The following is a 121,896-nucleotide window of genomic DNA, read 5'->3' as shown; positions in this document are numbered from 1 at the left end:
AGTACCTTGGTAACAGTCCATGAGAAGCAGACCACAACAGAAAGGCACCGGGGGGACAGGACCCAGGGGGACAGGACCCGGGGGCTTTACACATTTAGCTTTCCATCGCCATGTAAGGTTGCAGGGTGACCATCCATAAAGGGAAACTAAAGGCACGTGAGACTACTGAACAGTCCAGACTTCAGCTTCCTCAATGTGTCTCCTGTGACACACAGACCTGGGCCCTGGCTAGTGTTCGCCATAGCATCAAGTTTATTACACACAGTTTCTGAATGCTCACCCTACTGTTAGATCATATGGGCTGCACACACGGGAACTTCGGTGTGACTGCAAATGAGGGAGAATTTGAGAATTCACACAAAAGTCAAAAAATTAGTCTGTAGGTGACATCCTCATGAACAGGGAGACAACTGACACCCTGGGAGAGGCAGTGGCAAATGGTGTCTGGAGCATATGTTTCTAGGACATGTTAAGTCACTCTTACAATTCAGTGGTGAGAGACAGATCATTGCTGTTTGAATGGGAACTATACCCCCACCACCCTGCATGTTTGGTCCCCACTTGGAGCTCTTTGGGGAAGTCATAAGACATTATGCACATTGGGCCCATTGGCAGACTCAACTTTTAAGGAGAGAAAACTGATGTTTCTCCAAGAAAGGCATACGAATGCCCAAGAAATGGCCTCAGTGTCATGGGTCATTTGGGAAATGCAAATCTAAACCATAGGGAGACCTACACCATAGCCACCAGCGTGTTCACAGCCACCAGCATGGAAGTAGTGGAAAGAACAGTTATAACCTTAGTGAGAACTTCATGTTGCCGAATCGCAGTGACTTAAAAACAACCAGAGCGGCTTTAAAGCATGGAGCGATCTCAGACAACACAGCAGCTACACACCTGGATATTTTCACAAGGAAGTGAAAAGGTATAGCCTCAAAAGAGTCACACAAAAATGTTCTTGGCAGCATTCTACAACAGCCTAACCATGGAAACATTTCCAACGTCTATCGACTTTTTGACAAATAAATAAATTTATGGTGTGGCCATAGGATGCAGGACGAAGAAATGCTGGCGTGGATGGGGTTTGGAAACATTAAGCCCCACAGTGAAAGAAGCCAGTCACAGAGCATCATTTAGGATTCCATTTGTCTGAAGCGTTTAGACAGGCCACTCTCGGGCTCTGGACAGATGTCCTCCAGCAGGTGCAGGACTCTCAAGGAGACTCGGACTGGAGCTCTTCTTGGAGTGCAACTTCTTGCACAAGTACACGGAGAAGTACCTGCACACCATGAACTTCTTGATGCCCAGTTCCATCGCCCCGCACCCAGCTGCCAGGAGCCACAGGTCTGGCGGGCACGCATCCCCAGCACATTCCGGGCTAGGCAGCGCACTGGCAGGCATGCATGCCAGGCTGCAAGCACAGAAGGCAGGCCCCAGGATCACTCCTGCTGAGCCTTTACTTCCGGCCAGGAGTACCAACTCCCGGCAACCTCTGATTTGATCTTTCTATAATTACTTGTCCTGTAGGGTTATGTGGAACGCATATAATAAGATTTATGTTGTAATGTGCAAGAAATCTTTCATTCTACTAGAGAAATATGCTGGAGCAGTTTCAGTCTTAATTTGTAATGGTCTTCCCATAATAGCCATAACTTATAATAAATGTGTAATTACAAAATCAGCCTTTTCAGAAGAGCAGTTGCCCTTTTAAACCCTGAAAATGCATCTATGGAATAGTTCACATACTTTAATTTTTTCCAAACTCTGCAAAATAAAACACACCCATTTGTAAAATTTCCTTTCTTTGGGTATCTTTTGGGTTACTTACTGCAGGTAATAGAGTTAGGTTATACAAAGAACAAAACACTTCCTTACAATTTTCTGGGCTTGCTTCCAAGTAATAGAAAAATCTTTCTTCAAACCTTTGCTGTTAACATGGTGTTTTTTTCACAAAATTCTGAGGCTTCAAGCACATTTCCTATTAATCGCTGATCAATTTCATCATCAACTCTTTCCCAGAGTTCCTATGTCTTACCAAATCAATGTCTCACTTTTTCTCTCCTGCCCTGGCACAAGCCATTCACCTCTTTATTAAACCGATCAGGAGGTAATAGAGAAAATGTTTTCAGAATACTGAAACAAGAGATGCTTCATAAAAATAATACCAAAGTCCAGTTCTACTCAAATCTCTACTAGTACAGAAATCAGCATTTGAATAATATGAAGGCAATCTTTACACAGTGAACAAGAAATTATCCCAACAACTATGGGATGAAACTAATGAGAATTCCACAGTAAATTATTCATCTTTAATTTTCCCAAGCATTATGTCACAATAATTGGAAGAAGATTCATCCACATCTTATCTGGAAACGTCATAGCTGTCTGTTATCATAAAAATATCCCTGAAGATTTACTTCACTGTGTTATGTTTTCTTTTAATTTTGTTATTGAGATAATTTATGTATCAGTTGAGTATGGAAATTTTAAATTTAATGCAAACTTTTTGCTATGTTATTTGATTAAGAATTTTGCTATATCTAGAGTGAACCTGGACCATCATAAATCTCAGTGATAGTTTTCTTATCTTGCTGCTCTTCAGATTTCAGTTCTTGGAGTTCCTTAAAACTGTGTCACTTTGATGAAAGTATCTTTATGCTTTGCTTATCTGGAGACTCTTCCTCTGTAACACATACAGCAAACATGAGAAACACGGTAAACCTAAAAAGAACACTGAGAAAAATGACATCCCCTACATCCTCATCTTTCACCCAACTGCTTTGAAAACATCCAACATTTCTGCCAGAAATTATCTGCGTATATCCTGTCAAGTCAAAGGCCAACCTTCTGGTAACATCTATGTGATGGCTAATCTTGGTTGCCAACTTGACATACTTGAGAAGCAAGAGTTCCAGCTGAGGAACTGATTCATCAGATGTGGCATGACTTTAGAGAATTTTTCTTGATTGCTAATTGAGATAAGAGGGCCCAACTCACTGTGGTGATATATTTAGGCAGATAGTCTGAGCTGTATATAAAAGGTAGCTGAATACGCCAGAGGAAGCAAACTAGTAAATAACATTACTTGATTGGTTTCTGTTTAAGGCTCCTGTCTGAGCTTCTCTCAGTTATGGACTAACCTATAAACTAAATTAACCCTTCATTCCTCACGTTGTATTTGCTCAGTGTTTTATCACAGCAACAGAGAAGCAAACTAGGGCACTTGTTTGGCTATACCTTGGCTATCATGGTATTTTTCAAGGACAATTGACTGAGGGGAGGCAATAGAAATGCCTCATAAGTTTTGAAATTCTGCCCATTATTTCATATTCTATGACCTCTTTGTTGACAATTCCCTTCTTCTCTGTCATGAATACTTTCATTCCTTGTGTAACAAAAATAATCTGAATCTCATAGCAAAAACAAGATTCCTCCACTCAGATACAGTGTAATTAGTGGCAGGCCCTTTAGACCTAGATGTAATTTCCCTTAAGTTATTCAGTGACCATTGTACACTCAAACATATAAGTACTGAGAATTTCGGACAGCTTACCAGCGCTTACCAGGTATAAGGGATAAAATGGCATTTGTGTTTGTGCATGCTTGTGAAATTTTATTAAGGATATGTGCTTCACATGAGATCAGAGAGGACAAAAGACATATATTCTTGTCCTATTTATCTCTAAATCTCCCTACGCTGGTCTTTGTTATTTAGAGAGTTTCCAGGCACATCTGGAACCAATGTATAAATATATATACAAATGTTTCCTATACCAAATACAATTTCCATGTGTAAACAAACAAGTAAACAAAACCACCTAGTTATCAGCCTGCCTGACACATCACCTGCCTCATTACAGACCATTAGAATCCAAGTCCTATGAGGGACAGGGTTCTACTTACTCATTTTCCACATCTTCTATGGAGTCAGGCAGAGGCTGATTCTTGGTCTCAGGAAGGAGAAAGATAACAGGCTACCAAGGAAAGGAAGAACCCCAGGGCAAGGAGGCAGAGTATGTTCTGAGGATCATACATACAGGAGACAGGGCTGCCCCAGTACTGCCAGCAATTCCAATGACTCCTAAAGCAGTTGCCCTTGAGCACAAAACAAAATGCAGAAATAACCCCATGAGGATGCACATTTGAAATTTGTAACTTATCCCTTGCATCAATTATGGAAATAAGCAGTGTATTTAGACATTACAACATTGATAGTTTTTACTCTTGTTTTTCCCATTTCTGTTTCATTTGATAGTACCTTTTCTCAAGACCACATATTAAAACACTCATTTATCACTTACAAAACAAGATGTGGGAAAAACAAAATACTATGAATTTTCTCTACTGTGAAAATCCTAGATTTTTAGCTTTTATGTATATGTGTACATGGGGTGGAGATATTGATAGAAGCTTGGAAACTCTAGAGGGGACAATGAGGGGAAAAGGAAAGATCTTAAGTGAAAAAGAAGTTAATGATACACGCACGGAGCTTGACAACACATCTAAAAGCTCTAGAAAAAAGGAAGAAAATTCACCCAAGAGGAGTAAAGGGCAGGAAATAATCAAACTCAGGGGTGAAATCAACCAAAAGGAAACTAAAACTATTCAAAGAATTAACCAAACTCGGAGTTGGTTCTTTGAGAAAATCAACAAGAAAGATAAACACTTAGCTAGACTCACTAGAGGGCACAGGGACAACAACCTAATTAACAAAATCAGAAATGAAAAGGGAGACATAACAACAGATCCTGAAGAAATCCAAAACACCATCAGATCCTTCTATAAAAGGCTATACTCAACAAAACTGGAAAACCTGGACGAAATGGACAAATTTCTAGACAGATACCAGGTACCAAAGTAAAATCAGGATCAAGTTAACGATCTAAACAGTCCCATATCCCCTTAAAAATTAGAAGTAGTCATGAATAGTCTCCCAGCCAAAAAAAGCCCAGGACCAGATGGGCTTAGTGCAGAGTTCTACCAGACCTTCAAAGAAGATCTAATTCCAGTTCTGCACAAACTATTCCACAAAATAGAAGTAGAAGGTACTCTACCCAACTCATTCTATGAAGCCACAATTACTCTGATACCTAAACCACAGAAAGATCCAACAAAGATAGAGAACTTCAGACCAATTTCCCTTATGAATATCGATGCAAAAATACTCAATAAAATTCTCGCTAACAGAATTCAAATACATATTAAAGCAATCATCCAACCTGACCAAGTAGTTTTTATTCCATGGATGCAGGGATGGTTTACTATATGGAAATCCATCAAAGTAATCCAGTATATAAACAAACTCAAAGACAAAAACCACATGATCATCTCGTTACATGCAGAAAAAGCATTCAACAAAATCCAACACCCATTCATGATAAAAGTCTTGGAAAGATCAGTAATTCAAGGCCCATACCTAAACATGATAAAAGCAACCTACAGCAAACTAGTAGCCAACATCAAAGTAAATGGTGAGAAGCTTGAAGCAATTCCACTAAAATCAGGTACTAGACAAGGCTGCCCACTTTCTCCCTACCTATTCAACATAGTACTTGAAGTCCTAGCCAGAGCTATTTGACAACAAAAGGAGATCAACGGGATACAAATTGGAAAAGATGAAGTCAAAATATCACTATTTGCAGATGATATGATAGTATATATAAGTGACCCTATAAATTAAACCAGAGAACTTCTAAACCTGATAAACGGCTTCGGTGAAGTAGCTGGATATAAAATTAACTCAAACAAGTCAATGGCCTTTCTCTACACAAAGAATAAACAGGCTGAGAAAGAAATTAGGGAAACAACACCCTTCTCAATAGTCACTAATAATATAAAATAGCTTGGCGTGACTCTAAATAAGGATGTGAAAGATCTGTATGATAAGAACTTCAAGTCTCTGAAAAAAGAAATTAAAGAAGATCTCAGAAGATGGAAAGATCTCCCATGCTCATGGATTGGCAGGATCAACATTGTAAAAATGGCTATCTTGCCAAAAGCAATCTACAGATTCAATGCAATCCCCATCAAAATTCCAACTCAATTCTTCAACAAATTAGAAAGAGCAATCTGCAAATTCATCTGGAATAACAAAAAAACCTAGGATAGCAAAAACTCTTCTCAAGGATAAAAGAACCTCTGGTGGAATCACCATGCCTGACTAAAGCTTTACTACAGAGCAATTATGATAAAAACTGCATGGTACTGGTATAGTGACAGACAAGTAGACAAATGGAATAGAATTGAAGATCCAGAAATGAACCCACACACCTATGGTCACTTGATCTTTGACAAGGGAACTAAAACCATCCAGTGGAAGAAAGACAGCATTTTCAACAAATGGTGCTGGCACAACTGGTTGTTATCATGTAGAAGAATGCAAATCGATCCATTCCTATCTCCTTGTACTAAGGACAAATCTAAGTGGATCAATGGACTTCACATAGAACCAGAGACACTGAAACTTACAGAGCAGAAAGTGGGTGAAAGCCTCAAAGATATGGGCACAGGGGAAAAATCCCTCAATAGAACAGCAATGGCTTGTGCTGTAAGATCGAGAATTGACAAATGGGACCTCATGAAACTGCAAAGCTTCTGCAAGGCAAAAGACACCATCAATAAGACAAAAAGGTCACCAATAGATTGGGAAAGGATCTTTACCTATTCTAAATCAGATAGGGGACTAATGTCCAATATATATAAAGAACTCAAGAGGGTGGATTCCAGAAAATCAAATAACCCCATTAAAACATGGGGCTCAGAGCTAAACAAAGAATTCTCACCTGAGGAATATCGAATGGCTGAGAAGCACCTGAAAAAAAAATATTCAACATCCTTAATCATCAGAGAAATGCAAATCAAAACAACCCTGAGATTCCATCTCACACCAGTCAGAATGGCTAAGATCAAAAATTCAGGTGACAGCAGATGCTGGTGAGGATGTGGAGAAAGAGGAACACTCCTCCATTGTTGGTGGGATTGCAAGCTTATAAAAACACTCTGGAAATCAGTCTGGCGGTTCCTCAGAAAATTGGACATAGTACTAACGGAGGATCCAGCAATTCCTCTCCTGGGCATATATCCAGAAGATGTCCCAACTGGTAAGAAGGACACATGCTCCACTATGTTCGTAGCAGCCTTATTTATAATAGCCATAAGCTGGAAAGAACCCAGATGCCCCTCAGCAGAGGAATGGATACAAAAAATGTGGTACATTTACACAATGGAGTACTACTCAGCTATTAAAAAGAATGAATTTATGAAATCCCTAGGCAAATGGTTCGACCTGGAGGGCATCATCCTGAGTGAGGTAACACAATCACAAAAGAACTCAAATGATATGTACTCACTGATAAGTGGATATTAGCCCAGAAACTTAGTATACCCGAGATATAAGAGACAATTTGCAAAACACATGAAACTGAAGAAGACCTAAGACCAAAGTGTGGACACTTTGCCCCTTTTTAGCATTGGAAACAATCACCCATGGAAGGAGTTACAGAGACAAAGTTTGGAGCTGAGACAAAAGGATGGACCATCTAGAGACTGCCATATCCAGGGATCCATCCCATAATTAGCCTCCAAACAATGACACCATTGCAAGCGTTTGCTAAAAGGACCTGATATAGCTGTCTCTTGTGAGACTACACTGGGGCCTAGCAAACACATAAGTGGATGCTCACAGTCAGCTATTGGATGGATCACAGGGCCCCCAATGGAGGAGCTAGAGAAAGTATCCAAGGAGCTAAAGAGATCTGCAACCCTGTAGGCGCAACAATATTATGAACTAACCAGCACCCCGAAGCTCTTGACTCTAGCCTCATATGTATCAAAAGATGGCCTAGTTGGCCATCACTGGAAAGAGAGGCCCATTGGACACGCAAACTTTATATGTCCCAGTACAGGAGAACGCCAGGGCAAAAAAAATGGGAATGGGTGGGTAGGGAAGTAGGGGGCAGGTATGGGGGACTTTTGGGATAGCATTGGAAATGTAATTGAAGAAAATACGTAGTAAAAAAATAAATAAATAATTTAAAAATTAAAAAAAAAAAACACTGCAGCACAAACAATAAAAAAAATAATAATTAAGACACGTAAGTCAAGTTACTGGTCAGTAAGCTTATAAATGATCAAATTCTTTAATGTGTTCAAAACTATGTTTCTAGTCATATTCAGTATTTACAGGGACAAGCTTTAGCCTTCTGTGTATGTTGTCAAAGTTACATCTAAAGAAAGTAGCTGAAAACATGTAATGTTTGTTTAATGTAAAAGAATATACAAAATCAGGTCCTTAAACTTCTCAGAGACATCTGCTGAATATGGCAATTAAGATGTTTAATGGACATCTTGTATCCCAGGTCTCTCAGAGAGACCATCCCTAGCAGGAGAGTGTGCAGAACACAGAAGCAACAGAGCTTCTTCCATAGGATCCCTTCAGGCCTTCATCTTCAGCCAGGAGGCAGAGCTAAGACCCAGACCTCTGCTCAATTTCCCCACCAGAGGAGAGTCAGCCTCCAGGGAAGACTCTGACCCTGGGACAAGGTGAAAATGCCACCTTGTATCCCCAGAGATCAGTCTGCAGAGGAGAGCACGCAGGCTGCAGAAGCAAAATAGCTTCTCATACAGGATCCCTTCTGGCCTTCATCTTCAACCAGGAAGCATAGCTGAGCTCTCTCTGTGCACTTTCCCTGCAAGAGGAGAGCTTGCCTGCAGACAGTACCCTGACAACTGAGACTCGGGAGAGAGTTGGACTTTCAGGAGTGCTGACAGAGGCTAACAGATTCACAGGAAAAACAAGCTCCAGCCAGAGACAGCTATAACAACTAACACCAGAGATTACCAGATGCCACAAAAACCCTTAAGAATTACAGGAAAACACTGCTGAAGAGGTAGAAGTCCTTAAAGAGGAAACACAAAAATCCCTTAAAGAATTACAGGAAAACACAACCAAACAGGTTATGGAATTGAACAAAACCATCCAAGACCAAAAAAGGGAAGTAGAAACAATGAAGAAAACCCAAAGGGAGACAACTCTGGAGATAGGAACCCTAGGAAAGAAATCAGGAACCATAGATGTGAGCATCCACAACAGAATACAAGAGATGGAAGAAAGAATCTCAGGTGCAGAAAATTCCATAGAGAACATGAGCACAACAATCAAAAAATGCAAAATGCAAAAATATCCTAACCCAAAACATCCAGAAAATCCAGGACACAATGAGAAAACCAAACTAAGTATAATAGGTATAGATGAGAATGAAGATTTTCAAATTAAGGGAACAGTAAATATCTTCAACAAAATTATAGAAGAAAACATCCCTAACCTAAAGAAAGAGATGCCCATGAACATACAAGAAGCCTACAGAACTCCAAATAGACTGGACAAGAAAAGAAATTCCTCCCAACACATAATAATCAGAACAAAAAAATGCACTAAATAAAGATAGAATATTAAAAAGCAGTAAGAGGAAAAAGTCAAGTAACATATAAAGGCAGGCCTATTAGGATTACACAAGACTTCTCACCAGAGACTATGAAAGCCAGAAGATCCTAGAAAGATGTTATACAGACCCTAAGAGAACACAAATGCCAGCCCAGGCTACTATACCCAGCAAAACTCTCAATTAAAATAGATGGAGAAACCAAGGTATTCCATGACAAAATCAAATTGACACAATATCTTTCCACAAATCCAGCCCTTCAAAGGATAATTAAAAAAAAAAAAAACAAAAAAAAAAAAAAACCTCCAACACAAGGATAGAAACTACACCCTAGAAAAAGCAAGAAAATAATCCTTCAATATACCTAAAAGAAGACAGCCACAAGAAAAGAATCCCAACTCTAACAAAAATAATAATAACAGGAAGCAACAATTACTTTTCCTTACTATCTTGTAATATCAATAGACTCAATTCCCCAATAAAAAGACATAGACTAACAGACTGGCTAAACAAACAGGACCCAACATTTTACTGCATGCAGGAAGCCCATGTCATGGACAAAGACAGACACTACCTCAGAGTAAAAGGCTGGAAAACAATTTTCCAAGCCAATGGTCCAAAGAAAGAAGCTGGAGTAGCCATTCTAATATCAAATAAAATCGACTTCCAACCCAAAGTTATCAAAAAAGATTAAGAGGGGCACTTCATATTCATCAAAGGTAAAATCTTCCAAGATTCTGAATATCTATGCTCCAAATGCAAGAGCAGCCATATTCATTAAAGTAAAGCTCAAAGCACGCATTGCACATCACACAATAATAGTGGGAGACTTCAACACCCCACTCTCATCAATGGACAGATCCTGGAAACAGGAACTAAACAGAGTCACATGGAAACTAACAGAGGTTATGAAACAAATGGATTTAATAGATATATCTACAGAACATTTTATTCTAAAACAAAAGGATATACCTTCTTCTCAGCACCTCATGGTACCTTCTCCAAAACTGACCATATAATCAGACACAAACCAGACCTCAACAGTTACAAAAATATTGAAATTATCCCATGCATCCTATCAGATTACCACAGACTAAGGCTGATCTTCAATAACAACATAAATAATAGAAAGCAAACATTCACATGGAAACTGAACAACACTCTACTCAATGATAACTTGGTCAAGGAAGGAATAAAGAAAGAAATTAAAGACTTTTTAGAGTTTAATGAAAATGAAGCCACTACATACCCAAACTTATGGGACACAATGAAAGCAGTCCTAAGAGGAAAACTCATAGCTCTGAGTGCCTCCAAAAAGAAACTAGAGAGAGCATACACTAGCAGCTTGATGGTACACCTAAAAGCTCTAGAACAAAAGGAAGCAAATTCACCCAAGAGGAGGAGATGGCAGGAAATAATCAAACTCAGAGCTAAATCAACCAAGTGGAAACAAAATGAACTATTCAAAGAATCAAACAAACCAGAAGCTGGTTCTTTGAGAAAATCAACAAGATAGATAAACCCTTAGCCAGACTAACTAGAGGGCACAAGGGCCAGTATCATAATTTACAAAATCAGAAATGAAAAGGGAGACATAACAACAAAACATGAGCAAATCCAAAACATCATCAGATCCTACTACAAAAGGTTATACTCAACAAAACTGGAAAACCTAGATGAAAGGAAAAATTTCTAGACAAATACTAGGTACCAAAGTTAAATCAGGATTACATCAATGATCTAAACAGTCCCATATCCCCTAAAGAAATAGAAGCAGTCAGTAATGGTCTCTCAACCAAAAAAAAAAAAAAAAAAAAAAAAAAAGCCCAGGACCATATGGGTTTAGTGCAGATTTCTGTCAGCCCTTCAAAGAACACCTAACTTCAATTCTCCTCAAAATATTCCATAAAATAGAAACAGAAGGTACTCTACCCAATTCATTCTATGAAGCCACAATTACTCTGATACCTAAACCACATAAATGTCCAACAAAGAAAGAGAACTTCAGACCAGTTTCCCTTATGAATATCAATGCAAAAATACTCAATAAAATTCTTGCTAACTGAATCCAAGAACACATCAAAATGATCATCCATCATGATCAAGTTGTATTCATCACAGGGATGGTTTAATATGCGGAAATCCATCAATGTAATCCACTATATAAACAAACTCAAAGACAAAAACCACATGATCACATCATTAGATGCTGAGAAAGTATTTGACAAAATCCAACACCCATTCATGATAAAAGTCTTGGGAAGATCAGTAATTCAAGGCCCATACCTAAACATAATAAAACAATATACAGCATACCAGTAGCCAACATCAAACTAAATGGAGAGAAACTTGAAGCAATCCCACTAAAATCAGGGACTAGACAAGGCGGCCTACTTTCTCCCTACCTATTCAATATGGTACTTGAAGTCTTAGCCAGGGCAATAGACAACAAAAGGAGATCAAAGGGATTTAAATTAGAAAGGAAGAAGTCAAAATATCACTATTTGCAGATGATATGATAGTATATATAAGTGACCCTAAAAATTCCACCAGAGAACTCCTAAAACTGATAAACAGCTTCAGCGCAGTAGCTGGATATAAAATTAACTCAAACAAATCAGTGGCCTTTCTTTACACAAAGGATAAACACGATGAGAAAAAAAATTAGGGAAACAACACCCTTCACGATGGTCACAAATAATATAAAATACCTTGGTGTGACTCTAAGTAAGTGAAAGATCTGTATGATAAGAACTTCAAGTCTCTGAAGAAGAAATTGAAGAAGATCTCAGAAGATGGAAAGATCTCCCATGCTCATGGATTGGCAGGATTAATATAGTAAAAATGGCTATCCTGCCTAAAGTAATCTACAGATTCAATGCAATCCCCATCAAAATTCTGACTCAATTCTTCACAGAGTAAGAAAGGGCAATCTGCAAATTCATTTGGAAGAACGAAAACCTAGGATACCAAAAACTATTCTCAACAATAAAAGAATTTCTGGTGGAATCACCATCCCTGACCTCAAGCTGTATTGCAGAGCAATAGTGATAAAAAAAAAAAAAACCTGCATGGTACTGGTACAGCATCAGACAGGTAGATGTATGGAATAGAATTGAAGACCCAAAAATGAACCCACACACCTATGGTCACTTGATCATTGACAAGGGAGCTGAAACCATCCAGTGGAAAAAATAATTTCCAACAAATGGTGCTGGCACAACTGGCGATTTTCATGTCAAATAATGTGAATTGCCCCATTCTTTTTTTTTTTTTGATACAGAAGTTTTTGTTTGTTTGTTTGTTTGTTTGTTTGTTTGTTTGTTTGTTTGTTTGTTTTGCATAAAGGCACCTAAACTCTGCCTTTCAGCCATAATTTACAACAAGGAGACAAGAAGTTCCCTTATACTCGGACTTCCATCTTGGTACTAGCATACCACCTGACACCATGAAACCAGGCACAATAAGTATTAAATTATTCTCATTCATGAGAACTATTTATATAACACATATAAAATACAAGTTGAACCTAAGGAGTTTACTTCCCCACCTAAGTTAGATTATATCTAATGAGATCATTTTGAAAGTCAACTGGATGGAAGCCTGGGAATTTGAACATTAAAGACAAATAGATTATATCATTGAATAAATAAAAATTACACAAGACACACACATATCACACATGAAACAGTGCCATCTAAAGTCATAAAAAAAGTAAAATGAAACAACAATGTATTTTAGTGAAACAGCTAAAATTAAAATGAATGATTAAAATAAGAATACTGTAAAGTAGGGAATTACCTGTACTACTAGGCAGGTCAGAATGGTCCAAGCACTTTGCATGAATTCTGTTTTCTTTTTTCTTTTCTTTACTTTTCTTTTCTTTTCTTTCTTACTTTCTTTCTTTTTTTTTTTTTTTTACATGGCCTTATTATACATCTCAAGGTGGCTTCAAGGTTAATATTTTTCTATATTAGCCTTTTGAGTTCTGTCATTGCTGAACATTGATATTCTATGATCTTACATCTGTGTTTATTCAGTAATTCTATTATTAATCCACAGATAATTGTCCACACAGAAGTAATGAAATACAGTTACAAACTCAAAGATGTAAATATTATAGCAACATTATAATAACTTTAAATGGAAACAAGTCCTGTCCATTGGCTATTTAAAAAATGAGTAAATTGTGTGTGATAGCTTCAGAACTGTATATCTGTGCCAGAGGTCAGCATTTACCATTGAACTCAATATGAACTTTATACACGCTAATTAGCCATTAATTGAATGCTTTAAGCATATGACCATGGTGGATATGAGGGAAGAAAGATTTGAGGTACATTTTAAAATAACAGAAGTTCACAAAACGAAAGAAACTTTTAGCAGTTTACCAGCTAATAAATTGAAGATTTTACAAGATCACCATCTTCAAAATCTTTTTTTTTTTACTTTTTAATATATTTTATTACATATTTTCCTCAATTACATTTCCAATGCTATCCCAAAAGTCCCCCATAGCGCCCCCCACTTCCCTACCCACCCATTCCCATTCTTTTGGCCCTGGCATTCCCCTATATTGGGGCATACAAAGTTTGCAAGTCCAATGGGCCTCTCTTTCCATTGATGGCCGACTAGGCCATCATTCGATACATACGCAGCTAGAGACAAGAGCTCCGGGGTACTGGTTAGTTCATCATGTTGTTCCAACTATAGGGTTGCAGATCCTTTTAGCTCCTTGGGTACTTTCTCTAGTTCTCCATTGGGAGCTCTGTGATACATCCAATAGCTGACTGTGAGCATCCACTCCTGTGTTTGCTAGGCCCCTGCATAGTCTCACAAGAGACAGCTATATTTGGGTCCTTTCAGCAAAATCTTGCTAGTGTATGCAATGGTGTCCACGTTTAGAAGCTGATTATGGGATGGATCCCTGGATGCGGCAGTCTCTAGATGGTCCATCCTTTCATCACAGCTCCAAACTTTGGCTCTGTAACTCCTTCCATGGGTGTTTTGTTCCCAATTCTAAGAAGGGGCACAGTGTCCACACTTTGGTCTTCATTCTTCTTGAGTTTCATGCGTTTAGCAAATTGTATCTTATATCTTGGGTATCCTAAGTTTTGGGATAATATCCACTTATCAGTGAATACATATTGTGTGAGTTCCTTTGTGATTGTGTTACCTCACTCAAGATGATGCCCTCCAGGTCCATCCATTTGGCTAGGAATTTCATAAATTCATTCTTTTTAATAGCTGAGTAGTACTCCATTGTGTAAATGTACCATAATTTCTGTATCCATTCCTCTGTTGAGGGACATCTGGGTTCTTTCCAGCTTCTGGCTATTATAAATAGGGCTGCTATGAACATAGTGGAGCATGTGTCCTTTTTACCGGTTGGGATATCTTCTGGATATATGCCCAGGAGAGGTATTGCTGGATCCTCCGGTAGTACTATGTCCAATTTTCTGAGGAACCGCCAGACTGATTTCCAGAGTGGTTGTACAAGCTTGCAATCCCACCAACAATGGAGGAGTGTTCCTCTTTCTCCACATCCTCGCCACCATCTGCTGTCACCTGAATTTTTGATCTTAGCCATTCTGACTGGTGTGAGGTGGAATCTCGGGGTTGTTTTGATTTGCATTTCCCTGATGATTAAGGATGTTGAACATTTTTTCAGGTGCTTCTCTGCCATTCGATATTCCTCAGGTGAGAATTCTTTGTTCAGTTCTGAGCCCCATTTTTTAATGGGGTTATTTGACTTTCTGGAGTCCACCTTCTTGAGTTCTTTATATATATTGGATATAGGCCCTTATCTGATTTAGGATAGGTAAAGATCCTTTCCCAATCTGTTGGTGGTTTTTTTTGTCTTATTGATGGTGTCTTTTGCCTTGCAGAAGCTTTGCATTTTCATGAGGTCCCACTTGACAATTCTCGATCTTACAGCACGAGCCATTGCTGTTCTATTCAAGAATTTTTCCCCTGTGCCCATATCTTCAAGGCTTTTCCCCACTTTCTCCTCTATAAGTTTCAGTGTCTCTGGTTTTATGTGAAGTTCCTTGATCCACTTAGACTTGACCTTAGTACAAGGAGATAGGAATGGATCGATTCGCATTCTTCTACATGTTGACAACCAGTTGTGCCAGCACCATTTGTTGAAAGTGCTGTCTTTCTTCCACTGGATGGTTTTAGCTCCCTTGTCGAAGATCAAGTGACTGTAGGTGTGTGGGTTCATTTCTGGGTCTTCAATTCTATTCCATTGGTCTATTTGTCTGTCACTGTACCATTACCACGCAGTTTTTATCACAATTGCTCTGTAGTAAAGCTTTAGGTCCGGCATGGTGATTCCACCAGAGGTTCTTTTATCCTTGAGAAGAGATTTTGCTATCCTAGGTTTTTTGTTATTCCAGATGAATTTGCAGATTGCACTTTCTAATTCGTTGAAGAATTGAGTTGGAATTTTGATGGGGATTGCATTGAATCTGTAGATTGCTTTTGGCAAGATAGCCATTTTTACAATGTTGATCCTGCCAATCCATGAGCATGGGAGATCTTTCCATCTTCTGAGATCTTCTATAATTTCTTTCCTCAGAGACTTGAAGTTTTTATTATACAGATCTTTCACTTCCTTAGTTAGAGTCAGGCCAAGATATTTTATATTATTTGTGACTATTGAGAAGGGTGTTGTTCCCCTAATTTCTTTCTCGGCCTGTTTATTCTTTGTGTAGAGAAAGGCCATTGATTTGTTTGAGTTAATTTTATATCCAGCTACTTCACTGAAGCTGTTTATCAGGTTTAGGAGTTCTCTGGTGAATTTTTAGGGTCACTTATATATACTATCATATCATCTACAAAAAGTGATATTTTGACTTCATCTTTTCCAATTTGTATCCCTTTGATCTCCTTTTGTTGTCGAATTGCTCTGCCTAGGACTTCAAGTACAATGTTGAATAGGTATGGAGAAAGTGGACAGCCTTGTCTAGTCCCTGATTTTAGAGGGATTGCTTCAAGCTTCTCACCATTTACTTTGATGTTGGCTACTGGTTTGCTGTAGATTGCTTTTATCATGTTTAAGTATGGGCCTTGAATTCCTGATCTTTCCAAGACTTTTATCATGAATGGGTGCTGGATCTTGTCAAATGCTTTTTCCTCATCTAACGAGATGACCATGTGGTATTTGTCTTTCAGTTTGTTTATATACTGGATTACGTTGATGGATTTCCGTATATTGAACCATCCCTGCATCCCTGGGATGAAACCTACTTGGTCAGGATGGATGATTGTTTTGATGTGTTCTTGGATTCGGTTAGCAAGAACTTTATTGAGGATTTTTGCATCAATATTCATCAGGGATATTGGTCTGAAGTTTTCTATCTTTGTTGGGTCTTTTTGTGGTTTAGGTATCAGAGTAATTGTGGCTTCATAGAATGAGTTGGGTAGAGTACCTTCTGTTTCTATTTTGTGGAATAGTTTGTGAAGAACTGGGATTAGATCTTCTTTGAAGGTCTGATAGAACTCTGCACTAAACCCATCTGGTCCTGGGCTTTTTTTGGTTGGGAGACTATGAATGACTGCTTCTATTTCTTTGGGGGATATAGGGCTGTTTAGATCATTAACCTGATGTTGATTCAACTTTGGTACCTGGTATCTGTCTAGGAACTTCTCCATTTCATCCAGGTTCTCCAGTTTTGTTGAGTATAGCCTTTGGTAGAAGGATCTGATGGTGTTTTGGATGTCTTCAGGATCTGTTGTTATGTCTCCTTTTTCATTTCTGATTTTGTTAATTAGGATGCTTTCCCTGTTCCCTCTAGTGAGTCTGGCTAAGGGTTTATCTATCTTGTTGATTTTCTCAAAGAACAAGCTCCTTGATTGGTTGATTCTTTGAATAGTTCTTCTTGTTTCCACTTGGTTGATTTCGCCCCTGAGTTTGATTATTTCCTGCAGTCTACTCCTCTTGGGTGAGTTTGCTTCCTTTTGTTCTAGTGCTTTTAGGTGTGTTGTCAAGTTGCTAATGTGTGCTCTCTCTAGTTTCTTTTTGGAGGCACTCAGAGCTATGAGTTTTCCTCTTAGAAATGCTTTCATTGCGTCCCATAAGTTTGGGTATGTTGTGACTTCATTTTCATTGAACTCTAAAAAGTCCTTAATTTCTTTCTTTATTCCTTCCTTGATCAAGGTATCATTGAGAAGAGTGTTGTTCAGTTTCCACGTAAAGGTTGGCTTTCTATTATTTATTTTGTTATTGAAGATCAGCCTTAGTCCATGGTGATCTCATAGGATGCATGGGACAATTTCAATATTATTGTATATGTTGAGGCCTGTTTTGTGACCAATTATGTGGTCAATTTTGGAGAAGGTACCATGAGGTGCTGAGAAGAAGGTATATCCTTTTGTTTTAGGATAGAAAGTTCTGTAGATATCTGCCAAATCCATTTGATTCATAACTTCTGTTAATTTCACTGTGTCCCTGTTTAGTTTCTGTTTCCATGATCTGTCCATTGGTGAAAGTGGTGTGTTGAAGTCTCCCACTATTATTGTGTGAGGTGCAATGTGTGCTTTGAGATTTACTAAAGTTTCTTTAATGAATGTGGCTGCCTTTGTATTTGGAGCATAGATATTCAGGATTGATAGTTCCTCTTGGAGGATTTTACCTTTGATGAGTATGAAGTGCCTCTCCTTGTCTTTTTTGATGACTTTGGGTTGGAAGTCAATCTTATCAGATATTAGAATGGCTACTCCAGCTTTTTTCTTCATACCATTTGCTTGGAAAATTATTTTCCAGCCTTTCATTCCGAGGTAGTGTCTATCTTTTTCTCTGAGATGAGTTTCCTGTAAGCAGCAAAATGTTGGGTCTTGTTTGTGTAGCCAGTTTGTTAGTCTATGTCTTTTTATTGGGGAGTTGAGTCCATTGATATTAAGAGATATTAAGGAAAAGTAATTGTTGTTTCCTGTTATTTTTGTTGTTAAAGTTGGCATTCTGTTCTTGTGGCTGTCTTCTTTTAGGTTTGTTGAGGGATTACCTTCTTGTTGTTTCTAGGGTGTGGTTCCTGTCCTTGTATTGGTTTTTTTCCTGTTATTATCCTTTGAAGGGCTGGATTCGTGGAGAGATAATGTGTGAATTTGGTTTTGTCATGGAATCCTTGGTTTCTCCATCTATGTTAATTGAGAGTTTGGCTGGGTATAGTAGCCTGGGCTGGAATTTGTGTTCTTTTAGTGTCTGTATAACATCTGTCCAGGATCTTCTGGCTTTCATAGTCTCTGGTGAAAAATCTGGTGTAATTCTGATAGGCTTGGCTTTATATGTTACTTGGCCTTTTTCTCTTACTGCTTTTTGTATTCTATCTTTGTTTAGTGCATTTGTTGTTCTGATTATATGTGTCGGGAGGTATTTCTTTTTTGGTCCAGTCTATTTGGAGTTCTGTAGGCTTCTTGTATGTTCATGGACATCTCTTTCTTTAGGTTTGGGAAGTTTTCTTCTATAATTTTGTTGAAGATGTTTGCTGGTCCTTTGAGTTGAAAATCTTCATTCTCATCCACTCCTATTATCCGTAGGTTTGGTTTTCTCATTGTGTCCTGTATTTCTTGGATGTTTTGAGTTAGGATCTTTTTGCGTTTTACATTTTCCTTGATTGTTTTGCCAATGTTCTCTATGGAATCTTCTGCACCTGAGATTCTGTCTTCCATCTCTTGTATTCTGTTGCTGATGCTCGTATCTATGGTTCCAGATTTCTTTCCTAGGGTTTCTATCTCTAGTGTTGCCTCATTTTGGGTTTTCTTTATTGTGTCTACTTCCCTTTTTAGGTCTAGTATGGTTTTGTTCATTTCCATCTTCTGTTTGGATGTGTTTTCCTGTTTTTCTTTAAGGACTTCTACCTGTTTGATTGTGTTATCCTCTTTTTCTTTAAGGACTTCTACCTGTTTGATTGTGTTATCCTGTTTTTCTTTAAGGACTTCTACCTGTTTGATTGTGTTATCCTGTTTTTCTTTAAGGACTTGTAACTCCTTAGCCATGTTCTCCTGTAATTCTTTAAGTGAGTTATTAAAGTCCTTCTTGATGTCCTCTACCATCATCATGAGATATGCTTTTAGATCCGTGTCTAGCTTTTCCGGTGTGTTGGGGTGCCTTGGACTGGGCGAAGTGGGAGTGTTGGGTTCTGATGATGGTGAGTGGTCTTGGTTTCTGTTAGTAAGATTATTACGTTTACCTTTCGACATCTGGTAATCTCTGGGGTTAGTTGTTGGCGTTGTCACTGTTTAAAGATTGGAGCAGAATCTGTGTTCCACTCACCCGAAGTCACAAAATCCTGTGGCGGGGGTCGTGGGTAGCTGGCAGGTGTCAGCCGACCCTGCGCTCTAGCTATCCTGGTGCTGGTCCGGCTGGAAGAGTCCTGTGGCCCTACTCAGGCCGGTTTTCTGCTTCCCTAACTAATGCAGTCTCAGGTCCCTCACGCAATTGGATTGGAGCAGAAGCTGTGTTTCACTCACCAGAAGTCTTAAGATCCTGTGGCGGGTGTTGTGGGTAGCTGGCGAGTGTCAGCCGACCCTGCACCCTAGCTACCCCGGTGCTGTTCTGACCAGAAGAGGCTTGTGGCCCTACTCAGGCCGGATTTCTGCCTCCCCAACCAAAGCAGTCTCAGGTCTCACGTGATTGGACTGGAGCAGAAGCTGTGTTCCACTCACCAGAAGTCTCAAATTCCTGTGGCGGGGGTCGTGGGTAGCTGGCGGGTGTCAGCCGACCCTGCGCCTTAGCTACCCCGGTGCTGTTCAGGCCAGAAGAGGCCTGTGTCGAATTGCCCCATTCTTATCTCCTTTTACAATGCTCAAGTCTAGGTGGATCAAAGAACTACACATAAAACCAGAGACTCTGAAACATAAAGAGGAAAAAAATTGGGGGAAAATCCTCGAAGATATGGGCACAGGAGAAAAATTCTTGAACAGAATACCAATGGCTTGTGTTGTAAGAATTGACAAATGGGACCTCATAAAATTGCAAAGCTTCTATAAGGCAAAAGACACTGTCAATAAGACAAAAAGGCCACCAACAGATTGGGAAAGGATCTTTACCAATCCTAAATCATATAGGAGACTAATATCCAACACATACAAAGAACTCAAGAAGCTGGACTCCAAAATCAAATAAACCTATTAAAAATTGGGGTACAGAGCTAAACAAAGAATTCTCAACTGAGGAATACTGAATGGCTGAGAAGCACCTGAAAAAATGTTCAACATCCTTAATCATCAGGGAAATGCAAATCAAAACAAACTTGTGATTCTACCTCACTCCAGTCAGAATGGCTAAGTTCAAAACTTCAGGTGACAGCAGATGCTGGTGAGGTTGTGGAGAAAGAGGAACACTCCTCCATTGCTATTGGGATTGCAAGCTGGTACAATCACTCTGGAAATTAGTTTGATGGTTCCTCAGGAAATTTGACATAGTACTACTGGAAGATTCAGCAATACCTCTCCTGAGCATATACCCAGATGTTCTAACTTGTAATAAGGACACATGCTCCACTATGTTCATAGCAGCCTTATTTATAATAGTCAGAAGCTGAAAAGAACCCAGATGTCCCTCAACAGAGGAATGGATACAGAAAATGTAGTACATTTACACAATGGATTACCTCTCAGCTATTAAAGCCCTTGAATTTATGAAATTCTTGGGCAAATGGATGTATCTGGAGGATATCATCCTGAGTGAGGTAACCCAATCACAAAAGAAGTCACTTGATATGCACTCACTGATAAGTGGATATTAGCCCAGAAACTTAGAATACCCAAGATACAATTTGCAAAAAAAAAAAAAAAAAAAAAAAAAGAGAAAGAAAGAAACTCAAGAAGAAGGAAGACCAAAGTGTAGATAATTCATTCCTCCTTAGAATGAGGAACAAAATACCTAAGGAAAGAGTTACAGAGACAAAGTTTGGAGCTGAGACAGAAGGAAGGACCATCCAGAGACTGCCCCACCCAGGGATCTGTTCCATATACAACCACCAAAGCCAAACCATATTGCATATGCCAGCAAGATTTTGCTGACAGGACCCTGATATAGCTCTCTCTTGTGAGCCTATGCCAGTGCCTGGCAAATACAGAAGTGGATGCTACAATCATCTAGTGGATGAAACACAGGGCTCCTAATGATGGCTCCTAGAGAAAGTATCCAAGGAGCTAAAGGTGTCTGAAACCCTATAGGATGAACAACAATATGAATTAACCAGTACCCCCCAGAGCTGTGTCTCTAGTTGCATATGCAGCAGAGGATGTCCCGGTCGGCCATCAATGGGAGAAGAGGCCCTTGGTCTTGTGAAGATCATATGCCCCAGTCCAGGGCAGGGCCAGGGCGAGGGAGCGGGAGCGGGAGTGGGTAGGTTGGGGAGCAAGGCGGGGGGGGGGATATAGGGGACTTTCGGGATAACATTTGAAATGTAAATGAAGAAAGTATCTAATAAAAATTTTTTATAAAATAATTTTAAGTAAATATTTGGCAAATTGATAATGTTTATATCATTAGAATTTTAAAAGTACTTCTCTTTGTGCTGGAGACATCTCTACTGTTCAACCTATACCCACCTATCCCCCTTCCACTGGTAATGTGAGAACAATTGGGCCAAAGAAAGACTTAATATTTCTATCTCAGAACCATATTTCAGGCCCTAAAGCTCTTCCTTCCCTTTGTCCTCTTTCCTGCCAGAAGTTTCTGTCTTATTACAAATGCATGTTCGTGTTTATGTTGACAAATATTCAGGCTTTACTTTTGTTATGATTTGAAGGAGTGCACCTGCTTGAGTTGTATGCAGACACTTATTAACTGCTTACCCTACAGTGAGGATTTCAATGCAGATTAAAACAGGCAGTAGCACTACTAACCTCTTCTTGTCAACTTTAAAACATTCATGTAAGCTTCAAGGAGTCATCATTTGGCTCCATCTGCCACAGTTCAAACTGGATAAAGAACCTTTATTTGATTAAGTACTCCTATTAGTCAAAACCTTAAACTTTCCTGCCTACCACCTGGCCCTAAGAGTGATTCCTTTCTTTCATCTGGTCTTGAGGCTCTTTTATACTCTCACACCATTGCCTGCTAATTTGGTCCTCTGCTTTGACTCAACATTCCAGACCCCCTTTTCTCACATCCCCACTCAGCCAGAAGTAGTCAGAATATGGCCATCGCAAAAGGCTATTACGTTAAATTGCCAAAGCTGGTCCAACGTGGCAGAGCTGATGGCAATGACTTGACCCCCACCTGAGCTGGGGTTTGCTAGGAAATTTAAACCTAAATTGTTTCTCAGATGCTCCTAAAGGCTGCCTGAATGCTCCTGACCACAACTATCAACACCTCATTTGAAAAAAAAAAAAAAAATTCCCAAACTAACCACCTAGTTCCCCCTGGCAAGCCACTTGAGCTACCTCCTCTTGCCATCAACCCATAAAAAAAAAAAAAAACCGAACAAGCTTTTGCAGTTGCTGATATACTCCCAAGGCAGTTGGACAGGATTTTTTTAAAGTGTTCTTTCTCTTCACAGAGAATGGCTAGTTGTTAGGTGGTGGTGGTGGTGGTGGTGGTGGTGGTGGTGGTGGTGGTGTTTGTGCATTCCTTGTAAATAATAACTTTAAAATTTATATTTATTTTATGTACATTGGTCTTTTGCCTGCATATATGCTGTGTGAGTATGTCAGATCCTGGAATTACAGACCATTGTGAGCCATTGTATGAATGCTAAAAATTGAACCCAGGTCCTCTGGAAGAACAGTCAGTGATCTTAACCACTGAGCCATTTCTCCAGCCCCTACTTTTGTAATCATAATAAAATCATTGTATAAAGATGGGACATATCATTGCTTTTGAATTTTTGAATGCATAGTAGAGTTTTGGGGATACATGATGAGTCCTTGAAGAGTTTTAGAATTTTCACTGTGTCTTGATCTCATTGAGGGTTGTATAATGTATGTATTCATTGAGATATACACATCCATGCACCTTAAGTTTGAGATTTTATCTCTTTTGAAATTGAAACACATAAAAGGAGATACTTGGAGCCCCAGTTTGTACCATGGCTGAGCTTCTGAGTATCAATCTCAAATGATAAATCCAGGAAGTGGTTGGATAAATACACTCTTCACTGTACAATTAGTCTGTATTTCTATATTCAAAACCCTTTGACTACCTCCAGCTCCAGATATTCCACATCGTTTAATATCAAATAACATCAGTGAGAAAATTTGTCTTCAAACCATTTTAATTGGAACAGTGGGAAACCTACCTCACAAGGGACAGGAGGCATATCCGCTTACGCAGGTTGGGTGTACGGAACAAGTCCCATAGGGAAGATTTTGTCTGTGAGGCCTCCAGCTCCTCCTTCATGATTGTTCTCACAACCTTCAACAACATTAATGAACTGTTTAGTTGTCACAAAATGATAGACACTGTGGTTATACTGGGCATCTGCAAAGAACTAGATCAATAGTTATTGTTTCTGTCTAGTGAAAAATATACACATCAAAGAAACAATGTCAGCTATAAAAGTGATAAGCAATATGAAAACAAGAGAGCTAAAAATAAATCTGTAGTAAGGATATGTTAAGCAAGGGAGTACAGATGGATTCAGAATATTGAAGGTAGAGTACAGATGAGAGATACAGATTAGAAAGAAAAAGCAAGTGAAGACTATTATGGTCTATAGAGGTTTGACGGGGAGGGTCCCCATAGGCTTATGTATTTGAACCCTTGGTACCCAGTTAGTGACACTGTTTAAAAGATAGAATGGCACAAATAACTCGCATGCCCTACAGCCTGTGTGCCTCCGAGGAGGGCTACAGTAACCAAAGATGCAGGTGAGATTCTTGTCCAAATATCCATGCCAGCTGGAATATCTACAGAGCCCAGCTGACAAGGGATCTACCCACCCTCCTAGCTCCACCTTCCTTCGAGTCCAGAACATCTGGCCTGATACTCTCCCACACCCTACAGCCTGTCTGTCTCCCAGGAGGTCCTCAGTAACTAGGGACACAGGATGCCTGTTCTAATGAGAGACACAGCAAACCTACCCTGACCAGAGACAGATTGTCTACCTCCAAAGAAATGGGCACTAACCCAGGATACCAGAGCTCCACCTGACTCCAAGGAATCTGGCTCCAGTCAGAGATACCTAGGCCAGTTAACATCAGAGATAACCAGATGGCCAGAGTCATGCATAAGCTATAAATGACAGAACCCAATGCAATTCGGCACCATCAGAACCCAGTTATTCCACAACACCAAGCCCTGGATACCCTAAGATGTCTAAAAACCAAGACAATGACCTAAACTCCTATCTCATGAAGATGATAGAGACCTTCGAGGAGGATATAAATAACTCCCTTAAAGAAATACAGAAAAATACAATCAAGAAGGAATTGAACAAAATGGCCCAAGAACTAAAAGTGGAATTAGAAACAATAAAGAAAGCACAAAAGGAATCAACCCTGGAGATGGACAACTTAGGAAAGTGATCAGGAGCTACAGATGCAAATATCACCAACAAAATACAAGACATAGAAGAGAGAGTCTCAGGTGTGGAAGATACCATAAAAGATACTGACACAACAGTCAATGCAAAGTACAAAAAGCTCCTAACCCAAAATATTCAAAACTCTCAATCACCATAGATGGAGAAACCAAGATATTCCAAAATTTAAACAATATCTTTCCACTAATCTAGCCCTACAGAGGATACTGGAAGGAAATCTTCATAACAAGGAGGGAAAATATGTAACTTCCCCCAAGCCTGAAGCAGGCTGAGCCAGACCTTGACCTTTTCTGTCACTAAGGAGATTACCTAAGATGGAGCCTTCCTAGGTCATTCTATTGTTCAGTCAACTGTTGCTGTTCCTCTTCAAGATCCTGCTACCTGTTGGGAGGCCACCAAGCTATTCCTGAGACTACACCCTATCCTGCACGTGGTCACCTGCAGCTGGGCTCCAAGAATGAATTGGCAGGAATGGGCCTCTCTACCCCCTTTATAAGTGCATTCACCATTAAACATTTGAGCCTTGGTCAGGAACCTTGTCTTAGCTCCATTGCTCTCTCGTCCACCTAGTTCCCCTCTCTTGTCAGCCCCGGTTTGCCTTCCAGGTGAAACCCCATTTCTTGTGAACCGCAGGTCGGTTTCCAACAGTTTGGGGTCCAAAGTGGGACCTGAGGAATGGCAGAAAAATGCTGGAGGAATGCTGCTTGGTAATGGAGCTCCACAGGAAGAAAAAGAATCAGAGAATTCGTATAGGAGCACGGTGAAGCAACAGGTAAAGTGTTGCTGGAGGTGCGGAAGATACGGGCTAAGGTTGGAATTGGTGTTAACCCAATGCTGGATTCACTTAGGTCAACACTGAATTATCAGAAGTAGGAACTGATCAGGCAGTTGTCCGCAGTTTTTAAAAAACTGCTTTAGGCAAGAGGGAAAAGGGTTTAAATTAAATAATCAGGCGGATGTCCGCAGACGGGAGCTGCATCAGGCAGCAGAAACAGGGTTGTAATAATAAAATAATATAGAGGAAAATGGATTTTGAAACTCTCCCAGAGACAGAGAGAAAATTCGGGCTAATTACGCCCTGCCTTTTTCTCTCTAGCCCTTACAGCAGAAGTTCTCTGCCCTCTTTGTGTTGTCTAACATCTAATGTCTGATGCACCAGTCTGTTCACGTGTTCAATTCATGTGTGTTCGTGTCTCGTCGTCTGAATAACTGAATGTTCTGTGCTTCATGTTGGAAAATAAAGATGGCTAAAACTTTATCTGCTGGTTGAGCAAGAGAGTGGCCACACTCTTTAGCCAGGATCAGGCACAACAGGGGAGCCACTGCTGGAAAAGCTGCTCTCAAAGAAAGGGAGTCTGCAGCCTCTTGGTTTTGGGGAGAAAAAGCTGATAGATGGTTTTTTTCCTGGTTCTCTGCAATCGTGATTATTGCGTTTAGCTAATGACAAGGTGCTTTTCTTATCTCATAGTTATAGCTAGAAAACTTGAAATTCTTTGATTGGGCTAAATTTATTAGACTCGTGTAGCTGCTTCATTTGTTTTTGTTTTTGTTTTTTTTTTTTTACTGGTCTTAGAGGTGTAATATGCTCTGCGTGTCTTCATCACAAGAGTATTAGCTTATAAGTTACTGGGTATGATCAAATGGGTGTAACACTGGTTACTAGAAAGTTAGCTTTAAATCGGTAACTCAGGTTTGGAGTCTTTCAAACACGTGGCATAACACAGGCCAAGAGGCTGGGCCTCTAAGGATACTTCTAGTTGAGATAATATTTAATGTGATTCTTATCCTAGAAAGTAGAATTAAAGATAAGATTTAAAGCAATGTCTCTTTAATGAAGCATTAAAATCTGCACTGTCATGCATTCATAGGTATAAATTGGCAGCCAAGTTTCGCAATGGGATAGTGAAGATTTGATGTTTATTCTAAGGTGTAAATTGTTTTGAAATTGGGTTTTGCCTTCCCAAGGTTGTAGTTATAGTCTAATATTGCAAAAGAAACTTAAAATTTCTAAAATCTGTCCTCACGGCAAGAGGAACTAAGCTTAGAGCAGCTTCTGCCGGGTTTGTGTGACTTTCTTTGGTCTTGCAAACAGTGCCTAAGGAAGCTCTAGAAACTTGCCTCTCCTTGCCTTCAGGGAAAATTCCTTTTAGCTAGTAGAACATTGTTGCAGATCTATCCAGATGTTTGAAATAATGCTTAAATTCAGAATTTATAAAAGGTCAATCAGACTGTAGAATTTATAAAGGCATTACAATCTGGCTTATCTACTTCATTTAAAGTTATTATAGATTTAAAGGTTTGTTTTTTCCTTTGCATTCTGGTAATTATAAAGAGTTTTGCTTCTAGTGAACTGGTGATCACTGGAAAATTTTTCCTCTAGATATGACTAACATGGCTTTACATTATGTAAGAAAAAATTTTATTATCTCTGCTTCAATATAAGAAGCTAAGAGTTTGAATCTTTCAGTGTATATTGTTTCCTAAGTGGAAAGTATTTTATTAGTTAATGCCTCTAAAGGGAAGTTTACTTCAAATGTTTGCTTTCACACAAGGAGCTTTTAAGTTCTGGGCAGTAGATGTTGCTCCAGAAAAGATTCAGAGGCAATATCTTTTTAATACTTAGGGTTTTAGTTATACTATATAATATTGTGGTGCAGAAAATCTAGAACGAAAAATTGATTTGCTTCAAAATTTTATTTTCAAAAGCTTCCAGAAGATGTTAATTGGCTAAGATCTTACCTTAAACTCACCACAAAAGAACTTAAGCTTTTGTTAGGTGCTATTAAGTGAGGTGCAAATTAACTGGCAAAGAACAAAAGGCTTTGCAGAAAATAAAGAAAGCTTTTATAATTGTTATCAATTATAATCAATGGTAATTAAATATTAGCTGTGCCCACAGCAATTCTTTGGCAAGAGAAAACATTATGGTAAACTCATTTTTCTTCTCCTCCCAGCCAACCGTTGGTCCATGTGGAGCTGCTGCGGGATGGGGCCTTGGGGTACACAGCTTTCCCTGAGTGGTGGTGGCACAGGAGGCCGCCAGAAAGTGGGCGCCTTTGTAGTGAACTCAGGGAAGGGCAACGCTCGCCATTGCCCCCTACAGCCTCCGCCTGTCCCCGCTGGGGGTAGCCGTATTTTTCCCACTAGAACTCGGGGTGCTCTGCTGCCCTCACTCGGGCTTCCTAGCCTACAATAGATTGGGCCACCTCAGCCTCTTCAGCCTGAGAGGAAGGCCAGAGGCGGGCGAGGCAGAGGTGGCGTTCACCTCAAAGGACAGTTTTAACATCCTATTAAGGCTGCTGTGGTGCTAATAAAGAATTGTAAGATATATTCGTATATTCTAGAAAACCTACAACAAAAATTGTGTCTTAAGAACCAAAGTGTCTGTTTCTTGTTCAAAACAGCAATTAAATTGGTTATTACAGAATACTAATATTCGATCTATTGCATACCATCATTTTAAATAAAATTGACAATCATTATCACAAAGATAAGTTAAAAAATTGTTTTTATGCATGCTTCTGTATCTTCTATAAATTCATGCATGAATGCATCCTAATTACTGTGTTTAAAAACAGCCCTTTTATGGAAGAAAAGTATATGTGAATTGGATCACACGCTTATTCTTTTGAGCTTCCCCCTGCTTCAACACAGATAATTAAATTGCATGCTGTAGATGGTGTTTTAAAATGTTGAATAATCAAGCACATTATTTTAATCATACTTTTATTTTAAGAATTTTGAAATTTGGATGTCAAAGAACTTAATAAATGCCTTATAGTATCTTAAAAACCAGACATAATCATGTCTAGGTGAGATGAAAAGGATCTACTTATTGGCATATGGCTTGATCCTGAACAGCTACCTTATTGGGAAAGGGAAAAGCATAGGTTCTCTTCACAGAACGCTGCAGAAGCATGATGGCTAATTCGTGTGACAAGCTGACAGGTGAGTTCACTGAGTGCCCTGACTGTAGTGACAAGAAAGCTGAATTGGGTATATGTTTTTTACCCACCTTTGTTTGCCATTTTCCCAGTTTGGACAAGCTAAGCTGCCTTGCTTCAAGCTTTTTAAACCTTATGGGACATAGAACATTAGAGACTGTGTAATCTGACTTAGAAAGATTAGACACAAGAAAGAGTTATAGTGATCCTTCTCCTTCCCTCATGTGACCAGTTATTCTAACTCAATCTTGGACTGGTCTAGTAATAATTCCAGTATTAGAGAATCCTAGGGAAAATAGCTAAAATCTTAATTATCTAGCAAAGTTAATTTGGAGCACAGCCTCCACTCCCAGAGAAGCTGCAGCCTTTCTGCAATTTTCAAAGTCACCTCCCCCACACCGGGAGGTCTAAGTCTCAGCCTGATCGTTGCTAATTTGCAATTGAAGGGAGTACCTGGACTTTCCCAAAGAAGCTTTTGTACTGTTGCTTTTTACTGTCTCAACTGACCTGTCTCAACAGGTCAGTCAATGCCCTTCAGCCTGACTGCAGCAGGTGTGCATCCTTGCCTCCAACAACGCAGGTGGAAGTTATTAATCTTCATCAAGAAGCATTCTAAGTACATATTGTGGCTTTGGTCTGAATTGGAAATAAGGTTTTCTATGAAGGCCGGACAGTCTAAGACGGGCACCCAGATCTTGGAATCATATCAATCTAGACAGAGGTACATGCTGAAAGATCCTGACAGAATGTAAAAGGTCACAGAAGCCCTGAAATTGGCAAGATAGATGTCAGTGTTAGCAGAACTAGCTTCACTGATTTAGAAAAATAGATGTGCACAATGCTCTGGCCACTCCTTGAACCTGTGTGTCTGCCAATGTTTTGACCATTCCTTGACCCATGTGTGTGCCCACTGATGAAGCCCATTGCCAGGTGTTTGTGATATTGGTTGCTGAGAAAGAGTCAGAAAATCTCCCCAGCAACCACAGCCCGGCCAATCCTGAGTTGCTATACCTGCACCAGACTCTTTCCTTGTACTCCTCCCATACCCATTTCTTGAGACTAGACATTGTTTAGATCTGGAAATCCCCTACTCTCCCCCTTCTCCTTTCCCCCCTGAGGGCCTATAAAAACTGGGACCTCTTTCCCCTTGAGGTCGACTCCTCTACCCCTGCGTGGGATATGAGTCGTCCCCAGAGCTCTGGCTTTCCCCGAATAAAGCCTCATGTGGTTTGCAACAAGCTCGGTCTATTGTGAGTTCTTGGGTGTCTGCTATTGTCCTGAGGCCTGAGCAAGGGACTCCTCTCAGAGTCTTTCAATGCCAAGAGGCCATGGTTTATTAATAATACACCACAGAGCCATATAAAAGATTGGAGGCAAAGGTTAATGTCTTAGAAGTAGTAGTCTTAACAATAGGGCAGGACATAGCATATATTAAGGCTAGAAAGGCAGAAATTTCAGATATTAGCAATAGTCACTTGGACACTTGGAACATTGATGAATTGGCCAGAGATTTAAAAAATAACCTAAGTGCATTGAATCCCCTGGATTGGGTTCAATATATATTCCTACTTGCTATTACTATTGGCACTATTTTATTAGTAAATCGTTGTGTTTACACTCATCTTTAGAGCACTCCTGAGATCTGTAGCTATGATGAGGCGGGACTTTCCAGAACTTTGGCAGAAATATAATAAGAAAGGGGGAGAATGCTATGCACACTCCAGTGAAGTTTGCTTCGCAGGCCGAGAGGCCTGGGAGCACTCACGAGGCAGAGTTTCACGGAAACTCACCACCTGGAACTTTGGCGTTCTCATAACCTGTATATTCTTACCCTATCCCTGCATTAGTCTGGTGTATGGATCCACGTGCTCTCTTTTAGTATTATCTTATTATAAGTGCCTTTTAAAATTGAATTCTGACATAACTAAGCCTTCGCCAGTGTTCCAACGTCCTAGAAAGACCTTGAAGCTGACAAACTTGGAATTCAGTAGGAATTCAGTAAGAAAGTTACCTATTCAGTAACTAATTAAGCATTACAAAGGACCAAACCGGAATAGCTCAGGGCTAGTCTGCAGAGTGTTTACTTGAGGCAGTAACCAGTCTTACCCAAACACAATGGCCTAGCGAATAGGTAGGTTTACCATGAGAAAAGTTAGGGAATCCCACTGAGACAGGTTTCTTCACTAGGCCCAAAGAAATCAGGCAGAACTACAGAGCATAAATAAATTTTATGCCTCCGTCCAGCTTTTTTTTATTATTATTAATAACAGGGAGGAAATTGTAACCTCCTCCAAACCTGAAGCAGGCTGAGCCAGACCTTGACCTTTTCTGCCATTAAGGAGATTACCTAAATTGGAGCCTTCCTAGGTCATTCTGAAGGAGGAAAATTACTGAACTTTTCCTGAACTCTTCAACTCAGAGTTCTACCCCTCCCATCTGGAGATTGTTCCCGGAACACTCCTGAACTTCTCACCCCAGAGTACATTCCCCCTCCCAACTGAGGACTGTGCCAGGAACATTTTTGAGATAAGAAAACCACCTCAGAATGTTCCAATAAGATCGGGTACATTGCCAAAATATAGGACACGACCCCTTGGTTACGGAAAGCCCCTTGGAAAAACCCTTGGAAAAACCCTTGGCAGAACCCCTTAATGACGTAAACTTGTACTTTCCCTGCCCTGCTTCCCCCCCCCCTTGGCTTTTTTCCTATATAAGCCTGTGAAAAATTTGGGCCGGGCGTCGATTCTCCTCTGCACCTTGCTTGGTGTATGAGTTTCGGCCCCAGAGCTCTGGTTCATGTGCTTGCTTGTTGTTGCTTTATTAAATCTTACTCTATACATCTTGGGTTCGGTCTCAGCGTCTTCTTGGGTTCGCGGCTGTCCCGAGACTTGAGTGAGGGTCTCCCTTCGGGGGTCTTTCAATTCTATTGTTCAGTCAACTGTTGCTGTTCCTCTTCAAGATACTGCTACCTGTTGGGAGGCCACCGAGCTATTCCTGAGACTACACCCTATCCTGCACGTGGTCACCTGCAGCTGGGCTCCAAGAATGAATTGGCAGGAACGGGCCTCTCTACCCCCTTTATAAGTGCATTCGCCATTAAACATTTGAGCCTTGATCAGGAACGTTGTCTTAGCTCCATTGCTCTCTCATCCGCCTAGTTCCCCTCTCTTTTCAGCCCCTGTATGCCTCCCAGGTGAAACCCTGTTTCTTGTGAGCCGCAGGTCGATTTCCAACAAAAATACATCCAAGAAAACACAAGAAATTAAACTTCTCACAACAAACCCAGAAGAAAAGAATCATGCACACCTAATACCACTTCCAGCAACAAAAATAACAGGAACTAACAATCATCTATCTTTAACAGCTCTCAACATCAGTGGACTCAATTACCCCATAAAAAGGTACAGACTAACAGACTGGACACATAAACAGGTTCCAGTATTTTGCTGCATACAAGAAACACATCTCAGTGACAAAGGCAGACACTACCTCAAAATTAAAAGGTTTCCAAGCAAATGATCCCAAGAAACAAGCTGCAGTTGCCATTCAATTATCCAATAAAATAGACTTTCAGCCAAAAGTTATCAAACAAAATATGGGGAAGGACACTTCATATTCATCAAAGGAAAAGTACACCAAGAGGAATTCTCAATTCTGAACATCTATGCCCCAAATGCAATTGTACCCACATTCATAAAGGAAACTTTACTAAAGCTCAAAACATACATTGCACCACACATAATAATAGTGGGAGACTTCAACACCTCCCTCTTGAACTATGAGAGAAGCAACCAATTGTTTCCAGACAGCTGTGGCCAGCTTGTAAAAATACACTAGCCTCTGATAATGGAATGAGTTATTTCTTCCCAGGTCAAAAAGGCCTTGCCATCTGAACAAATGCTATTGTTTTTGAAGGATAGTGTTCCTTTACTCCCTGTTCAAACATGTAATGCCGAGGCTTGAAAGCCCCAGCATATGTGTCTCCCATATATATATGGAACTCCTAGACCAAAGAGTCACATTCCTAACCTGCTGAGCAGAGGAGGCTGCAACCTGAGTCCAGACTCTTGTGCATATTTACATTGGTGTCACTATCTCTAGCAGTCTCCTGGGATTCCCACAAACTGGGTTTCACCCCAAATCAAGAGAATATACCTTCTTCTCAGCACCTCATGGAACTTTCTCCAAAATTGACCATATAATCAAACACAAATCAAAACTCAACAGATACAAGAAGATTGAAATAATCCCATGCATTCTATCAGATCATCACAAACTAAGGCTAGACTTCAATAACATAAAAACAACAGAAAGCCCACTTTCTCATGGAAACTGAACAACTCTCTGCTCAATGATAACTTGGTCAGGGAGGAAATAAAGAAAGAAATCAAAGACTTTATGGAATTCAATGAAAATGAAGAAACATTATACAGAAAATTATGGGAAATGAAACAATGAAAGCTCCTGTCTAAAGGAAATAACAGGGACAAAGAGTGAAGTAGAGACTAAAGGAAAGGCCATCCAGAGACTGCCCCACCTAGGGATCCATTCCACATGCAGACACCAAACACAGACACTATTGCTGATGCCAAGAAGTGCTTGCTGACAGGAGCCTAATACAGCTGTCTCCTGAGAGGATCTGCCAGATCCTGACCACACAGATGCAGAGGCTTGCAGCCAGCCATCAGACTGAGCACAGGAACCTCAACTGAGAAGTTAGGGGAAGGACTGAAGAAGCTGAAGAAGCCTTATCTGGCATCAATGGGAGGGGAGATCCTAGGTCCTGTGAAGGCTTGATGTCCCCGTGTAGAGGAATGCTAGGGTGGCAAGACAGGATTGGGTAGGTGAGTAGGGGAGCACCCTCATAGAATCAGGGTAAGGGGGGATAGGATAGGAGATTTCCAGAGTGGAAAACAGGAAAGGGGATAACATTTGAAATGTAAATAAATAAAATAAATAAAAATAAATATTTTTAAAAAAAGAATACAAGTCTTAGACCCGGTCCTTCTAATAACTACCATTACAAACCGTTTAGGATGATTAAGTAACACAAGTTAAGAGCCAGATAGTAAACACATAGTTATATTAAATTCTGATCTAATTATATTAAGGAGCTTTCTACAATATCCAAATGGAAGCAGCTAAAAGTATTCAAGGTTTAACAATTAAGATATACTTTATATAGTCTTCAAAAACATCAGAAATTCACAGAATCTGACATTTAATCATTTCATTATTACTAGAAATTTTTAATGGAGACATGTCTGCTCCTGACAGTATCCCCTTCATGGTTCAAAGAAGAAATTGAGCATCAAAACCTCCAGATGAAGTGGCTCCAGTTATGGAAAGGTAGCCACTGGACAAAATTTGCCATCTACAGATGAAAAAAGACTGTCCAGAAAGAACACACTGTGGGATAGTCGACAGCTTGGCTCTGCCAAGACAGAGTAAACTAGTCTTTCATAGCTCCTGTTTCAATTGAAGGCTGTCAGATGATCCTAGGCCAGGAGGCTAAAGACTGATGCTCCAAAGTTTTGAGGAATAGGAGACTGTCCAGGTAGTCAGTCATCTCTATAAATTGGTTAAGTTTTGGAAGCTATGTTTTATGCTTCCTATATTATCAGGTAATATTTAAGTTGTTCTTGGATTTCAGATGGGGTTAAAGACTGGTTATAGTTTCATAAATTTGAAAGGATAGTTTTCAGATGATGATGCAAGCTAAAATCACAACATAATTCAGGTATGGAATTGTAAGCTCTTTGAGTTAGGATAGATAGTAAAGCACTTTATCTAAATTGACAAATATGATAAATTGGGTGTTACATGTATATTACACTTTACCATTTGCATAATTGTAAGGGGTTTTCTCAAATTATATCTGAAAGAAACGTGCCTTTTATTTGGACTAAAAGGGGAAAATGTTGTGGGTTACCCGGGTGCTGTTTGTATTTTGATCCTAATTCTGCTTCCTCAAGAGAGGCTGCCCCACCCCATCCCTGAAGAGGAGTAGATCACATACTCAGGTGATCTCACTGAACCTTATCAAATAGAGGCTAGAGCCAATGATTGGGCAGTGGAAGGGAAAGGTGAGACTGGAGGTCTTAGAGAGAGAAGAGGAGAGAGAGAGACAGAGAAAGAGGAGGTGGAAGGAAGATGGAGCTGAACCACACAGTTTAGAGAAGCTGAAAGTGGTAAGGGGTATCATAGCTGGGAAATAAATTACTATAGTGATAGATCTGCCCAATATAGGCATATAGATTATAAATATAACTGAGTATCATGATTTTTATACAGGCTTATTGGGGTAAGAAATTATCACAACAGACCCATATGGTTGAACTAGGGAAGGATTGAAGAAGATAAAGGGGAAGGCAACCCCATAGAGAGACCAGCAGTCTCAACTACTCCAGACCACAGGGAGGGCCATAGACTAAACCACCAACCAGGGGCATAAACCAGGAGCTGATCCAAGGCTCCTGGCAAATATATAGCAGAGGTCTATCTGGTCTGGCCTCAGTGGGAGAAGATGTGTTTAATCCTGGAGAGACGTGAGGCCCCAGGAAATGAGGAAGCCTGGGGGAAGGAGCACTCTCTCAGAGGCAAGAGGGAAAAGGAATGGGATGACGAACTGAGTGGGGGGGACACAACTGGAATGTAAATAAATAAAATATTTTTTATTATTTTTATTTTTTTACAGTCCAGTCTTTTCCCCCTCCTGGCTTTGACCCACCTCACAGCCTCACCCTACCTCTTGCTTGCTGATCAGGTCTACAATGAAAAAAGAGCAAGTGGGGCAGAAAGAAATGCAAAATGTGAAGCTTGCAAAGAAAAACATAAAAGATCCCTAGAGTGATTTGCAATCAAAACATGTGCTTAAAGAAAGGCTGTAATAGTTAAAGAGATTGAAGCCATTAAGAAAAGTTTCATGCTCTTCATTGAAATGATGAGAAATGTGCTAAAGAGTAAGACCCCACCATCTAAGCTTCCAGCTTGTGAAAGAAAAAAGCCTAGGAAAAAACATGGTTTTCAACATAAAAAGTTGCAATGCCGCAGACCCTCTTGGTCCCTTTGTCTGCGTGGAACGGGTCTCTGGGGCAGGTGGGCAAAGCGTTGGATGGAATGACAGACAGATGCACACAGGAGAGGTTGTGTAGAATCTGAATGTAATGTGTCAAATCGAGCATCAAACTTTTTATACAGAAGAAAATAAGGAAGTTGGGTGACACACTAGGAAGGTACAAAGCGGTTACTGGATTCTTACATAAAACAGAGGAATGCAAACACAGGTCTAACAGAAATTACCTAAGAGAGAATTCATTGTTAACAACTGAGATCAACAAGAGCTCCACCTAAGAGTCACTCAATCTTAGAAGCCAGGGTCAAGGGCTTCGTGCCCTTGCCATAGTTCCTATTTTAGTCTATTGTATAGTCCACCTTTCCCTTAGGCCATTGTAAATGCATGTGTATGGGTGTAACTCAGCTATCTATAGTTCTAAGTATCTATTCTGGTTCTTCTTTAGGTCTCAAACTTCCTTCTTCCTCGAAGATGGTAAATTCCTGTGTAGGGCAGTGACTTAGCTTTTATTCAAAGTGAGAGTGTAATGCCAGAGGCAATTTTGAATGTCACTGAATAGGCAACATTCTTACTGAATTCCAAGCCCATGGTCTGCTCAAGGACTTTCTAGGACGTTGGAACCTGGTGAAGGCTTAGCTATGTCAGAATTCAATCTTAAAAGGCACTTATAATAGGATAATACTAAAAGAGAGCATGTGGATCCATACACCAGACTAACTCGGGAATGGAATATTAATGTATGGGTTAGAGAGGACGCCATACTCCAGGAGGTGAGTTTCCGTGAAACTCTTTGCCTCGTGAGTAGCTTCCAAGCCTCTCGGCCTGTCAAGCTGACTCAACCAGAGAGTGAGGCATTGCAATAGTAGAAGTGAGCAGGGTCTATCCCAAGCTGGCACAACCCAGTTTGGTAGTATCATGCATGTAGCACTGGTTTTGGAGTCATTAAAGATGCAAGAATGAGGATACCATAAATTCTCCCTTTGCAGTTTCAGAGAGCCTGGGGCCAACCAAATGTATGCCAGCACTGGAGACATTGCAAGAAGTCCCTTGTAGTCCAGGAGGCCTTCGAGGGCAGGAAGGTGGGAGTGAGTGAGTGGGTAGAAGAACACCCTCATAAAAGCAGGGGGAGGGAAGATGTGATAGGGTGTTTCTGGGAGGGAGGGAAACCAGGAAAGGGGATAACACTTGAAATGTAAATAAAGAAAATATCCAATTAAAAAAAAAAGCTGTAAAAGGGAAGCCTGGGTTTCAGTAAAAACCCCAATATGTGGGAGGTGCCAGAGCTATGGGGCATCTGCCAAGAAGAGCCTAATACAGTGGATATATATGTTGCAGGCAAAAAGTCCAAAAGCATAGAGCCCATCTCAGCCCTTTGAAACTTAAGATCTAGACACTTGACATGGGGCTACAGGAGTTAATGTTTGTCCTGCTGGATATTTGATCTTGTGTTGGACAGGAATTCATAGTCTGTGCCATTGTATGTTAGAAGAATTTTTTGTTTTGGTTTGGTTTTTTACAGTGAGTCACAGTTAAGAGATTCTCTTACGCCTCAGAAGAGATTTTGTACTTAAGACTTATGGACAGTATTGAGATTTGAAAGACTATGGGACTTTTCAAGTTAGGCTAAATGCATTTTACATTATGATATGTCTACAAGCTTATGAGGTCCAGAAAATAGAATGTGGTGATTTCAGTGAGAAATGTCCACCGTAACCTCATATATCTGAACACTTAGTCCCTGATTGTGATACAATTTAGGGATGATATCCAACAGTTAGGAGGTGGAAAAAGTACATAATGGTGAATAGGCTTGGGAAGTTTATAGCTTCACCCTACTTCTAGTTCACTCTCTATTTCCTGCTGCTATGCCTGCCTTTCTCCAAACCCATAAACCAAATAAATTCTTTAGTTTATCACAGCAACAAAAAGGTAACAAATATATTCTACCAGCTTCCTTATTTTTATCTTGACCTGAGATCAATCCTAGAGGATGGTGCTGGCCTTTTTAATGTAGTCTTCCTTGTTCAACCTAATCAAGATGATCCTTCACATTCATGCTCAGAAACTAAATTAATATAAATAACCCCTCACAGGTATTCCTGGAAAATTGAATGCTAGGTGATTCTAGATCTTGTCAAGTTAGCCATACCATTGCTGATGGTTTCCAACTAGAAAACTGAGGCAGAAACTTCCTCCCTGCTGACTAGCTTTCACAGTCCTGTGAAGTTCTATGCAGGCTGCTGCAAAAGAATGTTCATAAACAGTTTACTCAGGATCCACTCTCGAAAGAAGAGGAACATCTAAATCACTTCAGTGTGTGTTCAGCCCACTCGCACCTCCCCAGATGTTCAGAGCTGGATGTCGGTGTGTTCCCTTAAGCTCACATGTGCACCCCTACTTCCCACTGTGGCTGAATCTGGAGCTGCCTGCCAGACTCTGCTGTCTCTTCCTATGGATTTTAACTTGGAAGCCGTATTAGGAGACTATTTTAGAGAAGATGACTTTGTGGCCCACACTCCTGGGAACCTCAGCTCTTCATCTCTGAGAAGGAAGCTCTTTTTGGATGTGAATGGAAGCATCTCAGACCCTTTGCCTTCACCATCTCCCGGAAGTCCTCCCTACAGTGCCCGGGGATCGCTCGAGGTGTTTTATCCAAAGGACTTGTCTCTGTTACTGTAGAAGCCCTGTGTAGATACCATGTGCCATAAGGAGTGTGTCGTAGATATGCTTGGATGGAAATACTCAAATCACATCTAGGGACGTCACCCTGGGGTATTTAGTTTCCTGAGAATGTTCTCAGTTTGCATGGACAGTTTTCTTCCAGCCCCATTCAGAACAGTGTGAAAAAATACAGTTTGGGAAGCGTAACCACAAGCCCGTCAGCTATTTCCTCACCTACCTTCTCACCTATTGCACTTCAAGTAGGAAAGACGCCGCTCTCAGAACCCAGGAAGCTTACGTTCCATTCTCCTGAAGCTTCATGTGGCACAGCTTCTACGGGGATCGCTATCCCGAGCATCAGGAGTCCGTATATAGATGGCTGCTCGCCAATCAAAAATTGGTCTCCTCGGAGACTGAGAGGTGGCCCTCAGTGTTTGTCCTCCCTGATCCGGATACCTTTTACCCTGGAGGCTCACAGTGAAGATGAAGAAGTCGACGTTTCCTCCACAGATGCGGCTCCACTCGGCACAAATGCTTGTGGTGAGCCTCTAGTTGTCACTGCCATGTCTGTTAGACAGAGTCACTCTGGTATTGCTGAGAAAGAGCGAGCACTGCTGGAGGATGCGGAAAGTGAGAGGGAAAATGACACCGTGGATATGGTGGATCCTATAGACACAGTAGGTGAAAGCACTTGGATAAAAGAGCCAGTGGATGATGGGAATTCACCCACGACGGATTCTGTGAGTGGAATTGCCTTCAGTATTGAAAACTCTCACATGTGCATGTCGCCTCTTGCAGAAAGCAGTGCTATCCAGATGAACAGTGACTATAACACACAGACTTGTGTAAGTAATATCACTGATATTGTTGGGACAGAAAGCTATTGCAAAGAAAATGTCACACATACAAATGTTCCAATGTCCTTTGAAGTGGAAATGAAATCTCAAGTTAATAAGCAAGGCCACACAGCGCAGCGGTGCTGGATGCAATCTCCAAGTCCATCTCAGTGCAGCCGCCCAGAGTCTCGAGACCCAAGACTGGTGCTCAGCAGTCCTCCCGGATTTATGAGGGCTGCGAGTTAGTGTGATGGTGATGGGGTGCCTGCTTCACATACTATGCCTACTTCCCTCATTAATGTGAAAGGCTGCAAAGGAAATTGGTGCTAGGACCAGAAACTCCAAGTTGTTAAATTATACTTTTTTTTTAAATCAATAAATATTTCTATATTTGCTTCAAGTGGCTTGTTTAACAAATAAATTATGGCAGACCTCATGGCCTTCTCCTGTCCTACAGGGTCAGTGAACTGCTTGTTAAGACTTTGAATGGTAGTCTTGAATTGATCAGTTCTAGGAACATGAGAAAAGTGTTGAAACTGAATGCACTATGTATTTTTACATGAAACTGTGTGAAAGAAATCTTGAAATATAAAACTTACGGAGGTAAAAGGGAAGTAAAATGGACCCCCTAAAATTTCCTTTCTGTGGGGAAATTACTTGGTTCGTGGTGTAAGCGCACTCGTTAATACTCTGAGCACTATAAATGTAGAAAGGCGCTGCTGGGCACCATCCTGTATGCTGCCATCTGTAGGGGCGAACATGGCTGCCACAGTAGCATGTGCCTCCATTCCTAGGCTTGGTAGGGAGATGAACAGAACACAGGAGAGTCAGAATCACTGGGAGACCGGGGAATTCCTGTTGAGCTTAGAAATATGAAGAACAATTGGGAAAATAGCTAAATAAAATACATTTTAAAAACCTGTATTAGAAAAAAGATAATGTGTTTGAGAACAAAGACTGTATTTTTGTACTTTCTTAAAAACTACGTAACTCAGAATGGTTCATTAGTCCTAGAAAATAAAAATTTACTACCATTAAAAAAAAAAAAAAAACAGTTTACTCAGATGTAAATGTGTTTACTCAGATGTGCTACACTATGACATGCCAGAAAGTATGTGTTGTGCAGTGTCAGCTTCACTGCCATGGCATTAACAAACCACTTTCTGACTGGACTTAAGGCCTGTACCATAAGTGATAACTTGTATTTGACATATCAAACCTAAGTGAAAACCCATAACTGTGCACATCACAGACCTTAGTGAAAAAAGTATGGCAGTCTGAATAATAGTTCCCATAGGATCATGGTTTTGAGTGCTTGCCCCCCCCCACTGAGTGGAATTATTTGGGAAGGATTAGGACGTGTAGTCTTGTTGGAGGAGATGTGTCACTGGAGGTGAGCCTTATGGTTTTAAAAATCTATGTCACTCCCAGTTAACTTGCTCTCTCCCCCACCCCTTTCTTGCTTTCTTGCTTCCTTACTCTCCCTCCTTCCCTTCCCCACTCCCTCCCTCACTCCCTCTCTTGTGCTTATAGATAAAGCATATTCTCTCATCTACTGCTCCAGTATCATGCTTGCCTGCCTGCTGCCATGCCTCCATCATAAACTACCCTCTGGAACTGTAAGTCCCCAAATTTAATGTTTTCTCTTCTAAGATGACTTGGTCATGGTGTTTTTGTCATGGCAATAGAAAAGCAACCGAGACAGGAAGCTATTGTTGCTGCTTTGGAAGTTGTTTTGTTGTTTGGACTTGACCTGCCTGTTGAATTGCCATCTACATAGCTTTATTTGTGTTCTAGAGTGCTGATGTTGTCAGTTATGGTCAGAGAAGCTTCTCTTTTTACACTGAGTGCAGTTACTGCAAACTCAAAACAGGTCAAAGTGCTGGAAACACATGACTGTTGAGTGCTCATCCCTCAATTGGACATCTACATTACCCCTTCCAAGGTTCAAGGAACAACATGAGGGCTTTAAGAGCCAGAAGAAATGATGACACAATACAATTCTATTGTTGAGGGTTTATATAGTCATTGTACACTTAAACTCTTAGCAGTCATGGTTACCTGCACAAGACCCACCCAGATAGTCCAGTCAACCATCATTGGAAGTAAAGAGGCTTATAAGTCCATTCCCTTCTTGCTGACCATTGCTATATGAAAGGACTTATAAAGGCCTACTGCTCCTGAAGATTGATAGTCAATTATTTATTTTCAGAAAATTTTTCAATTGAACAGCTACTAGAAGTTATGTGCTGTCCTGTAAATAACCTCTTATTTGTATTTTTATAGCTAACCTTAATGGAACTTTTTGCTTCACACACAAAAAAAGACACAAAAATACAAGAGGACTATGTAAGAAGAGAAGGGGGAGCAGTAGGAGAGAAGAACAAGAGCAAGGAGTGATAAATATAATAAAATATACTATATGTGGAAATGTTAACTAACACTCATTATTATGTCTAACTAGTATATGCTAAGAAAAAGTTTTAAAATGAATAAAATCCTGTGGATATATTTGAACAAATTAAATTCAACAAGCAAAATGAAAAACAATACATTTTAGTCCCTTTTGAAAAAAACATGTATACATTATATTTAATAGTAGCATATTGCACCTTGACATCTAGACATGTATTACCAAGCTTGTGTTTCCTTTATGCTCCCATTATGCTTACCTCCATGGTTAGGACCACTCCAGAATTCTTCATTCCATTTATGTGTGCAACTTTTCTAAGTTCCTTTAAGCCCTTCTGGGGTTTGTTGGTCACAATCAGCCACCGAGCTGACTCTGACAACCACCTGCTCAAGAAGAGGTTGGAATTATAAACAATTCTTAAGTGCCAAATTTGTCCTTGGATGGTTTTATTAGTATAATGGTTACAACTCATTCTGTTATAACAGTAAATATAATTCTATGTTTTCTTATACCTTTACTAGAAAACAATTCATCCATACAGTACATCTGTACTTTTGAATGCAGACCTGCAGTCATGTTGGTCTCCCTCCTGTGACTTGGATGCAAACTTCATGGAGTTCACTGAACTGAAATATAAAGGACCCCTATATAGTACTTTTCCAGATTTCTTTGTCAGGAGGTGGGAAATATTTAGTCATAATATTTTTCCTAATTAAGGACTTCTTAAATTTAACATACTAATTATATCATCTGAATTGCAGTCATCCCTATGCCAAGAACCTGATGGCATCTAACCATGTATTAAAGAAGAAGCAGACTCCATTTCTCATCTATATAATGGGAGCATCAGTGCTATGATGTCAGTTGATATGTTATGAAGATTTAAATTATATGAATAAATCTGACAGAAGGTTTACACTTTTGTTAGTATGAACTCATCTCACTGTATCGGACCTGCAATCACCTCTTAGAGTCAATTCTAACAAAGTATGTCTCCTCTGCTGATGCATTACTATAGCACTTTTTAAATAATTTTTAAAAGAAGAAAGGGTGTAATTTGGAAGCTAAGTTCACATAGCCTCTTGCATTAAGTAGGAGACTTCAGGTTCCCCTGCTCAGGCCCATCCAGGCAGTCCAGAAACTCACTGGACCAATTTGAAGAAGAAAACTCCATTTCAGCCTAGTCCTATGCTGAACATTGTGTCTCTAGTAAAAGAGAAAAGGCAACCTGAACCAGCAAAAGAAGAAGAAATAAAGAAACACTCAACCAACAAAGTTTTCCAACTGCTTCAGTCCCAGCTCAGAAACAAGAACATTATAAACAAAGGAAATATGACTTACAAAAATTACTAATTCCATTATAGTGATCCATAATAAAAATGACCAGAAAAAGCTCCAGATAAATAATTCAACAAAATGATTACAACTATGATAAGCACCTCAAATAAGATGTGAATATGCACTGGAGATATAGCTCAGAGGTTAAGGGCACTGACTGCTCTTCCAGAGGTCCTGAGTTCAATTCCCAGCACCCACATGATGGCTCACAACCATCTGTAATAAGGTCTGGTGCTCTCTTCTGGCCTGCAGGCATACATGCAGGCAGAACACTGTTTATAATAAATAAATAAAAATCTTTAAAGAAAAAAAGATGTGAATATGCTCAAGATAACAAAAAGAGTAATAAAATAAAGAATTCTATACAAGATATGAAAACATATTCAACAAAGAGAATTACTGAAGAAAAACCAACCTAAAATGATGTTGAAAATTAAAAAAAAAAAAAAACTCAATAATCCAAATAAAAACCGCAGTGGAGCCCAGGCTGGCCTCCAATTTGTAATCCTAGAGCCACCACCTCCTTCAGTAAGTAAGTCCTACCAGCATGTGCCACCACAACTGGCTGCTTATTTGGGGGTGTTTGTTGGGTTCCTAACAATGGGAATGGGTTGTCTCTGATTCTTTTGCCTGTTCCTAGAACCCTTTTTCGCCTCCTGGGTTGCCTTGTCCAGTCTTGATATGAGAGTTTATGGCTAGTCTTATTGTATCTTGTTATGTTTAAGTTGATATCACTGGGAGGTATGCTCTTTTCTAAAGTGAAATGAAGCAGGAGATCAGGGGCAGAGTAGAGGTGGGGGGAGTCTGCAGCTGAGGTGTATTGTATGAGAGAAAATATATTTTTAAAATAAATTAATTAAAACAATTTTAGAAGAAATTAAAAAAAAAACTCCATCAAAAGCCTCATCAACAAAATGGAAAGCAAGGTAGAAGAAATATGCAGTGAATGTCAATGATACAATTTAATTGGGGGGGTGGGGGATGGATTGTTGATTGAGGAGATCCACATCTTTTACCAAATTCAAAAGCTGAGGGCCCATAGAAGGACTGTTTTTAACTCCAGGTTAAGACTATAGGTGTGTGGGAAGATCCACATATCCCAGTAACCTTAACAGTAGCTGAGGAACCAGGGTGTGCTAGATCTGACTCTGGGTAAGACCCACAGGCATGTAAAGTGTTTCCTAACTCACAACACAAGCTACAAACCCAGTCAGGGGGGCCTAGCTGACACAGGACTACCTGAACCTCAGAGGCCAAATAAAGATAAATCTTCCAACCCTAAAAAACAGTACCTCAGAATAAAGAGGTATTTCAACCCTTCTAGAACTGATTCTTTCACTGCACCATAAAATAAAAATATAAAATAATAAAAGGAAAACACAACCAACAAACTAACTTCAGATTGCAAGTCCCATCACAAAAACAGAAATAACAAGGAAAACCAACACAGCATGCTCCCTCTACAAATCATTGCTCCCATAATAATGGCATTTAATGAAAACGACTTGGAGGAACTAACAAAGAATTCAAAAGAATGATAACTACGTAGAAACAATTCAAAGAAGACATAAACTCCAGCAGAACAAAAACAAAGAGATGAATAAAAGAGAAAGTTGTGTTGGTTTAAATGAGAATGTACCCCATAGTCTCAAGCATTTGAATAGTTGGTCCCCAGTTGGTGACACTGGGGGCCTGGGGATAGAACTTTGACAGTTTAAAGACCCACACAACTATAGTCACTTGCTGTTCCTGTGCACTGTGCATTCTTCCTGCTTTGGATTGTTATTGAAGTGAAAGATCTCACCCCTGAGCTTAAGAGTGAGAGCACTCCTGTGGGACAGCCTTAAGTCCAGAGTGTATATGAAGACCAGAAGCTAAAATTGTTTTTTAATTTCACTAAAAAAAAATCATTTTTAATGAGCTAAGTTTTTTCTTTTCTGACTACTATATTCATGCATTCTGTTTAAAACAGAAGCATGCTGTAAATGTTAGTATATGTACTTTCAATGTTTTTAAATGTATTTATATGTAAAAACTGTATAAAAACATTAGTATTGAGTAATAAAAAAGTAAATGAACATAATGAACATCTATAGACACTCCACTCAAACAATACATTCTACGTAGTAGCAACCCGTGGAACTTTCTACAAAATCAACTTCATATTAGGATACAAAACAAACCTTAACATAAACAGGAAAATTTAAAGAACCATCCTGTAATCTGTCTGATCACAAAGGAATAAGGCTGGATGTCAGCAGCAGTGGAAACTACAGAGAGTACACAAATTAAGGAAATTAGATGATGACCGGGAAGAAGTCAAGAAGGAAATTTTTAAATTTCTAAGAGTGAATGAAAATAAAACACAACATACCAAAATCTATAAAATTTAATTAAGGCCTTCCTAAGAGGAAAGTTTATACTGCTAAGTGCCTATATCCAAAATTTAAGAAATTTCAAGTTAATAACTTGATAATATATCTTAAAGCCTTGGAAAAAACAAGAACAGACCAAAAAAAAAAAAAAAAGTAGATAGGAAGAGAGAACTAAAATCATGGGGAAAATTAAGAAAAGTAAACAAAAAAAGCGGAAAGATAAACAAAATTGACAAACCCCTAGCCAAATTAATCAAAAGAGGGAAGTGTGATGCCCCAGGAAGGGGAATGCCAGGGGTGGCACCCTCTCACAGGCAAAGGGAAAAAGGAATGGGGGGAAGAAGGTGGAATGAAAGTAAGAACTCTGTGAGGGCAGATGCGGGGGGGGGGGGGGGAGACAACATTTGGGATGTAAATAAATAATTAATAATAATAATAAATAATGAGAGAAGAGGCCCAAATAAGTATGATTAGAATTTAAAGGAGAAACATTACAATAGATATCAAAAAATCATAAACATGTTTTAAATCTCTTGTCCACTGAAATGAAATATCTAAAAGAAATGAACAGATACCTAGATGCATGGAACATACCAAAATCAAACCAAGATGAAATAAATAACTGAAACAAATCCATATAGCCAACAATGAAATTAAAACAGAAATAAAAAAACTATTCCAACCTAAAGAACTCCAGGGCCAGATACATCTGGCACAGAACTCTGCCAGAATTTCAAAGAACACCAATAGTTCTCAAATTATTCCATAAGATAGTTAAAAGAAAAACATTTCCACCAGAGACACTGAAATTTATAGAGGAGAAAGTGGGGGAAAGCCTTGAAGATATAGGCACAGGGGAAAAATTCCTAAAGAGAACAGCAATGGCTTCTGCTGTAAGATCAAGAATTAACAAATGGGACCTCATGAAACTGCAAAGCTTCTGTAAGGCAAAAGACACTGTCAATAAGACAAAAAGGCCACCAACAGATTGGGAAAGGATTTTTACCAATCCTAAATCCCATAGGGGACTAATATCTGATATATACAAAGAGCTCAAGAAGCTGGACTCCAGAAATTCAAATAACCCCATTAAAAAATGGGGTACAGAGCTAAACAAAGAATTTTCAACTGAGGAATCGCGAATGGCTGAGAAGCACCTGAAAAAAATGTTCAACATCCTTAATCATCAGGGAAATGCAAATCAAAACAACCTTGTGATTCCACCTCACACCAGTCAGAATGGCTAAGATCAAAAATTCAGGTGACAGCAGATGCTGGTGAGGATGTGGAGAAAGAGGAACACTCCTCCATTGCTATTGGGATTGCAAGCTTGTACAACCACTCTGGAAATCAGTCTGGCAGTTCCTCAGAAAATTGGACATAGTACTACCACTAGATCCAGCAATACCTCTCCTGGGCATATACCCAGAAGAAGTTCCAACTGGTAATAAGGACACATGCTCCACTATGTTCATAGCAGCCTTATTTATAATAGCCAGAAGCTGGAAAGAACCCAGATGTCCCTCAACAGAGGAATGGATTCAGAAAATGTGGTACATTTACACAATGGAGTACTACTCAGCTATTTAAAACAATGAATTCATAAAATTCTTGGGCAAATGGATTTATCTGGAGGATATCATCCTGAGTGAGGTAACCCAATCACAAAAAAAGTCACTTGATATGCACTCACTGATAAGTGGATATTAGCCCAGAAGCTTAGAATACCTAAGATACAATTTGCAAAACACATGAAACTCAAGAAGAATGAAGACCAAAGTGTGGACACTTCACCCCTTCTTAAAATTGGGAACAAAACACCCATGGAAGGAGTTACAGAGACAAAGTTTGGAGCTGGGAGGATGGACCATCCAGAGACTGCCTCACCCGGGGGTCCATCCCAAAATCAGGCACTAAAAGCAGACACTATTGCATATGCCAGCAAGATTTTGCTGAAAGGACCCTGATATAGCTGTCTCTTGTGAGGCTATGCCAGTGCCTGGCAAATACAGAAGTGGATGCTCACAGTCATCTATAGGATGGAACACAGGGCCCCCAATTGAGGAGCTAGAGAAAGTACCCAAGGAGCTGAAGGGGTCTGCAACCCTATGGGTGGGACAACAATATGAACTAACCAGTACCCCCAGAGCTCGTGTCTCTGGCTGCATATGTAGCAGAAGATGGCCTAGTTGGCCATCATTGGGAAGAGAGGCCCCTTGGACTTGCAAACTTTATATGACCCAGTATAGGGGAATGCCAGGGCCAAGAAGCAGGAGTGGGTGGGTAGGGAAACAGGGTGAGGGGAGGGTATAGGGAACTTTCGGGATAGCATTTGAAATGTAAATAAAGAAAATATATAATAAAAAAAAGAAGAAGAAAAAGAACATTCCCAAACTCTTTTTATGAAGCTGATATTGATGCTACTTTTATAGATTTGTGCTGCTCTTAACCTTAGTTAGAGAAATTTCTTATTGCAGAGGTAAGTGGTTAATATAGATCATTATAACTGTTCAAAATGCTGAGAATAAGTGACTGAGTTCTCAGCCAGAGATGGGACATCAACATCAACACTCCTCACCCAGAGTTCAGGGACTGTGGTGAGAGAGGGGATGGAAAGAATGTAAGAACTGGAAGGTAGAAAAGAGTGCTGTGAAATGCTGTCCTCTGGACATGATATGGCTGTTATATATATGATCTCATAACACACAAAATCAGGCCAGTTAAAAATTCTAGCAGGAATAGAGAAGGGCACACCAGATTCCACCCCTAACTGAGGTGTTATTGGCAGTTGACGGCTACAGGAAGAGAAAAAGTCACTTTAGGAGTGTGATCACTGGTTTCCCCATAACTTAGTGGCTAACCCTATACCCATGAGCACATGGGCAGTACTCAGTGGACTCAAAGGAATAAGCATGTAAACACATAAATAGTACATAAAGTTGGGAAGATGTGATGGGGGTCCTGGGGAAGGTTGGAAGGGGATAGTGAGGTGTGGGGATGATAAATAATGTTATACTTATGTATGCAATGTACATATGGAACCTCAAAGAATAAATGTTTTGAAAATAAGATACATGGATTCTATCTGGACATCTAATAAATTTTTTAAATTTTCAAACCAAAAAATAAAAATGAGCCAGATTATATAACACACACTTTTAGTCTTAGCATTAGGTGGGCAGAGGCAAGTAGATTCTCTGTGAGTTCAAGGACAGTCATGTTTACATACTAAGTCCCAGGACAGCTGACACTGAACAGTGAGACTCTGTTTCAAAGAAAATCAAAATTAAATTAAAATTTAAAATAAAAACATGAAAAGAAAAGGAAGAGGACATAAAGAACAAATGAGATGAGTGGGTCATTCTGCTTACAGTTGTTGGGTTTTTTGTTTGTTTGTTTTGTTTGTGTTTATGCATGTGGGTACACTGTTGCTGTCTTCAGACACACCAGAAAAGGGCATCAGATCCCATTACAGATGGTTGTGAGCCACCTAGTGGTAGCTGGAAATTGAACTCAGGACCTCTGAAAGAACAGTCAGTGCCCTTAACCACTGAGCCATCTCTCTAGGCACCTGCCTACAGTTTTAAACTAGAGAAACCATGTATGTTCTTCCTTCATTAAATAGTGGGGATAAATTTATTTTTTGTCTTTTATCCATGTCACCTACAAAGGTAAATGTCACAAAAGTTTCCATAATGTTTTCCTTTTTAAAGTCACTCATACAAATACAAACTACAGTAGAGGCAATCTAATCTTTAAAGATTTTCCTATAAGAAAGGAAATATTTTTATGAAAATTCTATTATAACCTGGACAATTAAAGCTTGGTAGCAAAGACAAACAGAAAAAACAAGAACATTCTGGTAAGGATTCATTGCTACTCTCTCTTTTTTAGGGTAGTTTTTCCTTAATAAACAGAATTAACTTGGGAGTAATACAATTTAAATATCAAATAATACATAGTTTTAGTATACCATATCTAATAGTGATAATATATATGTATTGAATACACTTCCTCAGAAATTATTTATTTATCCATAATATGAATGTGATTAGATACATTTTATCCAATTATTAGTAAAATCAAAACTCACAATCTTCAGATAAATAATGAATCCTCCTCAATATAACTATATCTCTTATCACACATGTATATAATTTTATAAAAATACCAATGGTCTTAAATTCAAGTTTAATTCAGTATCCTTGGTTCATCTGAGTCCTACTTGTCCTCATGGCACAAAACATGAAGAGGAGCACACACTGTCAGGTATCAACCAGATACAAATGCATTTCTTTCATCCTGATTCCATGTACATGATCATTCCAGGATTCCATAAGACAGAAGAGAAAGGAAGCTCATACCTTGTGGGTACAAGTAAGAAAAACACTGGTACAGACATCGCCAGATGGAGGTGGTGCCAGTTTCGAATAGTAAAAGCCAGGCCTGCCAATATTATCTGTCCAACCGCTCCAGCACACAATAACAGAGCTGTTGCCAAGGCTTGGAATTTAGGCCTTGTCCATTCTATTACTGGAAGAAAAGAAAATGAATCTTGATATCAAATTAAGATGGGAGGGACATCCAGGTCAAAACCAAAGCTTGGAAAATGTCCCCTAAAAGTTTTGACTTACTGAGCAAGATACTATTTGTCAAAATGGCTGAGAAAGAAATCCCTGCCAGGAATCGTAGTGAGCAGTAGATGAGAAAGGTGGGAGCCACAGCTGCACAGGTTTCCATGATGGCTATTTGCAGTGAAGCACATGTAAAGATTAACTTCCTCCCAAACCTGAGAGAAAGAAAGGATTAGACTACAGGAACGATGCACTTGGCATACAAACCGAAGACACTTTAAAGTCATAAAAATCAAGAAATAACTAAAAGTGTATATCCTAAACACAACTTTCTGTGTTTGAAAACAGTGTGAACCAAAGCTTCATCTCCAATTTGCTACTAGTATATTTCCTACTAATTCAAGCCACAAGACAGTGGAGGACATTTGAGTTTTAACATTATTTAAATACCCTTTTACTAACGTATTTACTTAACATGTAACAGTACATTGTTTCATTGTTAATTATTTATCAAATGGAAATTTTCTTTAGGGCTTATTTATTATATATATAGCATTATGCCTGCATCCAAGAAGATGGCACCAGATCTCTGCAGACCCTATTGAATATGCCAGCAAGATTTTGCTGAAAGGACCCTGATATAACTGTCTCTTGTGAGGCTATGCCAGTGCCTGGCAAATACAGAAGTAGATGCTCACAATCATCTATTGGATGGAACACAGGGCCCCCAATTGAGGAGCTAGAGAAAGTACCCAAGGAGCTGAAGGGGTCTGCAATCCTATAGCAGGAACAGCAATATGAACTAACCAGTACCCCCAGAGCTTGTGTCTCTAGCTGCATATGTAGCAGAAGATGGCCTACTCGGCCATCATTGGGAGACAAGGCCCTTGGTCTTGCAAAGATTATATGCCCCAGTACAGGGGAATGCCAAGGCCAGCAAGAGGGAGTGGATAAGTTGGGAAGCAGGGTAGGGGGAGGGTTATAAGGGACTTTCAGGATAGCAGTTGAAATGTAAATGAAGAAAATATCTAATAAAAAATTGTTTAAAAAAATAAAATAAATGGTTCTGAACTACCATGTGGTTGGTGGGAATTGAACTCAGGACCTCTGGAAGAGCATCCAATGCTCTTAACCTCGGAGCCATCTCTCGAGCCCCTCAAATGGAAATTTTTATCAAGCAGATTTTTTTAAAAAACAGAAAGATTCAAAATTCAGAGTTTGACTGTCAACTAGAAGAGCAATTCTTTCCACTCTGTTGAACATAGGCATGTGTACTGGATTTAAAGTAATTGGGGTAACTGGTAGCCAGTTATCTGCTACTCTCAGCAGCATATTTACTTTGTGACATTAATTATACATTCTGATTCATGCAAATTCATACATGATAGTCATAATTATTATGTTTGTGTTTCAACTTAGAACAAGATATGAATTTTTAAAAAAAAGTGGTATGTGAAATGAAGTGATAAAGTGACAGTCTAGATAAAGCTTAGTCCAAACAATGCATAGGTATATCATGTAAATCATATGTATTCTCATAGGAAAGAGTCATCTGTTAAATTTGTAAATGTTCTACTTCTTGAACACTAAACCTTTGGTGGTAGCCTAGTTTAATACTTCAAGGACACTTGGGTTATTCCCTGTTTTTACAAACTTATTGGTGTTATCTTTCCTTTTTCTCTTTTAGGCATTACTCTTCCTCTCCAGTTATCCTCATCCCATTTCTCTACTATCCCCCCACTTTTTGATTGTCCCTCTGTTATCCCATTATCCCTTTCATAGCATCCATCTTCCACTCTGCCCATCTCTATCATTCTTTCTCTCCCCATCACCTCATACTCTTTTTCTATTTCCTTAGATTGTTTCATGCATATGTACATGAGCGACATAAATGATAGACAGACAGACAGATAGATAAACAGACATATAAATTACAGAATCCATGTGTCCAGAGATGGCCATTTAGGACTGGATATTCTGTGTGGGATAAAGAAACTGATGCTCTGTCTGCAGCTATTGACCACCTGTATCATAATTCTTTGGATACTTCAGGTTATATACTCAACTCTAAAGATCTGGAACTAGGATCCACAATTAAGAGAGAGCATATAGTGTTTCTCTTTCTGGGTCTGGGTTACCTCAACATATTTTCCAGCTCCATTTTACTTGCAAAATTCATGACTTCAGTTTTCTTTACAACTGAATAGAATCCCATTGTATATGTGTACTCATTTTCAGTATTTATTTGTAAAGACATTTGGGTTATTTCTATTTCTTAGATATTATGAACATTGTAACAGTGAACCTAGTTGAGCAAGCATTTCTGGAACTGAATATTTAGTATTTGAGTATATACCAAAGAGTGATACAGTGAGTGATATGATAAAAAAAAGCCTTTGACAAAATCTAACATGAGATCATGACAAAAGTCCTGAAGAAAACAGGGTTGTGGGGATCATAGCTCTACATAATAACAGCTAAATATGACAATATCATAGCAAATATCATTTAAATGGAAAAAGACTCAAAGCAATCCACCTAAAATCAGGAGTAAGACAGTCCTGTCCACTATCCCCACTCCTTTTCAATAAAGTGTTTAAATTACTAGCTAGAGCAATAAGACAAGAGAAGAAACTAAAGAATACAAATAGAAAAAGAAGTCAAATTATTTCTGATTGCAGATGTTGCAATACTATACACAGGAGGTCCATAAATTCTACCTAAAAACTTCGAGAAATGACCAACATTTTTGGTAAACTAACAAGATACAAAATTAGCTTTCAAAACAGTATCCTTTCTATACACCAATAACAAGAATATTTAGAAAGAAATCATAGACACTTCCATTCACAATAGCTTCTAAGAAAATAGACTATCGGGGTGGGTATGGGGGACTTTTGGGATAGCATTGGAAATGTAAATGAGGAAAATACCTAAAAAAATAAATAAATAAAAATAAAATCATAATATAAAAAAAAAAGAAAAGAGACTATCTAGGAATAAACCTAACCAAGGATATAAAACAGCTTTACAATGAAATCTTTTTTTATTAAATACTTTCTTTATTTACATTTCAAATGTTATCTCCTTTCCTAGTTTCCCCTCCAAAAATCCCCTATCCTCCCTCTCCCCCCATGCTCCCCAACCCACCCACTCCTGCTTCCTGGCCTTGGCATTCCCCTATACTAGGGCACAGAACCTTCACAGGACCAAGGGCCTCTCCTCCCATTGATGACCAACTAGGCCATCCTCTGCTACATATTCAGCTGGAGCTAGGAGTCCTACCATGTGTACTCTTTGGTTGGTGGTCTAGTTCCTGGGAGCTCTGGGGGTACTGGTTAGTTCATATTGTTGTTCCTCCTATAGGACTGCAAACCCCTTCAGCTCCTTGGGTACTTTCTCTAGCTCCTTCATTGGGGACCCTGGGCTTCATTCAACACCTGGGGATCCATCCCATAAACTACCACCAAACCCAGACACTATTTCAGATGCCAACAAGAGCTAGCTGACAGGAGCCTGATAAAGTTGTCTCCTGAGAGGCTCTGCCAGTGCCTGACAAATACAATTAAATCTTTAAACCTCTAAAGAAAGATGTTGAGGAAGATACTAGAAGATGGAAAGACCTCCTGTGCTCATGGATTGGTAGGATTAATACTGTGAAAATAACAAAAATAATCTACAGATTCAATGTAATCCCAGTCAAAATCCCCATGTTATTCTTCACAGAAAAAAAAAAAATGTTTAATACATATGGAAGCACAAATAGCCAGATAGGCAAAACAATAATCCTGCAACAAAAGAACAATTCAGAAAGGATTACTCTTCCAAATCTCAAGATATAGTACAGAACCAGTAATTTTAAAAATTTTTTTTAATTAAGGCTGGTGAGATGGCTCAGCAGTTAAGAGCAGTGACTGCTCTTCCAGAGGTTATGAGTTCAAATCCTAACAACCACATGGTGGCTCACAACCATCCATAATGAGAAACAAATAAAAAACCTATGGGTGAGCAGGGCTCTCGGGGGTGGGAGAGAGAGAGAGAGAGAGAGAGAGAGAGAGAGAGAGAGAGAGAGAGAGAGAGAGAGAGAGAGAGAAGGAGAGAGAGAGAGAGAATATGAATGAATATAAAATAAAAAAATTTAAAAGCACAGTGCTGGTACAAAAACAGGCATGTAGATTAATGTGGCTTAGCTACTTATATTTGAGCTTCTTGGATACACAGATTGATATCTTACATCAAATATGATACAATTTCTTTTTTATTTATGTAATTTTTTTTAATGAATGAGTGTTCTGTCTGCCTATACACCACCTGCATGCCAGAAGAGGGCATCAGATCCCTTTATTGATGGTCATGAGTCACCATGTGGTTGCTAAGAATTGAACTCAGGACCTCAGGAAGAGCACCCAGTGCTCTTAACTACTGAGCCATCTCTGCAGCCCTACACTATATTCTTTGAAGACTAATAAGTTATTCTGATCAAATACTAACAATTCTAATGGAAAAGTCAAGATAATGAGAATGAATTCAAAATAAAGATCTAAATTTAATTAGTTCTTTGAATAAATGGAAGAAAGTGGTCAATTAACATATTCCTGTGAACTGTAAGAATAAAATGGCTGCCCCCAAGGTTCAGGGACTATCAAGGAAAAGAGAGCAGAGAAACTGTTAACAGAGAAAGGTCAGAAAAGTAGAAATGGCTCTCCTGAGTGAAGATCCAAGCAGCAATGTGAAAGTCTGCACCAACAGCTGACCCTAGACATCTTAATATACCATGTTCCTTCTCCTTGCCTTCCCTAGGGTGGTCTTTGGGTATCATCCTTCCTGGCAAGGAAGATACTTTCTTAGAAGTTGCCCTTACCTTCAGTTCAGTCTTTTCTAATTAGGTGCACAAATATGTATAAAAGTGTAAGTACTCACAAAGTTGACCATACAGTAAGCAAAAGCAGAAGTACCTTAGTTACTCAGAGGGAACTGAAACCAGTTTTATTGTTTTCCCTGATCCCTCTCCTGCCTCTTGTCAGATGACCTGATCCCCAGTTGCCAGACATCTTACTTATCTTCCTCCATGTTCCTGGTGTTGGGAAACACTGTTTTAACCCCAAAATCTGTTTTAACCCTAATAATTCTAGGTCACTGGAAACTGAGGCATGTGGATTGTGATTTTAATGCCACCCTAGAATGGGTGGCCAGCAAGTGTTACACAGTGAGACATCATCTTTAAAATAAATAAAATAAAACAGCCCACAAATAATAAAAATGAATAAATATTTTAATGACTTTTTACTGAGAAGAAGAAGCACAAATTATAATTCTGAATCTGAAATTTATAGTTAGGTAAACAGTCTTTTCAAATACACAAAACAAAAACACAAAGTTAAGGGAAAATGGTTTAATGGAGTGGGAGAATGTAACATTACTCTCAGGATTTAACAAAGAAGCAAAGAATAAGCACAGTCCACAAGACATATTAGTGAACATGACTTCCAAACAAAATTACATGCCTGGCCCTCTGTGGCATTGCCCCAGGAAGAGCAGGTTACAAACTTGCTCCAATCTGATGTGTCTCTAGGATTCATTCTTAGAATATTACTATCTGGTCTGATAGTACTAAGAGACGCCTTTCAGATTTTGTTAACTGTGAGAGGGAATACCACAGGCATGGTGGCTATCATCAGAAAATCTGAAAATAAATGTTGAGGATAATATGGGGAAAGAGGAACATTTATTCACAGCCAGTAGGGGGTGCAAATTAGTACAACCAATATGAAAATTGGTCGGGCTGTTACTCGAAAATTCAAATTATCATATGACATAGCATACAACTCCTGAGTATAGACCCAAAAACTCCATATCCAGGCCCAAATTCACCTGCTCATCATTTTTATTGTTGCTATATAATTGTGATAGCAAGGACATAGAACCAGCCTACTTGCCTATCAACAGATAAATTAATAATGAAAATGCAGTACATGTTCACAATGGAATATTCTTTAGCTGTAAAGGAATCATGAGATTTTTCAGGAAATGGATGGATCCAAAGAATATAATATTTAGTGAGGTCACCCATTCCAGAAAGAGCAAACTGCATGTTCTACCATAAATGAGGATCATAGCCTATATGATGCATATATATAAAGAGGTGTAAATGTGGTAAAACCTGCAAAATCCAGAAAAGAGGCCAAATATTAGGTGATAAGAAGGATGGAAAAAAGAACAATGAAACACAAAAGGGAAGAAAATCTAGGGGGAGCAACAGGGAGGGGATTGAGACCTTCAGGGGGGATGTGGGAAAAGAAGAATTGCAAAAACACACTTCATTTGAAATATCATAATGTGGGGCTGGGGAGACAGCTCAGCAGCTAAGAGCACTGGCTATTCTTCCAGAGGACCCAGGTTCTAGTCCAGTACCCACATAGCAATTTACAATCATCAGCAACTCCATTTTGAGTGTAATTATCACCATCTTCTGGTGTACACCAGAAGGTGGAGCACTAGGCACACACATGGAGCACAGACATGCATACAGGCTAAATGTCCCGCGCTGATTTTCCCGCCAGCAAGAAACAACGCGGCACACAAACAGGATCCTTCTGTAGCAAGCTTTAATGCGTCTTGAGAGGGAGAGCATCAGCTTCACAAGGCGGAGACCCCAAGCCCGAAAACCGCCTCCCTTATATAGGAGATTTCTCTCGCCTCGGACGTGGCGATTCTCTATAGGCCAAATTCTTGTCACCCGAGGTGACGTTGTCAGGCGGGCAACTGGCACCATGAACGGTTAATGCCAGCACATGCGCGGATCACTTGTTCATCTCCAGAGGCAGGCGATGTCGGTGCCATCTTATAATGGCGACGATGTGGGGTGGCGCCCCACATCTCCCCCTTTTCTATACAAAGGCAAGCCAGCCACCCATTCAAGGAGGGCGGAAGTAGAGGCCGAATCCCCAAAGATAATTTAAAAACAAAAGATATGTGCAGGGGTCTTGTCTAGGCTCTAGGTGGGACCCGACATACTCCTGACCGATCTCTCTGTCGTTTTTCTTGAGGAAGGGACACTAGGACAGGCAACCCTTTTCAAGACGGCATGCTTCCCAGAGAGAGCGGGGGTATCTCTCTGTGCGATGCTTAGCTCAACAACCCTCATGGGCTGCTCAAACCGGGCACTCATCCTCGTGCGACGCATAGAGATGCTGAGGGTGCAAGAGCTGCCTGGCCGGCGACCGGCTGCTAACATCTACTGCCGTTTTAGTGCCGCAAGCCAGACTTCCGCTGACCTTCCATGCTCTAAGGCCATGAGTGCCTGAGTTATCATAATTTTTTCTCTCTTGCTTTTACTATAAATTTTGCAAATTAGCCAAAGCATAAAGCCCAGTCCGAGGCAGAAAAAGGCTCCAAACATTCCCACCCCCACCCACTCTTTAAAATAAGAAAATGCTGAAGAAATCCAGGAGGCGAGGCCTTTGGTGAGGGACAGGTCTAGGCGGGTGGAGTTGACTTGTAATATCGCTGTTCGGAGTTCCCGCAGGGTCTGGTCAAATTCAACTGTCCAATTCTGTAACAAATGCTGGGATAAAACTTTAGAAAGATTAGCAGCCCGTGTGAAATTGTCATACTGTACAGAGGTCACACAAAGACCTGGCAATCTTCTTTCGCACCCTAATTGGGCAACTTGCCACAAAACATCTAATTGCTCTTGGACTAAATCTATGCGTTGATTCACTAGCAATAACCTGCCTTGAATCTGGGTATAAGCTAGATGTCCAGCCTCCATGGCCGTGGTCACCGTAGAGGACAATTTATTTATGGTGGCAGCCGACCGCACCGTGCCCGAAAGGGTCAGGGCCGAAGCAGTAACCGATGCTGTTACAGCGGTGGCTGCGATGATGCCCACAATTACGGCAGAAATTCCAAAATCTCTCCTTTCTCTGAATAATGCCATTGAACTTGGGGCCTCCACAGGAACAGGCACAAATCGGGGCAGGCGTGCTACCAGGGCCAAGGGGAACTCAGAAGCATTCCAGCACAGAACATAATAACATGGTTGCATCATACAATCAAGCTTATCGGAATTACTTGGCAAGGAAGCATTACTAACAATCTAAAGAAAAGGGGGCCATACGCATATTGGCATCCTGACCAAGGCAAAGGGGAATGCGAGTCCTCCTTTGCATGGCAGAACGGGGCCAACTTTGGTTGTCTGAGACCTTCAGAATAATTAGCCCAAATAATTCTGTAAAATTCCCGCCCCAATGTGTAGCATTTGTCCATCCATTAATAATATTTGACATAGATTGAGTATGTAACCCAATATAACTGGGCACCGTCCCATTGATGCTAAAGCATAGGCTACCCAGAAGGTAGTGAGTTCTATTATCCACTACTCGTTCTATTTGAGAATCCCAGGGCAAAAACGGAAGGCCTAATTCTTTATCAGTAATAAACAAGCGAGGGAAAACTTGGGCGTTATACATCACCGGCATTGGAAGTGGGAAGGTTGACATGATTCCCCATCGAAACTCATGTGTCCTTATCGTTGGCGCTAGGGTTATCCACAGAAAGGTCAGGAGAATGATCATCTTCTTGGTTTATACTTCGTGTTAGCCGCTCCGGGATCCAAAAAGGATTTTGTTCACTCTGTGGAAAAACACAAACAGCTCCCCTGGATCTTATTAGGATAGGATCCGGGCCTTTCCATTGATTAGTCAACACATCCTTCCATTTTACCAATTCTTTTGGTCTCTTTGGTTCCGAGCAGTGGCGCTCTGCAGCGCTCCTTCCTGCATCGTCCAGGTTTAAGAAATTTAGAGTAAAGAGTGCCATGGATAGTGCCACTCTTGGGCCAGGGGGCAACTCTGTTATCGCTCCCCCTTTCTGTTTAAATAAATAGGATTTGAGCGTTCGATGAGCTCTTTCAATGATGCCTTGTCCTTGAGGGTTATAAGGAAGTCCAGTGATATGGGTCACCTGCATTTGTGCACAGAATTGTTTGAATTTATTTGAGGTATAAGCAGGTCCATTGTCTGTCTTAAGACATTTTGGTCTACCCCAGGCACTCCAGGCCTCGAGGCAATGTTGAATTACATGAGATGTCCTTTCTCCTGAAAGTGGAGTTGCAAATAACACACCAGAACAAGTGTCAATAGACACATGAACGTATTGCGTCTTACCAAAAGATGCAATATGAGTGACATCCATCTGCCAAACTTGTAGGGGGGAGAGTCCCCTCGGATTGACACCATAATGAGGTGTGGGCAGAAACTGACAACAGTTTTGGCACTGTGTGACTATCTCGCGGGCTTCTTTCCTTGTTAAAGAGAAGCGCCGGCGAAGTGTTTCAGAGGTAACATGAAACTTACTATGAAAATTTTTGGCGGCCTCTAGTGGTGAGGATAGTGCTGTGGCCACAAGTCGCGTAGCCTGATCTGCCAGCTCATTACCCTCTGTCATGGGGCCAGGGAGTCCAGAATGGGCTCTCATATGTACGATATAAAAGGGATGTTTTCTTTGTAATAGAAGGTTTCTAATCTGTTCAAAGGTTTGTGCTACCCTACTAGAAGGTTTTATTAGGCCCGCAGTTTCTAGCAGGCGAACTGCATTAACCACATACAAGGAATCAGAAATAATATTGAGCGGGCAATCAAATTGCTGTAAAACTTCTAATACTATCAAACACTCAACAATTTGAGGGGAAACCTCCGAATATTGTCTGATATGGGTAATGTTATTAACTACATAGGCCCCTTGCCCGGTTTTGGAGCCATCTGTATAAATTACAAGACCATTTTTAAGTGGGAAATGACTTGTTACTTTGGGAAAAACTAATGGATGGGTCAGGGCAAAGTGTAACAATGGGTGCTTTGGATAATGATTATCAAATTTTCCACTAAATGTGACACATAGAATGGACCAATCATTAGAAGCAGCAGCTAACACCTGTATTTGATTAGGGGTATAGGGAATGACAATGATATTAGGTTCAAGGCCGAAGTATTTGATTGTCATTTTTAATCCCTTTAATGCTAATTGTGCTACTGCGGCCGGATACCAATCGATAATCTTTGCAGGGGAGGCTTGTGGATGAACCCAGCATAGGGGCCCCTCTTGCCAAATGACAGCAGTTGGTAAGCCTCGAGTGTCCAAGATACATAACAAAACCGGCTTGGAATAATCTATTCTAACAAGCTGCGCTTGACTTATTGCTTTTTCTACTTTATTAAGTGCCTCCACTGCCAAAGGATTCAATTTTCTAGGAGAGGTGATATGAGAATCCCCTTCCAAGATATCAAACAGGGGTTTCAATTCTGTTGAAGGGATTTTTAAAAAAGGTCTAAGCCAATTGATATCTCCCAACAATTTTTGAAAGTCATTTAAAGTATGTAAATTATCCATCCTGATTTCTATTTTTTGTGGCTTAATAATGTTGGGCTGTATAAAAGAACCTAGAAACTGTCCAGAGTCTGCCAATTGCACCTTTTCAGTGGCTATCTGTAGCCCCCATTGCTCTAATGTTTTCTGTAACACAGGAAAAACCTGTTGCAGTACAGATGGATTCTTATGGCAAAGCAGGACGTCATCCATGTAATGGATAGACACTATTTGTGGAAATTGTCTCTTTATCGGGGCGAGTGCTTGGTCTACATACAGTTGGCAGATAGTAGGGCTATTGGCCATCCCTTGGGGCAAGACTCTCCATTGATACCTCTTATCTGGTTCTGTATGATTGATAGAGGGGACACTAAAGGCAAAGCGAGGTCTATCCGCAGGGTGTAACGGTATGGAAAAAAAGCAATCTCTGATGTCTATAATGAGGATGTTCCAGCCCTTAGGAAGGGCGGACAGCATAGGTAATCCTCTCTGTACAGGCCCTAACAGGGACATCTGTCCATTTATAGCTCTTAAATCATGTAACAGACGCCATTTGCCAGACTTTTTCTTTATTACAAATATGGGGGTGTTCCAGGGGGAAGTAGAGGGTTCAATATGGCCGAGTTTTAGTTGTTCTGCAATAATTTGTGTTACAACGCTCAATTTCTCGGAGGTTAGCGGCCACTGAGGAACCCACACAGGATCCTCCGTTTTCCATGGTATAGGTCGTACTGCCTCAGTGGCGCCTAGGAAAAACCCAGGCCTGCTCTGTCCTTATTGGCCTTGTGTGAGATTGGGCGTGGTTCGCCTTGTTCATGGCGTCCCAAACCCTGGCCTTCTTGATAACCCATTTTCTCCATCATTTCTCTAAGACGTAATGAATAATCATTGGTCAGAGTCAGTCCTAAATCTGTCATGACATCTCTCCCCCAGAGATTTACAGGTAGGGGTAGAACGTAGGGGGAAAAGCATCCTTTTAAACCCTCTGGTGACGTCCAGACCAGCCGGTTGGTACTAATGTCTGGACTGGATTGATACCCCAGGCCTTGTAAAGAATGAGAAGATTTTGTCACTGGCCAAGCTTTAGGCCACCAATGTGTGGAAATAATACTCTTATCAGCTCCGGTGTCAAGAATGCCCTCAAAATTTTTACCATTTATGTTAAGGATTAATTTCGGGCGCGAATCAAGTGACAATGTCAAATAGGCCGAATCCATTTCTGAAGATCCCATAAGTTTTTTATCTTGATTGGGTAATTCTCCCAGCAGCGGGAGGAGGAGGAGCTGAGCAATCCTGTCCCCTTTTTTAATAGAAAATACACCATGAGGGCTGGAGCATAGAATCTGCATATTTGGGATGTGTTGATTATCTGTTATGCCTGGATGGACTATTAGTCCGCATGCGGTAAGGGCACCACGGCCAATGATAAGTCCCACCGCGTTGTCCGGTATGGGAGGCCCTAAGGGCATGGCAGGGACAGGTTGAACCCCCATCTGAGGTGTTAATAAGATTGAGGTGGTGGCGCACAAGTCCATTCTTGTGCCTTGGCTTGATCTGCCTCCTCGCTCAGGGGACTGGTCCCAGCGAATTGGGTCCCGTATTTTTGAGGGCCCCGGGGCCGGGGGCCCGCAGGCCCGTTTTTTGGCTCCTGTCTAACAGGGATAGCAGGCGGGAGGAGGTTGCCTTTAATGTCTCTAGTTGATCTGCATTGACTGACTGGATGGTAACCCTTTCTACATCGGGAACATAGGGTAAGAGTTCTCTGGTTTTGCTTAGGTGCTCGGCAATCTTTTGCGAGATGCCCTGATTTCCCACAGTTGAAGCAGGTGCGACTGCTGCCCCCCGTAGGGGGAGGTCGCCTTTGTGCCTGTAAAATGGCTGCGGCGAGCCCAGAGTTACTCAACGGTCCACCAATCTCTCTACATATTCTAAGCCATTCTGACAATCCCTTGTTTTTCCTCGGCGCTATTGCACTTCTGCACTCCTGAGTGGCTTGTTCAAAGATTAATTGCTCTATAAAGGGTCCGGCACAATCAGGATCCCCGAAAATCTTTCCTGCTACCTCCATCATCCTGGCCACATAGTCTGAGAATGGTTCCTGAGGTCCCTGTATAATCTTGGTGAGCTGATTACTAGTTTCTCCTTTACGGTTGAGTGATTTCCATGCTCGTATAGCAGTACTGGATATTTGGGCATAAGCTCCCCAATGATAATTGACCTGATCTGCTGCATAAGGACCCTGTCCTGTAAGGAGTTCAAAGGTCCAGTCTCTTTGCTCTGGGGTCAGGGCTGCGGCATTAGTCCTAGCCTGGGCCTGTGCCGCCTCATGCCATAGGGCCTTCCATTCCATGTATTGTCCCATGCTTGGTAGCACAGCTTTCGCCACTGTTTGCCAGTCACTGGGCGTCAGGGCGGTTAATGCCAGTCGATCTAACTGCATTAGAGTAAAACTGGCATTTGCTCCAAACTTTCTAACTGATTCTGCAAGCTCCTTTATTTGGTTATAATCAACAGGAGCATATACTCTCCCACCATCTTGCTCATAGACAGGGTAAGCGAGCCTGAGCTTGCGATGCACCTTTTCAGGTAACAATGAGAAAGCTTTAGGGCGTATCTCATAAGGTGGTGGGGCAGAGGGAACTGTCTGTACGGGATTCCTGGGTAAAGCATTAGGTTTTGTTGAAATGGCAGGTTTAGAGGTCCGTTTATTTAACGGCCTCTCATCAGGATAATACCTCTCTCTCTCATATCTGGTTGCTTCCTCATCAAGTTCTTCCTCTTCCTCTGTATCTAGTCTCCCACTCTCTGCTCCGGATGACTCTTCAGAGCTTTGAATATTGAGTGCTTCAAGCTCTTGGGTTGGGTACAACCCAGGCTTAGATATAGGTTGAAAAATCGGTACTCCCTCGGAGTCCGATTCCTCATGTGGGGAGGCAGGTATACTGCTTGTTCCCCTCTCTCCCGCCCTCTTAGGCTTCCTGGGAGGTCCTTTTTCACTTTTATTCTTTGGGATCCTCTTCCTAGTTTGTGCACGTGCACCCATCCTCTCACTACGCTCAGATTCTGACATGCCATCCTGAACGGTCTCCAAAGCTATTTGTCCCTTTTTTCTGACTTCCTCACATGTTTCATCCTCAAGGCAGTTTTTGATCATCTTCCAAACTGCTTTGGTGCCCATACGTAAGTCGGGGCACAAATCAAGATCCTTCCCCAATTTTTTCCATGAGGCCAAGGTCAAGGAGCCAGAAACGGCATACCAAGGGGCAACTCTATCTACCTCCTCAACAAAGTGCTTAAGAACCTTGTCCCCTAGCTTTAGGTCTCTTTTCTTAAGGAGATTTTCAAGTGATGTTTGGATTGACTGTGACGACCCCATAACGGGTCAAAAGTAACCGCAGCTTATCTACGTCCGCCTTAAGTCACTGTTAGAATCAAAAAGATGTCTTGGCGCGGCCCAAGGCTTATCTACGTCCGACTTACCGCAACAGCGAGAAACCGAAAGTACGGCTCGCCTTTCTGCTCTTTCATTTACAAGAGACTAATTTGGCGCCGCGATGGAGTGCAACGGACTACAACTACAACTACAACTACAACTACAACGACAACTACAACGGACTGATGTGCTGTTGGAAACTTGTTAACACCACCGCCTATGTTCACAGATATAACTGGCCAGGAGGAAGAGTAGAAGAGCTAAAATAGCGATGATAATGGCCTCTGGAAATCTAAACCACAATCCGGACAAACCCAATACCTGGGAAAGAGTTAAAGAAAAGAGTTCATGTTCAGGCATACCTTTCCGATGCGTAGTCTAGCCACAGTTCTGAACCCTCCCCGTCGCCGAGGGGTCTCCGAAGGTGCTGACGATGGTCTGGTCACAATTCCCGGGTTTTTCGGCACCAAATGTCCCGCGCTGATTTTCCCGCCAGCAAGAAACAACGCGGCACACAAACAGGATCCTTCTGTAGCAAGCTTTAATGCGTCTTGAGAGGGAGAGCATCAGCTTCACAAGGCGGAGACCCCAAGCCCGAAAACCGCCTCCCTTATATAGGAGATTTCTCTCGCCTCGGACGTGGCGATTCTCTATAGGCCAAATTCTTGTCACCCGAGGTGACGTTGTCAGGCGGGCAACTGGCACCATGAACGGTTAATGCCAGCACATGCGCGGATCACTTGTTCATCTCCAGAGGCAGGCGATGTCGGTGCCATCTTATAATGGCGACGATGTGGGGTGGCGCCCCACATCTAAACACCTGTATTTTAAACACATAAAAATCTTGTAATGGTACCTTACACTGTGACTGTGTTTTTTAACAAGTCTACATGAAGGGAAAGAGATATTTGCTGGAGCACCTGGAAGCCAGTGGAGGTGGGCAGGTGGAGCAGATATAAAGGCAAATTGCTGACAACCATGAAATTGTCAAGGAACAATTAAAACTCTTTTTAAAAATATGAGAGTAGGGAGGACAGAGACCTGCCCTGCAGAGAGCGCCATCTTGGCTCCGGGACTCCGCCGAACTTAGTCTACAGGTTAGAGTGAGGACCACAGAGGCAGACAGCTTCTGGGACAGGCGGGAGCCACAGAGCCGCTGAGGCAGCACCCTTTTGGGGCCGCAGACATCCGGCACCCTCCCAGTAGGAGGACAGTGACCTGCCCTGCAGGGAGCGCCATCTTGGCTCCGGGACTCCGCCGAGCTTAGTCTCTACAGGTCAGAGTGGGGACCACGGGGGCAGACGGCTTCTGGGACAGGCGGGAGCCACAGAGCTGCTGAGGCAGCACCCTTTAGGGGCCGCAGACATCCGGCACCCTCCCAGTCGGAGGACAGTGACCTGCCCTGCAGGGAGCGCCATCTTGGCTCCGGGACTCCGCTGAGCTTAGTCTCTACAGGTCAGAGTGGGGACCACGGGGGCAGACGGCTTCTGGGACAGGCGGGAGACACAGAACCGCTGAGGCAGCACCCTTTTGGGGCCGCAGACATCCGGCACCCTCCCAGCCGGAGAACAGTGACCTGCCCTGCAGGGAGCACCATCTTGGCTCCGGGACTCCGCCGAGCTTAGTCTCTACAGGTCAGAGTGGGGACCACGGGGGCAGACGGCTTCTGGGACAGGCGGGAGCCACAGAACCGCTGAGGCAGCACCCTTTTGGGGCCGCAGACATCCGACACCCTCCCAGCCGGAGAACAGTGACCTGCCCTGCAGGGAGCGCCATCTTGGCTCCGGGACTCCGCCGAACTTAGTCTGTACAGGTCTGCTGACAGAGGATACTCAGAATCCCCAGAAGAACAACCTCTGAACAGAGACAACTATAACAACTCCAGAGATTACCAGATGGCGAGAGGTAAAGATAAGAATCTTACTAACAGAAACCAAGACCACTCACCATCATCAGGACCCAGCACTCCCACTTCGCCCAGTCCAGGGCACCCCAACACACCTGAAAAACTAGACCTGGATTTAAAAGCATATCTCATGATGATGGTAGAGGACATCAAGAAGGACTTTAAAGAACTACAGGAGAACATGGCTAAAGAGTTACAAGTCCTTAAAGAAAAACAGGAAAACACAACCAAACTGGTAGAAGTCCATAAAGAGAAACAGGAAAACACATCCAATCAGATGATGGAAATGAACAAAACCATACTAGACCTAAAAAGGGAAGTAGACACAATAAAGAAAACCCAAAATGAGGCAACACTGGAGATAGAAACCCTAGGAAAGAAATCTGGAACCATAGATGCAAGCATCAGCAACAGAATACAAGAGATGGAAGAGAGAATCTCAGGTGCAGAAGATTCCATAGAGAACATGGGCACAACAATCAAGGAAAATGGAAAATGCAAAAAGATCCTAACTCAAAACATCCAGGAAATACAGGACACAATGAGAAGACCAAACCTACGGATAATAGGAGTGGATGAGAATGAAGATTTTCAACTCAAAGGACCAGCAAACATCTTCAACAAAATTATAGAAGAAAACTTCCCAAATCTAAAGAAAGAGATGCCCATGAACATACAAGAAGCCTACAGAACTCCAAATAGGCTGGACCAGAAAAGAAATACCTCCCGACACATAATAATCAGAACAACAAATGCACTAAATAAAGATAGAATACTAAAAGCAGTAAGAGAAAAAGGCCAAGTAACATATAAAGGCAAGCCTATCAGAATTACACCAGATTTTTCACCAGAGACTATGAAAGCCAGAAGATCCTGGACAGATGTTATACAGACACTAAAAGAACACAAATTCCAGCCCAAGCTACTATACCCAGCCAAACTCTCAATTAACATAGATGGAGAAACCAAAGTATTCCACGACAAAACCAAATTCACACATTATCTCTCTACGAATCCAGCCCTTCAAAGGATAATAACAGAAAAAAACCAATACAAGGACAGGAACCACGCCCTAGAAACAACAAGAAGGTAATCCCTCAACAAACCTAAAAGAAGACAGCCACAAGAACAGAATGCCAACTTTAACAACAAAAATAACAGGAAACAACAATTACTTTTCCTTAATATCTCTTAATATCAATGGACTCAACTCCCCGATAAAAAGACATAGACTAACAAACTGGCTACATAAACAAGACCCAACATTTTGCTGCTTACAAGAAACTCATCTCAGAGAAAAAGATAGACACTACCTCAGAATGAAAGGCTGGAAAACAATTTTCCAAGCAAATGGTCTGAAGAAACAAGCTGGAGTAGCCATTCTAATATCAGATAAGATTGACTTCCAACCCAAAGTCATCAAAAAAGACAGGGAGGGACACTTCATACTCATCAAAGGTAAAATCCTCCAAGAGGAACTATCAATCCTGAATATCTATGCTCCAAATACAAAGGCAGCCTCATTCATTAAAGAAACTTTAGTAAATCTCAAAGCACACATTGCACCTCATACAATAATAGTGGGAGACTTCAACACACCACTTTCACCAATGGACAGATCATGGAAACAGAAACTAAACAGGGACACAGTGAAACTAACAGAAGTTATGGATCAAATGGATCTGGCAGATATCTACAGAACATTTTACCCTAAAACAAAAGGATACACCTTCTTCTCAGCACCTCATGGTACCTTCTCCAAAATTGACCACGTAATTGGGCACAAAACAGGACTCAACAGATACAAAAACATTGAAATTGTCCCATGCATCCTATCAGATCACCATGGACTAAGGCTGATCTTCAATAACAAAATAAATAATAGAAAGCCAACCTTCACGTGGAAACTGAACAACACTCTTCTCAATGATACCTTGGTCAAGGAAGGAATAAAGAAAGAAATTAAGGACTTTTTAGAGTTCAATGAAAATGAAGCCACAACATACCCAAACTTATGGGACGCAATGAAAACATTTCTAAGAGGATAACTCATAGCTCTGAGTGCCTCCAAAAGGAAACTAGAAAGAGCACACATTAGCAGCTTGACAACACACCTAAAAGCACTAGAACAAAAGGAAGCAAATTCACCCAAGAGGAGTAGACGGCAGGAAATAATCAAACTCAGGGGTGAAATCAACCAAGTGGAAACAAGAAAAACTATTCAAAGAATCAACCAATCAAGGAGCTGGTTCTTTGAGAAAATCAACAAGATAGATAAACCCTTAGCCAGACTCACTAGAGGGCACAGGGAAAGCATCCTAATTAACAAAATCAGAAATGAAAAAGGAGACATAACAACAGATCCTGAAGACATCCAAAACACCATCAGATCCTTCTACCAAAGGCTATACTCAACAAAACTGGAGAACCTGGATGAAATGGAGAAGTTCCTAGACAGATACCAGGTACCAAAGTTGAATCAAGATCAGGTTAATGATCTAAACAGCCCTATATCCCCCAAAGAAATAGAAGCAGTCATTAATAGTCTCCCAACCAAAAAAAGCCCAGGACCAGATGGATTTAGTGCAGAGTTCTATCAGACCTTCAAAGAAGATCTAATCCCAGTTCTTCACAAACTATTCCACAAAATAGAAACAGAAGGTACTCTACCCAACTCATTCTATGAAGCCACAATTACTCTGATACCTAAACCACAAAAAGACCCAACAAAGATAGAAAACTTCAGACCAATATCCCTTATGAATATTGATGCAAAAATCCTCAATAAAATTCTTGCTAACCGAATCCAAGAACACATCAAAACAATCATCCATCCTGACCAAGTAGGTTTCATTCCAGGGATGCAGGGATGGTTCAATATACGGAAATCCATCAACGTAATCCAGTATATAAACAAACTCAAAGACAAAAACCACATGGTCATCTCGTTAGATGCGGAAAAAGCATTTGACAAGATCCAACACCCATTCATGATAAAAGTCTTGGAAAGATCAGGAATTCAAGGCCCATACCTAAACATGATAAAAGCAATCTACAGCAAACCAGTAGCCAACATCAAAGTAAATGGTGAGAAGCTTGAAGCAATCCCTCTAAAATCAGGCACTAGACAAGGCTGTCCACTTTCTCCATACCTATTCAACATTGTACTTGAAGTCCTAGCCAGAGCAATTCGACAACAAAAGGAGATCAAAGGGATACAAATTGGAAAAGATGAAGTCAAAATATCACTTTTTGCAGATGATATGATAGTATATATAAGTGACCCTAAAAATTCCACCAGAGAACTCCTAAGCCTGATAAACAGCTTCGGTGAAGTAGCTGGATATAAAATTAACTCAAAAAAAATCAATGGCCTTTCTCTACACAAAGAATAAACAGGCTGAGAAAGAAATTAGGGAAACAACACCCTTCTCAATAGTCACAAATAATATAAAATATCTTGGAGTGACTCTAACTAAGGAAGTGAAAGATCTGTATAATAAAAACTTCAAGTCTCTGAAGAAAGAAATTATAGAAGATCTCAGAAGATGGAAAGATCTCCCATGCTCATGGATTGGCAGGATCAACATTGTAAAAATGGCTATCTTGCCAAAAGCAATCTACAGATTCAATGCAATCCCCATCAAAATTCCAACTCAATTCTTCAACGAATTAGAAAGTGCAATCTGCAAATTCATCTGGAATAACAAAAAACCTAGGATAGCAAAAACTCTTCTCAAGGATAAAAGAACCTCTGGTGGAATCACCATGCCGGACCTAAAGCTCTACTACAGAGCAATTGTGATAAAAACTGCATGGTACTGGTATAGTGACAGACAAATAGACCAATGGAATAGAATTGAAGACCCAGAAATGAACCCACACACCTACGGTCACTTGATCTTCGACAAGGGAGCTAAAAACATCCAGTGGAAGAAAGACAGCATTTTCAACAAATGGTGCTGGCACAACTGGTTGTTAACATGTAGAAGAATGCGAATCGATCCATTCCTATCTCCTTGTACTAAGGTCAAGTCTAAGTGGATCAAGGAACTTCACATAAAACCAGAGACACTGAAACTTATAGAGGAGAAAGTGGGGAAAAGCCTTGAAGATATGGGCACAGGGGAAAAATTCCTGAATAGAACAGTAATGGCTTGTGCTGTAAGATCGAGAATTGACAAGTGGGACCTCATGAAACTGCAAAGCTTCTGCAAGGCTAAAGACACCATCAATAAGACAAAAAAACCACCAACAGATTGGGAAAGGATCTTCACCTATCCTAAATCAGATAAGGGACTAATATCCAATATATATAAAGAACTCAAGAAGGTGGACTCCAGAAAGTCAAATAACCCCATTAAAAAATGGGGCTCAGAACTGAACAAAGAATTCTCGCCTGAGGAATACCGAATGGCAGAGAAACACCTGAAAAAATGTTCAACATCCTTAATCATCAGGGAAATGCAAATCAAAACAACCCTGAGATTCCACCTCACACCAGTCAGAATGGCTAAGATCAAAAATTCAGGTGACAGCAGTTGCTGGCGAGGATGTGGAGAAAGAGGAACACTCCTCCATTGTTGGTGGGATTGCAAGCTTGTACAACCACTCTGGAAATCAGTCTGGCGGTTCCTCAGAAAATTGGACATAGTACTACCGGAGGATCCAGCAATACCTCTCCTGGGCATATATCCAGAAGATGTCCCAACCGGTAAAAAGGACACATGTTCCACTATGTTCATAGCAGCCCTATTTATAATAGCCAGAAGCTGGAAAGAACCCAGATGTCCCTCAACAGAGGAATGGATACAGAAATTATGGTACATTTACACAATGGAGTACTACTCAGCTATTAAAAAGAATGAATTTATGAAATTCCTAGCCAAATGGATGGACCTGGAGGGCATCATCTTGAGTGAAGTAACACAATCACAAAAGAACTCACACAATATGTATTCACTGATAAGTGGATATTAGCCCAAAACTTAGGATACCCAAGATTTAAGATACAATTTGCTAAACGCATGAAACTCAAGAAGAATGAAGACCAAAGTGTGGACACTGTGCACCTTCTCAGAATTGGGAACAAAACACCCAGGGAAGGAGTTACAGAGACAAAGTTCGTAGCGGTGATGAAAGGATGGACCATTTAGAGACTGCGGTATCCAGGGATCCATCCCATAATCAACTTCTAAACGCTGACACCATTGCATACACTAGCAAGATTTTGCTGAAAGGACCCAAATATAGCTGTCTCTTGTGAGACGATGCTGGGGCCTAGCAAACACAGGAGTGGATATTCACAGTCAGCTATTGGATGTATCACAGGGCTCCCAATGGAGAAGCTAGAGAAAGTACCCAAGGAGCTAAAGGGATCTGCAACCCTATTGTTGGAACAACATGATGTACTAACTAGAACCCCGGAGCTCTTGTCTCTAGCTGCATATGTATCGAAAGATGGCCTAGTCAGCCATCAATGGAAAGAGAGGCCCATTGGACTTGCAAACTTTATATGCCCCAATATAGGGGAATGCCAGGGCCAAAAGAATGGGAATGGGTGGGTAGGGAAGTGGGGGGCGCTATGGGCTACTTTTGGGATAGCATTGGAAACGTAATTGAGGAAAATATGTAATAAAAAAAAATATGAGAGTAAAAATACTCAATAAAATCCTCTCAAACCGAATCTAAGAACACATCAAAACAATCATCCATCATGACCACATAGGCTTCATCCCAAGGATGCAGGGGTGGTTTAATATATGGAAATCCATCAACGTAATCCAGTATATAAACAAACTCAAAGACAAAAATCACATGATCATCTCCTTAGATGCTGAGAAAGCATTTGACAAAATCCAACACACCTTCATGATAAAAGTCATGGAAAGATCAGAAATTCAAGGCCCATACCTAAACATAATAAAGCAATGTACAGAAAACCAGTAGCCAACATCACACTAAATGGAGAGAAGCTGGAAGCAATCCCACTAAAATCAGGGACTAGACAAGGCTGCCCACTTTCTCCCTACCTATTCAACGTAGTACTTGAAGTTCTAGCCAGAGCAATTCGACAACAAAAGGAGATCAAAGGGGTACAAATTGGAAAGGAATGTCAAAATATCACTATTTGCAGATGATATGATAGTATATATAAGTGATCCTAAAAATTCCACCAGAGAACTCCTAAACCTGATAAACAGCTTCAGCGCAGTAGTTGGATATAAAATTACCTCAAACAAATCAGTGGCCTTTCTCTACACAAAGGATAAACAGGATGAGAAAAAAATTAGGGAAACAACACCCTTCACGATAGTCACAAATAATATAAAATACCTTGGCGTGAGTCTAAGGAAGTGAAAGATCTGTATGACAATAACTTCAAGTCTCTGAAGAAAGAAATTGAGAAGATCTCAGAAGATGGAAAGATCTCCCATGCTCATGGATTGGCAGGATTAATATAGTCAAAATGGCTATCCTGCCAAAAGCAATCTACAGATTCAATGCAATCCTCATCAAAATTCCAACTCAATTCTTCCCTGAGTTAGAAAGGGAAATTTGCAAATTCATCTGGAATAACAAAAAAACCTAGGATAGCAGAATCTATTCTCAACAATAAAAGAACCTCTGGGAGAATCACCATGCCTGACTTCAAGCTGTACTACAGAGCAATTGTGATTTAAAAAAAAAAAAACTGCATGGTACTGGTACAGTGAAAGACAGGTAGATCAATGGAATAGAATTGAAGACCCAGAAATGAACCCACACACCTATGGTCACTTGATCTTTGACAAGGGAGCTGAAACCATCCAGTGGAAAAAAGACAGCATTTTCAACAAATGGTGCTGGCACAACTGGCGGTTATCATGTAGAAGAATGAGAATTGATCCATTCTTATATCCTTGTACAAAGCTCAAGTCTAAATGGATCAAAGAACTCCACATAAAACCAGAGACACTGAAATTTATAGAGGAGAAGGTGGGGAAAAGCCTCGAAAATATGGGCACAGGGGGAAAATTCCTGAATAGAACAGCAATGGCTTGTGCTGTAAGATCAAGAATTAGCAAATGGGACCTCATAAAAATTGCAAAGCTTCTGTAGGGCAAAAGATACTGTCAATAAGATAAAAAGGCCACCAACAGATTGGGAAAGGATCTTTACCAATCCTAAATCTGATAGAGGACTAATATCTGATATATACAAAGAGCTCAAGAAGCTGGACCCCAGAAAATCAAATAACCCCATTAAAAACTGGGGTTCAGAGCTAAACAAAGAATTCTCAACTGAGGAATACCAAAGGGCTGGGAAGCACTTGAAAATATGTTCAATATCCTTAATCATCAGGGAAATGCAAATCAAAACAACCCTGATATTCCACCTCACACCAGTCAGAATGGCTAGGATCAAACATTCAGGTGACAGCAGATGCTGGCGAGGATGTGGAGAAAGAGGAACACTCCTCCATTGCTGGTGGGATTGCAAGCTGGTACAACCACTCTGGAAATCAGTCTGGCCATTCCTCAGAAAACTGGACATAGTACTACCACTAGATCTAGCAATACCTCTCCTGGGCATATACCCAGAAAATGTTCCAAATGGTAATAAGGACACATGCTCCACTATGTTCATAGCAGCCCTATTTATAATAGCCAGAAGTTTGAAAGAACCCAGATGTCCCTCAACAGAGGACTGGATACAGAAAATGTGGTACATTTACACAATGGAGTACTACTCAGCTATTTAAAACAATGAATTTATGAAATTCTTGGGCAAATGGATGTATCTGGAGGATATCATCCTGAGTGAGGTAACCCAATCACAAAAGAAGTCACTTGATAAGCACTCACTGATAAGTGGATATTAGCCCAGAAACCTAGAATACCCAAGATACAACTTCCAAAACACAAGAAAATCAAGAAGGAAGACCAACATGTGGATACTTCATTTCTCCCTAGAATACAGAATAAAATATCCATGGAAGGAGTTGCAGAGACAAAGTTTGGAGCTAAGACAAAAGGATGGACCATCCAGAGACTGACCCACCCAGAGGTCCATCCCATAATCAGCCACCAAACTCGGACACTATTGCATATGCCAGCAAGATTTTGCTGATAGGACCCTGATATAGCTGTCTCCTGTGAGGCTTTGCCAGTGCCTGGCAAATACAGAAGTGGATGCTCACAGTCATCTATAGGATGGAACACAGGGCCCCCAATAAAGGAGCTAGAGAAAGTACCCAAGAGCTGAAGGTGTCTACAACCCTATAGGTGGAACAACAATATGAACTAATCAGTACTCCCAGAGCTCGTGTCTCTAGCTCCATATGTAGCAGAAGATGGCCTAGTCGGCCATCATTGGAAAGAGAGGCCCCTTGGTCTAGCAAACTCTATATGCCCTAGTACAGGGGAATGCCAGGGCCAAGAAGTGGGAGTGGGTGGGTAGGGGAGCAGGGCAGGGGGGGGGGGGTTATAGGGGACTTTTGGGATAGCATTTGAAATGTAACTGAAGAAAATATGTAATAAAAAAAATGTGGAAAAAATATGAGAGTAGAGCCCTTATAGATGGAATTAATAGCCTTATAAAAAAGGTGCAGAGCCAATGAGATGGTTCGGTGGCTAAAGACCCTTGCAGCCCATGCCTAACAAAAAGCTCTCCAGCTGCCATGCAAAGGTAAACTGACCCCACAACTTTTTGTCCTCCAACCTCCACACCATTGCAAGTCATGGTGTACATGTTCCCCCACACACACCATGTGCACACAAACACAGTGGTTCTAAATATGTTGGAGGCTAAAATAAAAGAGGCACAAAGGAGCTATGTGTATAAGAGGGCCCAGGATAGAACTCCTCTGCTACAGAAAAAGGCAACAACATGCTTGGCAGACATGGTTATCTACTAAAAAGGAGGTATCTTCAAACACCAGATCTAAGTTATTAGATCACAAATTTTGATGACAGTTGTCATTAGATTAATTGTTTCATAACCTGAAAGTGTATCCTTTGGAAATCATCTTTGGTAGAACAAAAAAGGTGACAGGCAGAGCTATCCAACACACCAATGGCGCCCTGACAGGAGCGTCAATGCTTTTTTCCATTTTTGAATATTCAAATAGAATGAAAACCGTGTGTTGAGACATTTTGACTGTTCCTCACCTCTCTCAATCATGCTATGACACTTTCTACTCCCATCCTGAAACACCTCTATATTTCATGGAGAGGGTATTCATGTGTCCACACAGCTTAGAGACTGTTTTGGGGTTTTCTGGTTTGGGTTTTGTTTTGTTTTTTTTTTAATAATTAAAGAACTGTTTGCACAGCACTAAATGTGGTGCTTAGAACGCAGTTGTTCTTTTTTAATTTATTTTTATTATATATTTTCTTCATTTACATTTCAAATGCTATCCCCAAAGCGCCCTATACCCTCCCCCCCCCCCGCCCTCCTCCCCACCCACCCACTCCTTCTTCCTGGTCCTGGCATTTCCCTGTACTGGGGCATAACATAGAGACTGTTATTCAAACAGCACTCATGACACTGACTGAAATTTCCATTTCTGTCTGTGGATCCCTAGGATCAAGGTACAGCTAGAATATAATTTGCAATGGCTACTCCATAATGATTGAATGACTCACTAGTGATTAAAGTACTCGCACATAGAGCCATGAGCCGGAGACACTCACCTGTCTGTTAAGCAGCCATATAGGGTATTTCCTACTAACACACCAGTCAAGAATACAAACTTAGCTATAGAATCCAGTGACTGAGATTCACACACCAGGTCCCACTGAAAGATATCAAAACCATCAAAGAAAGGCCCATAGCCTGTCAGACTATAGCAAAATGCTTCAACATATTTCATTCTAGAAAACACCTGAACTCTTCTCCCATTTAACGCCATCTGACTTCTACCATAATGATCTCAGATTAAACACACTTGACTCAAGAAATCTTCCCTTAGTAACTATGGCCTAATTCTTTAGGTTGCACTACTGACTTGTAATCCATGCTAAGAAATTCTCAAACTTGGTCGTATACTGCAATAATTTAAGAACCTTTAAAAATGTTCTGGATCCCATACCCAAATATATCCTCTCATAATAAATGATTGATAGATAGATAGATAATATAGGTATAGATATAGATATGTTGACAATACTGAAGTTGGAGACCAGGACCTTGTGCACAACCCCATTTACTCTATCACAGAAGGCAAAGTATTGAGACTTCAGAGTGCTAGGGGTGGAATCCTGAGCTCATACATGCCACACAAGCATTATACCAGTGATCCATACTCCCACACAATTCACTATGGTTTTGTTCAATCTTCTAGATATTTCAAATTTGAAATCAAAGCTGAAAAATAAATACCCACTTGTAATATGTATAACAGAACACATGAATTATTTACTCAAACTTATTTGATACATAAAAATTACTTCTTAAACTGTGGTCATCCCCTAGAGTGAAATAATCAGAACAGGTCCCTATCCTTTATTAGTTTTAGACTCATTGGAAATATGTCTCACATTTAATAGATAAGTAATCAATATTGGCTAAGAGATGAAATCTAAGCTCAGAGCATGTGAACTATCCATGCTATTGCTAAACACCTCTCACAAATATATGACAGGAAATGAAGTCACTTACCTCAGTAACAATGGTGGAGAGGAAGGTGCTTTGGTCATACACTCAGCCATCCACACAGGGCTCTGTGTCTGGTTCTGTCACACTTGAGAAAGTGCCATTCAGATGAAGGAGATGCCACTGTGGTTGGACAAAGCGAAGACACTTCTCTGGTCTCAGGTTGGAGTCCAGGGGGATAGAGACCCTCAGGAGATCATGTTAGCTCAGGATCCCACTGTCATTATCAGAGACAGTGTCATTGTCAAGGATGGGGACCCAGCACCGATGATTGGGAATGGCTGCTGTGAAGTTCTCCAATAGAGAATGAGGAACAATTATTATGTTGCAGATCAAAATGAAAATCATCTGAAGAATCTGGAATCTCCCTAGGCTGCCAACTTGATTCAAAAGGTCCTGAAAGGCCATCCAGGACTAATTACTGTGTCCAAAGGAAAGCACACACAAAAAAATTGCTATTGCGTGAGCCCAAATGATTTAACAAGTTCTTTTTCACTATAGAGATCCTGACCCCTTCTTAATCTGTTCCCTTTCCCTTCTGCATCAGAGCCATAGAACAGCTATTCCCTAATGACTTAGGTGTTAGGTAGTGAAGCTACTTTCTTTAAGGTCATCAAGAGGAACAGACTGCTGAGTTGCTTTCTATAAGGAATCTGTTAAAGATCTACTTTGTGAGACACTTTGTCTGTGCAGTACCTCTTAATTACCTATGGACATTGATCTGAAAATTCTCTGAAAGCAAACTGTAGTTAATCTGTTATGCAGTCTTTTCAGACTATATTATAACTTTCCAGACTTGGTCCTCTGCAGAAGATAACATAGAAAACATTGACACGACAGTAAAAAAGAAAAAAAAATGCAAAAAGCTCCTAACCCAAAACATCCAGGAAATCCAGGACACAATGAGAAAACCAAACCTAAGGATAATAGAAATAGAAGAGAGCGAAGATTCCGAAATTAAAGGACCAGAAAATATCTTCAACAAAATTATAGAGGAAAACTTCTCTAACCTAAAGAAAGAGATGCCCATGAATATACAAGAAGCCTATAGAACTCCAAATAGATAAGACCAAAAAAGAAATTCCTCCCTTCACATAATAATCAAAACACCAAATGCACTAAACAAAGAAATAATATTAAAAGCAGTAAGGGAAAGGCAGACCGATCATAATTACACCAGAATTCTAACCAGAGACTATGAGGGCTAGAAGATCCTGGGAAGATCTCATACAGACCCTAAGAGAACACAAATGCCAACCCAGACTACTATACCCAACAAAACTCTCAATTACCATAAATGGAGAAAGCAAGATATTCCAAGACAAAAACTAATTTATACAATATCTTTCTACAAATCCAGCCCTACAAAGGATAAGAAATGTGAAATGCCAACACAAGGAGGAAAACTACAGCCTAGAAAAAGTAAGAAAGTAATCTTCTTTCAACAAACCCAAAAGAAGATAGCCACACAAACATAAAAGTAACATCAGAAATAACAGGAAGCAACAATCACTGTTCTTTAATATCTCTTAACATCAATGGACTCAATTCCCCAATAAAAAGACATAGACTAACAGACTGGATATGTAAACAGAACCTAGCATTTTGCTACATACAGGAAACTCACCTCAGTGTCAAAGACAAACACAACCTCAGAGTAAAGGGCTGGAAAACAATTTTCCAAGCAAATGGTCCCAAGAAACAAGCAGGAGTAGCCATTCTGATATCAGATAAAATCAACTTTCAACCAAAAGTCATCAAAAATAATAATAATAAGGAAAAATCTACCAAGTAGAACTCTCAATTGTGAAAAATCTATGCTCCAAATGCAAGAGCACCCACATTCATAAAAGAAACGTCACTAAAGCTAAAGCACACATTGCACCTCACACAATAATAGTGGGAGACTTCAACACCCCACTCTCATCAATGGGCAGATCAGGGAAACACAAACTAAACAGAGACACAATGAAACTAACAGAAGTTATGGACCAAATGGATTTAACAGATATCTGTAGAACATTTCATCCTAAATCAAAAGAATAAACCTTCTCCTCAGCGCCTCATGGTACTTTCTCCAAAACTGATCATATAATCAGTCACAAATCAGACCTCAACAGCTATAAGAAGATTGACTCCTATCAGATCAGTACAGATTAAGGTTGGTCTTCAATAACAACAAAAACAACAAACATGGAAGCTTCCACATACACATGGAAGCTGAACAACTATCTACTCAATGATAACTTGGTCAAGGAAGAAATAACGAAAGAAATTAAAGACTTTTTAGAATTTAATGAAAATGAAGGCACAACATACCCAAACTTATGGGACACAATGAAAGCAGAGCTAAGAGGAAAACTCATAGCTCTGAGTGCCTCCAAAGAGAAACTGGAGAGAGCTTACACTAGCAGTCTAACAGCACACATGAAAGCTCTAGAACAAAAAGAAATACATACACCCAAGAGAAGTAGACTGCAGGAAATAATCAAGCTCAGGGCTGAAATCAACCAAAATACTCATGGGAAGAGATACAGAGACAGTGTGGAGAAGAGACTAAAGGAAAGGCCATCTAGAGATTGCCCCACCTGGGGAGATATCCCATAGACAGTCACCAAACCCAGACACTATTGTGGATGCCAACAAGTGCTTGCTGACAGGAACATGATATAGTTGTCTTCTGAGAGGCTCTACATGCCTGGCAACTACAGAGGTGGATGCTCTCAGCCAACCATTGGACTAAGCGTAGGGTCCCCAATGGAGGAGCTAGAGAAAAGACCCAAGGAGCTGAAGAGGTCTGCATCCCCATAGGAGGAACAACAATATGAACCAACCAGTACTCCCAGAGCTCCCAGAGACTAAACCACCAACCAAAGAGTACACATAGAGGGACCCAAGGCTCCAGCCGCATATGTAGCAGAGAATGGCCTTGTTGGACATCAATGAGAGGAGAGACCCTTGGTCCTGTGAAAGCTTGATGCCTCAGTGTAGGGGAATTCCAGGACAGGGAAGCAAGAGTGGGTGGGTTGGTGAGCAAGAGAAGGGGTGATAAGAAAGGGGGTTTTCAGAGTTAAAAAACGAGGAAACGGGATAACATTTGAAATGTAAATAAAGAAAATATCTAATAATAATAAAAAAAAAAATGTCTGTGGCCCAAACCTCCAGTGGTAAAGAAGGAATTCACCTCATTAAAGATAAATAGCCAAAATATTTGAAATGTAAATAAAGAAAATATTTTTTTAAATAACTAAAAATCAAAAATTCAAGGGACAGCACATGCTGATGAGGTTGTGGAACAAGGGGAACACTCCTCCATTGTTGGGAGAATTGCAAACTTGTACAACCACTCTGGAAATAAAGTTGGCAGTTTCTCAGAAAACTGGGGAGAGTTTACCTCAAGACCCAGCTATAGCATTCCTACGCATATACCCAAAAGGTGTTCTACCATACCACAAAGACACATGCTCCACTATGTTCATAGCAGCTTTATTTGTAACAGCCAGAAACTGGAAACATCCTAAAGATTCCTCAAGTGAAGAAAAATATGTGGTTCATTTACACAAGTGTCTTAAGTGGTTAAGTGCATATATACATAGTCCATATATATGTACTCCCAAGCAAGTGCATATATATCCATCTTTGTCTTCCAATAAATGAGACATGAGACTCCTGTGGGCAGGTTCCTTCTGTGGGCAGAAGTGTTCTCCTCCAATCAAACCTTGAACCTCTCTCTTGATGTGGCAGCAGGTGGGCATCATGGTATCTACCTGCCTGTGCCACATGGCATGGCTGTGGGCAGGCCTCTGGGTATCTTCCCTCACCCATGTTCTGTGACATGGAGACAGGCAGGCCTCTGGGTGTCCTCTACCAGCCCATGCCTTGTGGTATGGCTGCTGGTGGGCCTCTGGATAGGTCTCTGGGTGTCCTCTTATAAGTTTTAGGCTAAATTTTGTTATAAGTTTTTTTAAACCACACCCAATAAAGTTACATACAAATCCTGAGGTAGTTTATAGCATAATGTTAAGAGATATGTTTAAGAGCAGAAAGCTAAGAAATCATAGATAGAATTTTTTTTCTACTTTGCCATTTACTTATATTTTATTTTTTCATAATTTCAATTTATCTGAATTTGTTAACATTTAAACATATTTTGAGTAAATAGACTTACATCATATTCTTCTTTCCCTTTTGCACCCCAACTCCTCCCCGAGAGCCCCCTTCAATACCTGCCATACCTTTTATTTTTATTTCTTAAAATTTATAAGATATTATAACAATAAAAATGAGTATTATAAAAGTTGTTTGATGCAAAACAATCAATTGAACAGTCTTTTATAGATGCAGAGGATTTTTAGGAGTAGAATAGCATGAAAAAACCTTAACAATAAGAGACTTTTGGAAGTGTAGAACAGAGGAAGTTTAGATATAAGAGAGTTGAGATTATTTGTGCAGTGGCAGAAGTTATACCATATGAGAGAATTTAGAAATCAAAAGTGTGCCATCTTTGACCATTGAGCTGTACTTAGTCCAAGTCATTTGCAGTAAGACAATGAGGATTTTGTGGGTCAGAGGAAAAAGAGAAAGGGTAGGAAAATAAATCTGCAGGAGGGAGAGTTCCTATAAGCTCTAAAAGGGAGCTGAGAGACAGAAGTCCAGGAGGACAAAGAGATGCTATGGGACTTTCAGGAGGGAGCTGAGAGACTCACATGCCCAAGAAGGCATAGAGAAGCTTTGGCATTGCAGCTCCGAGCGTAGGGGGACTGAAAAGACGGGGAGCAGGGGAGGTAATTGTCATGGTGACAGGTATTTAAACGCAGAGTGGACTGAGAAACTTGTAAGACAGAATGTTCCAATTCACACAGCAGAGGCACCCCTCCCACATGATAGAGGTCCAGTATGGTGAGAGGGGCATCCCAGAATACCAACGTGATGTTTGTAGTACTAGTACACAAAGCAGGCAGCTCTAGGGTGGCACTTATCCAGTATAGGAGAAGAGGAGAAAGCCGCTGAAAAGGTGGGAGGAAATGGCGGGGGGGGCGGGGAGTATCCAAAGCTAACTGTGAAAAAGAGGGTCTATCCTCAATGGCCACCAAGACTGATAATTATTTCACCTAAATCAGAAAAAAATGAGGATATGTGTAATGAAATTATAAGAAAATAATATCTAGGGTAAACATTAGAATGAGCTGAACCCCAAAAAGGAACACAGAAGCATATTTATTGATTGTTACACAAATGTTATTTTTCTAAGTTCAGTTCACTGAAGCTAGACCTCCCTGATGCTTCAGAACCTTGTAGCAGAATTTTTCCCTAATTGATTGATTGGGTAATAAAGATAACAAGAAGCTAATCACTGGGCAAGGAGGAGGTGGGCCTTCCAGGTCTGAGAGAAAGGAAGAGGGAACTCAGGAAAAGGAACAAGTTCTTTTAGTTAGAAAGGCAGGTCTTGCGCGCATCCAACTCGACCAGCAAGAACGACGCTGCAACGGGATCCTTCTGCACACGTTTATTGGGAGAGCTTGATTGTAGAGGCGAAGCGACCCCAAGCCCAGAACTGGTGCTGCTTATATTGGCTACTCTCTCTCTCAGTATCTCACAGTACCTCATTAACATACCTCATTTGCATGTCTCACATCTGACTGGTTATTCTCTCAGTACCTCATTATCATGCCCGGGCCAGGCAGTGTTTTGGTGAAAAACTTTACTGCATAAGTAAGCATTGGTCGTTTGCCCAAACTTATGCATGGTGGCCAGCAGTAGCCTGCACCAATCTGCAACGGCACATGTGGCTTCCCACATCTCCCCCTTTTTGTTTTAATAAAATGAGGCTGAACTAGGCCTGTGCAATTATGTCCATCCGCTGTGGCTCCTGTTTTAGGTCGTTCCTCTAATGTCACAGCCTTTCCCGTTGTAGGGTAACCCTATCGCCACTGGGCCCCATGTCTTAGGTTGGCCTGTGCATGAGGAAAGTTGCCTGTCTCTGGATACCCCAGTGCTGTGTGACAGTAACTGCTAAATGACCTAGGTGATCTTTTGGGAATAGTCATCTTTCCCTTTATCATAATAGTGGTGATGTTTATAGATGAAGTTATATTATTTCCAACATCACCTGAGCCTAATTGCGCTCCTTGGACGACTTGCGTTAAAGCATTAAGTAACACTCCAGAGCTCACTTTATTTTGGATAATGGGATCTGCCCAATTAGAAATAATCTTTTTCTTTAAAAATATACAGGGTGTAAAAGGTTTATCCACATTATGCACAAAGCATAGTGTATAATTTAAATGAAAACTCGTACTATTATACACCCGTGGCTCTTGAGGAGTTTGTCGTGCACAAGGCGCATCCAGAAAACATTCTGTTGCATAAAACAAAGGCAAGGTAGAAGAATTGGAATGTACCGGTAAAGGTACTGGCCATGATCTTACTATGGCCCACAAAGGTATACTTATCCCAGTCTCAGTCATCAGGAGCAGGAGGATCATCTTGGGGTTCATCTTGCTCTTTCACGGTCCTTGTCAGTCGTGTCGGGACCCAAAGTGGATTTTCTTCACCCTGTGGAAAAACACAAATAGCTCACCAGGATCTGATTAAGATAGGATCCGGGCCATACCATTTATTATCAAGGGCATTTTTCCATTTGACCATTTCATTAGGCGATTGAGGCCATTGTCCGTGCCTTTTGGCTGGTGATCTTCCAGCATCATGCAATTTTAAAAAATTAAGAGTAAATATTGTAAGGGATAGAGTCATCTTTGGCGTCATAGCCTCTATTCCCCCTTTCTGTTTTTGCAAATATTGTTTCAAAGTACGATGGGCTCTCTCAATGATGCCTTGGCCCTGTGGATTATAGGGCAGTCCAGTAATATGTTTCACTTGCATTTGTTTGCAAAATCGGCTAAATTTAGAAGAAGTATACACAGGACCATTATCTGTCTTTAGCACTAGGGGCTTACCCCAAGCAGCCCAAGCCTCTAAGCAGTGAGATATGACATGAACTGCTTTTTCCCCTGACAAGGGAGAGACATGTAGGACACCAGAACTGGTATCGATGGACACATGTACATATTGTAATTTCCCAAAAGCTGGGATATGTGTGACGTCCATTTGCCAAACATCTAGTGGTCGCAATCCGCGAGGATTAACACCCACAGAAGGTGCATTAATAAATTCTACACACCTACCACACTGTAGGACAATATCTCGAGCTTCTGTTCATGTAAGCTTAAACTTTTGTCGTAATGTAGAAGCAGGAACATGATAAAGTTGATGAAATTTTTTAGCACTTTCTATAGAATTTTGTGATAGAAAAACCATATCTCTGGTGGCTGAATCAGCAATTGCATTTCCCTTAACCATAGGTCCAGGTAATGATGTATGTGCTCTAATATGTTGAATATAAAAGGGATGCTCACGCATAAAAATACAATTTTGTATTTTCATCAAAATTTCAGATACTGGACTAGACTGCTTAAAATTTCCAGCAGTCTCTAACGTTAGTACGGCATTAACCACATAAACAGAATCAGAGATAATATTTATGGGCATAAGAAATCTTTTAAAGACTTCTAAAACCACCAAAAATTCTACCAATTGAGGGGCTCCTGGTGTAAATTGCAACCTTACAGCCTTTTCATTAATCACATAACTTCCAATTCCTGCTTTGGATCCATTTGTATAAATATCAATGGCTCCCTTTATAGGAGTATTAGCTGTTACCTTTGGAAATATCACTGGATGCAATAACAGAAAATGTAATAAAGGATGTTTAGGATAATGATTATCAATTAAACCAGAATAACTGCATCTAAGAATAGCCCATTCATCTATAGTCGCACACAATGTTTGCATTTGTGCAGCAGTATAGGGAACAATTATGTTATCAGGCATTTTTCCAAAGTGAGTAATTGAACTTTTTATGCCTTTATGGGCCATATTTGCCACCATGGTGGGATAATGCTCTATAGTCTTATTAGGGGATATATGTGGATGTATCCATACTAGAGGACCATCTTGCCATAATACAGCAATTGGCAAATTTATGGTTCGTAATATGCATAGGCAAAAAGGTTTTTGCTCATTTATATGATTTAGTTGTGCTGTTTGGATCGCTTCTTCTACCTTCCTAAGAACATCAGAAGCCTCGGGTGTTAATTGTCTCAATGAGGTAATATGTGATTCTCCTTCTAAAATTTGAAATAAAGGTTTTAATTCCGAAGTAGGGATCCTTAAATAAGGTCGAATCCAATTTATATCTCCTAATAATTTTTGAAAACCATTTAATGTCTTTAGATGATCTTTTCTTATACTAATCTTTTGTGGGGTAACACACCGTAAAGTAATAGTGGCTCCTAAAAATTGACTAACATCAGACTGCTGTACCTTTTCTGGTGCAATAATCAAGCCATTATTTTTTAAAGTTTCATTAAGCAAGCCATAAGCTTGCTGTATACTTTCTTCTTCAGGTCCACAAATCACAATATCGTCCATATAATGACAAATTTTTAAGGAGGGGAAACCATCTCTAACTGGTTGTAAAGCTTTTCCTACATATAATTGACATATGGTAGGGCTATTTGCCATTCCTTGGGGTAACACTCACCATTGATACCTTTTATCAGGCTCCATATGATTAACAGAAGGTAGAGTAAATGCAAATCTAGGTTTATCTTTCTCGTTTAATGGAATGGAAAAGAAACAATCCTTAATATCTACTACTATAATTCTCCAATCCTTGGGTAGAGCTGAAAGTGGGGGGAGTCCTCTTTGTACAGGACCCATAACTTGCATTTGTGTATTAATGGCTCTGAGGTCATGTAACAATCTCCATTTACCTTTTTCTTTACAACAAAAATAGGGGTGTTCCAGGGTGATTGTGTGGGTTCTACATGCCCCAGGTCTAATTGTTCTTGTACTAACTCTTTAGCTGCTTTTAACTTCTCAGAGGGTAAAGGCCACTGAGGCATCCACACCGTGTCCTCTGTACACCACGGAATGGGCAAAGGCTCCTCAGCAGCCCCTAGAAAAAACCCAGCCCTTTCTTATCTGCTTTTACTGTGGCTTTAACTGGTTAAATTCTTCCTTGTAAATTTTTTCCTAGACCTAGTCCAGGTATATACCCCATTCCTTTCATTATTTCCTTGCTTTTCTGAGAATAATCATTAGTCAGTATAAAGTTCAGGCTGACAACACATCTCTTCCCCATAAGTTTACAGGTAAAGGGAGTACATAAGGTTGAAAAAGCCCTGTCCTTCCTTCTTTATCTTTCCATTGTAAGGATTTTGCACTTATAGTTGGGGTAGCCTCATATCCTAATCCTTGTAAGCTATGTGACGATTAATTAACAGGCCAAGAAGCAGGCCACCAATTACTGGATATAATGATTTTATCCGCTCCTGTATCCATTATACCTTGAAAGGTTTTTCCTTCTATTTGTAATGGTAAAGTGGGACGATTATCCAAATCTAAAGATATGTATGCCACATTAGTTCCTGTAGAACCAAGTCCCTTATCTCCTCGGGAATCCTGGCTACTAGGGAACATGTTATGCAAACTAGGAAGAATCAGCAATTGAGCAATACAATCTCCAGGAGAAATGGCTACGATACCTCGGGGTGCAGAACACATAATCTTAACTTGTCCCCCATAATCTGAGTCTATAACTCCAGGATGTATCATTAATCCTTTCAAAGCAGAAGAGGACCTACCCAACAGTAGGCCCACTGTATCCTTTGGTAAGGGACCTCTAAAATCTGATGAAATAGGTTGGCATCCCATTTGAGATGTAAGAATTACTCTGGAGGTGGCACAGATGTCCAATCCTGCTGAACCCAGAGTGGCTCTCCTTGGTCTCTGGGTGGCCTCATAGACACTGTGGTCTGGAGTGCCCCATACATTTGGGGGCCCTGGGGATGGGGGCCCCTCACTCTGTTTTTTGGCTGTTGTACTTTAAACTGAGGTATTGGCCTTCCTTTTATATCTCTGAATGATCTACATTCATTTGCCCAATGTCTTCCTTTCCCACATTTTGGGCAAGTACCTGGTACTGTCTTTTCAAACCTACTCTTTCTACCCTTTGTACACTGCTTTTACGTATGACCTGTTTGTCCACAATTATAGCAGGTTATCTCTCTTGTTTTTGCCATCAAAACTGCGGCAGCCAGCCCTGCATTTGAAAGGGGTCCTCCTATTTCTCTACATGCTTTCATCCACGCCTGTAGTCCTTTCCTTTTCCAAGGTGTGATAGCATTTCTGCATTCTTTGGTACATTGCTCGTAAACTAATTGTTCAATTAGTGGCAATGCGGCCTCAGAATCACCAAATATTCACCCTGCTGCTTCCATCATGCGAGCCACAAATTCAGAGAATGGCTCATTAATTCCCTGAATAATTTTTGTCAAATTACCAGATACCTCTCCTCGATTAGGCAATGCTTTCCAAGCTTTCACTGCTGCCTGATAGATTTGATCATAGACCTGCACTGGGTATCCTAATTGATTGTTTGTCCATATACCCTGACCTGTAAGCATTTCAAAGCTCCATGCTGGTTGCCCTGCAGTAGCATTAGCACGGCCCTGACTCAAACATAGATCATGCCATATAGACTTCCAATCTAGATACTGTCCCATCGTAAGACATGCCTTTACCACACTCATCCAATCCGAAGGAGTCATGGCATTGTGAGCCAGTCTTTCAATCTGGGACTGAGTAAATGAGGCATTAACTCCGTAAGTCCTTACTGACTCTACTAACTCTTTCACTTGTTTATGCGATATTGGCTCATAATACCGCTGTTGAGCTTGATCCTGAAAAAACAGGAAAAGCCTGACTATTTTTCGCAATCCTCTAGGATTGCAAAAAGAGTGGCCATTGCCAATTGCTTTCTTATCTGTATAAGGTGGAGGAGGTGGGGGAGCACCAAAACTCCTCCCTATTGGACCAGATCTTTCCCCCTCATACTCTGCAGCAGCCTCCTCCAAATCTTCCTCTTCCCCCGCTGATAATTCCGAGTCCTCTGAGCAAGATAATTCTAATAATTCAAAGTCCTCGAGAGGAGGGTAAATTGACTTAATTTTCTGTTCTTTATCTTTTATACTATCTTTTATATCTTTACTTTTTGGTTTCTTTTCCTTTTCTCCTTTTATTTCTTTCCCTTTACTTATCTTTCTGCACGCACCTTCTTTTTCATATCTCTCTGTTTCTGACATACTTTCCTGTTGCTCCTGTAAAAGTCGCTGCCCTTCCTTAACAGCTAGCTCACATTTCTTATCCTGGATACAAGCCTTAATTAATTTCCATAACGGCCTTGTTCCTGCCTTCACTTTCCCTTCAGCTTCCTCTCTCGCTATATCTCTCCCTAACTTTTCCCAACTAGGTAGCATCAGCGACCCAGTGGGGGCAAACCAAGGAGCGAGTCTGTCTATCTCTTTTAAAAACCTGCTCACTGTACTTTCAGAAATCTTTAAACCTCTTTCTTTAAGCAAGGCTTGCACCGGCCCTACTAAAGGAATAGACTGGCCAGTACCCATGATCGTTCTGGACTAAAGCGTTATCTACGTGAAATTATTCCCAGCAGATACACTCGTGCCCGGGGCGGTGACAGTTAAGGCAAAGGCATACTATCAAGGCAAGAAAAAAAGCGAGCAGCACAACCCCAGCGACAATTATCGGATCTATTCCGTAGGAAAGCATACCTCTCAGAGACTCATATCAATTTCTTTATACATACCAGTACCACCATTCCTCAGATGAAGAGTTCTGAATCCATGCTGGATCCTTCTCAGCAGTCTGTTTTATGGGAACACTCCATTAACTGCTCCTTCCCCGCGATGCAGTTCTGAATCCTCCCTGTAGCAGGGGGTCTTTGCTCATGCCTGAAGATGTCTCTTTTCCTGGGTTTCGGCACCACTTCTTGCGCGCATCCGACTCGACCAGCAAGAACGACGCTGCAACAGGATCCTTCTGCACACATTTATTGGGAGAGCTTGATTGTAGAGGCGAAGAGACCCCCAGCCCAGAACTGGTGCTGCTTATATAAGCCTAGGAGAGGCGTGTCTCACACCCGGATTGGTTATGCACTATACCTCATTTGCATGTTCCTCATCTGATTGGCTACTCTCTCTCAGTATCTCACAGTACCTCATTAACATACCTCATTTGCATGTCTCACATCTGATTGGTTATTCTCTCAGTACCTCATTACCATGCCCGGGCCAGGCAGTGTTTTGGTGAAAAACTTTACTGTATAAGTAAGCATTGGTCGTTTGCCCAAACTTATGCATGGTGGCCAGCAGTAGCCTGCGCCAATCTGCAACGGCACATGTGGCTTCCCACAGGCAGGAGCAAAGCAGACAAGACATAAGCCAGGGACTGTTAGATCCTCCAGGATCCGCCACCAGAAAATTTCTAACAGAACAGTTGATGAATTTAAAATGATAGATTCCAAGCCCAGGGACTTGTTATCTGTTGATTCTAAACTAAGATTGTCTGGTGTTTTCCATTCTGAGGCGACTCAGGTGGGCCAGAGGAAAAGAACTTAGCTGAGGCAGAATTCGGACAGGCTTTGTGGTGGGAAGATTGGGCAAGGACTGTGCTCTGGGGGAAACATGAGATCTCCGGCTATGTGCCAGACTGGGAACAGACCAAGACTGTGACCAGTGCCAAGCAAGGGATAGCATGGATTGTTTTTTAATTACTACACAAAACAGAACCTGATTACATTCTAGAGTGACCCTCTTTCTTTGACCAACCCGTGCAACATGGAACACTGACGTTGGGTGCCCAACATCATGGGTTCAGAGAAGAGTGTACTTCAAGACTGGAGGTAAAGTACACTCAGGGGTAAGCAGACCTTAGGATTTGGCAGGAATACGGAATCCCCCATCTCTGGAGCAACAGTGTGTACAGTTGCTAAGATACTTATTAAAAGGAAGAGCACTAACTGCACAATTGTTGCAAATATTGCAGATACAAATAAGAATGCTCCTGAGAGAAAAAATAAGTCAAGGGAAAATGTGGGTCCGCATTTCACCTCACTTTGGGGTGTCTGAACACTGCTTGGGCAGATGAAATGCAGGGGCTCTAGGCTACATTCCGTCCTCACTGCCAGTGGGGTGCTGGGCATGTGGGACACGCTGACACACCTCTCAGGAGAGGCAGAATGCAGCCTAAGATGGGGACCCCAGCCCATGTCTCTCGGGGTGAGTAATGGCAGGGGCTGGGGCCGGGGCTGTGGTTCCCAAACTCCCAGACACCCAGATGCCACTGGGAACCACAAGGAGTTGGGAACAGGGGCCTGTGGGCCAGCAGTGGCAGGGGAAGGGGCAGAATCAAGAAAGAGCCTTCTGTGGGAGACTTAGGTGGTGTGGCTCGGTAAAGCAGGCTTTCCCCCACAGCGGTTCTTGACGAGAGAAACAGTCCTTGCTTGTCTAAACTGTTTATTCATTGTGGGAAATGGATGCATTCGACTTACTCAGGGTAGACCAGAGATTAGAATACCTTTTGCAGGAAGGAGTATCTGAGAAGGGAAGCTTATTGGCTAAACCCTCAGGGTGGCCCATCTAGGTACCTCATTAGCCTGAAGAACTCTGGGATCTATTGTGCACGACCAGTTGCCATGGTCCTCTTAATAGGGTGTAGTGCTCTAGGACAGGAGCTGGTCAGGAGCATATTCAAACACCTACTGTTCTCAATTATGAGAATTGCCGGGATTTCTTAATCTGCTTGACCTTACCAGTTTTTCTATCTAGTTACACGGATCCACTTGCCCCATAGGAAAAAGCCCTTCCTGGTGGAAAAAAACAGGAGTGTTTAATGAAGAACTACGAATACAATGTCTCCAAAAATAAAGGGAGAGGAAGGAGAAAGACTTTCTCTGATAGAAAAATGAGATTGATAGCATCTGGAACTCAGAGCTCTCTGGCTGCAAGAAGATGCCTGTCAGTTCTTTCCTGCAAGCTCAGAGTGGTAACACCTGAATTCCAAAGATGCGTGAGCTAACAAGAACTAACGCAGCTAGCCCAGGACTTAGAATTTTCTTGTTTGTTTGTTTAATTTTTGTTTAAATGTGGCAGGGAGAGGGGGAAGACATTGTTGTTTTGTTTTGCTTTTGCTTTTTTTCCCTTATAGTGGGAATAACTCAATGTCAATAATTCCCTTGTGGGGGAAAAAAGTTAAAACAATCCCAACTTCAGAGGCAGGCGAGTTTCTGAGTTCGAGGCCAGCCTGATCTACAGAGTGAGTTCCAGGACAGCCAGGGCTACAAGGAGAAACCCTTTCTCGAAAAAACAAAGAAATAAAATAAAATAAACAAAAAAACAATCACAATCAGGGCACAAAGTACCAAACCAGTACTGTTTAAATTTCCAGAAGTATTCATCACTCATTATATGGAGGATGTTCTTTTCTCTTAATTATCTAATTAATGTTTAAAGAGATGCTTAATTTTCATATTAAATAAACTGAAAGAGCAAGATCTATAATTTTGAATTATATCATTAGGTACACTCTTATCTGTTTTTCACTACTGAGGACTGAGCTCTGCTCTTTAGGTTGCTTTCTGGAAACTCTCAGTTAAATTCTAGAAAAATGTAACACCTGAAACAGAACAGGTTATTAGCTTATTAAATAACGTGGCTGCTAAGGCAGTAGCTCATAGAAATAATCTCTCATTAATAAAAAGCCTACAAAGATTATCTTTCACTATATAAAATACAATTAGTTGTTCAACACTGTTAATAATTGGCAGGTTGTATTAACATGTTTGTCAGTGTTCTGGGTTATGTGGGGCAATTGATCAAAGAAAAAGAAACACTGCAGGATGAAACCAGACTTCTCAGCAGGGGGATCAGCCCCTCCAAGGCCAAATCCTGACAGCTTCCTAGAAGCTCTTTTTATTGTTACACAAAAAGCACTTTTAGCAAGTCAGTTTATGCATACCGAAACTTCTTATCTGATCTAGAGAAAGACCCATCACCTAGGCAATTTTCAGTCATACAAGACTTCCTGGTTTACCAAGCATATCTTTAGACTAAGTTATGTAAAGGCTCTGACAATTCTTCAAAAGCATAACCCCATAAAATCTCAGATAATAATCACTCAAAAAAAAGACTACTTCAAAACTTAGATGCTATGATGGTTTGAATAGGTTTGACCCCCATAAATTCATGTTTCAATGCTTGGTCATAGGGAATAACACTATTTGGAAGTGTGACCTTATTGGAGTAGGTTTGGCCTTATTGGAGGAAATATGTCACTGTGGAGGAGGCTTTGAGGTCTCCTATGCTCAGGCTCTGCCCAATGGAAATAATAGTCTCTTCCTGGCTGCCTGTGGGAGACAGTCCCATTCTGCTACCTGCAGATCAATATGAAGAACTCTTGACTCCTCCAGCACTACATCTGCCTACATGCTGCCATGTTTCCTGCTATGATGATAATGGACTAAACCTCTGAAACTATAACCCAGCCCCCAATTAAATGTTTGCCTTTGTAAGAGTTGCCTTGGTCGAGGCTCAGAATAACCACTGGCTGAGGGATTGGAGCTTGGCTGTTGAAACTTGCTCTGCAACTCAACAGTGTTCAGAAGTGGATGTTGGGAAGCAGTTGGCTCATGAACGAGTTAATTAATGAATCCCTAGCTCAATCATCTATTGTGCATTCACACTAATTTTTAGTATTAAGAAATTTTGCCTCGAAAAGCACCAGGGTAGCTAGGGTGCAGGGTCGGCTGACACTCGCCAGCTACCCACAACACCCGCCACAGGATCTTAAGACTTCTGGTGAGTGGAACACAGCTTCTGCTCCAATCCAATTGTGCGCGGAACCTGAGACTGCATTAGTTAGGGAAGCAGAAACCGGCCTGAGTAGGGCCACAGGCCTCACCCTGCCGGACCAGCACTGGGGTAGCTAGAGCGCAGGGTCGGCTGACACCCGCCAGCTACCCACGACCCCCGCCACAGGATTTTGAGACTGCTGGTGAGTGGAACACAGCTTCTGCTCCAGTCCAATCACGTGGGACCTGAGACTGCTTTGGTTGGGGAGGCAGAAATCCGGCCTGAGTAGGGCCACAAGCCTCTTCCGGTCAGAAAAGCACAGGGGTAGCTAGGGCGCAGGGTCGGCTGACACTCGCCAGCTACCCACAACACCCACCACAAGATCTTAAGACTTCTGGTGAGTGGAACACAGCTTCTGCTCCAATCCAATTGCGCGAGAGACCTGAGACTGCATTAGTTAGGGAAGCAGAAAACCGGCCTGAGTAGGACCACAGGCCTCTTCCGGCTGGACCAGCACCGGGGTACCGCCAGCTACCCACGACCCCCGCCACAAGATTTTGAGACTGCTGGTGAGTGGAACACAGCTTCTGCTCCAATCTTTAAACAATGACAACGACAACAACTAACCCCAGACATTACCAGATGGCGAAAGGTAAATGTAATAATATTACTAACAGAAACCAAGACCACTCACCATCATCAGAACCCAGCACTCCCACTTCGCCCAGTCCAGGGCACCCCAACACACCGGAAAAGCTAGACACGAATCTAAAAGCATATCTCCTGATGATGGTAGAGGACTTCAAGAAGGACTTTAATAACACACTTAAAGAAATACAAAGGAACACTGGTAAACAGGTAGAAGACATTAAAGAGGAAGCACAAAAATCCCTTAAAGAATTGCAGGAGAACACTGCTAAAGAGTTACAAATCCTTAAAGAAAAACAGGATAACATAATCAAACAGGTAGAAGTCCTTAATGAAAAGCAGGAAAACACATCCAAACAGATGATGGAAATGAACAAAACCATACTAGACCTAAAAAGGGAAGTAGACACAATAAAGAAAACCCAAAATGAGGCAACACTGGAGATAGAAACCCTAGGAAAGAAATCTGGAACCATAGATATGAGCATCAGCAACAGAATACAAGAGATGGAAGAGAGAATCTCAGGTGCAGAAGATTCCATAGAGAACATCGGCACAACAATCAAGGAAAATGTAAAATGCAAAAAGATCCTAACTCAAAACATCCAAGAAATACAGGACACAATGAGAAGACCAAACCTACGGATACTAGGAGTGGATGAGAATGAAGATTTTCAACTCAAAGGACCAGCAAACATCTTCAACAAAATTATAGAAGAAAACTTCCCAAATCTAAAGAAAGAGATGCCCATGAACATACAAGAAGCCTACAGAACTCCAAATAGACTGGACCAGAAAAGAAATACCTCCCGACACATAATAATCAGAACAACAAATGCTCTAAATAAAGATAGAATACTAAAAGCAGTAAGAGAAAAAGGCCAAGTAACATATAAAGGCAAGCCTATCAGAATTACACCAGATTTTTCACCAGAGACTATGAAAGCCAGAAGATCCTGGACGGATGTTATACGGACACTAAAAGAACACAAATTCCAGCACAGGCTACTATACCCAGCCAAACTCTCAATTAACATAGATGGAGAAACCAAAGTATTCCACGACAAAACCAAATTCACACATTATCTCTCCACGAATCCAGCCCTTCAAAGGATAATAACAGAAAAAAATCAATACAAGGACAGGAACCACGCCCTAGAAACAACAAGAAGGTAATCCCTCAACGAACCTAAAAGAAGACAGCCACAAGAACAGAATGCCAACTTTAACAACAAAAATAACAGGAAACAACAATTACTTTTCCTTAATATCTCTTAATATCAATGGACTCAACTCCCCGATAAAAAGACATAGACTAACAAACTAGCTACACAAACAAGACCCAACATTTTGCTGCTTACAGGAAACTCATCTCAGAGAAAAAGATAGACACTACCTCAGAATGAAAGGCTGGAAAACAATTTTCCAAGCAAATGGTAGGAAGAAACAAGCTGGAGTAGCCATTCTAATATCTGATAAGATTGACTTCCAACCCAAAGTCATTAAAAAAGACAGGGAGGGACACTTCATACTCATCAAAGGTAAAATCCTCCAAGAGGAACTATCAATCCTGAATATCTATGCTCCAAATACAAAGGCAGCCACATTCATTAAAGAAACTTTAGTAAATCTCAAAGCACACATTGCACCTCATACAATAATAGTGGGAGACTTCAACACACCACTTTCACCAATGGACAGATCATGGAAACAGAAACTAAACAGGGACACAGAGAAACTAAGAGAAATTATGAATCAAATGGATCTGGCAGATATCTACAGAACATTCTATCCTAAAACAAAAGGATATACCTTCTTCTCAGCACCTCATGGTACCTTCTCCAAAACTGACCACATAATTGGTCACAAAACAGGCCTCAACAGATACAAAAATATTGAAATTGTCCCATGCATCCTATCAGATCACCATGGACTAAGGCTGATCTTCAATAACAAAATAAATAATAGAAAGCCAACCTTCACGTGGAAACTGAACAACACTCTTCTCAATGATACCTTGGTCAAGGAAGGAATAAAGAAAGAAATTAAGGACTTTTTAGAGTTCAATGAAAATGAAGCCACAACATACCCAAACTTATGGGCCGCAATGAAAGCATTTCTAAGAGGAAAACTCATAACTCTGAGTGCCTCCAAAAGGAAACTAGAGAGAGCACACATTAGCAGCTTGACAACATACCTAAAAGCACTAGAACAAAAGGAAGCAAATTCACCCAAGAGGAGTAGACGGCAGGAAATAATCAAACTCAGGGGCGAAATCAATCAAGTGGAAACAAGAAGAACTATTCAAAGAATCAACCAATCAAGGAGCTGGTTCTTTGAGAAAATCAACAAGATAGATAAACCCTTAGCCAGACTCACTAGAGGGCACAGGGAAAGCATTCTAATTAACAAAATCAGAAATGAAAAAGGAGACATAACAACAGATCCTGAAGACATCCAAAACACCATCAGATCCTTCTACCAAAGGCTATACTCAACAAAACTGGAGAACCTGGATGAAATGGAGAAGTTCCTAGACAGGTACCAGGTACCAAAGTTGAACCAAGATCAGGTTAATGATCTAAACAGTCCCATATTCCCTAAAGAAATAGAAGCAGTCATTAATAGTCTCCCAACCAAAAAAAGCCCAGGACCAGATGGGTTTAGTGCAGAGTTCTATCAGACCTTCAAAGAAGATCTAATCCCAGTTCTTCACAAACTATTCCACAAAATAGAAACAGAAGGTACTCTACCCAACTCATTCTATGAAGCCACAATTACTCTGATACCTAAACCACAAAAAGACCCAACAAAGATAGAAAACTTCAGACCAATATCCCTTATGAATATTGATGAAAAATCCTCAATAAAGTTCTTGCTAACCGAATCCAAGAACACATCAAAACAATCATCCATCCTGACCAAGTAGGTTTCATTCCAGGGATGCAGGGATGGTTCAATATACGGAAATCCATCAACGTAATCCAGTATATAAACAAACTCAAAGACAAAAACCACATGGTCATCTCGTTAGATGCGGAAAAAGCATTTGACAAGATCCAACACCCATTCATGATAAAAGTCTTGGAAAGATCAGGAATTCAAGGCCCATACCTAAACATGATAAAAGCAATCTACAGCAAACCAGTAGCCAACATCAAAGTAAATGGTGAGAAGCTTGAAGCAATCCCTCTAAAATCAGGGACTAGACAAGGCTGTCCACTTTCTCCATACCTATTCAACATTGTACTTGAAGTCCTAGCCAGAGCAATTTGACAACAAAAGGAGATCAAAGGGATACAAATTGGAAAAGATGAAGTCAAAATATCACTTTTTGCAGATGATATGATAGTATATATAAGTGACCCTAAAAATTCCACCAGAGAACTCCTAAGCCTGATAAACAGCTTCGGTGAAGTAGCTGGATATAAAATTAACTCAAACAAATCAATGGCCTTTCTCTACACAAAGAATAAACAGTCTGAGAAAGAAATTAGGGAAACAATACCCTTCTCAATAGTCACAAATAATATAAAATATCTTGGCGTGACTCTAACTAAGGAAGTGAAAGATCTGTATAATAAAAACTTCAAGTCTCTGAAGAAAGAAATTATAGAAAATCTCAGAAGATGGAAAGGTCTCCCATGCTCATGGATTGGCAGGATCAACATTGTAAAAATGGCTATCTTGCCAAAAGCAATCTACAGATTCAATGCAATCCCCATCAAAATTCCAAATCTTCAACTAATTAGAAAGTGCAATCTGCAAATTCATCTGGAATAACAAAAAACCTAGGATAGCAAAAACTCTTCTCAAGGATAAAAGAACCTCTGGTGGAATCACCATGCCGGACCTAAAGCTCTACTACAGAGCAATTGTGATAAAAACTGCATGGTACTGGTATAGTGACAGACAAATAGACCAATGGAATAGAATTGAAGACCCAGAAATGAACCCACACACCTACGGTCACTTGATCTTCGACAAGGGAGCTAAAAACATCCAGTGGAAGAAAGACAGCATTTCCAACAAATGGTGCTGGCACAACTGGTTGTTAACATGTAGAAGAATGCGAATCGATCCATTCCTATCTCCTTGTACTAAGGTCAAGTCTAAGTGGATCAAGGAACTTCACATAAAACCAGAGACACTGAAACTTATAGAGGAGAAAGTGGGGAAAAGCCTTGAAGATATGGGCACAGGGGAAAAATTCCTGAATAGAACAGTAATGGCTTGTGCTGTAAGATCGAGAATTGACAAGTGGGACCTCATGAAACTGCAAAGCTTCTGCAAGGCTAAAGACACCATCAATAAGACAAAAAAACCACCAACAGATTGGGAAAGGATCTTCACCTATCCTAAATCAGATAAGGGACTAATATCCAATATATATAAAGAACTCAAGAAGGTGGACTCCAGAAAGTCAAATAACCCCATTAAAAAATGGGGCTCAGAACTGAACAAAGAATTCTCACCTGAGGAATACCGAATGGCAGAGAAGCACCTGAAAAAATGTTCAACATCCTTAATCATTAGGGAAATGCAAATCAAAACAACCCTGAGATTCCACCTCACACCAGTCAGAATGGCTAAGATAAAAAATTCAGGTGACAGCAGATGCTGGCGAGGATGTGGAGAAAGAGGAACACTCCTCCATTGTTGGTGGGATTGCAAGCTTGTACAACCACTCTGGAAATCAGTCTGGCGGTTCCTCAGAAAATTGGACATAGTACTACCGGAGGATCCAGCAATACCTCTCCTGGGCATATATCCAGAAGATGTCCCAACTGGTAAAAAGAACACATGCTCCACTATGTTCATAGCAGCCCTATTTATAATAGCCAGAAGCTGGAAAGAACCCAGATGTCCCTCAACAGAGGAATGGATACAGAAATTATGGTACATTTACACAATGGAGTACTACTCAGCTATTAAAAAGAATGAATTTATGAAATTCCTAGCCAAATGGATGGACCTGGAGGGCATCATCTTGAGTGAAGTAACACAATCACAAAAGAACTCACACAATATGTATTCACTGATAAGTGGATATTAGCCCAAAACTTAGGATACCCAAGATGTAAGATACAATTTGCTAAATGCATGAAACTCAAGAAGAATGAAGACCAAAGTGTGGACACTGTGCCCCTTCTTAGAATTGGGAACAAAACACCCAGGGAAGGAGTTACAGAGACAAAGTTCGTAGCTGTGATGAAAGGATGGACCATTTAGAGACTGCCGTATCCAGGGATCCATCCCATAATCAGCTTCTAAACGCTCACACCATTGCATACACTAGCAAGATTTTGCTGAAAGGACCCAAATATAGCTGTCTCTTGTGAGACGATGCCGGGGCCTAGCAAACACAGGAGTGGATGTTCACAGTCAGCTATTGGATGTATCACAGGGCTCCCAATGGAGAAGCTAGAGAAAGTACCCAAGGAGCTAAAGGGATCTGCAACCCTATTGTTGGAACAACATGATGTACTAACCAGAACCCCGGAGCTCTTGTCTCTAGCTGCATATGTATCGAAAGATGGCCTAGTCGGCCATCAATGGAAAGAGAGGCCCATTGGACTTGCAAACTTTATATGCCCCATATAGGGGAATGCCAGGGCCAAAAGAATGGGAATGGGTGGGTAGGGAAGTGGGGGGCGCTATGGGGGACTTTTGGGATAGCATTGGAAATGTAATTGAGGAAAATATGTAATAAAAATATTAAAAATTAAAAAAAAAAGAGTTGCCTTGGTCATGGTGTCTCTTCACAGCAATAAAATCCTAACTAGGACAGAAGTTGGTACCAGGGCCGGGGGTATTGCTGTGATAGGTCTGACTATGCTTTTATTTGGAGGAATATTGCCTCTGTAACTATGGATTAGAAAATCAGTTGAACTATTTAAATGGAGTTTAATAGGCCATCCTGGTATGAACATAGAAGACAGTGCTGCTGAGGGTGATTTGAACTGTGGGGGTCTGCCTCAAGAAGTTTCAGAGGAAAAGCATATTAGTGTGTTGTCTAGAGATCATTCTTGCGATATTTAAGTGATGAATGTTGCTTTTTGCCTTTGTCTGAAGAGTCTGCCTGAGGCTAAGGAAAAGAGATTTAGATGAATTGTGTTTACAAAGGAAATTTCAAAAAATCCAAATATAGACTCTGGTCTGTAGTTCACTCTTATGAAGACCATTTTGATAAGACATAGCAAACTGAGAAAGAAAATAATACAAAATGTATGATTCAAGAATTAAAGGGGCACCAGGAGTGGAACTAAATCCTGTGCTCAAGGATATTAAATGACACTCAAGTAGTGGTGACCTCAGGGCAAGATTCCACCCAACTAAGCTTATTGTTTATGCATTTGCAGTTGAACAATGGATAGGTATATCAAATTAGGTGTTATTACAACCTAGCTATTGTTGTCATTCGGACATAAGGAGATATGATTATGTGTCAAAATGACATGGGATGGATTGTGATGGCTATTCTTGATTATCAACTTGATTGTACCTGGAATGAACTACAATCCAGAAAAGGAGAGCACACTTATGATCCAAATCTTGAGGCTGGGAGAGAGACACAGGCTTTTGATCTGGATCTTGACGTGGAATAACCACGAAGAACAGCAGCAGCAGAAGCTGTGTTATCTTGTGCTAGCAGGAAGAGTTGGTAAAGTGTAAAAGTTATCCAGATGGTACTGACTTTGAAGGCATGAAAGGGTCATGAAGAGCAACTGATGCTTGGAACTGTGAGAAGCCAGGAGAGGCAATTGAAAAAGAATCAGCCTCAGTGGCAGTTGAAGGTCCAGGCCAGGACTGAAGGGGTCATGCAAAGAAGTTAAGGCTTGGCACCATGAAAAGAGTCTATGAGAGCCAATTTGTGTAAGTGAAGCCTAGTTACAGCAAAAGGTCTCAGCGTATTGGAGAATCTAGTACCATGGGATGACCACTAAGAACAGCAGTAGCAGTGGAATGGAGTCAACCAAAGCCTAGAGTGCTACAGAGGGCAGAGCTGAAAAAGTGACCAGAGCTCTTTGGAGGAGCCCATAAGGTCATATGTGGATCCCAGACATTGGAACAAGAACCCACGAAGTTGAAGTTGCCTTGGAGATCCCAAGACATTAGAGATGTCAGAGCCATGGGATACCTGGCGAGGAAAGCTGCCAATAGGGAGTAGAACCAGTTCAAGAAAAAGAATTGTGCTTCAATCAAAGGAGTTGGACATCACACATGGAGATGCAGAGTTTGGGGTTTGTCCAGATGGTTTTTGGTCTTGCTTTGGTCCAGCATTTCAGCATTATGACATTTTAAAATAGTAATGTGTCTCCTGGGATGTTGGAAGTGTGTGGTCTGCTTTTTTATTTTGATTTTATAGGAGATTACAATGAAGGGATTGTGTGAATCTCTGAAGAGACTTTGAACTTTGGACTTTAAACATTTCTGAGACTATGATAGACTGTATTCATGTGTGTGCTTCCATGTGGAAAAACTCCCTGCTCCCAATGAGCTGGCAGGAAGGTTTACACAATAGAGTTTCATGAGAGAAAAGGAAAAAAGACCTAATTTTTATAACATTTTCCCCAGGAGGTGGGTGCTCTAGTACAGTACAGGAACTAGCTACAGGCCACTTGGCCTGAGAGCACCCGGAGACTGAAAGGAATTCAGACAGGGATAGCAGGGATGGCGGAAGTTGCTTTCACTTGTACTCATTCTTGCTGTCATTTGGGGATGTGGGCAATAGGAGGGGCTGACTTGCTCTCCTGTGGAGACCTGAAGATGACCTTATTCTTCCTGTCAGCTGTAGGAGACAAGATCCAGTTAGTCTTCATATTCTTCAGGCGGTGTGCTCCCAGATCAAAGGGATAAGTCTGGACCTGATGAAAATTCTGCATATATTTTCTTCCAGTGATGAAGAGGACATTATCTCCATTACGATCTGTGGCAAAATGGCACTGCTTTGATCCTACAGTATTGGACAGATGTTCCTGAGAGAACTGGCTTTTTCCACTCGAAAATGGTACACACTGCAAGTGATTGTTGAATGAAAATGGGTGCAGTAAGGAAACCAAAATAGCTGTTCCGTGGGTGAAAAAAGGAAAAAGTTTATTCCAAACTGCCAAAGCTGCCTCCTGGGAAAGCAAGGAGAAGTGACAGGGAAAGATTTTCAGGGTTAAATGGGACCAAGGAGAAAGTAGGCTTGTGAGCTGGGACTGAGGGAGCCAGACTGACCTTGACAAGTTAAGTGATAACACAGTCATGTGTTTGTGGAAGGGCCACAAGCTCCTTTTGCCAGAGATAAGGAGAATGACTCCCTTTTTAGCAAGCAGGAAATTTCTTCAAGCCCCTGACAGAATGGGGGTTTTCGACTAAATGCCCAACCTGGGAAAAGGACCTTCTTGGGGGATGAGACAATTGTATCTCTACCCTTGTTTGTCATCTTTATGTCCTTGTCCTTGAGGTTTGTCATCTTCAAGTCCTTGTCCTAGAGGTAAAGACAAGTTCTATGGTCTGTCTATAATGAAGCCTACAGTGAAAACTCAGTGGTGAATCCTGACACTTGGGGTCTGTACAATCCCTGGTCTGACCTAAGCTGTGATATCCATTAGCATCCATTTGTGCCAATGGATAGACAAAACAGTGAGATTACATTGCTTGAGAGGCTGTCCCTTTACAGTCAGCACTTATGTATATTAGACAAATATACCAAATTATTCATAAAGAAAATGTCTTGTTTTTTCAATTTCAGGTAGCTTTGCATGATGGAGGAGACTTGGAGAAGAATAAGAAGGACAGAATGGAATATGTAAAGGGAAGGATGTTAAACTTAAAAGCTGAGATGGGGCTACAATGATGACTCAGCAGGTAAGAACACTGGCTGCTTTTCCAGAGAATCTGGGTTTAAATTTTTACCCACATGATGGCTCACTACTATCTGTAACTCTAGTCCCAGGGGATCCAACACCCTCTCTGGCTTCTCTGGGCACTAGGCATGCACATACAGGCAGACAAAACACCCCATGCACACAAAATAAATAACTTTTAATTTTCAAAAAAGCCAAGTGTAAAAGCATTCCAAGAATTCACATTCACAAATGAAAATTTAATACAAAGTATGCAAAAATGTGTGTTAAAACACACACAAAAAAAGTGAAGGATTGACTTTAGTCGATTTTGAAGCTTTATGTTTATTTAGGGGAGTGTTGTTCATTTGTTTGTTTGTTTGTTTGTTTTTGAGACATGAGATCTCACTAGGTAGCTTTGGCTGTCCTGGAACTCACTATGTAGCCCAGGCTGGCCTCAGACTCTTGGAGCTCCAGCTGCCTCTGCCTCCTGAGTGCTAGAGTTAAAAGTGAGTGCCAGCATGACTGACCCTTTTAGTTCATTTTAAAGAAATATCTATTTGAGCTTTTGCTGCATTTGTTAAGGACACGTCAGCCTGTGAGTATATACATGCATTTGTTTCTGTGTATAGAGAGAACATGTGCTTCATACCCTGGAGAGTATATGAAGAATGGAAAACACAGAGCCCCAGCAGTAAGCTGGCCTTGGTGGTCTCATAAAGCCACCAAGAAGAAGGGGCAGACATCAGCAATGTTTTCCAAGTGAGTGACTCATCAGTCCTATGTAACAAGGAGACAGCTGACCACCCAGACTTCTTCCTTCGTCTCCTAGCAGATGAAGCCTCCAGATGGCCCTGCTAAATATAATGAGATGATAATCAGGCAAGCAAAGACGTCTAATAATGCAACAGACAAATTCAGCATAAGCCTACTGATAGGACATCAGCCAGAGACAACACTAAGATAATGTCACCAGGGTAGGCATTGAGCCACAAGCTCCAAACACTGATGTCACCAATTAAGCTTAATTACAAACAAAGGATATAAGGATAATGGCCAGAGGCTTGAGTCTGGACTTGAAGCCTTCGCCTTCATTTAAAAAAAAAAAAAATCAGTCCATTTATAAGTCAGACTATTTAACCCTAGCTGTTTTGATGATCTGGGGGGGGGGGCAACACCTGCCAGCTAAGTCCCAAGATCTAGTTTTTGTTCTTCTATAACGGATTTCTGGCCACAGAGGTGGGGGCTGCAGTTCTCAGCCTGTCTTGCAGAAAAGTGTGGCCTAAGGCTCTTCAGCAGCATTGTTTTCTGGACAATGAGGTGTGAGTGCAAGTATTGTGTGCAGTCTCCCCTCCTCTTCTCCTTTTGAGACCCAGTGAAAACTTCTTAACACAGTACATCAATTCAGTTTGTTCTTCTGTCATCTCTAGGATACTGCCTTCATCATTGTGGTCCAAAATGACTCACCCTTCAGCCTACACTCCACTGTTCTGAAAGAGAAGAGCAAATGCTCAGATCCCAAACTTTTCTTTTAAGATGATTTTCTTTTTATTTTTAATCACTTGTATGTGTGGGGAGTGGGTGTGCCTATGAGTGCAGTGCCTGCAGAAGCCAGAGAGGGACACCAGGTCCCCTAGAACTGGAGTTACAGGAAATTGTGAGCTTCCTGATGTGGGTGCTAAAAACTGAACTCAGGTTCTCTGCAAAAGCAACAGCCCTCTTAACAGCTGAGCCACGTCTCCAGCCCCTAAACACTTTTATTTGCTTGGTTGTGTATGTGCACACATGCATACATATCTCAGAGCACATGTGGAGGTCAGAGGACCACGTGCAGGGGTCAAGAGATGGAACTCAACCCAGATTCCAAACTCTGAACACTGTTTTTGCTCATTATGTGGCATCATCTTCTAGACAGAAAGTCATGTGTGAAGAGGGCCACCAGGGGTCAGCATGAGACAAGAACAATAGGAAGAGGCGAAATCTCAGTCTTTCCTCCTGGCAACATTTCCTTGGTGAAAAAAAAACAAAAAAACCTGAAAGTCAATACAGAACAGAGTACTGAACAACCGAGTTCCTTGTCTAAGTGTTGGCATACATCATTACATGTATTGTAAACATGGTTGTTGGTTGTAACAATGTTTCACAAAGGCTAAGGGAACTTCCAATTTGCTGTAAATAAGGCTGGCCCTGAACTCTTGCTACTCCTCCAGCACCTGCAAGAGCTGGAATCACAGGAGTCAGCCAGGTCATGTGGAGCTCAGATCAAACCCAAAGCCTCATGCCTACTAGGCAGGTACCCTGCCCACGGCGCTACCTCCCCAGACCTATATTGCAAACCTCCTGCCTACCCACAGAGCACCAGCCAGGGATCTATCTGACATTGAGATCCAGACAAAGTCTTTGCCCTCAAAAAAGAATCGTTATAGTCTAATGGGGGGTGGGGGGAGTGCAGGGAATGGCATACAGTAACAAATAAATATATCAAAACACAGAGTAGAGCAAAGCTGAAGGGAGACAAATAAAAACAAAGTAAAACAGTGTGTGTGTGTGTGTGTGTGAGAGAGAGAGAGAGAGAGAGAGAGAGAGAGAGAGAGAGAGAGAGAGAGAGAGAATGCCATAAGGAAGCCAGTATTCAGTACTAACTTTTGAAATAAAGATATATATCAGAACATGAAGGCTGGGTGATAAACAGGAGCCAGGTGGGATCCATTTCCAGTGCCAAGGAAAGTAATTGTGTTGTGTTTTGTTTTGCCGTGCAACAATGTCCTTTTACTATATACCGGGCAGTGACAATTGTTGTCTTAGTCTCTCCATACAGGCCAAAAATAATGTTCTGCTTAACATATTGGAACTTAAAACTGATTACTGCCTAATGAAGATAAAAAAAATTATCATAAAACAAGTTTAGCCAGGGGCTGGGTCATCCTCAGGCCTCCAAGAACACAGACCTAAATGTGACCAGCTGGTCCCCAATCTCCATTCACTGCCTGAGGTAAACGCTCAGATCAGTGGACCCTTTTGGACTCAAACCCATGGAATGTCCAACAAGATTTCCAGAAAAAGTCAGTGCTACATCTGTCCTGGGTATTACAAAAATATGCTGGTACATACGTTAATAATTTAATAATATTAATTAATTTAATATTAAATTTAATATAACATTTAATAATTTCATAATAAGCACAGCTGTCATGGAGTTCACACCATGGTCATTCTTAATAATTTTAAAACATCTCACTGCCAGACAGTAGTGACACATGCCTTTAGTCTCAGCACTTGAGAGGCAGAGGCAGACAGAGCTCTATAAGTTCAAGGCCAGCCTGGTCTAGAGAGTAACTTCCAAGACAGCCAAGGCTACACAAGACAGACAGAGGCAGAAGTGGGCAGATCTCTATGTGTCTGAGCCAACCTAATCCTCATAGCAGGTTTCAGGTGAGCCAGACCCTGTATCAAAAAAACAAAAAACAAAACAAAACAAAAAACAAAAAAAATATTTTTGTGCCAGGCAGTGGTGACCCACGCCTTTATCCCAGCACTTGGGAGGCAGAGGCAGGCAGATTTCTGAGTTCCAGGCCAGCCTGGTCTACAGAGTGAGTTCCAGGACTGCCAGGACTACACAGAGAAAAACCACCCTGTCTTGAAAAAACAAACAAAAATATATATATATATATATTTGTGTGTCTATAATCCCCAAGGACTGGAGAGGCCAGGTAGAAGGATCACCAGTTTAAGAACAGCATGAGTTACGTAGTGAAAGTTAAAATACAGAGAGAGGAAAAAAGAAAGGAGAGGACAGGGGAGGGGAGGACAGGGGAGGGGAGGACAGGGGAGGGGAGGACAGGGGAGGGGAGGGGAGGGGAGGGGAGGGGAGGGGAGGGGAGGGGAGGGGAGGAGAGGAGAGGAGAGGAGAGGAGAGGAGAGGAGAGGAGAGGAGAGGAGAGGAGAGGAGAGGAGAGGAGAGAGGGGAGAGGGGAGAGGGGAGAGGGGAGAGGGGAGGGGAGGGGAGGGGAGAGGGGAGAGGGGAGGGGAGGGGAGGGGAGGGGAGGGGAGGGGAGGGGAGGGGAGGGGAGGGGAGGGGAGGGGAGGGGAGGGGAGGGGAGGGGAGGGGAGGGGAGGGGAGGGGAGGGGAGGGGAGGGGAGGGGAGGGGAGGGGAGGGGAGGGGAGGGGAGGGGAGGGGAGGGGAGGGGAGGGGAGGGGAGGGGAGGGGAGGGGAGGAGAGGAGAGGAGAGGAGAGGAGAGGAGAGGAGAGGAGAGGAGAGGAGAGGAGAGGAGAGGAGAGGAGAGGAGAGGAGAGGAGAGAACACATAACCCTTCATCTGAAAGGAAGGGTCCTTAGCAGTATCGGTAATACTGTAACTTGTCAACTGACATTCAGGACTATTTACTATTTACATGTGACTATTTACAAAGGAGTCTTGTCCCACACATATAGCTTTTCCAGTCTGCTGATCAAGCTCCCTGTATTCGTTGTCACCTGACTTTCTTCCCAGAGGCAGCTATCCCAGGGATATAGCCTTTCCAGTCTGCTGATCAAGCTCCCTGTATTCGTTGTCACCTGACTTTCTTCCCAGAGGCAGCTATCCCAGGGATGCGACCCCTTCGACTCATTTAACCAACTAGAGAAGCCACAATTCCATACTTCCACACGATGTCACTGTCGAGCTAGTCTGACAGGGCTGTGGGGGTGAAGGTGGGGGGCACCTAGCAGCTGCTGGGCATAAAATTTGCCCTCTGGCCCTCCCCAGCATCCAGTACAATGCAAGAAGCTGTCCTCTCTCGCGCTCCCCTGAACCCTACACACAGATACAGAGACTGGGCAGAAGCGGGGATGAGGGGAGTGAGGCTGGCTATGCAGCCTCTTGAACTACTTGCTTCTCCTGAACTACCCAGAGAGTCAACCTTAGTCTGTAAATTCCTCGCCTCAACTTTTGTCCCAGAGTGAACACCTCCCATCTCTTTCTGAGAAAGGCTGACCTGCTGGTCACTGGGTGGCCGGCCCTTCCCTGGAGACCACATTAAACAAAGGGGCCCATGGGACCTTAGCGGGGCTTGAAGGAAACTTCACACCATTTCTTTCTACAGAAAAGTTGACACAAAAATATGCATCTCTGGAAGGTGCACACACCACTTACCAAGGAAATACAAGTTAAAGGGGCAATCTCCTGGCAACCCAGAAAGCCTCCTGCAAAAATGGAAGGGAAGGAAATCCTAAATAACTACTAAAGCAGAATGTGACATTCAGCAAGCTACCAAGAGACTGCAAAGAGAAAAAACTCTCCCCATTTATTGTAGCCAAGCAGAAAGTGCCCCCATTAGAAACACTGTAGATGGAAGGGTGGATGGATGGATGGGTGGATGATGAACAGATGGACAGATAACAAAGAAACCCTGACTTCACAGAAAGTCTATCCAAGTCTGGTAATTATACTGGCCACCTATGTTTAATGCCCTTATTCAAATGAAAACCCCCTTTTCCCTGTAAATAAGACCAAAAGTAGGTAGGAAGGTAATCTGGAGCAAGGCCCAACTGAGGTTAGGCTAGGACACTGGCAGAAACTGGGTCACAGGGCACTGAAGTCCTTGCTGGTTAAATTTTAAAGAGATGCTTCAGGAGGTCTTGTGAAAACACTTTAGGGGAGGAAAACTGGAAGAAGGGCTTGGTTTGCTTCTGAAAGGATTTACAGCCATTAGCAAGAGGCAGGTGAGTCTCTGAAATACCAGACTCCTCTAAGAGGGAGCTGGGAAAGCTTTTGTCTTCTTCTCAACAGAGACAATTAAACTGTTTTCTCTCCTTACGTTGGTTTGGGACTGCCCCCACACAGCCTTCCCCTCCCCTTCCCTGAAGGACCAGGAGCATGAGAGGACAAAGGAGGAACCACACCAGCCACAGCACCGCTGCTCCCTGGATATCTGTCCCCAGTAAGCAAGATCTTTGTCAAGCTGGCTGGAACATGCTGGAGGAGAAACGAATATTTAGATATTGGTCAAGAGTGGTTTTTGTTTTCACTCAGCTTTTTCTTAAAGTTTTCAAAAATACAGGAAAATTGAAAGAATGGTATAATAAATCCCCATCTAGTCACCACTTAGGCTTAAGACATGGGCGTTAGCAGTGTCCAGGCTCCGGAGTGCTCACCATTGCATTAAAGATCGTGACGGAGAAGCCAGACAGGAAGGAATTGGAGGAGGAGAGGAAGGGTGGGAGTGATGTAGATATAAGTGCTGTGTGTGTGTGTGTGTGCACTCAAGAATGCATGTGTCGGTCTCCATGTGCATGTTGCCCCATGACATCCTGATATCAAATGGGTGTGCAACCTTTAGAGTGACATTTGCATAGACCCCCATTCAGCATATCTTCCCATATACTTTAAATTGCCTTTGAATTATAAAATATAGTGTAAATACTATGTCAGGTTTTTTTTTATTTTTAGAGAGAGGGTCTCATTGCATATTAGACTGAAACTCTAAAGGCATGCTCCACCATGGTCTATTTTCTTTTTTAAGACAATGTCTCTATATGGCACTTGAAGTCCTATAACTCACTATGTAGAACAGGCTAGCTTCAAACTCATAGAGATCCACCTGCCTCTGTACAACCACACCTCACTCAATACAATTTGTTAAAATATTTTTGAAATGAGGTTAGCACAGTGTTTCTCAACCTGTGAGCTACAACCTCTTTGGAGTCAAAGGACCCTTTCATGGGGGTCACATAACAGAGATCCTGCATCTCACTTACATTGTGATTCATAACAATAGCAAAATTACAGATATAAAAGAGCAACAAAAATAATTTTGTGGCTGGGGGGTCACCACAACATTAAAGCCGTCGTGGCATTAGGAAGGCTGAGAACCACTGGGCTAGCAGAACAGAGGCTGCAAGAACTGCAGGTGCAGAGAGCCGGCTGTCCGGGGTTTTGCTGAAGCACTTGAAAGCTAGCCAAAATAAGCCCAACTCAGGAAGACAAAGATCAAATGTCTCGTCTCATACGTGGAAACTAGACTAAAAAAAGATATGAAAGTAGAAAGGCTGTTTGTGAAGAGGAAGGGAACCAGTGGGAAGTGGAGATAGGACCTGAGAGGGGTACTGAGGACATGAGTGACCACAACACATTATAGACATGTATGAGAATGTCATAATGAAAACATTATTTTGTAAAACTAGCATGCTAACAAAGCTGGGTGTGGTAGCGCATGCCTATAATCCCAGGATTTGGGGAAGTCAAGGCAGCAGGGTTAAATTCAAGGCCAGCCTAGTCTGTATAGTAAGAACCTGTCTCAAAAAAAAAAAAAAAAAAAAAGCCATGGTGGCCTGGTGTAGGAGTTTAAATTAGAATGGGTTCCCATAGGCCATAGGCTCATAAATTTGAATATTTGTTCACAGTTGGTGGAACTCTTTGGGAAGAATTAGGAGGTAAGGCATTGTTGGAGGAAGGCTTTGAGGGCACAAAAGCCCATGCCATTCCTAGTTAGCTCAAGCTCTCCACCTCTCATCTCTTCCCCCGCCCCTCCTGCCACTCCCTGCCTTGTGCTTGTGGATCAGATGTGAGCTCTCAGCTACTGCTACAATGCCATACCTGCCTGCTGCTATGCTCCCTGCCATGATGATAAGCGCACCCTCTGAAACTGTAAGCAAGCTCCCAGCTGCTTTCTTTTATCAGTTGCCTTGGTCGTGGCATCTGTTCACAGCAATAGAACAATGATGAAGACACCTGGCAAGCAAGTAAAAGGACTTGCTGCCAAACCTGGTGATAAGAGTTCATTACTGGCATCCACAGGGTGGAGGGGGAGAACTGACTCTCACAAGTTGTCCTCTGACCTCCATATCCATGCAATGGAATGCACACACATACACACATACACACACACACACACACACACACACACACACGCGCATGCACGAACAAATAAATAAATAATAAATAAATTTAAATATAGATGCTAATAATAATAAAGCCAAAATCAGCCAATTGGAAAACAACAAAAATTCAATAAATCCTGGAAGACATGCAATTAAAAAAGAAAATCATTGTGACCTTTAAAGCCATCAGTGTGCACCTCTGAAATAACTGAACTCTTTAATGGATGGACTCTGAGTTGCTTGAATACCTGAGGTAATAAAGCTGCACTCCTGAAAGGTTTTCAAAGAAGGAAGAAGCAACAGAGAAAATACCAGGATGAGCTGGGGGGCTGACTTCCTGCTTTGTACTCTACAAAGTCCAAAGGACAACGACTCTGAAAAAGGAAAACCAGGACAGGGAGAAGATGAGGAGGTGAGGCAGCAAGGGACTGACCAGGAGTGATGCCTCAGGCAAGACTGGTGATGTCTGAGCTTACTCGAACTACAGAGAGAACCAGAGAACACACTCAGCGAGTGACCTGTGAGGTCCAAACCCTGGGGGCAGAGCGGAGCTTGGAGAGACAGCCTGATGGGAGAGTGTAGTAGAAGGTGCCGGGAGAGGAGAGGCGACAAAGGCCAAGGAAGGAGTGGGACAGGGAGGATTTTAAGCCGAGAAGTAACTCAACCTGATTTCATTTCTCAGACACCTGGCTGCCTGGTTGAAGAAGACTCAGTGGACAAAGTACTTCCTGTCAAAGCTGATGGTGCTCATCAGTAAAGTGACAGGACACAAAACGCAGTTACCTCCCTGCACACCAACAGCAAACATGCTGTAAAAGGCATCAGGAAAAGAACTCCACTCACAACAATCACAAAGATGAAATAAAATACCTAGGAAAAAGCCTAACCAAGTAAAGCAAAGGCCATGGGGGTGGAAGCCTTAAGGTGGTCGAAAAAGAAATTCAAAAGGTCACTTGAAGGTGAAAAGATCTACGGTGCTCATGGATCAGCACAATCAATACTGAGAAAATGGCTGACCTACCAAAAGCCAAAAAGTCAATGAAATCACAATCAAAGTCGCAGGGCCATTCTTCTCAGACACGTAAAACACAATTTTAGAACTTACATGGAAGCTCAAAAGACCAAAGCGATCCTGGACGACAACAAAAACTGCTGATGGCTCGTCATACCTGATCTCGGGTTATATAGAGCTGTGTAACCAAACCAGTACTGGCTATCAAAATAGCACATAATCAATCAGCAGGCTAGAATAGATACAGGACCCAGGGGAGTCCACACAACGACAGCTGCCTGCTTTCTGACAGATATGCCAAAAATACATATTAGAGGAAAAACAGGCTCTTCAACAAATGGTACTAGGAAAGCTGGATATCTCCATGTGAGATAATAAAACTAGATGCTTACTTTCTACCCAGACCAAAACTTGATGCAAAGGACTACAGAGACAGCTCAGTGGTTAAGAGCAAATGCTGTCCTTACAGAGGGCCTAGGTTCACTTCCCAGCACACTCACAGAAGCTCACAACAAACAGTCTGGAACTCCAGTCCCAGGGAATCTGATTCCCTCTTCTGGCCTTCATGGGTACCAGGCATCTGTGGTGCATATACATACAGGCAGGAAAACATGCAGACACATAAAATTTTAAAATGTATAAACTAAAAATAATTTAAAACCTGAACTCCAAATGGAGCAGACTTCCATATAAGTTCTAAAACTCTGAAGCTCTGAGAGGAAAAAGCAACAAGCAGATGTTAGCCTTTGGGCACAGGCAAGGGATTTCTGAATAGGACTCCAGTAGCACAGAAAATAAAAGCAACAAACAACAAATGTAGCCTTGTATCATGAGGAGGCTTCTATAGACCAAAGGAGACTATCAGCTGAATGAAGAGGCAGTCCACAGAATGGAAGAAAATCTTTGCCAACTGTATATCTGACATAGATAGATAGATAGATAGATAGATAGATAGATAGATAGATAGATACATGCATACATACATACTACATGAGCCGTGTCTTGGAATTAACAAAGACCTCAAAAACTAAACATCAAGAAAATACCCAGGTGTTGGAGAGATGGCTCAGTGGTGGGATCATTGGTGGCTCTTCCAGAGGACCCAGATTCAATTCCCAGCACCCACCTGGAGGCTCATCACTGTCTATAACTCTAGTTCTAGAGGACCTAACACCTTCACACAGATATACATGCAGGTAAAACACCAATACAGATGAAATAAAAATACGTAAATAATTTTTTAAAAAGCAAGAAAGAAAACCAACCCAACTGAAAAAAATGGACAATGGGACTGAAAAGAGAGTTCTCAAAAGAAGAAGTAAAAAAATGGCTAGTAAATACTTTTAAATATTTATTATTTATTTTATGCTGTGTGCCACATGTGAGCCTAATACCTGCAGAGGCCAGCAGAGGGTATCTGTAGATCCCCTGGAACTGGACTTAGAGATGGCTGTGAGCTGCCATGAGGGTGCTGAGAATGGAACCCAGGTCCTCGGGAAGAGCAGCCAGTGCTCTCAACTGCCAAACCATCTCTTCAGTCTCTAATAAACACTTTTAAACGTGTCCAGCATCCTTATCCATCAGAAAAACACAGATTAAACTACTTTAAGGTTGCATCTCACACAGGTCAGAATGGCCATCTTCAAGAATACAAATGACTATGCCGGCACAGATGTGAGGGAAGGAGAAACCTTCATACTCTGTTGGTGGGGTGTAAATTGATGCCACCACTGTGTCAATCAGTCTGGGTATTTCTCAAAAGACTAAAAAGACAGTCACCACGTGACCCAGCTGCACCAACTCCTAAACAATACCCAAAGAACTCTACATTCTACTACAGAGATACTCACACGCCCATGTTAATTATTGTTCTAGTCACGATAACAGAAACAGCCTAGTTGGCCTCCCACTGAGGAACGAATAGTGACATGCATTACATAAACACAGTGAGGATATTACCCATCTATAAAGGAAAATGAATCGTGAAAATTATAGGTAAATAAATGGTACTGAAAAAAACAAAAAGAACAAACAAACAAAAAAACAGTATACTGAGTAAAGTGACCCAGGCCCAGAAAAAAGTCACTTATTCTCTCTCATATTCTCATTATTACTTAATCTGCAGTACTTAATCTGCAGTACGTATGGAAGCCAGGAAACTACAGACAGGCCAGTGGGGAGAAGTACATTAAGCGGGTGGAGGAAGGTAGAAAAAGGAAAGTAGAAAGGGTTACTAATGGGAGCAGAAAGGTTCAAGCATAGAGTAGGAAATGAGAAGATGGTCAAAGCTTAGCCAAAATGACGGATGCTTGAAAACACTGTGGAAGTCTATGGTTTTCCAACCAAAGAAACAAAATTCGTTAGCAGAGATAGCAGAACACGGGCCACTTGAAAGGAGATAAGAGGAATGCTTGAGATTAAAAGTTTAGGTGGCACTAGGGCTACTGGGGAGAGAACATGGTAAGAGTGGGGTATTCAAAACTCAGGACACATAAAGAAACCTCATGGAAATCCACTAGTTTGTAAGCTAGTTTTTAAAAACATAATAATTTTTTTAAAAAGAATTTGAATAGAAGTAACCAGCGTAGGTGGACAAACATTGTTCACAAAGGCATGAGTTATTAAATGAAAATCGCAGTACCAGGCACAGATATCTCCCTGTGAGTTGTTAAGTCAGTAAGGCCGCAGAGATGCCAAAACAACACAGGCTATTGCCACTGCTCTCAGCATTCCAATATATTGAACTAGATGGTGGTTCAAAAACAGGGGCAGAGTCTCTATTGCTGCAGACACTGCTCATGTTTATGGGAAACGTAAACAAAAATGTATTATCTTTTCTATCAAAGGGTTAAATAAGATAAAACTCCACTTTAAAAACATTGTAAAGAAGCCACTCAGAAAATTTCAAATTCCTCTGGGTCAGCACTTCTTGAAATCAAAATATATGCTCAAGTTTCCTTTCTCCCTAGGACGTGTGCTGTTCTGTATGCTAGAATGTTAGCTCCAGTTCAGACGACTCACAGTAAGGCAAGGAACCCCTTACATTAAGAATAAAAACCCAGAAGGACACATGCACGCAAACACATGTGAACACACACACACACACACACACACACACACACTGGGTGCATGTGCTTGCTCAAGTGTGGCTAGGCCATTAGTCAAATGTTCAAAGACCTGGGTTTGGATCCTCAGGACCCATGGATTCTAAAATCAGGTGCAGTGGCATATATCTCTAAATCCAGCATCAGGGAGCAGGAGATGGAGACTAGAAGATTGATTCCTGGAGCTCACTAGCCAGTCAGTCTAGCTGCTTCAAGAGAGACCCTATCTCAAGGTGGAGAGCCCAAGGAAGATACACAACACTGACATCTAATCTGTATACATACGTCCACATCCATGAACATGCAAGCACACACATAAAACTGCCCATGCTTGGAAATGGCAAACCTTATCCTTATTTTATTCTAAATGGTTTCTATATGTATTAATTTTAATAACATTTTAATTTATTCTTTGAAGTTTTTATACATTTATACAATGCACACCCGAACCACTCTAAAATTCCTCCTGGTGTCCCCCACCCTGTCTCTCTCCCAACTTCATGTCTTTTTTAACTGTAATTAATAACCTCAAGTCCAATCAGTGCTGCTCATATGATCTTGGTGGGGAAGCTCCATGGGGCATGAGCAACCTTCCAGAAGAAAGAAAAGTGACTCTCTGTCCCTATCAACTGACAACTGCTCCTCTACTGGGGCCCCTCCCTTCCATGCTGGAAATTTGGTTGGCTTGATTTTGTGCAGGTTTTGTGCAGGTAACCACAGCTGGTACGATCTCCAGGGATCTGCTATCTGGAGCAGATCCTGTAAAATCAACACCCTGATTTTACAAATCCCAGAGTGCTGCCGACCGAAATCCAAGACCTCAAGTACTTTACTGAGCCATCTCCCCGCCCCATTTTGATTTCTGAGACAGCATCTTATGTATCCTCCTGCATCTGTTTCCAGAGTGCTGGGATTGCAGGCATGCACAGACACCATGCATGTTTGTGAGTACATCTCTGCATATCCATGGTATTGAGCAACGTTCACCTCTACCCATCTCTAGACTGTCATGGGAAACAGAATGCTGAACTTATTAAGCAAACTCCCCTTCCAAACCCTCTCATCATGAGAAACCCTCTATTCTAGTTCCTGTATTTATTTTACTTTTCCCTTTCTAGTGCTTCTTATAAGCAAAATTAGTTATCTGACTCTTGTATCTTGTTTCACCAAGAAAAATGTGTGGAGGTCTCATTAATGTTATAGTATGTGACAGGATTCCAATCCTTTTTAATTCTTATACATAATTCAGTTGTATACATATATCATAATATCCCCCCCCCTCCCAATTCATCTGGTGTTGATGGAGGGCGTGATTTGCCAAAATGTCTGATTCCAATCCTAGGCTAAAGCCAATGCAGTGACTCCCTGAAGCCACCAGAGGACGCATAGGGACCGTGAGGCCGGCGCTCTAGCAAAAGCTGTTTGTGGAAGAAGAACCAGAAGAAGCCTGGTTTTGTACATATAAAGTAAGGACAGACTCCGGCACTCACGTGAAAGGGAAGCTGGCCGGGTCTGGACGTGGGCCAGAGAGGTAATCGGTCTTTCAAATCTGTTCATTGGATTCAACTGGAGGAAAAAAGCATGGAGATCTATGCGGGAGAAGCTATCCATGTAATCCTGGCCCAACACCACACCCCACCCCCAAAATGGAAAGATTCCACCGACCACCCACAGCTTTCCTGCAAGCTGTCCTCCAGTGTGAGCCGCCCCCAGCGGGAGCTCGGAGAGGAGGATGGGCGAGAAAATCCAGCAAGGACTAAGCTTGGTTCCTGTCTTTTCCCAGCAACCATGCTGTGTTCAACCTGTGGCTTGAATGTTTCACAGGGAAGGAAACTGAAGCACCATGCTGTTACTATAGTGTCCAGAGCAAATGCAAGAGGCAAGGTCTGAATGCCACCCCGTGGCTCACGCGGACTTCTCCAAGCCCACTGACTGGGTTTCTCTGTAATGTGCGTCTAGGGCTCCGTTCCACACTTCATCACAGAATGGTATGTGGCCCTAGAGACTGGTCCACAGGGCCTCTTATGATGCTCTGGCTTAGTTTTTTGATAGCCACTTCTCATTGGTCAGAATTTCCCCCAGTGTAAACCTCTCCACTTTTCTCACATGTACTGGTACCGAGACAGCTCTCCCCCACTGCAGCCCTGTGCAGCTGGGTCTTTGGATCTGAGTGCAGGAACTGACATTTATCCCTGTCAGATTCATCTTGTTCACTGACAAACATTTGTTCAGTGCCTACGCAGTACCAGGTGCTGGTACTGAAATGAGAGACAAGTCTCCTGCCCTTAAGAAGCTCCCACTGACATCAATCCTGTTAATAGTCACCCCACCAGTTACTAAGGACTTATTCTGCGCCACGCACACAAGGCTAGTATCATAACCATGAGTTGTCTCATGACCCCTCACAACACTGCAGTGGAGGTGGCATTGTCTGAATTTTGCAGATGGGGAAGCCAAAATTCAGAAAGCTTATGCGTGCTGGGGAGACTGCTAACTTGGTAAGATGCCTTCTGTACAAGCATGAGGACCTGGGTTCAGGTCTCCAGCACCCACATAAAAAGCTAAGCACAGCTTCTGAGGAAGCAGATAGGTGGATTCCTGAAACACATTGGCCAGCTGGCCTAGGTGAATCAGTGAGAGACCTTGACAGAAAGAAAGAAAGAAAGAAAGAAAGAAAGAAAGAAAGAAAGAAAGAAAGAGAGAGAGAGAGAGAGAGAGAGAGAGAGAGAGAGAGAGAGAGAGAGAGGAAGGAAGGAAGGAAGGAAGGAAGGAAGGAAGGAAGGAAGGAAGGAAGGAAGGAAGGAGTGGGGGGGAGAGGGAGAGGAGGAAGAAAGATAGGGGCTGGAGAGATGGTCTATCAGTTAAGAGCACTTTCTCTTCCAGATGACCCAGGTTCAAGTCCCAGTATCCATGTGGAAGCTCACAATTATCCATAATAACACTGTGGTTTATAGATATTCATAAGGGCAAAATGTTCATATACATAACTAGATTTTAATTTTTGTTCAAATAAAGGTGAAGAGTGGTTGAGGAAAGATCGGTAATTTTGTCAACTTGACACAGTAGGAGAGAATCTCAACTGAGAAAAACACCTCTATAAGACTGGTCTATAGCCAGGTCTGTTGGGCATTTTCTTGGTTAATAGTTGATATGGGAAATCCTACCAAACTAGGGTTGGTGTCACCGATGGGCACGTTGTCCTGGGTTATATAAAAAAGCAGGCTAAGCAAGCCATGGGAAGTAAGCCAGTAAGCAGCATCCTCCATCCTTCAGCTCTTGCCTCCAGGTGTCCTGCCTCGGGTTCCTGTCCTGACTTCTCTTAAATGATGGCCCACAGCCATAAGGAGCAATAAACCTTTTCCTCCCCAAGTTGCTTTTAGTCATGCTGGTTATCACAGCAATAGAAAGCAAACTAAAACAACACACACACACACACACCACACACACACACACACACATACACACAGGACAGGCAGGCAGTAGGGGTAGCTCAGTGGCCAAGCACATGCCTGACATTTGTGAGACCCCAGCTCAATTATCATCTCTGAAAAAGAAAAAAACGTTAACTGACTTGTGGGAAGTGATATTGCTACAAAGAAGCAGCAACCAACACTCCCATTGCTTTGGATTCTGATTCTCTCCTCCCACTTATACTCCCTCTATCCCAGCTTTGGCTTCTCACTAAACTCAGATAAAGTTTACTTATCTGAATTTCATCAACAATATTGTAGAAACTGGGCTGAGCTCAGAGCCCTGAGATAGAATAGCAGACCCTGAGACCCCATTAGTGGTGAAAGACCCTGTGTCTTCAGCTATATGAATTTACCAACCAGATGCCATGAGACTACCACCCTCAGCCCCAGTCTCAGATGTTCTTCCTTGTTCAAGTTGCTGTGTATCTGGACCCTATTGCTAAGTCCTCCACATGTAGACTCCAAGCTTTGTCTGGTCCTTGCCTTCATCATAGTCAAATCGCATCTGCCAATCTGCCTCACAAGAACTTTCTCCCTTCCCAAAAAGAAAGCCTAGGCCTAGGGACAATTGAGTTGGTTTGGAGTGTCTCCCCTAGCATCTGTGACTTCTTCTCTGTGGTACCATCTGCTCCTGACAACTCAACCCATCTTGATCACTCAGCATCTCTACCACTGACTTCACTGAGACTCATCATAAAGCAAGCCTGTGTGCACTAGCCTTGCGAAGAATACAAGGCAGGCTAGAAAACTGTACTGTTTAGTTGGGGAGACTTCTCAATAAACTATAAGCTTCCATTCAGAACCCAGAGATGCTAGGACACCACAAACCTCCACAGGATATGGACTTACCACCTCACAGCACTCACAGAAGTGTCCACCCTTCCCACGGCACCCATCAGACCACTGTCACTGTGCCCATTTTACAACTGAGAATTTGAAGGCCCAGCAAGGGAGATTTAGAGTTGATCTCTGCCTCTGCTAAACTTGCATGTTGAAAACAACCCAGGGGCTTCCAGGCCCCCAAAGGATAACAGAGATCTGAACTCTGCTATAAACATACCCTACAGACAAGGCAGGTGACATCAATCCTTTTATTTTTTTAAGATTTGTTTATTTATTTTATGTATGTGAGTACACTTTCTCTGTCTTTAGACTCATCAGAAGAGGGTATCGGACCCCATTACTGATGGCTGTGAGCCACCATGTGGTTGCTGGGAATTGAACTCAGGACCTCTAGGAGACCAGCCAGTGCTCTGAACTGTGGAGCCATCTCGCCAGCCCCATCTTTAATGTTAAAAGGACTCTCAAAACATTGTCTAAAAGCCTCCCATTTAGACTTTTGAAACTGGTGTATGTTTATTAAACATGAAACTGCCAGATTTCTGTCACGAGGCTGAAGATGACATGTATGTCACAGCCAGGCCTTGCCATCACAGCCTTATAGTGTCTTCCACAGGAGGAAGACCAGTGACAAACAAGCACATGACTTCAGTCATCTGAGGATGCTATAAAGACCATATTGTAGCACACAGAAAGATGGAGATAAGAGCTGTGCCTGCCCATGTGGTCTGGAAAGGTCTCTCTGAGGAAGTGACATTTGAGGAGCTAAAAAGGAGCTGGTCTTGGGGCCAAGAAACACAAAGATGTCTAGGAGTGCAGTCTGATACCAAGTCCACCCACTCCTACTATGGATATCATCCCAGGGAGGGTTGGACACCCCTAGAATGCCTGCTATCTGGCACAGACTCTATGTTTCCTCTTCTCTCCATTTTCCTTCTGTGGTTTTGTGAACCCCCAAAATGATGTGCTATCTTCTTCATTCTTCTGCCCATTTCTTCAGAAAGCCCAGCCCAGGTGCTGGATAAATATTTAATCAGGTCCTAATTACACTTACCAAGATAAAACTATACCATGTACAATCACAAACACATTCTATATTTAGCCAGATCAAAATTAAGCCTGACATGATATAAGTATCCCTTGTACAACCACAAACACATTATAAATTATATGAAGATGGCAATATCCCTTGGAGGACATTCTTTTAGTATCTCAAACTTAAATATGACAAACAATGAGATCCTCTTAATTGGTGCTACATTACTTAATAAAGAAACTGAGGGGTTGGAGAGATGGCTACAGAGGTTAAGAGCACTTGTTCTTGCAGAGGACTCAGGTTCAGTTCCCAGCATTCACATGGTGACTCAAATTCATCCTAACTCAAGTTCTAGCAATCTGACAACTTCAGATCTCTGTGAGCAGTGTACACAGAATATACATATACATACATGCAGGGAAAACACTCATACATATAAAATAAAAATAAATCTTTTTTTTTAAAAAAAAAGAAGAAATTGAGGAAAGAAAACACAAATATCTGTACATACACATTCCTAACAAAATATAACAGAAACATTTATGTCAATTATAATCTTCATTTCTGCAACTGGTTGTGTGGTCTTAGCTTGTATTTATAACTACTGTCCTCTACTAGCCATTCTGTATTTTCTCCACCCTCAGCAAGCACCTCAGCAGGTCCAGTTGTGTTCATGGAGAAGTGACCCATACCATCATTTATGAAGGATCTAAACCATTTGTCATCTTGCTTGGATTAGGTTGTTGTAGTTTCACATTGACTTTAAATCACAAGGACATGGTAGCACCAAGAGATGCTCTACATGATCTCCTGGGCTCCAGACATAAATTTTCTTACCTCCATTGTGGGGAAGCAATTCAATTTCCCCTTGGTAATCTGGACCAATTGCCCTTCCTAACACTGTTATTCCTTTCTTAGACTATTGACTTAAGGACATCAGAAGTCCAAAGTGGCCAGAAGGAAGTCTGAGCTTCCAGTTCAATGGAATATTTGTTGTGGCTCCTGTCAGGAGTGCTCCCTGCTCCGGAACTAAATTTATAGACCAGCAGAACTTAAGGTTGTGGGAACAGGATGCATATTTTTCCCTAGTGTGTAACTAGGGGTGATAGTGGGTGGAACCATTCCCTTTTCCACCTCTTGATTCCTGGACCCATGGATCCTGTATATAGGAGAAAGCATACCGTATATTTGGATGCTGATTCAAAGCATACACCCCTTCTGGAGAAACCTGCCCCAGTCCTCCAGGCTGCTACCATCTAATTGGCACTATAATTGTGTCTTCAAAAGACCATGCTATCTATCTATCTATCTTTCTTTCTTTCTTTCTTTCTTTCTTCCTTCCTTCCTTCCTTCCTTCCTTCCTTCCTTTTTTGGATTTGTTGTTGTTTTAAGACTTATTTATTATTATATGTAAGTACACCGTAGCTGTCTTCTGACACTCCAGAAGAGAGAGTCAGATCTCATTACAGATGGTTGTGAGCCACCATGTGGTTACTGAGATTTGAACTCAGGACCTTCAGAAGAGTAGTCAGTGCTCTTACCCGCTGAGCCATCTCTCCAGCCACCACCACCACCACCCCCCATTCTATCTTTCTATCAGGCCAGCTGATTCAGGATTGTAGGGAACATGGTTAGGACCAGTAGATTCTATTCCATGATTATGGGCCCACTGTCACATTTCCCTGGGAGTGGTGTGAATTCCTTTGTCAGAAGCAATACTCTATGGAATACCATGAGAGTGGATACAGCATTCTGTAAGTCCATGGGTGGTAGTTTTGGAAGAAGCATTATACACAGGAAAAGTATGATGATTTGTATATGCTTGGCCCAGGGAGTGGCACTAATAAGAAGTGTAGCTTATTGGAATAAGTGTAGCCTTGTTAGAGGAAGTGTGTCACTTTGGGGGTGAACTTTGAGACCCTCCTCCAGTTGCCTGGAAGTCAGTAGACTTCTCCTAGCTGCCTTCTGATCAAGATGTAGAACTCTTGGCTCCTCCAGTACCATGCCTGCCTGGATGCTGCCATGCTCCCTCCTTGATGATAATGAACTGAACCTCTAAACCTGTAAGTCAGCCCCAATTAAATGTTGTCCTTTATAAGAGTTGCTGTAAGAGGGCTGGAGAGATGGCTCAGCGGCTAAGAGCACTGTCTGCTCTTCCAGAGGTCCTGAGTCCAATTCCCAGCAACCACATGGTGGCTCACAACCATCTGAAATGTGATCGGATTCCCTTTTCTGGTGTGTCTGAAGACAGCTACAGTGTGCTCACATACATAAAATAAATCTTAAAAAAAAAAAAAAAAAAGAGTGAGAGTTGCTGTAGTCATGGTGTCTCTTCACAGCCATGAAAAGCCTAAGACAAAAGGCACATCCATACACAGAATAAACATCTACTGCAGTAAGGACAAGCATTGTCCTTTCCAATGTAGTCAACCAGCCACCAGGTAACTGGCTAGTCTCCCAGGGAAATGGTGCCTTATCTGGGACTCCGTGTTGGCCTCTGCTGTTGACACATTTGGCACTCCAAAGCAGCAATGCCCAGGACAACCTTAGTGAGTGGCAAGTCCATGTTGTCAACCCCACCTCTATCTGCCACCACGGCCACTTTATTCATGGAATCATTGGACAATGACAGGAATGGCTGGGGAAAAGAGCTGAGCAGAACAGAACAGGTCATCTTATCTACTTGATAACTGAACTCATCTGCTAAATTCACCTTTTGGTGAGTATTTGCATGGCACACAAATATCTTCACATTCTTTGCCCAGTTGGAGGGATCTATACACATACTTCTTCCTCAGATGTCATTTTCATCAATTTTCCAATAT

At 41.3% G+C, this 121,896-nt stretch overlaps 2 protein-coding genes across 2 annotated transcripts; one reads left to right on the top strand and one right to left on the bottom strand.

The window, feature by feature from the left end:
• Positions 1–1,158: 1,158 nt before the first annotated feature.
• On the bottom strand, positions 1,159–76,903 carry LOC110285757 (steroid transmembrane transporter SLC22A24-like). The gene is given in 8 exon segments (XM_085833977.1): positions 1,159–1,411; positions 23,693–23,808; positions 42,126–42,252; positions 48,273–48,374; positions 49,944–50,112; positions 50,214–50,368; positions 75,535–75,638; positions 76,502–76,903. Coding segments are annotated over 8 exon segments (1,428 nt in total).
• LOC110285473 (protein aurora borealis-like) lies at positions 38,315–39,699 on the top strand. The gene is made up of 2 exons (XM_029472824.1): positions 38,315–38,592; positions 38,757–39,699. Exons 1-2 carry the CDS (start codon positions 38,315–38,317, stop codon positions 39,697–39,699), a joined length of 1,221 nt encoding a protein of 406 aa, XP_029328684.1.
• Positions 76,904–121,896: the final 44,993 nt, after the last annotated feature.

Source organism: Mus caroli, unplaced genomic scaffold (genome assembly GCF_978045245.1).
Source record: "Mus caroli unplaced genomic scaffold, Mus_caroli_1 scaffold_20, whole genome shotgun sequence".
Lineage (NCBI taxonomy): Eukaryota > Metazoa > Chordata > Mammalia > Rodentia > Muridae > Mus > Mus caroli.
Note: the sequence above shows the minus strand (reverse complement) of the source record. Positions and strands in the feature narration are given on the sequence as shown.

Coding starts and splice junctions, on each gene's coding strand:
- LOC110285473 (XM_029472824.1), top strand. CDS start 38,315: ATGTCGGTGTGTTCCCTTAAGCTCACATGTGCACCCCTACTTCCCACT. Junction 38,593..38,756: donor CCCTACAGTGCCCGGGGATC/GCTCGAGGTGTT, acceptor GAATGTTCTCAG/TTTGCATGGACAGTTTTCTT.